The 144179-nt window shown below is 42.2% G+C and overlaps 9 protein-coding genes and 1 pseudogene across 16 annotated transcripts in view; 3 read left to right on the top strand and 7 right to left on the bottom strand.

Annotated features, from left to right (window-relative positions):
* The window catches only part of ptpra (protein tyrosine phosphatase receptor type A), a 39870-nt gene extending 37396 nt beyond the window's left edge, over window positions 1–2474 (bottom strand). For both annotated transcript variants that reach the window (XM_061262472.1, XM_061262473.1), the window contains exon 1: window positions 2104–2474. The gene's annotated coding sequence lies outside the window, so the exon portion shown is untranslated. The remainder of the gene's footprint in view (window positions 1–2103) is intronic.
* A 1851-nt stretch (window positions 2475–4325) lies between these two features.
* Window positions 4326–9310, bottom strand: LOC133141521 (perforin-1-like; annotated as a pseudogene).
* A 5095-nt stretch (window positions 9311–14405) lies between these two features.
* LOC133141520 (perforin-1-like) lies at window positions 14406–17497 on the bottom strand. Its single transcript, XM_061262091.1, has 2 exons — window positions 16983–17497; window positions 14406–15432 (listed from the first exon to the last, which is right to left on the bottom strand). The coding sequence occupies exons 1-2, from the start codon at window positions 17495–17497 to the stop codon at window positions 14406–14408; spliced, it is 1542 nt and encodes a 513-aa protein (XP_061118075.1).
* Window positions 17498–23351: 5854 nt separating this feature from the next.
* Window positions 23352–26399, bottom strand: LOC133141519 (perforin-1-like). Its single transcript, XM_061262090.1, has 2 exons — window positions 25885–26399; window positions 23352–24378 (listed from the first exon to the last, which is right to left on the bottom strand). The coding sequence occupies exons 1-2, from the start codon at window positions 26397–26399 to the stop codon at window positions 23352–23354; spliced, it is 1542 nt and encodes a 513-aa protein (XP_061118074.1).
* Window positions 26400–29198: 2799 nt separating this feature from the next.
* Window positions 29199–55672, bottom strand: LOC133105517 (perforin-1-like). Of its 5 annotated transcripts, XM_061215664.1 has the most exons (4): window positions 55420–55672; window positions 55223–55292; window positions 37986–38508; window positions 29199–33521 (listed from the first exon to the last, which is right to left on the bottom strand). In XM_061215664.1, exons 2-4 carry the CDS (start codon window positions 55242–55244, stop codon window positions 32501–32503), a joined length of 1566 nt encoding a protein of 521 aa, XP_061071648.1. In that variant the 5' UTR covers window positions 55245–55292; window positions 55420–55672; the 3' UTR covers window positions 29199–32500. The 5 variants fall into 5 exon arrangements, with proteins under 5 accessions (XP_061071648.1, XP_061071650.1, XP_061071652.1 ...); XM_061215666.1 differs by lacking the exons at window positions 55223–55292; window positions 55420–55672 and adding an exon at window positions 46081–46187; XM_061215668.1 differs by lacking the exons at window positions 55223–55292; window positions 55420–55672 and adding an exon at window positions 45902–45982.
* A 1806-nt stretch (window positions 55673–57478) lies between these two features.
* LOC133105621 (interferon-induced protein with tetratricopeptide repeats 5-like) lies at window positions 57479–59270 on the top strand. Of its 2 annotated transcripts, none has more exons than XM_061215834.1 (2): window positions 57479–57554; window positions 57789–59270. In XM_061215834.1, the coding sequence occupies exon 2, from the start codon at window positions 57802–57804 to the stop codon at window positions 59038–59040; it is 1239 nt and encodes a 412-aa protein (XP_061071818.1). In that variant the 5' UTR covers window positions 57479–57554; window positions 57789–57801; the 3' UTR covers window positions 59041–59270. The 2 variants fall into 2 exon arrangements, with proteins under 2 accessions (XP_061071818.1, XP_061071819.1); XM_061215835.1 differs by having other exon boundaries at window positions 57519–57558.
* An 8285-nt stretch (window positions 59271–67555) lies between these two features.
* Window positions 67556–79099, top strand: LOC133141518 (interferon-induced protein with tetratricopeptide repeats 1B-like). The gene is made up of 3 exons (XM_061262089.1): window positions 67556–67629; window positions 67868–68611; window positions 78982–79099. Exons 1-3 carry the CDS (start codon window positions 67625–67627, stop codon window positions 79097–79099), a joined length of 867 nt encoding a protein of 288 aa, XP_061118073.1. The 5' UTR covers window positions 67556–67624.
* Window positions 78515–89258, bottom strand: LOC133105518 (perforin-1-like). The gene is made up of 4 exons (XM_061215669.1): window positions 89139–89258; window positions 88521–88658; window positions 83033–83555; window positions 78515–81699 (listed from the first exon to the last, which is right to left on the bottom strand). Exons 3-4 carry the CDS (start codon window positions 83545–83547, stop codon window positions 80673–80675), a joined length of 1542 nt encoding a protein of 513 aa, XP_061071653.1. The 5' UTR covers window positions 83548–83555; window positions 88521–88658; window positions 89139–89258; the 3' UTR covers window positions 78515–80672.
* Window positions 89259–100650: 11392 nt separating this feature from the next.
* LOC133105474 (interferon-induced protein with tetratricopeptide repeats 5-like) lies at window positions 100651–102976 on the top strand. The gene is made up of 2 exons (XM_061215607.1): window positions 100651–100744; window positions 100979–102976. Exon 2 carries the CDS (start codon window positions 100992–100994, stop codon window positions 102354–102356), a length of 1365 nt encoding a protein of 454 aa, XP_061071591.1. The 5' UTR covers window positions 100651–100744; window positions 100979–100991; the 3' UTR covers window positions 102357–102976.
* A 30895-nt stretch (window positions 102977–133871) lies between these two features.
* Window positions 133872–144179, bottom strand: part of LOC133105626 (perforin-1-like) — a 24428-nt gene continuing 14120 nt past the window's right edge. For both annotated transcript variants that reach the window (XM_061215842.1, XM_061215841.1), the window contains exons 2-3: window positions 136854–137376; window positions 133872–135261 (exon numbers count right to left, since the gene is read on the bottom strand). In XM_061215842.1, coding sequence (XP_061071826.1) covers window positions 134241–135261; window positions 136854–137368 — 1536 coding nt within the window. In that variant the 5' untranslated portion in view covers window positions 137369–137376 and the 3' untranslated portion in view covers window positions 133872–134240. The remainder of the gene's footprint in view (window positions 135262–136853; window positions 137377–144179) is intronic.

Below are 144179 nucleotides of genomic sequence, written 5' to 3'. Positions count from 1 at the left end.
CGGGTCCCAGTCATTAACCTTAACCACAACGATACAGGCCGCCCCCCACCAAAAGCAGCAGAAGCAGTAGCAGTGGCAGCGGCAGCAGAAGCAGCCGGTTACGCACGCAGGTGGCAAAGCTAACCGTGCCTGGTGGTGAGGGTCTGAGCTGGGCGCTCATTCTCAGGTTAAAAACTAAACCCAGCAGAAACCTGCTGCTCCAGGGTTAGGGGAGTAGCCCCCCACCCCCCTGCGGAGAGGCGATGCTAACAGACAACCGGGGTTTCTGGGGCATAAATAACGATATTAGGCGGGAGTGTCGGTGCCATTCTCCCCGCTTTTCGCTCACCCCACGCCCCATGGTGACAGCAGCAGCAGGACCAGATTGGGGGTGCAAGAGGGCACCGTGACCACTCACCCAAGGATCCTCCGTACGGATGCTCTGTTTCCCCCTCGTCTCAACCTTCCTCTACCCAAAATCCTCGCTGGCCTGTGGCCCAATCCCTCGCACCCCTCCCCAACCTTTCGCCCCCCCGGGGGGAGCAGACACTGCTGTCTGGTCTGCTTCTCCCCTCCTCTACAGCCGGGTCCCTCCTGAGGCTCCCTCACATTGGGGAGTTCATACTCTCCACCGGTTGACTGTTTTTCTCTTGTCTTTTTCTTTTTCTAAGTGAAACAGCTCACTTTTGGGGGGTTCAGGCCACAGAGAAGTTTCTTTGTGACAATGTCTCTGAAAAAAAGTGCTAGACATATAAACAAATAAACTGAACTGAATTGAAAGGCTTGTCCCAGGCCTGCCCGAAACCTTCCTCTCCTCCTGATTGCATCAAACTGAGGGGGCTCATGAGGGGACCTGGTCAGCCAGCCTGGAATGCTCTCCCTCTGCCTCCCCGTCTGACCCCCTCCTTCTCCCAAAGCGAGCTCTCCCACCTTGACCCCATCTTAAAGCCCAACCGCAGGCCCAGACACGTCCAGCAACTCCCATAAAAAAGGGGACTTCTCAGAAAACAGGCACACAGCAACAGGTACACACACACACTCCAGCGAGTGTGACCCATCCTGTGTCTGCCACTGTTTTCAGGCCCAGGGTCAGTTTCTACACAACCTGGCTCCATGCAAACTAACCCTCCAGTTGTTACTTCAGCCGTACCCAATCCAGCATGGTCACAACAACAATAACATTCAACGTGCTGGGAACCCGTAACTCAACGTCCGCGACCGCTATTTCAGCCGCTATTTCAACTACACTATGACCAATTAGCGCTCAAACGGCCTGGAGGTCCAACAGTGGATGTTGCAGGGAGGTTGTGCCCTGGGCCCTACGTCATCATTAGCGTTGTTACATTTACCACGTAATAACAGGATGGAATACCCCCCTCCCATAAACGCTGGCTGACTGTTCCCCCCCCCCCCCCTTTTTTTCTTTCCTTTCAGGCCAGTATTCCGCGTGTGGTTGAAAAGTAGAACGACAAGCAACACTTTTCTCGCTCTCCCCCACTCGCTTTTCCCCGTGATTTGAGGCAGCATGGCTGTGTGTGAACGGGTTGGGCTGTCGTCCCACACATCTCCCTCCCTCCCTCCCCCCACTCAGGCACCCACCCACCCACCCACCCACCGAAACATGTAGCAACAAAGCGCCGTTGAATGTATCTACCCCCCCCTCCCCGTTCCCAAACTCAGGTAGCAACTCGAACGCGCTAGACTCGCCATTGTTTCCCCATCAGCATTGTTTCAACGCGCCCGTTCGCGGTAAACATTCGCGTTCTGGCGTTCAATACGGTTGACTTCAAATAAAAGGTATGTCGTCGGTCCCGCTTCCTCTTCCTCCCCCTTTTCGGATCGCCCCATCGCGATCTTTTCCACCCTCCCTGCCTCCCAGCGAGTTCTGCGAATGTTCGTGTCGCTACAAATATAAATGCTCTCGCTCCCACAATAACTGAGAGGATGCGTTATATAAAGGCTAAATTCTCTCCCTATTCTGGCTCTTCCGAGAATGGATCCGTGCCAGTGGGAGTTGTAGTGACTGTGTTACTAACTAAAACGTGCTTGTTCGTTTAAAAGGGTCAATCAGAACAATAAAGTAAACAAGTATGAATCGTTTTAACAATACAAAATTTAACTCACCGCGGCTCCAGCTTCACGAGGCGCAGTCTTCAATAACCCCTTTATTAATAACAGTGTGCTTATTTTTTTCTCTCTCACTCTTCCCCAACCCCTGTCTCCACTCTCCACACCCCAGGAATCGAGAGTGTGCGGGGTGGGTTGGGGAGGGGGGGTCTGGGGTGATTGGAATGATCCGGCAGAGGCAGCCAATTTAGAGACGGGCAACAGATTACAACCTTTTGCCACACTACTGTTCAAGTCACCAAAATATCCAACGTCTGTTCCCGACCGCGGATAATTATCTCCTGGTTTGCTCGATGCGCAGTACTCTCACGATCTCCCTTTTTTCTGTATCCGAGCGCGTCGGCCACCGTTCCTAATCCGCCATGTTGTGTCTCTTCGCTTGGAATGGGAAGGAGAGAATCCGGGGCCCCTCCTCCTTCCTTCCCATCTGCGCCACCGCGACCTCTGGCGGCCAAACTCGGAACATTAGGAAGAGCCCGGGAACAACAGGAGCGTCGTACTAACTGGAACACGAAGTCCCCTTGTGGTCACTTTCAAGAATACACTTTTCTTTTCCAAGAACACAGAAAGCTACTCCTCCTGCCATACACGAACCTTATCCCAACTCATTGTCGTCGCTGATCGATGTCCTACAAAATGTATTCAGAATGCAAAAGCATGTATTAAAGAACGAGCATGTTCGCTTGATGTTTTTGTTTTAAATTTTAACTTCAGTTTTATAAAACTCAGACTCAAATCAGCAATTCTACACTCTACACCAATTCTACACCAGTCGAACATCTTTCCACTAGGTCGAACCCCCCCCCCCCCCCCCCCCCCCACACACACACACACACACACACACACAAATACACACACAACCTTTCCCCCAAGGTCTTCATCTCCAGGTCAGTGTAAGTGGGTTTCAAAAGTCTGAGGATAGATGCAATTCATTCTTTCTCCTGACAAATTATTCACTAAAATCCATTTAGTGGCCAGTGACAAAGAATTATCAGGACATTTTTTCTCTTTCAGATACATACTGTATGTTCACCTTTTGTTTATATTACTGTGATATCTTTCTTGCTTTTTTTTTTGGTAGAAAACACACTGGCTTACTGAATTGCTTAAGCAAAATTAATATGTAATTTGAATTTCTTTAATTTGATTCATTTTCACTTCCAAAGTGCACATGTTTTGTTCATGTTACAAATCTCGTGAGACCAAAATTATGCCAAACTACACCTTCTACTCTCAAAGTTCAAATAAACCATTCATGCAGATATTACATTAGTAAAATCCAATTCCTCTCAGTAACACACACGTAATGTCATTAGCTAAAATGCTTTTTCGTCGTCACTTCAATAACATGCCTGTAGTCGGTTCTTTGATGAGCTGAAGTTATACTGATTCCTCCAGAGAAATTCTAAGTAAACAATGCACATTCTATCAACGTTTCTCCAAGCACATTTTTAGAATGCGAAACTATTTGGCATTTGGTCCGCTGTACACTTGTCGAGGAATGGACACTGACATTACCTTATTTCCTGTAGCATGTGAATTTCCAAATTGCAGAGAAGGTGAGGTCCCCCCCACACTTGTTTTACCACCCACATGTTACCAATAAGGAACTGTTGTAGCTAAAGTAATGCATGTTAAAATAGGTTATACAGATAGAACTGTGAGTTTTCATGCTTTTAATTGGTATATCCTGTTATCATAATGATTGAAGATTGTAGGCTGAAAAAAGGAATGAATGCAAAGAACCCTCACAAACCCTGGGCTGGTGAGACTGAAGGGGTACATGACACAATAAAACATGGAAAGTCAGTTATACAATTTGTTTATTAAGTTGATTGATAAAGTGGGAACAATAGATCATCAGGTCATTTCGAATTTGGCTGGACGCACACAATGTGTGATAGTCATCAAGATAACGCAGTAATAAGTGCAGATTATTTCAAGACATTCCTTGCAGTAGATGGTGATAGTGACATGCATGTTTGATTACTCTGGAGGATTACGTTCTTTTCATTAGTTATTGTAGACCTCAAGTTCCACATAATCAGAGGGAATTATTTGTTCATTGATTATAACAGTAGGTCACTTCTGGTATGTTTGTGACCAGATCAGTATCACTAAAAAGAATGGGTGATACTGATACGTCTCACACTTCCATCTTCAGCTGGTGCAAGGCCTCCACGTGGCCCAGGTCATAGACCAGTTCAGTTCAGTTCAGTTTATTCTTTGTCCCAAATGGGCAATTTCCAGTAGGGGTTGTCCTCTGAGTCAATCCAGTGGGTCTGGTGGAAGTGGGGTCCATACCTGAACTTCACATAGGGTTCTGGCCTCTTCACTGGGTCCCCATCCAGCCCCCTTGATCACCTTCACCCGGAGCCGGCCTCTCATTGGGTTTTGGGGGCAGCAGTCAGCAGAAAGGTTGGGCTGCCCAAAACACTGTTTGGGAGGACCGACTTTTGGGATGGCATTCTCCTTCAGGTATTGGTTGACCGTGGACTTCACGTTACCCCTGACGACAGGGTTGGGAATCAGCTCATGGAGGGGGAACAGGGAGTACGACACAATGTCTGGTACGTCCTTGAGGCTGGTCTGCCATTTTCGGAAGGCGACAGAGTCGTTCTTGAACAGGGACACCTCTCCCAGCCACTTGTGTCCCCCCAGGATCTCGGTGACATGGTTAAGGTATGACAGCTGGGAGCCCGTCTGGATGTCCTGGTTCTCCAGCAGAGTCCTGCACTGGCTGGTGGTGGCGGAAGGTTCCAGATAGCCCAGCCCCACAGAGAGGCCCGTGTTCAGGCAGTCCTTCACCTTGGTGGCTGAGTGGCTGTTGACGGAGGCCAGGCAGGTGCGGATGGAGGTGAGCCTCCTCAGACGACCGCCCAGTTGCACCTGCCGGATGTAGTGCGTTCCGTAGGTGTGGATGAATCGTTTGTACAGGTGCTGTGTGCTCAGATTGTACTCCTGCGGGAGAGAGCACAGCTGCTGTTGGAACTCTGCGCTGAGAGGTGGGTTTCCTGAGACACACAAATAAAAATGAATACAAATACAAAAAATACAAATAAAAGAGCGTTAAAAGAGTGATATATGATAAGCGTGATATTGTGCATTACTGGAAACGTAACTACAAGACAGAAGAAAAGTAAATAAAATAGTTATATCATTTTTGCTTTCTGATATACTTTTCAGTGTATGTTGTCAGTGACCCTGGCGATGCAACTATTGGGTCCAAGTCCAAGTGCACCACCTCCCCTCTGCCTGCCATTTGTCACCTCTCCATAAACTCTTTTGGATGTTCCCCCTCATCCTTCAAGAGGGCCCACATTACCCCTCGCCTGAAGAATCCCACTCTGGACCCTGCCATCATCCAGAGCTTCCATCTGTTGTCTGTTCTTCCTTTTCCATCCAAATCACTTGAACAAGCTGCCTTTAACCAACTCTCTTCTTTCTCTTCGCAGAACAACCTGCAGGACCCTCACCAATGGCGAGTCCATTGGAGTGATTCGAGAAATGTCTGTCTCAGTCTCCATTAACTGCGCCGCTCGCTACATTGGTGTCCAGAAGTGGGATAGAGGCTACAAGAGATGGGCAGACAGCTTGATGGTCTGGACTAACAAATTTGGTTAAAGAGGGAAACTGCGAGAACGGCGATGACACTCAATCAACAACGACCCGTCATGCTGACAGCTAGCCTGGCCCCACCTGCACAAGCAAAAGTTCCATCTGCCTTTTTCAAGGCGGATTCCGAGCAATTCCGTGCTGCCCTTGTAAGGGCAGACAAGCAAATTGCACGACCACGGGGGGCCGGATAGGCAAAGCAGGCGGACTGTACCTGCACCACAGCCTGGAGGGGCGGGCCTGCCGAGCACTGATTGACACAGGCGCCACCATCTCCCTCATGCAGCCAGGGACGCTCCCAAACACCATCAGGGAACCAACGACCACCCAACTGCAGTCGGTGACGGGGCAAAAACTGGGCAAGAAGACGGTGAACGTAGAAACCGGGGGACAAGGAGTAACGCACGAGTTCTGGCTGGTCGACATCAGCGCTGCGTGCATCATTGGCCTGGACTTACTGGCCCGCTGGGGCGCTGTTGTCAACACCGCCAATGCCACTCAGCCATCAACCTTTACCCCCCACACCGCCCCAAAGAAAAAGCGGCTGTCCCAGAGGATTCGCTGCCGAGTGGCCCGTCCGCTGCAGCCCACTGGCAGGGGCTTGGCGAGGTTATCCACCGCCTCAGTGAGGTAACCTACCGGGTGTGCATGCCAAACCGTGGCCACCAGGTGGTGCTGCACCAAGACCGGCTTGCACCATAGCCATACGCCGCTGAAACAGCAGCGGGCAGACAAGGCAATGGGCACCCTGCTTCCTCCACCCCTCCAATGCCAGAAGAGCCCGTTCCGCTCCCCAGTCGCCAGCCCGGGTGACAGGGGAGACCCTCTGACTGTCTAAGGGACTTTGAGGTGGGCTGTCTAACTACTGTGGGGTCGTCGGAGACTGGAGACCACTTGAGTGGGGGCTATGTGACGATTCTGCCTCCTCAATGTTGTAGCTGGTCAGCTGTGAGTGAATGTGACTGTAATGTGAACGTCTGCTGTACATTGTAGCCTAATTGTTGTGTGTGTCTATCTCCTTTTCTTCATGTGTGACATTACATGTGTGTGATTGGTCGTTTTGGAAATAGTGTTTGCCCCAATCAGAGCCTAGCTTGTGAATAGAAGCATTGTAGCGGATAGTACTTGTGGTGTTCTGAAGTAGGCTACAATAGGCTACAATGTTCAAGCATGGAACGTACAATGTTACATTCAAATTGACTACACTGAAAAAAACACCTAAATGTCAGCTAATCGCTCAACACTATTGACTGGCCAAGTCAATCTCCTGACATCAATCCAACTGAGCATGCATTTCACTTGCTGAAGACCAGACTGAAGGCAAGCAGCCCCTCAAACAAGCAGGGGCTGAAGAGGGCGGCAGTACAGGCCTGACAGAGCATCATCAGGGAAGATATGCAGCATCTGGTGATATCTATGGGTCATAGACTTCAGACAGTTATTGATTGCAAAGGATTTGCAGCTAAATATTAAATATGATTACTTTATTTCATCCATCCATCCATCCATCCATTCATCCATCCAAATCACTACACTGTTTATGCTTCCCACACACGTTTTGTTTTGGAAAGCTGACAGGGACAAACGCAACAGCGCCTGCCATCTTTTCGTAGTCTTCTAGTAAGAAAATGTTTGCCAAACAGGTGACTTTATAAGATCTTGACTTTGGTGTGCTAGACAACAATATTTATAGTTTTCACTTTAGCTAACCAACTATATTGTGAGCAAGAAAGAACGAACGAACAACACGATCAGAATAACCCCCCCATCCTGCCATTGGCTGTGGCAGTTGGAGCCATTTTTCAACCAATGAGATTTAATTGCTGTATATCTGTACAATGCTTTGGTACATTTGACCGCCCGACAAATGTACAGTTTGAAACCCAGATTTAAGGACTATAAACATAGGCAGGGGGTCAACATGTAAGTGAGACGTTTTCAATGATAGGAAGGGATTTACAATGGTCTTGTAACAATGTTTTAAGCCAAGAACCTGACTTATTGTACCTTTTTGGCCATTCGCTTCAGCTCATCTGCTCCGAGAATCGGACAGAGGCTGAATGCTGCACAGCGCACTACCAGGCCTACAGACACACCCAGTTACCTCGCGGTAACTTAGTGGCCTATAGCGAGTGGAAACTGGTGTACGCGGAACGCTACATCAGTTTACCCCTGCAAAGCTCACCAACGAACAACAGCAACAAACTTTTCCACCCGGAAAAAGGACCAGTGACCTTCCAGCAACCGAGCGGACCAGACAACAACGCGCAGCCCACGGGAACATCCCAGCTCTGCGCACCTCTCCAGGACATCATTCACATTACCATCGCCGCTCCTACAAGGACAGCACGTCTTTTGGATCCAGTGTATGGACTCAGTAAGACAACACACATTCAGGCACAGCCAGTGTTTAGTTTAGTCTTGATTGATATTGTGAATGTGTTTTTCTATTTGTCTGTGTTACCGTTTGAATGTATTTTTGTTAGCCACATATATACGTGAATTGATTCGCCGTCTTTCGCGTATGTAATTACAGTAAAACTCTAGCCTCTCTTTCCCCAGCTAACACAAACACTCCCACTTTTACCTTTCCTTTGTTCAAAGGACACACACACACACACACCCTACTAATTTACCCTACTAACTTCCCGTTAGTTTATCTCTTCTGTGTTTGTATGTTTGTTTAATAAATATATTTTATTAAACCCGGTGTCTGTTTTGGCGTCTCATAGACATGAGAGCCGAGTTAAAGCAGTCTTTCAGAACTTCCAACCTTCAGGTTATCGGTATGTTTAATCATTAAATTGGTTATTTTAATTATTAATTAAGACTAAATTTGTGGTTAGATGTTTCTGATAACAGTAATTTTATGAGACCGATTACTTTTTGCAGTTATACTGCTACATAACATTAATTGGCGCCCTGGTTTCGCAGAGAGTAAAAACCCTACAGTTAATTTGGTGCCCCGTGCAAATGACCCTACACTGGTGTAACGGTAATCTGGAAACCTGTTGGAATCAGCCAGAAACTGGTTCTGCTAATTTAACAGACTGTTATTTTGGCGGCTTGATCCACCTGTAGTGGCTACAGCTGAGCTGGTGAGAAGTGAAGACGGACTTGTCGCTCGCAGAGGCCTCAGTGGCGAACTCGACCGCGGTGGAGTGGCTGCCACCAATGGTTAGATGGGCCATGTCCCGAGGCCCAGGCCCACGGTCCAGTCGTTCTCGATGAGGTCGGTCGTGCTGTCGGCCACGGAGGTGACGGTTGCGAGCAGAGCGCTGGACAGCTCCTGCCTGCAGCTGGTGAAGGAGCGCCAGTCCAGCACGGACAGCGGCAGTTTCTGGAGCTCGTCTCCATGAAGCGTGTTCTCACAGAGGGTGCACGAGTCGCTCGAGTCCAGGAAGGTCTGGAGGTCGATCACGTACTCGCCTTTGTGCTGGAGCTTCATGACGTCAAAGCCCTCTCCCGCCAGGTTGTGCCCGGGGACAAACGGGGCTGCCTGGCATTCCTCCAGCGTCCCCACCCGACAAGAGAGCACCACGCACAGGTGTCCCAGGACCAGGAGGCACAGGTAGAGTTGGGGAGTCATAGCTCTCACTGGCAGGAGAAAAGGCAAAATGGTTAAATCTGGGGGCCCTTTCACAATTTTCACACAGACCATAGAGGGTTCCATAAAGGTGGAAAATGGTTCCCCTTTGGAGACAAACCAGAGAACCCTTTTGTTCTGAGTGTGTATGCAATATCATGTTATGCACCGATCAGCATCTTTGACTATATTCACTGTTTGCAATGCCGTCTGTTTAAAAGGTCGCCGATATAATCTCAAGGCTTTTGGAGTACTCCAAGTTAAATTAGACAAGTATATTGCAAGAATAAATGTGTTTGGGAAATACATTAGTTTGTATGTTTCTTATTTTGTTCTTTGAATATGTAGCTGAAACACACACCTGCTCATTCTCCAGGTAGTTGTGTGTGTGTGTGTTTGTGTGCGCATGTTTATATATATCTCTGCAAATGTATATAATAATCTAATAATAATCTAATCCCCATTCAGGTATTGAGAGTAATTATTAAAATGTATCAATTAATTAATTAAGCATATTCATTAACCAATTAAATTGATCAACCCCCATTCAGCTTCACCTGTTGGAGGAGATGACATGCAGCCAAGCTCAGCTTGCTAGCAGACTGCTCTCTTCAGTTCCTGTTGACCCAGCTGAGACTTAAAATGGCTGCTTCTCCTCTCTCACCTTGTCCATGCGTTGTGCTGTGTGCAGGGACCCGGTCCCTCCTTTTCAAGATTCATTTGGCCTTCAGTCTAGTCAAGCATGAGAACCCAGCTGGGGTTTTCTCAGACATTAGGACAGAGTATCCAAAAACAGCAGAATGCGGTAATAACCCTATCTTCACAACGTGGAGCCACAACGTGGCTCATGTTGGTTTTTCAAATCAAGTAAGTATTGCTTTTATCAAAAACCTCATTACCCACCTTAAAGCATATGATTTTCTCTTAAATCTTCATTTACAGTATATTTCTAATCTAGTGTCTTACATTACCTGTCCTACAGAATACATTAATGCAGAAAATTGGAGGCATTATTGGCTTGATAAAGGAAACATTGAAAAAATTGAAAGCAGACAATTCCCAATTCCCGACAAGCAATTAATTTGTTGTTCTAGTTAAATAGAAATCTCAACACTAGGATATTCCATGCTTGAACATATTCACTTTATGTTAATGAGGTTTATAAACGTATCAGATTCTGGAATTGGTATTTTTGTCGATCATTGACTAAACTGCATGGTATATAACAGGGCCCCAGACTGTGACTAAATGGTCACATTTTGCGACCAGTTTTGTAACCACTACTGTAAATGATGCGACACATACAACATACAAATGCCAATAATGTAATGTAGTGTAATGTAACATACAGAAGCAGACATAGAAACAAATACAGTTCTCGTCTGTATGTACGACTGCATGATATAAAAATAATTTCCGAACAGATTTATAAATTAATAAATAAATCAGTGAGCATATTTTTCAGCTGAGCAACTGTCCTCATTTGATAGCCTGTGACCCTATATTTTACATTACACAGGATATGATGTTATTTTTTATGGTGCTTTTAATTTGGGGGCCGTTCAGCATTTTGAGTTTATCTCAGTAATCAAGGCCCAGCTCAGATGTTCCTAAATCAGCCAAAAGAGCTCTTCACAGAGGTTCTCAAGTGGGAACCTTCCTTCACCAGTGTGTCATTGAGTTAGGCCTACAACAACTCCAGAAACTTCAACAGACCCAGTCCCCTCCATACCCCCATCAGGCACCCTTCACTTTACCACAGGTGCACCCTGTGCACAGAAGAACAGCAGTACCACATAGACCTCCCTCCTCCCTGAAGGTTGCAATAGCCCCTAAATGGTAAATGGTTGGCATTTATATAGCGCCTTTATCCAAAGTGCTGTACAATTGATGCTTCTCCATTCACCCATTCATACACACACTCACACACCGACAGCGATTGGCTGCCATGCAAGGCACCAACCAGCACGTCAGGAGCATTTGGGGGTTAGGTGTCTTGCTCAGGGACACTTCGACACAGCCCGGGCAGGGGACCACCTGAGCCATGTTGCCCTTACTGTATGTAATGAATTAAATCGCAATTTATTTATCTATATTATTGTTACGTCCCAGTGTTTTGGGATGTATAATGCTGTTGCTTTTTGGCTGTTTTGGGCTGGGTACTGCTGTGTTTTTGTGTTTCCCTATACAGGTGGAGGGGAGCATGCATTCCGTTGCTGAGAGACGCACTTGGACAAAGAGGATGCAGCATCTCGTCACGTTGGAGACCGGACCAGATGCAGCCGTTGCTAAGAATGCCGGCGGTCGTCGCGGAGCAACACATGCCAAGAAGAATGCAACTATATAGGAGCTGCACGCTGTCAAGAGCGCGTCTACATCAATTCACATGCAGCTGGAAGCTACGCCGCTTTGACCCCCGTTACCAACAAGTTGTCTGTGACTTTAAGAGACCGAACTTTGGAGAAGTTTCACCCCGTTGTAGAACAACTTAGACGGTGAGATTTCAGAATCACGGACCTTTAATTAACAAGGATATTATTATTATAGGACTCTGTTTAGCGTTGTAATTATTAAACATTCTTTTACTTCTTTATAACGATGCGTACTGGTTACTTCTTTCTCAAGGGTTTGTGACAGTGAATGTTACGCCGTAATCAACTCTCTTTGTTATTGAAACATCGGTGAGTACCAGGTCGTAACAATTATCTATATTTATTAGCCTATTAATAGCCATATTATGGGTTCTATCTGAATCAAAAGATAATCCACAACAAGTCATAGAAGCCAATGTCGAATAAAGATAAAAAAGCCAAAAATAAATACAAACAAATGTGTTGCACATATTAGACAATAACATAATAGTAGCCTATAATAATTGGAGAAAAATGGGGCCAGTTTAGTTGAATGCTGCAGTTTTGCAGTGGGCTCCAGAATTATTGGTAAATATGCACAAATAATACTGTCAACTAACAAATAATACAGTTTTTGACATGAGCTTTATTTTCCATCATGTGTAAAGTACTGCATTTTAATAATGATTAATTTGCCCCAAGCAGAACGTTACAGAATAATTGATATCCTTGGGTTTTGCATGCAGACCACACCACTGGGTTTTGATGGAGTCTGAGACTGAAATCGCCACTGCAGAACATGGATGTCGTTTTCACTTGACCAATCCTGTGTGGATTCTGAGGTATGTTTGGAGTCATTGTCTGGCAGGACAAACTACCTATGACCAAGTCTCAGCTTCCTAGCAGAGACATCCTGATTTTCTGCCAAAATTTCCCAGTACTTTGCTGAATTCATTATGCCATGGCATTGATGCCATTAATTGGTGCCACTGGACCAATGGCAACAAAATATCTCCAAAACATCAATGAACCACCGCTTTTTTAAATTACATTAATGGTATTTGGCAGAGGCGGCACGGATGGTGCAGTGGGTAGCACTGCCGCCTCACAGCAAGGAGGTCCTGGGCCGGGGCCTCTCTGTGCGGAGTTTGCATGTTCTCCCCGTGTCTGCGTGGGTTTCCTCCGGGTACTCCGGTTTCCTCCCACAGTCCAAAGACATGCAGGTTAGGCTGATTGGAGAGTCTAAATTGCCCGTAGGTATGAGTGTGTGAGTGAATGGTGTGTGTGCCCTGCGATGGACTGGCGACCTGTCCAGGGTGTATTCCTGCCTTTCGCCCAATGTATGCTGGGATAGGCTCCAGCCCCCCTGCGACCCTGATCAGGATAAGCGGGTTCAGATAATGGATGGATGGATGGTATTTGGCAGATGCTCTTATCCAGAGCAACGTACAGTTGATTAGATTAATCAGGAGCAATGCAGGGTTAAGGGCCTTGTTCAAGGATCTTACTGTGGCTGCACTGGGGATTGAACCACCAACTTTACGGGTCCCAGTCATGTACCTTAGCCACAATGCTACAGGCCGCCCCAGGATGTTGATGGTGTGCATGGCCAACCTCGTGCCACCCATCCAAAGAGTTTGTTGGGAGGAAGGTGCCATTTTAGAATTAGTTTTGGAGACTTGGATACCCTAAGACGCAACCAAGCAATTTCACTTTTCACTTTCATTTCCATGAATTGTTAGGGGTGTCAATAATATTGAGACCTGTGGTTTTCAGAAAAAAAATTGATTATAAAAAACATGAAAGGAACTGTATTGAAATAAAAGTTTATAGTTGTCCCATATGTTTGAACATAGCATAAAGATTATTATCTGTGTTGTTTATTATATGCAGCCTTTTTTCTTCATTTTCAATAAGGGTGCCAATAATTGTATGTATACAGTAATAATGTATAGTCGGCTCCAAAATTATTGGCACCCCTGACTGGCAATGCACAAAAAATACTTCAACATTAATTTGAGGTTTAGAGAGAATTAGAGATGAATGTTTATTGACAGCAAGTAGTTATGAATTATGGCCATTTAAACTGTGGATTTCATGCAACTTGCCACTTTTTAAGTGATGCCCCTCTAAATTTTAAAAGGCTCTCACAGAAAAACGAAGCAGCATATCTAGCAAAAATTTGCAAGATTTCTATTCCTCATCTTTGCCTAGCACTGCACAAAAAAAAAGAAATTTAAGGGATGCTGCAGTGAACTTCATTTTGAGATGTCAAGGAAAGGCCCTCCTGAACTAAAATGATCGCACAGGGATGTCCTGAATGACTGAAGTGACAATAATACCTCGAAAGTCAGCCATACAATTCTAACACTTTATTTATTTGATTAATGAAGTGGAAATCACTGGAACAGAAAATCTGTGAACTTGGCTGGACACACACAATGTGTGATGGTCATCAAGATAAGTTAATTAATCAAGATAATCATAGGTAGATCAAGATAATAAGTGCTGATTATTTTAAAACATTCACTACAGTAGATTGGTGATAGTGACATTGCTCTGGAGGATCACATACATGTAATGTAATGTAATTAGGTTCTTTTCAGTGACGCTTTTCATTGACGCTCCACAGAATCAAGAGGGAATTATTTGTTAATTTGTGATAACAGAAGGTCACATCTGGTATTTTTGTGACCAGATCAGTATCACTAAAAAGAATGGGATTTGGCCTGTTGTTCCCTGACTGGTCACTGGGGGGCAGGCTTGTACTTGGCACACTGGTAGCCGCTGAGTTGTGGGTCGCAGGTGAGAGTGTAGGAGTAGGAGAAGCCCCCTCCTTTACTGAGATTGCAGCTGAGAGAGTGGCTGCCCTCCTGCAGTCGTGTACGGCAGGTGCCAAGGTGGTCGTCGTTCCACACGTCCTTGTCCCACACTTCCATCGTCAGCTCGTGATAGGCCTCCACGTGGCCCAGGTCATAGACCAGGTTCCAGTAGGGGTTGTCCTCCGATTTGATCCAGTGGGTCTGGTGGAAGTGGGGTCCATACCAGAACTTCACATAGGGTTCTGTTCTCCCAACGGGGTCCCCGTCCAACCCCCAGGCCCTGATCACAGTCACCCGGAGCCGGCCTCTCATTGGGTTTTGGGGGCAGCAGTCAGCAGAAAGGTTGGGCTGCCCAAAACACTGTTTGGGAGGACCGTCTTTTGGGATGCCGTTCTCCTTCAGGTATTGGTTGACCGCGGACTTCACATTCCCCCTGACAACAGGGTCGGGAATCAGCTCATGGAGGGGGAACAGGGAGTACGACACGATGTCTGGTACGTCCTTGAGGCTGGTCAGCCATTTTCGGAAGGCGACAGAGTCGTTCTTGAACAGGGACACCTCTCCCAGCCACTTGTGTCCCCCCAGGATCTCGGTGACATGGTTAAGGTATGACAGCTGGGAGCCCGTCTGGCTGTCCTGGTTCTCCAGCAGAGTCCTGCACTGGCTGGTGGTGGCGGAAGGTTCCAGATAGCCCAGCCCCACAGAGAGGCCCGTGTTCAGGCAGTCCTTCACCTTGGTGGCCGAGTGGCCGTTGACGGTGGCCAGGCAGGTGCGGATGGAGGTGAGCCTCGTCAGACGACCGCCCAGTTGCACCTGCTGGATGTAGTGTGTTCCGTAGGTGTTGATGAATCGCTCGTACAGGTGGCGGGTGTTCGGGTCGTACTCCTGCGGGAGAGAGCGCAGCTGCTGTCGGAACTCTGCGCTTAGAGGCGGGTTTCCTGAGACACGGTAGCTACAAGTCAGAATAAAAGTGATAAAAGATTCACATGAAGTCAGAGAAAGCATTCTGAAAAGGTTAATCACCTTGCGGTGACATTTTCCATGTTTTCTTTAAAATGTTTTTTTAAAATTTAAATAACAGTTCCAATGTTGCCAGTGAAAATACATATGATTTAATATTGTTGAAATGTTCTTGAAGCGCGTGTTTCACCCTCCACATTCATGGACATATACAGTGAGGTCCATAAGTATTTTGGCTCTGTACTCCAGCAAGATGAGGTTACATTGCAGACTGTCACCATTACTTTGAGGGTGTCAGGTGATATTTGTAGGGACTGCATCCCTCTTTATACATAGCCTTGCATTTTAGGGGGACCAGCAGTACAGTTGGCTTCTCAGGTGTTTCTTATGAGACTAATGTATTCAATTGGTACCTCACTGCAGGCATAAGAAAGCTTTCAGTATGGAGTCTTGATTCTCTTTGATTTGCCTTTGGAGTCTGTTATTGGCATAGGTCAACATGAGGGGCACAGATATCCCAATGACAGTCAAGGAAGCCATTATGTCACTGAGAAAAACAAAAGACATTGGCCAAACAATAAGCTTACCAAAATAAACTATCTTGACTATCATGAGGAAGAAAGAGAGTACTGGTGAAAACAATGATTGGGAAGGGGCTGGTTGGCCAAAGAAGACCAATTTACCACCATAATGATGAAAATCCCCAAACGCCTGGTCAATAGATCAGAAGCACTCTTCAGGATGCAGCTGTAGCTGTGTCAGTGACTACTGTCTCTAGAAGACTTCAAACAAAAAAACAGTGGCAAAACTGTAAGATGCAAAAACTGGATGGCCAGGTTACAAATTTTTAAGAAGTACCTAAAAGAGCCTACAATTCTGGAAAAAGGTCTTGTGGACAGATAAGACCAAGATTGACTTGCATCAGAGTGATGGCAAGAGAAAAGTGTACATGTGTAGAGTAGGTCAAAAGGAACTGCTCGAGATCCATTTAGAATTCATTCTGAATAGTACATTTTATCTGCTCAACTTCAACCACAAATGCTTCCAAACTCATTGGATGGTGCTTTATCCCACAGCAAAGCAATTATCCCAAACATACACCGGTGCTCTCTTTCTTCTTAATGACGTTCCAAACATTTGTTTTAGTAAGCCTATTTTGTTGCCTATGTATCTTACTGTTTTTATTTCTCAGCCCCATAATGGCTACTTTGACTTTCAGTGGTACAACTTCAGTGGTCCTAGTTTTGACAAATGATTCAATGGCAATTTCAATGGCAACCAAAGGCCAAGAATACTGAATCATTCTTATCCCTGCATGAAGGAAGCGATTGAATACACCTGTCTAATCAGAAACAACTGAGAAGCAACTGTCCAATTACTTTTGGTCCTCTAAAATTGAGGGACTATGTATAAAAAGGGATGTAATTAAGATCACCAAATTTGGATGTAAAAAAAGTCACATTAAAATAACCTGTTGGAATCAGCCAGAAACCGGTTCTGCTCATTTCTTTAACAGACTCTTATTTTGGCGGCCTGACCCACCTGTAGTGGCTACAGCTGAGCTGGTGAGAAGTGAAGACGGACTTGTCGCTCGCAGAGGCCTCAGTGGCGAACTCGACCGCGGTTGAGTGGCTGCCACCAATGGTTAGATCGGCGATGTCCCCGAGGCCCAGGCCCACGGTCCAGTCGTTCTCGATGAGGTCGGTCGTGCTGTCGGCCACGGAGGTGACGGTTGCGAGCAGAGCGCTGGACAGCTCCTGCCTGCAGCTGGTGAAGGAGCGCCAGTCCAGCACGGACAGCGGCAGTTTCTGGAGCTCGTCCCTGTGAAGCGTGTTCTCACAGAGGGTGCACGAGTCGCTCGAGTCCAGGAAGGTCTGGAGGTCGATTACGTACGCACCTTTGTGCTGGACCTTCACGACGTCAAAGCCCTCTCCCGCCAGGTTGTGCCCGGGGACGAACGGGGCTGCCTGGCATTCCTCCAGCTTCCCCACCCGACAAGAGAGCACCACGCACAGGTGTCCCAGGACCAGGAGGCACAGGTAGAGTTGGGGAGTCATAGCTCTCACTGGCAGGAGAAAAGGCAAAATGGTTAAATCTGGGGGCTTTCACAATTTTCACACAGACCATAGAGGGTTCCATAAAGGTGGAAAATGGTTCCCCTTTGGAGACAAACCAGAGAACCCTTTTGTTCTGAGTGTGTATGCAATATCATGTTATGCACCGATCAGCATCTTTGACTATATTCACTGTTTGCAATGCCGTCTGTTTAAAAGGTCGCCGATATAATCTCAAGGCTTTTGGAGTACTCCAAGTTAAATTAGACAAGTATATTGCAAGAATAAATGTGTTTGGGAAATACATTAGTTTGTATGTTTCTTATTTTGTTCTTTGAATATGTAGCTGAAACACACACCTGCTCATTCTCCAGGTAGATGTGTGTGTGTGTGTTTGTGTGCGCATGTTTATATATATCTCTGCAAATGTATATAATAATCTAATAATAATCTAATCCCCATTCAGGTATTGAGAGTAATTATTAAAATGTATCAATTAATTAATTAAGCATATTCATTAACCAATTAAATTGATCAACCCCCATTCAGCTTCACCTGTTGGAGGAGATGACATGCAGCCAAGCTCAGCTTGCTAGCAGACTGCTCTCTTCAGTTCCTGTTGACCCAGCTGAGACTTAAAATGGCTGCTTCTCCTCTCTCACCTTGTCCATGCGTTGTGCTGTGTGCAGGGACCCGGTCCCTCCTTTTCAAGATTCATTTGGCCTTCAGTCTAGTCAAGCATGAGAACCCAGCTGGGGTTTTCTCAGACATTAGGACAGAGTATCCAAAAACAGCAGAATGCGGTAATACCCCTATCTTCACAACGTGGAGCCACAACGTGGCTCATGTTGGTTTTTCAAATCAAGTAAGTATTGCTTTTATCAAAAACCTCATTACCCACCTTAAAGCATATGATTTTCTCTTAAATCTTCATTTACAGTATATTTCTAATCTAGTGTCTTACATTACCTGTCCTACAGAGTACATTAATGCAGAAAATTGGAGGCATTATTGGCTTGATAAAGGAAACATTGAAAAAATTGAAAGCAGACAATTCCCAATTCCCGACAAGCAATTAATTTGTTGTTCTAGTTAAATAGAAATCTCAACACTAGGATATTCCATGCTTGAACATATTCACTTTATGTTAATGAGGTTTATAAACGTATCAGATTCTGGAATTGGTATTTTTGTCGATCATTGACTAAACTGCATGGTATATAACAGGGCCCCAGACTGTGACTAAATGGTCACATTTTGCGACCAGTTTTGTAACCACTACTGTAAATGATGCGACACATACAACATACAAATGCCAATAATGTAATGTAGTGTAATGTAACATACAGAAGCAGACATAGAAATAAATACAGTTCTCGTCTGTATGTACGACTGCATGATATAAAAATAATTTCCGAACAGATTTATAAATTAATAAATAAATCAGTGAGCAGGCGGCACGGATGGTGCAGTGGGTCGCACTGCCGCCTCACAGCAAGGAGGTCCTGGGTTCGAATCCCCGTTGACCGGGGCCTCTCTGTGTGGAGTTTGCATGTTCTCCCCGTGTCTGCGTGGGTTTCCTCCAGGTACTCCGGTTTCCTCCCACAGTCCAAAGACATGCAGGTTAGGCTGATTGGAGAGTTTAAATTGCCCGTAGGTATGAGTGTGTGAGTGCCTGGTGTGTGTGCCCTGCGATGGACTGGCGACCTGTCCAGGGTGTATTCCTGCCTTTCGCCCAATGTATGCTGGGATAGGCTCCAGCCCCCCTGCAACCCTGTTCAGGATAAGCGGGTTAAGATAATGGATGGATGGATGGAAATCAGTGAGCATATTTTTCAGCTGAGCAACTATCCTCATTTGATAGCCTATGACCCTATATTTTACATTACACAGGATATTGTCACGTTTCAGGTCTGTCTCACCATGTTTTATGTTGATTTATGTTTTTTCATGTTGTCTTAGTCACGTAGTGTCTTATCATGTATTATGTTAGTCTAGGTTCGTCATGTTGTTTAGTTTATTTCTTGTTACGATTTTTTTTCTCGTCATGTCTAGTTATGTTTTCGTACGATTATTTTCCTGGTTATGTTTAGTGGTTATCGTCTTAGTTTCGCGTTGTGTCATGTTTTGATTTATGTTTATTGTTACGTTAACTGGTCGTTGTTATGCATACACTTTTACATGTTTTTCCGCAAACCTTGCGTTCCGCCTTTTCTCTCTCTCTCTCTCTCTCTCGTTCTGTCCTTCACTCCCCTAATGTTTCTATTTGTCTATTTACTAAAACTACTAACGCTAGATCAGGATTGGGTAGAAACTAACAAGACTAATCATGTGTTCATGTCACCTTACGTTTCTCGTGCATGTCATTTACTAATTTACTAATGCTAGGGCAGGATAGGTTTATTACTAACGATTACTAATCTCCTTGTTAAACTTGTCATCCATCGCACCTGTTTTCCATTTCCTTGCTACGCTCTAACTAATTGTCTACACCTGTCTGCACCTGCATTTATAGCCCAGTCGCGCAACTGTTCACTGCGAAATTGTCTGCCTCTGTTTTTTCACGCAACTCTTGAGCATTATTTACTGTTTGATTACACGTTACGATCCACGCCTGTTTACTGACCATCGACTATTGATTTCTGTTTTGTGACCTTCGTTTTGTTTCTCGACTACGTCCCCGCCTACCGTTTTTGTACTTTTGCCCCGCTGATTGTTTCATGGTTTCGACTCCCGCTTCGCCCACGACTACGCCTCTGCCTGCCGTCCGCCTGTTCATCTGCCCCGCTGACAGCTCTCCTGCTACCGGACCTCCCTGCACGCCTACCGACTACGAGATTGCCTCTTCCCTCGGCACCGTGCTTCTTGTTTGTTTTGTATTTGTTTGGCTGGATCTTCGTGTATGGACTTTGCTTGTATTGACTACGCTCCTGGGACTCGTCCCGAATAAAGCCCTAACGGGACTTTATTTTACTATTGTTTCTGAGTCGTGCATTTTGGGTCCAACCCCCACGCACCCGTCTCAGATATGATGTTATTTTTTATGGTGCTTTTAATTAGGGGGCCGTTCAGCATTTTGAGTTTATCTCAGTAATCAAGGCCCAGCTCAGATGTTCCTAAATCAGCCAAAAGAGCTCTTCACAGAGGTTCTCAAGTGGGAACCTTCCTTCACCAGTGTGTCATTGAGTTAGGCCTACAACAACTCCAGAAACTTCAACAGACCCAGTCCCCTCCATACCCCCATCAGGCACCCTTCACTTTACCACAGGTGCACCCTGTGCACAGAAGAACAGCAGGTGGAGGGGAGCATGCATTCCGTTGCTGAGAGACGCACTTGGACAAAGAGGATGCAGCATCTCGTCACGTTGGAGACCGGACCAGATGCAGCCGTTGCTAAGAATGCCGGCGGTCGTCGCGGAGCAACACATGCCAAGAAGAATGCAACTATATAGGAGCTGCACGCTGTCAAGAGCGCGTCTACATCAATTCACATGCAGCTGGAAGCTACGCCGCTTTGACCCCCGTTACCAACAAGTTGTCTGTGACTTTAAGAGACCGAACTTTGGAGAAGTTTCACCCCGTTGTAGAACAACTTAGACGGTGAGATTTCAGAATCACGGACCTTTAATTAACAAGGATATTATTATTATAGGACTCTGTTTAGCGTTGTAATTATTAAACATTCTTTTACTTCTTTATAACGATGCGTACTGGTTACTTCTTTCTCAAGGGTTTGTGACAGTGAATGTTACGCCGTAATCAACTCTCTTTGTTATTGAAACATCGGTGAGTACCAGGTCTGGGACCCGTAAAGTCGGTGGTTCAATCCCCAGTGCAGCCACAGTAAGATAGACAGTAATAATTGATATCCTTGGGTTTTGCATGCAGACCACACCACTGGGTTTTGATGGAGTCTGAGACTGAAATCGCCACTGCAGAACATGGATGTCGTTTTCACTTGACCAATCCTGTGTGGATTCTGAGGTATGTTTGGAGTCATTGTCTGGCAGGACAAACTACCTATGACCAAGTCTCAGCTTCCTAGCAGAGACATCCTGATTTTCTGCCAAAATTTCCCAGTACTTTGCTGAATTCATTATGCCATGGCATTGATGCCATTAATTGGTGCCACTGGACCAATGGCAACAAAATATCTCCAAAACATCAATGAACCACCGCTTTTTTAAATTACATTAATGGTATTTGGCAGAGGCGGCACGGATGGTGCAGTGGGTAGCACTGCCGCCTCACAGCAAGGAGGTCCTGGGCCGGGGCCTCTCTGTGCGGAGTTTGCATGTTCTCCCCGTGTCTGCGTGGGTTTCCTCCGGGTACTCCGGTTTCCTCCCACAGTCCAAAGACATGCAGGTTAGGCTGATTGGAGAGTCTAAATTGCCCGTAGGTATGAGTGTGTGAGTGAATGGTGTGTGTGCCCTGCGATGGACTGGCGACCTGTCCAGGGTGTATTCCTGCCTTTCGCCCAATGTATGCTGGGATAGGCTCCAGCCCCCCTGCGACCCTGATCAGGATAAGCGGGTTCAGATAATGGATGGATGGATGGTATTTGGCAGATGCTCTTATCCAGAGCAACGTACAGTTGATTAGATTAATCAGGAGCAATGCAGGGTTAAGGGCCTTGTTCAAGGATCTTACTGTGGCTGCACTGGGGATTGAACCACCGACTTTACGGGTCCCAGTCATGTACCTTAACCACTACGCTACAGGCCGCCCCAGGATGTTGATGGTGTGCATGACCAACCTCGTGCCACCCATCCAAAGAGTTTGTTGGGAGGAAGGTGCCATTTTAGAATTCGTTTTGGAGACTTGGATACCCTAAGACGCAACCAAGCAATTTCACTTTTCACTTTCATTTCCATTAATTGTTAGGGGTGTCAATAATATTGAGTCCTGTGGTTTTCAGAAAAAAAATTGATTACTGAATAAAAAACATGAAAGGAACTGTATTGAAATAAAAGTTTATAGTTGTCCCATATGTGTGAACATAGCATAAAGATTATTATCTGTGTTGTTCATTATATGCAGCCTTTTTTCTTCATTTTCATTAAGGCTGCCAATAATTGTATGTATACAGATTATTGTCTGCTCCAAAATTATTGGCACCCCTGACTGGCAATGCACAAAAAATACTTCAACATTAATTTGAGGTTTAGAGAGAATTAGAGATGAATGTTTATTGACAGCAAGTAGTTATGAATTATGGCCATTTAAACTGTGGATTTCATGCAACTTGCCACTTTTTAAGTGATGCCCCTCTAAATTTTAAAAGGCTCTCACAGAAAAACGAAGCAGCATATGTAGCAAAAATTTGAAGAAAGAAAAAAGAAATTGAAGGGATGCTGCAGTGAACTTCATTTTGAGATGTCAAGGAAAGGCCCTCCTGAACTAAAGTGATCGCACAGGGATGTCCTGAATGAGGGAAGTGATACAATAATACATCGAAAGTCAGCCATACAATTCTAACACTTTATTTATTTGATTAATGAAGTGGAAATCACTGAAACAGAAAATCTGTGAACTTGGCTGGACACACACAATGTGTGATGGTCATCAAGATAAGTTAATTAATCAAGATAATCATAGGTAGATCAAGATAATAAGTGCTGATTATTTTAAAACATTCACTACAGTAGATTGGTGATAGTGACATTGCTCTGGAGGATCACATGTATGTAATGTAATGTAATTAGGTTCTTTTCAGTGACGCTTTTCATTGACGCTCCACAGAATCAAGAGGGAATTATTTGTTAATTTGTGATAACAGAAGGTCACATCTGGTATTTTTGTGACCAGATCAGTATCACTAAAAAGAATGGGATTTGGCCTGTTGTTCCCTGACCAGTCACTGGGGGACAGGCTTGTACTTGGCGCACTGGTAGCCGCTGAGTTGTGGGTCGCATGTGAGAGTGTAGGAGTAGGAGAAGCCCCCTCCTTTACTCAGATTGCAGCTGAGGGAGTGGCTGCCCTCCTGCAGTTGTGTACGGCAGGTGCCAAGGCGGTCGTCGTATGACACATCCTTGTCCCACACTTCCATCGTCAGCTTGTGATAGGCCTCCACATGGCCCAGGTCATAGACCAGGTTCCAGTAGGGGTTGTCCTCCGATTTGATCGAGTGGGTCTCGTGGAAGTGGGGTCCATACCAGAACTTCACATAGGGTTCTGTCCTCCCAATGGGGTCCCCGTCCAACCCCCAGGCCCTGATCACAGTCACCCGGAGCCGGCCTCTCATTGGGTTTTTGGGGCAGCAGTCAGCAGAAAGGTTGGGCTGCCCAAAACACTGTTTGGGAGGACCGTCTTTTGGGATGCCGTTCTCCTTCAGGTATTGGTTGACCGTGGACTTCACGTTCCCCCTGACTACAGGGTCGGGAATCAGCTCATGGAGGGGGAACAGGGAGTATGACACGATGTCCGGGACGTCCTTGAGGCTGGTCAGCCATTTTCGGAAGGCGACAGAGTCGTTCTTGAACAGGGACACCTCTCCCAGCCACTTGTGTCCCCCCAGGATCTCGGTGACATGGTTCAGGTATGACAGCTGGGAGCCCGTCTGGATGTCCTGGTTCTCCAGCAGAGTCCTGCACTGGCTGGTGGTGGCGGAAGGTTCCAGATAGCCCAGCCCCACAGAGAGGCCCGTGTTCAGGCAGTCCTTCACCTTGGTGGCCGAGTGGCCGTTGACGGAGGCCAGGCAGGTGCGGATAGAGGTGAGCCTCCTCAGACGACCACCCAGTTGCACCTGCTGGATGTAGTGCGTTCCGTAGGTGTGGATGAATCGCTCGTACAGGTGGCGGGTGTTTGGGTCGTACTCCTGCGGGAGAGAGCGCAGCTGCTGTCGGAACTCTGCGCTGAGAGGCGGGTTTCCTGAGACACGGTAGCTACAAGTCAGAATAAAAGTGATAAAAGATTCACATGAAGTTAGAGAAAGCATTCTGAAAAGGTTAATCACCTTGCGGTGACATTTTCCATGTTTTCTTTAAAATTTTTCAACTTTAAATAACAGTTCCAATGTTGCCAGTGAAAATACGTATGATTTAATATTGTTGAAATGTTCTTGAAGCGCGTGTTTCACCCTCCACATTTATGGACATATACAGTGAGGTCCATAAGTATTTTGGCTCTGTACTCCAGCAAGATGAGGTTACATTGCAGACTGTCACCATTACTTTGAGGGTGTCAGGTGATCTTTGTAGGGACTGCATCCCTCTTTATACATAGCCTTGCATTTTAGGGGACCAGCAGTACTTGGACAGTTGGCTTCTCAGCTGTTTCTTATGAGACAAAAGTATTCAATTGGTACCTCACTGCAGGCATAAGAAAGCTTTCAGTATGGAGTCTTGATTCTCTTTGATTTGCCTTTGGAGTCTGTTATTGGCATAGGTCAACATGAGGGGCACAGATATCCCAAAGACAGTCAAGGAAGCCATTATGTCACTGAGAAAAACAAAAGACATTGGCCAAACAATAAGCTTACCAAAATAAACTATCTTGACTATCATGAGAAAGAAAGAGAGTACTGGTGAAAACAATGATTGGGAAGGGGCTGGTTGGCCAAAGAAGACCATAATGATGAAAATCCCCAAACGCCTGGCCAATAGATCAGAAGCACTCTTCAGGATGCAGCTGTAGCTGTGTCAGTGACTACTGTCTCTAGAAGACTTCAAACAAAAAAAACAGTGGCAAAACTGTAAGATGCAAAAACTGGATGGCCAGGTTACAAATTGTTAAGAAGTACCTAAAATAGCCTACAATTCTGGAAAAAGGTCTTGTGGACAGATGAGACCAAGATTGACTTGCATCAGAGTCATGGCAAGAGAAAAGTGTACATGTGTAGAGTAGGTCAAAAGGAACTGCTCGAGATCCATTTAGAATTCATTCTGAATAGTACATTTTATATGCTCAACTTCAACCACAAATGCCTCCAAACTCATTGGAAGGTGCTTTATCCCACAGCAAAGCAATTATCCCAAACATACAACGGTGCTCTCTTTCTTCTTAATGATGTTCCAAACGTTAGTTTTAGTAAGCCTATTTTGTGGCCTATGTATCTTACTGTTTTTATTTCTCAGCCTCATAATGGCTACTTTGACTTTCAGAGGTACAACTTCAGTGGTCTTAGTTTTGACAAATGATTCAATGGCAACCAAAGGCCAAGAATACTGAATCTTTCTTATCCCTGCATGAAGGAAGCGATTGAATACACCTGTCTAATCAGAAACAACTGAGAAGCAACTGTCCTCTAAAATTGAGGGACTATGTATAAAAAGGGATGTAATTAAGATCACCCAATTTGGATGTAAAAAAGTCACATTAAAATAACCTGTTGGAATCACCCAGAAACCGGTTCTGCTCATTTCTTTAACAGGCTTGGAAGCTTGACCCACCTGTAGTGGCTACAGCTGAGCTGGTGAGAAGTGAAGACGGACTTGTCGCTCGCAGAGGCCTCAGTGGCGAACTCGACCGCGGTGGAGTGCCTGCCACCAATGGTTAGATCGGCGATGTCCCCGAGGCCCAGGCCCACGGTCCAGTCGTTCTCGATGAGGTCGGTCGCGCTGTCGGCCACGGAGGTGACGGTTGCGAGCAGAGTGCTGGACAGCTCCTGCCTGCAGCTGGTGAAGGAGCGCCAGTCCAGCACGGACAGGGGCAGTTTCTGGAGCTCGTCTCCATGAAGCGTGTTCTCACAGAGGGTACACGAGTCGCTCGAGTCCAGGAAGGTCTGGAGGTCGATCATGTACGCGCCTTTGTGCTGGACCTTCACGACGTCAAAGCCCTCTCCCGCCAGGTTGTGCCCGGGGACGAACGGGGCTGCCTGGCATTCCTCCAGCGTCCCCACCCGACAAGAGAGCACCACGCACAGGTGTCCCAGGACCAGGAGGCACAGGTAGAGTTGGGGAGTCATAGCTCTTACTGGCAGGAGGACAGTAATGGATGAACTGCAGCCTACATCATCATTTTTAAACTGTCATGCAGGGTAAAACAAGACACATTGGTTTCATATTCGGACAATATCATTCACCGCACACTAAAAAAACAAACAAGATACCCTTTTGTTCTTTGAATGCATATCATGCCATATTATCCAGGAACCAGCAATATCTTCGACTATTCACTGTTTGCAATGCCATCTGTTTAAAAGGTAGCCTATATAATCTCAAGGTATAATCTACGACTGCTTTTGGTGCTAGTTTAATAAGCCAATATATTGCAAGAATACAAGAAATACATTGTTTGTATGTTTCTGGCAATACCGTGGTTTCTTATTTGGTCCTTTAATAGCTCAAACACACACTCACTCCTGCTCATTCTCCAGTGTAGGTGTATAGGTGGTTGGTGTGTGTGTGTGTGTGTGTGTGCATAATTATATATGAAGCGATTATTAAAATGTATCAATTAATTAATTAAGCGTATTCATTAACCAATTAAATTGATCAACCCCCACCTGTTGGAGGAGACGGCATGCAAGCTCAGCTTGCTAGCAGACTGCTCTCTTCAGTTCCTTTTGGCCCAGCTGAGACTTAAAATGGCTGCTTCTCCTCTCTCACCTTGTCCATGCGTTGTGCTGTGTGCAGGGACCCGGTCCCTCCTTTTTAAGATTCATTTGGCCTCCAGTCCAGTCAAGCATGAGAACCCAGCTGGGGTTTTCTCAGACATTAGGACAGAGTATCCAAAAACAGCAGAATGCGGTAATATCCCTATCTTCACAACGTGGAGTCACAACGTGCCACCTCACGCATTCCTGCAGAAAGTTGGAGGCATTATCGCCTTGATAAAGCTACCATTGAAAAAATAGAAAGCAGACACATGCAAATCTCAATACTAGGATATTCCATGCTTGAACATATTGACTTTATGTTAATGAGGTTTATAAATGTATCAGATTCTGGAATTGGTCTTTTTGTTGATGATTGACTAAACTTTATGGTATATAACAGGGCCCCAGACTGTGACTACATGGTCACTATGTAACAAACTTGCCCTGATTGGACAAATCTACAGATAGAACTACATAGTAAAAGTTCAACCTGTAATGTTTCTGTATTTGTTCTGTATGTTTTCATGTTTATTCTTGTTTATTATTCATTTTTCATAGTTACCTGGTTTATGTTTTCCATTACAGTTCTCTATTGTCCTCCCCTGTTATGTCTGCAAATCTCAATACTAGGATATTCCATGCTTGAACATATTGACTTTATGTTAATGAGGTTTATAAATGTATCAGATTCTGGAATTGATCTTTTTGTTGATGATTGACTAAACTTTATGGTATATAACAGGGCCCCAGACTGTGACTACATGGTCACTGTGTAACAAACTTGCCCTGATTGGACAAATCTACAGATAGAACTACATAGTAAAAGTTCAACCTGTAATGTTTCTGTATTTGTTCTGTATGTTTTCATGTTTATTCTTGTTTATTATTCATTTTTCATAGTTACCTGGTTTATGTTTTCCATTACAGTTCTCTATTGTCCTCCCCTGTTATGTCTGCGTCTGAATGTTTACCAGTCTAGTCACTCCCCTGTCTGCGTGTCCCACTATTCGGGTGGTTACGGTAGTTTACGGGTTTTCAACATTTTTTCTATAACTCGCGATTCTTACTTCCTGCTTTTTCTTGGTAGTTAAATGTTGTAAAGCACGATTCTTACTAACTACTACTAATCTAGGTTTTGTACAGTACTGATCCAATTAATACACTTACTGTCTGTCTAACTAACTCACTAACAATCACTTTTATTGGGTAGTTCAGAAATATTAACGTAACTAACTCACTAACGCAATCTCTTAGTATTTCTGCACTGTTCTGTAACTCCGCCTCCCTATGCTTTCCCTGATTACTCGTTTAGTTTCAGCAAAGTGTTCGCACCTGTCTCTAACTACCACTACGTCTTCAAACTATGCAAATGTCTACTCCATAATCCGGAGCCGTATGTTTTACATGTATTGTTTCGTGCATCCAGTCCGCGTTTCCATCTCCCTCCCGTTATGTTATTACCCTATTATGTTTCCCCACCTGTTGTCTATTTGTTTAGCCCACCTTTTTCTCTGCCCCGCCTAGATTGTCACCTTCCCTCTTGTATTTTAACCCCATTCTCAGTATGCTTCTTTGTCAGAACGTTGATCGTAGTAAGTGCCGATTTTGTGTAAGCCTTATTATTGAGATTCATGATAGACACCCCTTTGCCTTGACTTCTGTACATGCCTTGCCCTCTTGTTTTGTTTGCTCATCTGATCTTCTGGTTTTTTCGACGTGTAGTTTTGTATTTTTGACTCTGTTTGTTTTTGCCCTTTTGTACCTTCGCACTGTGATTTCCTGGATTTTGACCTCTCGCTTGTTTTTTTGACTATTCTTTTGCTTTTCATTCTTGGCTTTGTACTGGATCTCTTGGCTTTTGACCACTGAACATTAAACTACGATTTTTGGATTATCCTGTGGTCTGCGTCTGGGTTCTCTGCACCGTACATAACACAACCTGAATTAACATAGTTTTCTTCTTTTTTCTGAGCTAATATTTCATGTATTTATACCCCAATTACTAATACTGCTGAAAATCAACACATGCTTTTTGTAGTGTAAAGTAATTCCTCTATAATTCACATTCCACAATATTCAGTAGTCAATACACAATTCAACTATGAATTCAAAAGTTTTAGGCAGGTGTGAACAAATGCTGGAAAGTAAGAATGCTTTCAAAAATAGAAATGTTAATAGTTTATTTTTATCAATTAACAAAATACAAAGAGTGAACAGAAGAAAAATCTAAATCAAATCAATATTTGGTGTAACTACCCTTTGCCTTCAAACCAGCATCAATTCTTCTTGGTACACTTGTACAAAGTCAGGGATTTTGTAGGCATATAGTCAGGTGTGTGATTAACCAATTATACCAAACAGGAACTAATGGTCATCAATTTAATATGTAGGTTTGAAACACAATCATTAACTGAAACAGAAACCGCTGTGTAGGAGGGTTAAAACTGATGAGGAACAGCCAAACTCTGCTTCCAAGGTGAGGTTGCTGAAGACAGTTTAATGTCAGAAGTCATACACCATGGCAAGACTGAGCACATCAATCAACAAGACACAAGGTAGTTATACTGCATATATAGTACTGGAAATAATATTTCAGTTAAGCCGATAAGCCGTGGTGCGAGTTTGCGGCAGACTGTGTCAGAGCTTCCAGCCAGCAGAGGCCGCCAAAGCTCGAAATTCAATCAAAAAATCAGACACCCAACTCTTGACGCAGGAGGAGCTGGCGTGCCCTGGAGTGCCCCACAGCTGACCCGTCAAATACTCATTCTTAGAGCAGTCTAACATTCTTCAAATTGAAAATGCATTTCCCCAACAGATTTCAATTATTGGTTTAATACTTTATGCAAACACCCCTGGCAAAGATGACAGCCATGGATCTTTATCTATAATGTGTGATAAGGTTAGAGAACACATTTGAAGAGGTTATTGTTTGTCCTGGTACCTGGCTGAATTCATTATGCCACTGATCTTAAAGCCACTGGAATACTGGCTGCAAATTATCTCCAAAACATCAACAACCCATCTCCATATTTGAAGGTAGGTAGGTATCTTCTGAATTGACAATTATTTGGCTTTTCCCATACTTATGGATGACAGACATTTTTTTTAACCTAATTTCACACCTTCATATTTGTTGTACTGCATGCAGTTTACCTCATTTCTATTCTCTATTTAACAGGAAGTGATGGACATGACAATATAGTTCCTTTACCCTGAGATAAAACTGAGATAAAGAACATTTTATTGCCTATTTCACTTTGATTGATTCACAATAGACGCCAATGCGTCAGTCTCAATGGAAGTCAATCCGATTACTTAATTGTCGAGAAGGGAGTACCACAAGGCTCATCATTAGGTCCACTCCTTTTCTCCATTTTTATTAATGACCTTCCTAAAATCTGCTCTGACTGTCAAGTACAACTATAAGCCAACGATACTGCAATTTACACATCTAGCACTAACAGATCTGCAATTGAGAGATCCTTGCAACGTGAGTTTGCCTCTGTTCAGAAGTGGTTCTCACTCAACAAACTACTGCTCAACAAAAGGAAGTCATGTAGTATGTTGCTTGGTACCAGACACGGTCTGAGTGATGCCTCAGACCTGACTATTTCTTTTAATGATGGATCACCTCTTGAACATGTGACTTCTTATAAATACCTTGGACTTTGGATCGACCCAGTGCTTTCTTTTAAACAACATATTGAGACTATCACTAACAAACTAAGTCGCAATTTGGGCATACTGTATCGCTCCATAAATTGCTTTACTTTTCAGATGAGAAAAAGAATCGTTACACAGTTGTTATTGCCAATATTGGATTATGCTGACATTGTTTATCAGAACACCTTCGAAACACATCTTCAACCCCTTAATGTTATTTACAATAGTCTCTGTCGATTTATTCTAAGGTGTCCCTATCAAACTCATCATTGCTCTATGTAGGAAACTCTGAACTGGTTACCCCTCAATGCTCGAAGACATTACCATTGGCTCCAATGCATCCTCAAATGCATCCACTTTAACTATCCCTCTTACCTAAAGCATTATCTAGTACCACACATATCCTCATACTCTCTTAGACATATACAGCAACCTTTCTTCTCTGTTCCCAAAACCAAGAAAGAAATTGGCAGACGCGCCTTCAAATTCAAAGCTCCCTCCGACTGGAACAATCTACCCGTCAACATCAGAACAATTATCTCACTAAGTATATTCAAGAACTCATTATTACCCTTTCTTAAAACGTCATGTTGCTGCTTCTAATGCTACTGTCTTCCTGCTTCCTTCCTTGCATCACTGTATTTGCTTGTTGGTTATTTTGTTACTATTATTATTATCATCATTATTACCATTATTATTATTATTACTACTACTGTCATTGTCATCAACACATTCTGTTGTACCTACCTCCTACTTATTTTGTGTGGGTATTGCGGGTTTATGGGAACGATGTGCGGGCTGGATCGGTAAGTGAGAGCCTCTGTGTATGTATGGTGTATCTGACTGTGTTTGTTGTACTGTACTATTGTATTGTATTGTATTGTATGTTCTGTGTTGGACCCCCTCGAAAACGAGATGGCTCATCTCTAGGGGTTATCCATTAATAAATTTGAATTTGAAATTTGAATTTGATTGTATTTACAATAAATGTTAGGGGGTGCTAATAATTCTTAAGACCTATGAGAAAAATGAGATTCCTGAATAAAAAACATTTTTGTATTAAAGTGTATTGTAATGATGTATTGAAATAAAAGTATATCGTTGACCCATATGTTTAAACATAACATAGATTATTGTCTATGTTGTATATAATAAGGCAGCCATTTTTCTGATTTTATATGAAGGGTGCAAATAATTCTGGGGACCACTGTACAGGTATGTATAATTTATATGTGCAAGGACACGCAAAATTTTGTGATTGCGCCACCAGTTGAAAAGGTTAGTTGGGAGCCCTGCAAATCAGCCATTTCTCGAGTCAACCTTCCTAAATGTTCTCAACCATAGCCGAAATGCCCTGGGATTTGGATGGAGCCACTTCATATTGGCTTGGAACTAAAAGGGTTAAGGCCCAATATCTTCAAAATTATATATTCATTATAGAGGTAGAGAGAATTAGAAATGTATGTTTTAATTATTATTTTAATTATGGCCATGTAAAATGTGGATGTCATGCAACTTGGCACTTAAGTGATGGCCCCCTGAAATTTAGAAGGCTGTAGCACAAAAACAAAGGTAGCACAGCAATAAGTGCTGATTTAAAACATGCATTGCAGTAGATTGGTGATGGTGACATTGCTCTGGAGGATTACATTCTTGTTCATTGATGATAAAAGCAGGTACATTTTCTGGTCTTTCTGTGACCAGATCAGTGTGCAAATGTTTTTTATTTTTATTTGGCCTGTTGTCTCCTGACCCATCACTGGGGGACAGACTTGTACTGCCTGTTGTCCCCTGACCCAGTACTGTTAAGCAGGCTTGTACGTGCCGCACTGGTAGCCGCTGAGTTGTGGGTCGCAGGTGAGAGTGTAGGAGTAGGAGAAGCCCCCTCCTTCATACAGGCTGCAGCTGAGGGAGTGGCTGCCCTCTTGCAGTCGCGTACGGCAGGTGCCAAGGTGGTCGTCATGCCACACATCCTTGTCCCACACTTGCATCGTCAGCTCGTGATAGGCCTCCACGTGACCCAGATCATAGACCAGGTTCCAGTAGGGGTTGTTCTCCGATTTGATAAAGTAGGTCTCGTGGAAGTGGGATCCATACCAGAACTTCACATAGGGTTCTGGCTTCCCCACCGGGTCCCCATGCAGCCCCCAGGCCCTGTTCACCGTCACCCGCAGCCGGCCTCTCTTCGAGTTTTGGGGGCAGCAGTCAGCAGAAAGGTTGGGCTGCCAAAAACACCATTTGGAGGACTTGTCCTTCGGGATAGCGTTCTCCGTCAGGTATTGGTTGACCGCGGAATTCACGTTCACCCTGACGACAGGGTTGGGAATCAGCTCGTGGAGGGGGACCAGAGAGTACGACACGATGTCAGGGAGGTCCTTGAGGCTGGTCTGCCATTTTCGGAAGGCAAAGAATTTATTCTTGAACATGGACACCTTCCCCAACCACTTTAGCCCCCCCAGGACCTCGACGACCTGGTTCAGGTATGACTGCAAGGAGCCCGTCTTCCGGTCCTTGTTCTTTAGCAGAGCTCTGCAGGACCAGGTGGTGGCGGAAGGTTCCAGAAATCCCAGCCCCACAGAGAGGCCTGTGTTCAGGCAGTCCTTCACCATGGTGGCCGAGTAGCCGTTGACGGTGGCCAGGCAGGAGCGGATGGAGGTGAGCCTCTTCAGACGACCGCCCAGTTGCACCTGCTGGATGTAGTGCGTTCCGTAGGTGTGGATGAATCGTTTGTACAGGTGCCGTGTGTTCAGATTGTACTCCTGTGGGAGAGAGCGCAACTGCTGTTGGAACTCTGGGCTGAGAGGCGGGTTTCCTGCGACACGGTAGCTACAAGTCAGAAGAAGAAAAAAAAAGCAGATGAAAATGATAAAGGAGTGATAAAGGATAAAAGAGGTACATAGAAATAACAAGAAATCATTGATTCATGAACAAGTCGCATTCAATTTCAGATTCACATGAAGTTAGAGAAAACATTCTGAAAAGGTTAATCACCAACATTTTCCATGTTTGCTAAAAAAAAAGAAAAGAAATTGGCTTTAATATTCTAGAAACATGAAAATGTTCATGTAGTTCACCCTGCACATTTATGGACATATACATTGAGGTCCATAAGTATTTGGACAGTGGTACAATTTCTGTTCTTTTGGCTCTGTACTCCAGCACATTGGATTTGAAACGAAACAAATCCAAAGATGAGGTTACATCACAGACTGTCACCATTAATTTGAGGGTATTTACATCTGTATCAGGTGATCATTGTCAGAATTGCATCCCTTTTTATACATAGCCTTGCATTTTAGGGGACCAGCAGTACTTGGACAGTTGGCTTCTCAGCTATTTCATATGAAACTAATGTATTCAATTGGTACCTCACTGTAGGCATAAGAAAGTGTCTTGATTCTCTTTGATTTGATTCTTGATTCTCTTTGATTTGCCTTTGGAGTCTATTATTAACCACAGATATCCCAATGACAGTCAAGGAAGCCATTATGTCACTGAGAAATACAAAAGACATTGGCCAAACAATACGCTTACCAAAATAAACTATCTGGAATATCATGAAGAAGAAAGAGAGCATTGGTGAACGCAATGATTGCAAAGGGGCTGGTTGGCCAAAGAAGACCAAATTATCACCATAATGATGAAAATCCCCAAACGCCTGGCCAATAGATCAGAAGCGCTCTTCAGGATGCAGCTGTAGCTGTGTCAGTGACTACTGTCTCTAGAAGACTTTACAAACAAAAAAACAGTGGCTACACTGCAAGATGCAAAAACAGGATGGTCAGGTTACAAATTGCTAAGAAGTACCTAAAAAAGTCTTGCGAAAGTTGTCCTTAGTCAGTAAGTGCATCATTCCAACCAGGTGTTCTAGTATCGCTGCGGATTTTCCTCTAGACGCGGTAACGTAACAGCAAGGGTTAGGGCTTGAGCCAGTTTTTTGTCTCGATCACTGTTAATCGCTTCTACTAGTTGTATACCTGTAGAGTGATTGAACGTGCGTCTTAAATAGCTTAAATAGCAGTGGAATTTATCAGTAGATTAGCTTTAATTTGATATTGCTTGTGAGCAATTGTAGGCGATTTAAATAGGCGTGTCAGAGCGACGCTAGCTAGTTTGTAATGTTACGTTTCACCCCATCCCAGTCTGCTCTCTCCCTCGAAGACTCCCCCTGCAACGTGGGCCCCCACGGCGTCGGAACCCCTCGAACCTCAGCTACCGCCCGCTGACCCCCTGTGAGGACTTTGCGGTCACAGAGGGACTATGGAACTGCCAGTCTGCCACTCGGTAGGCTGACTTCATCACTGCATATGCCTCCCTCCAGTCCCTACAATTCCTTGCCCTCACAGAGACCTGGATCACACCTGACAACACTGCCACTCCCGCTGCTCTCTCATCCTCCTTCTCCTTCTCGCACACTCTCCGGCCTTCCGGCCGTGGCGGTGGTACTGGTCTTTTAATTTCCCCCTCATGGAAATTCTCTCTTCTCCCCCTCTCTGACCTGTCCATATCCACTTTTGAATTCCATTCTGTTGCAGTATCCTACCCTACTAACCTTTTCATTGCAGTTATCTACCGTCCTCCAGGGCCCCTGGGAAACTTCCTTGATGAGCTAGACACCCTTCCCAGCTCCTTCCCTGAGGATGGCACCCCACTGATTCTCCTTGGAGACTTCAACATCCACCTTGAAGCCTCCCAGGCTGCTGCCTTCCTACCGCTAATCCACTCCTTCGGCCTCTTCCTGCAACACTCTCCTCCAACCCACAAGGCGGGCAATGTCCTAGACCTTGTCTTTGTGAGGAACTGCTCATGCTCCGATTTCACGGTTACCCCTCTGCATACATCTGATCACCACTTCATCTCATTCTCCCTCCCTGTTCCTCCCCATCCTCCTCCCACCCACACTTCCTCAGCCTGCCGTAACCTCCACTCCCTCTCACCCTCTTCCTTTGCCAGCACTGTCACCGCCTCACTCCCCCCTCTCGAATCCTTCTTCAAACTCCCCACTGACTCTGCATCTGCCACCATCCTTTCATCTCTCTCCTCCGCCTTTGACTCTCTCTGTCCCGCTGTCTCAAAGCCACCTCGCACATCCCCTCCCAGTCCATGGATATCTGACACCCTCCGTACCTCCAGGACCAGCCTGCGCGCAGCGGAGAGGAAATGGGGAAAATCCAGAGACCCTTCAGACATCACAATTTACCAGTCTCTCCTGGTGGCATTCTCCACCGCCCTCCTTACTGTGCCCTTCCCCCCCTCTAAGCCCATCCCTTCCTTTTCCACTTTCTCCCCCCTTACAGACTCTGATGTTTCTCAACTCCTGCTCTCCCACCGCCCTACAACGTGTGCCCTTGACCCTATCCCCTCTTCTCTTCTCCAAACTATCACACCAGACATTCTCCCATTTGTCACCTCCCTTGTCAACTCCTCCCTGTCTTCCGGCTGTTTTCCAGCATCCTTCAAGAGGGCCCACATCACTTCGTTTCTAAAAAAGCCTACCCTGGATCCCTCCATCATCCTGAACTACCACCCGGTATCTCTTCTTCCTTTTCTTTCTAAAACCATAGAACGAGCTGCTTCTATTCAACTTTCTTCTTTCTTTTCTAATAACAACCTGCTAGACCCCCCTCAGTCTGGCTTCAGATCGGGCCACTCGACAGAGACCGCGCTCCTCTCCGTCAGTGAGTCGCTCCATGCCGCACGAGCAGCCTCCCTCTCCTCTGTCCTCATTCTTCTAGATCTCTCTGCTGCCTTCGACACTGTGGATCACTCAGTCCTCCTGTCCGCCCTGTCAGCATCGGGCATCTGTGGCACAGCCCTGGACTGGATTGAGTCCTACCTCTTTGGTCGCTCCTTCCAGGTTGCCTGGGCTGGTATGGTATCGACACCTCGGCCCCTTGCCACAGGAGTTCCCCAGGGCTCAGTCCTAGGCCCGCTTCAACCTATCCAGAATGCAGCAGCTCGTCTGGTCTTCAACCTTACCAAATACTCACACGTCACCCCCCTGCTTACTTCCCTCCACTGGCTGCCTGTCATGGCTCGCATCAAATTCAAAACATTGGTGCTAGCCTTCCAAGCAGTTAAGGGGTCTTCCCCAGCTTACCTACAAAAAATCATCAGACCCTACACCCCTGCCAGACCTCTTCGTTCAGCCTCCACAGGCCGCTTGGCACCTCCCCCTCTCCGAACCTCACGCTCACGAATACTGTCTGTTCTGGCTTCACGGTGGTGGAATGAACTCCCCGTTGAGGTCAGAACTGTACAATCTCTCCCCACCTTCAAGCGCAAACTGAAAACGCACCTCTTCAAGCAGCACCTCTCCCCATCCCTCCCTACTTCCCTGTGATCCTTAATTGTTGTCTTTGTGATTTACGTAGTGTTTTGGTATTTTTAGTTGGCTAGGTAAGCAGTATTTGGATAGTTAAGTTTGGTCACTTTTGCTTTGTTGTTTATTTGTTGTTTAAAAAATCAAAAATAAAAAAAAAATCTTTGTTGTACGGTAGCCATTGTACTTCCCTCTAGGGTCTTTCAGCACACTTAGCCCTGGTTATGGGTATGCACTTTGTTGTACGTCGCTCTGGATAAGAGCGTCTGCCAAATGCCAATAATGTAATGTAATGTAAAAGAGCCTACAATTCTGGAAAAAGGTCTTGTGGACAGATAAGACCAAGATTGACTTGCATCAGAGTGATGGCAAGAGGAAAGTGTACATGTGTAGAGTAGGTCAAAATGAACTGCTCGAGATCCATTTAGAATTAATTTTGAATAATACATTTTATCAGCTCAAGTTCAACCACAAATGCCTCCAAACTCATTGGATGGTGCTTTATCCCACAGCAAAGTAATTATCCCAAACATACACCGGTGCTCTCTTTCTTCTTAATGATGTTCCAAATGTTTGTTTTCGTAAGCCTATTTTGTGGCCTATGTATCTTACCGTTTTTATTTCTCAGCCTCATAATGGCTCCCTTGACTTTCAGTGGTACAACTCCGGTCCTCGTGTTGACAAATTAAAAGATTTCAATGGTAACTAGAATCAGGACTGGATACTGAAAGCTTTCTTATGCCTGCACGAAGGAAGTGATTGAATATACCCATCTAATCAGAAACAACTGAGAAACCAACTGTCCAATTACTTTTTGTCCTCTAAAATAGAGGGACTATGTATAAAAATTCAGAATGTAATTAAGATCACCCAATTTGGATGTAAATTCACTCATATTAAAATAATCTGTTGGAATTAGCCAGAAACTGGTTCTGCTCATTTTTTAACAGACTCTTATTTTGACCCACCTGTAGTGGCTACATCTGAGCTGGTGAGAAGTGAAGACGGACTTGTCGATCGCATTGGCCTTAATGGCGAACTTGACCGCGGTGGAGTGGCTGCCACCAATGGTTAGATGGCCGATGTTCCTGAGGCCCAGGCCCACGGTCCAGTCGTTCTCGATGAGGTCGGTCGCGCTGTCGGCCACGGTGGTGACGGTTTTGAGCAGAGTGCTGGACAGCTCCTGCCTGCAGCTGGTGAAGGCCCGCCAGTCCAGCACGGACAGCGGCAGTTTCTGGAGCTTGCCTCCGAGAAGCGGGTTCTCACAGAGGGTGCACGATTTGTTTGAGTCCAGAAAGGTCTTGAGGTCGATCACGTAAGCGCCTTTGTGCTGGAGCTTCACGACGTCAAAGCCTTCTCCCGCCAGGTTGTGTCCGGGGACGAACTTGGCTGCCCTGCATTCCCTCAGCGTCCCCACCCGACAAGAGAGCACCACGCACAGGTGTCCCAGGACCAGGAGGCACAGGTAGAGTTGGGGAGTCATAGCTCTCACTGGCAGGAGGAGAGTAATGGATGAACTGCAGCCTACATCATCATTTTTAAACTTACTATCATGCAGGGTAAATCAAAACACATTGGTTTCATACATTCATTCATTCATTATCCTAACCCACTTATCCTGAACAGGGTCGCAGGGGGTCGCATATTTATATAGATTAAATCAGCGTCACAACAGCATAGAACTTAAATCCGGGTGGACCATCAAAACTCGTTAGCTAGCTAACAAAACTAGTTAGCTAGGTTGGATTTAAAGTTATCATCCCAGTGTTTCTCTAGTTATATGGCTGCCAATGAGTGACTGGTGTTTATTAGCTAATGTTAGCTGCCAACGTTTGTGATGGACATGAGCAATAAAATACGAAGTTCTGTTTTTGTTATTAATTTTTTTCCTCATGTTTCTGACACGTATGTCGGGCGTCTCTGTGTCAGCACTGATTGACTGTGCCAAGCACCCGTCAAAACTGAGACAGCCCAATAAACTGTAGGATCTGGGCATCGCCATAAAATTGGTTTTATATTAGGATATTCGGATTCCAGCTTCAGTAGCTCATGAACGGAATGTCATATACTGAAACAAATGACTAATTCTGAATGCGGGTCCAAAAGTAAACAAGCTACAACAATAGTCTTACCGAAATGCATATGTTTAATCAAAATTGAGCAAATGTTCAGTTTCTTGTCCTCTTGACACGTAAGGGACCACCCAGAAAGTTCACCACCAGAAATCTAATTCTTTTAAAAATCCATAATAATTTACATGGGATTTACAGAACTAACCCCGACTCAACAAGACAATGGTCCAGCTTGTAGAAGCGAGTGAGACTACTCTTATTTTACATGTAACTTAAAAAATACTAGGCAAAAAGCCAACAATCATTGTAATGCAATTAGGAAATACAATTTATTCTTATTTGATCATTTCCCCCTGCTTAATTTGCAAAATAATTCCTAATATGGCTCCACCATCATTGAAGAAATACTTGAAATCAGACACCAGGGGCCGGTTGCAACTGTCACATTATATCAGTGAGAAGTCACATGATCGAATTTAGAATAGGAGTAGGAATAGGAGTCTCCGTGGGGCAATGAGGAAGCTGCTTTGCAAGCTCACCGGACACTCTGAAGACAACTCTTGACACTATCACAATTTTATCTCTGGCATGAAATCTCAGTGGCAGGCAAACCTGTAGCAGGGCAAGTATGCTTTGGTTCCTGGCTGTTGCAGGCCTCAACTGCTCACACAATGTGGAGATCTTAGCCTATGACCTCTTCTTTTGAATATACCTCTAATGGGTTTGTTCTGTCCTTAACCCCTTCCCCGCCAATTATTTTGGAAAAAACCTGTGATTTTCAGACGATTAAAAAAAATATATATATAATAAAGTATTTTTTATGCGGATTATGAAAAATAACTTGTATTTCATTTTTTTCCTATTTTTGTGGTTGAAATTTTATAAAAACTTATATACTCATCTCTGCAGGGAAGGGGTTAAAGACCCTCCCTCCTGATTGCCCATTTATAAAATTCCAAAATCGAAATATTTGCTACTTTTTAATGTGACAAGTCACATTAATATAATGGTATACATAATGATATGATGGCAACAGTTCAAACTTAACCGACTTATGTCATAGGGGGAGGTACGGTAACTTTTTCGTCTTAAAACATGACAGTCTAATGTCTTATGCAACAGGCTTAAAATGTTAGACTGGTCTATGAGGCAAAATAAGATCGAAAAACTATCTTACACTAGTCTTAAATAGTTTTATACAACCGGCCCCTGATGTAAGAGGTGACTGGAAGTCACTGGTACGCTGAAAAGGGTTGAGAGAGAGAGTTCCCTGCACAGATTGCTTCTCAGCCCAAGATGCCGATGATTACTTGAATCCACATTCAGTGTCATAACCTATTTTGTTATTTTGTGATGCTGTTGTTATTTTGACATTCTCACTGTCAATATAACTAATAATAATGTTACCTGCAAAATCGTTCTTGTGTCCATTGTTCATGGTGATGAATCTACGAATAACAAATAAAGTTGGCATTTTTTATTGGTACTAATAGTCTACTGTTATAAAAAATGTTCTTAATTGTAATATTTCTGTCTTTGCATGATGATGGTGAAGTTGATGTGAAGACTAATCATATATGAAAAATAAATAGGCCAACATAAATAAATAATGAGAATAGCTTAATATATTTAATTTTCTCTTCATTTTCAAGACAATATGCTGTGGTGCTAATTAAGGTGGTGATGATGATGAAGATGATAAACTTGCCAATTACAAAGATGAAAACTTTATTCATATACAATAATACCCTACGTTAGACCTATCAACAGATGTTTTTTAATCCAAGGATTTGTTTATTGACTACCTGCTCAATGTGCCGAGTAAGCACAAAATGTTGCAAGGTTATTTTGATGCATTTATTTTTTAATTGCAGGCTATTCGTATCATAGGTCATTCGTTTAAAGGACAGCCAAATGGAAAGCTACGTCTGATTATAATGAAGCTAGCTAGCGTCCAATATTTCTGTTCACTTTTCATTGCTTTTGGGCTGATTACTTGATGATAGAATATGAATAATTAATTCAACCTTTGTAATTGTTCCAGTGACCTTTGGTTTGCACTATTGTATAAAACCTGTATATCATCACAGGTTTTATTGGATAAAAGCGTTGGGCAACTGTAAGGGTAATTTATTTACACCACAGCAACTGAATGCAATTTATTCCCAATGGGCCAGTAATGAACCAGGCGTTAACATCAGCTTGTTGAGAATTACTTTAAATCATTGAGTTTTATTATCACAAATCTGTCTGACAAACATAGCTTTTCAATGACACATTGTCACAGTAGCTATCCACTCGCTACTATATGAGCTGCGTTCGTTTATTTGTTCTCAGAGCATCCAGTGCATGCTTGGAGCGCTCCAGAGCATAAGTGCTCTGTATTTCTGAATGACAATGCTCTGATTGCTCTCAACTTCTGAAAGAGTGAAGTGTGCTCTGATTCTTAGAGAGCTAATTGAACGCAGCCATCACATAATAGCACACTGAGTACAACATTACTTGATTGTAAAATTTCAGTCATACGATGCAGCTAACCCGTTAAGATGCCTTATGTTAGAGTCGAGTGCCACAGAATGTTTGCTCGGAAACGTTAGTTCACTTAGCCAGCTCCAATTGTTCTACTGTCCAGCTAACTGGCTAGCTAGATACATAACAGTCACACATAACATAACAGCACAATTTCTGTAATTCAGTTTTGTTAGCTGGCTTACCAGCTAACATTACCTTTTCCGTAAGTAGGCTATATTAATGTAGTTAATGTAGCAGTTAAATGTCGCCCAGTGGTTCCATAAAAGTCCCCACGGAAATGTAGAAGCCACATCAAAAATTTCCTTGTCAAAGCTAGTCACTTTCTGGCATAAAATCCTGTAGCTAGCCTCCATGTGCAACAGTCTGTAGGTGGTAGGACACGACTAAAACCAACTAGCCTTAATAGGGGGTCCCCTCCTGCCATAGTAAAACTTTCAGAATACAAAAATAAACTTCTGTTTCCATGGCCAGTAGGGGGCCTTGTATTTAATACAGTTGGTTTTAGTGATTTCCTACATATTGTTGAGAAGCTATTGAGTTTCTTGTCTAAAAAAAGACCTCACCAAAATTTTACATTTTTACAGTATGGCCAGTAGGGGGCCCTCTATTAAGTCCAGTTGGTTTTAGTATATTTTTCAAGCTGATACATTTTCCCCTAAAAACCATAACCAAAATTAAACCGGTCACATTTATAATTCTGAAACTTAGTAGTATAAACAGTAGGGGGCCCTCTCTAAAGTTCTGTTGGACTTTGTGTGGTCCTACTGAAACTTGTGCACCCAAATAAATTCAGTTTTAAATTTCCAAAACAACATCACAGTATTGCTTGCTCTTTAAAGCCTATTGGACCATTATCACATGACATGCAGTCTTCAAAGAAAGGCCTCGGCAAGGATTTGATCCAAAAACCTTATTGTGAGGTGCCAGTGCCATTCACTGCACCACTGTGCCAGCCACTTCCAAACAGAAGTTCAATTTTGATAGTTGCAAAGCTACGGTTTTATTTTTTAAGAAAACAATTCACCAAAATCAAAAATTTCTAAATTTCCATACCATACAGTATTGCCGTCTTTGTAATGCCCATCCATCCATTATAATGTGACATGCAAATTTCAAACAGAAAAGGCACTGGGATTCAAGCTCAGGACTTGAACATAAACTCAAAAAAAGGCAAACAAAATTCAACCCAGTTTAAATTTCCCAGTCTAAAAAAATATCAGATGTGAAATGTCCAGACCGACAGTTATTGGTCGTCATTTGTTCCTTGGGCTGTGGAATAAGTTTTACAGCTATTATGCATGTCGACCGGAAGTTTTAATATTTTGAATCTCCTACATTTCGTGTCGTTGTACTTTCTAGACGGTCCCTAAAACCAAAAATGTCTGTATGTAATTAATCAATTTTCAAAGCGAAAGTAATTCTTCACAAAAAAAATAGGTTGCAGTGGATTGTCTTTGTTGCCACGTTTAAACATTTTGGGTTATTATCTTATTTGGACGTTTAGTTCGTGGGCTATTGAATTCGGAATTCCGAATATCTGGTTAATATCCCAAACATCCCTTATCTGGATAATATCCCAAAATAAAACGAACTTTACTGCAATCATCTCTTTTAACAATCGGAAAAATCCCAATCCACTGTGTGCCTGATTACATCTGGCACTACAGTCAAAAACACAACGCGATTTCAGCAGTTATCGAACTCACTTTTTCTACACTTCTCTAGTTCAGTCGATTTTGAAGTAACGTCACCGTTACGGCTAAGTGGCCACCCCGAAGTATCTTTAGAGACCTTTACTTACAAACATTCTGATTTCATCTATATATAATTAAGCATATTCATTAACCAATTAAATTAACTTCAGCCCCCATTCAGCCTCACCTGTAGCCGGAGATCGCATTTAGCCAAGCTCAACCTGTTGCAGCTTGTACTCTTGTTGACCCAGCTGAGACATAAAATGGCCTCTTCTCCTGTTTCATCTATGCGTTGTGCTGTGGTCAGGGCCCCGGTCCCTCCTTTTCAAGATTAATTTGGCCTTCAGTCCGGTCGTGCATTCTCATGTTGGTTTTTCGAACCAAGTACGTATTGCTTTTATCAAAAACCTCATGACCCAGTTTAAACCATATAATTTTCTGTTAAATCTTCATTTACAGTATATTTCTAATCTTGTGTCTTACTGATCTTAAATTGAAGGAATTATCGGCTTGATAAAGCAACAAGCTTAATAGAAAGCACACACAAATGCAATTAATTTGATGTCCAAGTAAAAATGTTGGATAACAGTAGGATATTCCATGCTTGAACATATTCACTTAATGTGAATGAGGCTTCAGATTCTGGAAGTGGTCTTTTTGTTGATGATTGACTAAACTGCATGGTATATAATAGGGCCCCAGACTGTGAGTAAACGGTCACTATGTAACAAACTTGCCCTTATTGGTATTTATACCTCAATTACTAATACAACTGAAAATCAGCACATGCTTTTTGTAGTGTTAATTCTTATACAATTCACATACCACAATATTCAGTCGTGAATACACAATGCCACTATGAATATATACACAAAAAACACAAGTAAAACTTGAAAGACCTAAAACCCTCTGCTCCGAACAACTACCAGCCTGTCTCTCTTCTTCCCTTCCTATCTAAACTCTGGAATGGTCTGATCCCAACTGACAACTTATCTCCGCCGGAGCAATCTTCATGATCCCAACCAGTCCGGCTTCAAGAGTAGCCACTCCTCTGAGACTTCTCGCGGTCACCGAAGCACTCCACTCTGCTAGAGCCAAATCCCTCTCCTCTGTCCTCATCTCGACCTGTCGGCCGCCTTCCATACAGTCAACCATGAGATTCCGCTCTCATCGCTGACTGGGATGGGTGTCACAGGATCTGCACTCACATGGTTTTCTTCCTACCTCTCTGGTCATTCCTACCAGGTGACTTTAAAGCCTATTGGACCATTATCACATGCAGTCTTCAAAGAAAGGCCTCGGAAAGGATTTGCTCCAAAAACCTTATTGTGACGTGCCAGTGCCATTCACTGCACCACTGTGCCAGCCACTTCCAAACAGAAGTTCAATTTTGATAGTTGCAAAGCTACGGTTTTATTTCATCAAACAATTCACCAAAATCAATAGTTTTACATTTCCATACCATACAGTATTGCCGTCTTTGTAATGCCCATCCATCCATTATAATGTGACATGCAAATTTCAAACAGAAAAGGCACAGTTGGGATTCAAGCTCAGGACTTGAGGCACCAGTGCTTTTCACTGCACCACTGTGGCATCTGCTTCTTCCAAGGTTTCCACATAAAAACTGACCAAAATTAAACACAAGCTCAAAAAAAGGCTAACGAAATTAAACCCAGTTCAAATTTCCCAATCTAAAAAAAATATCTGATGTGAAATGTCCAGACCTACAGTATTGGTCGTCATTTGTTCCTTGGGCTGTGGAATAGGTTTTACAGCTATTATGCATGTCGATCGGAAGGTTTTATATTTTGAATCTCCTACATTTCGTGTCGTTGTACTATCTAGACGGTCCCTAAAACCAAAAATGTCGGGATTGGCAATGAGATTAATGTCTGTATGTAATTACCAATTTTCAAAGCGAAAGTAATTCTTCGCAAAAAAAAATAGGTTGTAGTGGATTGTCTATGTTGCCACGGTTAAACATTTAGTGTTATAATCTTATTTGGACATTTAGTTCGTGGGCTATTGAATTCGGAATTCCGAATATCTGGTTAATATCCCAAACATCCCTTATCTGGATCCATCCATCCATCCATCATCTTAACCCGCTTATCCTGATCAGGGTCGCAGGGGGGCTGGAGCCTATCCCAGCATACATTGGGCGAAAGGCAGGAATACACCCTGGACAGGTCGCCAGTCCATCACAGGGCACACACACCATTCACTCACACATTCATACCTATGGGCAATTTAGACTCTCCAATCCGCCTAACCTGCATGTCTTTGGACTGTGGGAGGAAACCGGAGTTCCCGGAGGAAACCCACGCAGACACGGGGAGAACATGCAAACTCCGCACAGAGAGGCCCCGGCCGACGGGGATTCGAACCCAGGACCTCCTTGCTGTGAGGCGGCAGTGCTACCCACTGCACCATCCGTGCCGCCCCCCTTATCTGGATAATATCCCAAAATAAAACGAACTTTAGTGCAATCATCTCTTTTAACAATCGGAAAAATCCCAATCCACTGTGTGCCTGATTACAGTCCAAAACACAACACGATTTCGGCATAGTTATCGAACTCACTTTTTTTTACACTTCTCTAGTTCAGTCGATTTTGGAGTAACGTCACCGTCACGGCTAAGTGGCCACCCCGAAGTATCTTAGAGACCTTTACTTACAAACATTCTGATTTCATCTATATAAATATAATTAAGCATATTAATTAACCAATTAAATTGACTTCAGCCCCCATTCAGCCTCACCTGTTGCCGGAGATCGCATTTAGCCAAGCTCAACCTGTTGCAGCTTGTACTCTTCAGTTCCTGTTGACCCAGCTGAGACGTAAAATGGTCTCTTCTCCTGTCTCATCTATGCGTTGTGCTGTGTGCAGGGCCCCGGTCCCTCCTTCTCAAGATGAATTTGGCCTTCAGCCCGGTCGTGCATTCTCATGTTGGTTTTTCAAACCAAGTACGTCTTGCTTTTATCAAAAACCTCATTACCCAGTTTAAACCATATCATTTTCTGTTAAATATTCATTTACAGTATATTTCTAATCTTGTGTCTTACTGATCTTAAATTGGAGGAATTATCCGCTTGATAAAGCAACAATTGAAAAAATAGAAAGCACACACAAATGCAATTAATTTGATGTCCGAGTAAAAATGTCAGATAACAGTAGGATATTCCATGCTTGAGCATATTCAATTTATGTTAATGAGGCTTCAGATTCTGGTCTTTTTGCTGATGATTGACTAAACTGCATGGTATATAACAAGGCCCCAGACTGTGAGTAAATGGTCACTATGTAACAAACTTGCCCTTATTGGACAAATCTACAGATACATTTAACATTAATGTATTTATTTTTTTCCCTTTTTTATTGTATGTACGTATACCTCATTTACTAATACAACTGAAAATCAACACATGCTTTTTGTAGTGTGAAGTAATTTTTATATAACTCACATATAAGAGTGACCACTCGTCTGAGACTTTGCGGTCACCGAGGCACTCCACTCTGCTAGAGCCAAATCCCTCTCCTCTGTCCTCAGCGCATTGTTTTAAGATTGAGTAGCCTAGAATCTTAGTGTGGAGTGCAAACACTTTGATATCATTTATTTTAAAGGTACAATACATAACCTCAAACTAACGGTCAAGAGAGAAATTGCAGTAACAAACCCCCCCCCCCCCCCCCACGCCATTGACTATGGTAGTTACAACCAATTTTCAACCAATGAGCTTGAATTATTGTACAGCTATACAATGTTTTGGTACAGAGTGTCGGCCTGTCAACTGTATATTTTCAATCCCGAATTTAAGGACTATGAACACAGGCAGAGGGTGAGTCAACATGCCAGTGAGCCTTTTTCAATCATAGGAATAGATTTACAATGGACTTATAACAGTGTTTTAACACAAAAACCTTACCTATTGTATTGTTGTTGAAAACACAGCATTCCAAGACTGTACATTCTTTCTTCACGCTATGCTGTAAATAGTTGTTGATTTTTAATAATGTGTATTGAATAAATCACTTATCACAACATTTACATTATGTAGGCATATTTTCAAATCTCCAATCAGCTTTCAGCACTATTTAATGTAGGGCCCTATGGAATCTGTCTCATAGCTTTTTACATTCTGCGATTCCTGGCGTGATTCTGTCACAGAAACTGTAGAGCCCTATCTTAATGCTGCCATCAGTCTGTTGCTGGCTGTCGGCCTCCATCAAAAGATACTTGCCACTGGGCCCAACAACTTCTCTGGAAAAGAAAGGTGACTTGAAACTAAATGCATAAAAGCTTGCAGATGTGGTCAAGAGGTTCAGCTGTTTTTCAGACCAAATGTCAGAATAGGGAAAAAATATGATCTTTGACCTTAAACCACATTATACCAGAAATAGCTTTGTAATGGCATGAAGAATAAAATGACCACATTCATGTAAACAATTACATAAGATGAATAAAACACTGAAGTTAACTAATAGGCTCATCATTAGGTAGTGTGTTTAAATTCATTTGTCATTTTTATCAGCACAATGAAGGTTTGCCTCGTAATCACTTGCTTTACCTTTGAATCCTTCATAATCTTCCAAATGGTTAGGTTTAGTGGTCAGGTGTCAACACATTCAGAAATTTATCAGGTGCTGGGACTGAAGAACCAAGCGCAACCGAGAAGTAGGAAGAATAAATGTATACACTGGATTTTCATCGATGAGCTAGGGGGTGAGGTGGGGGTCAGGCAGGAGGGCTGAGCCGGGACACTGCGTCAGGCTTGACACAGGACACGTGGAAAACTGGATGGATCCAGCATAGGGGAGGTGGGAGGTTCAGCTAGACCGTGGAGGGACGGATGGGAATGGACCGATAAGCCGTAGTGCGAGTTTGCGGCAGACTGCGTCTTAGAGAGCTTCTTTATTCCAGCCAGCAGAGGCCGCCAAAGCTCGAAAATTAAATCAAAAAGTCAGACACCGAACTCTTGACGCAGGAGGAGCTGGCGCGCCCCGGAGTGCCCCACAGCTGACCCGTCAAATACTCTTTTTCATCACGGAAAGAAAGTCGTCACACTTAGGAGCCCCAGAGTCCCAGAAGGCTGTTCCCCACCCCATCCCAGCCAGGAACGTTATCACAGAAGCCACTTTGGATTGTTCATTAGGAAACAAAGAAGACTGTGGCCCGAACACCAAGGAACAGTGAGAAAGGAAGGACTGACAGGAGCCCAGCTCACCTGCATAACGCTCCGGCAGGGGAAGGCGTGGATCGAAGTAACTTTGGGGCGTCTCTGGAACAGCAGTGAACGGTCTTACATTCTTCAAATTGGAAATGCATTTCCCCAACCGAATTCATTATGCCTGTAGATGACCCTATCTTTTGAGTATACAAGGTACTGATTATTGATTTCTGTTGTAATATCATTGTAAGAGCAAAGGACTTTTAGTGAGCAAGCTATCCCATGTGAGGACTTTTATATTGAAATCAGTGGAGGCTGGTGACTTCCAGAATTGAGGAGGCCATTTTTTTCCGCTTGCTCACTTCACTCGCGATGGAATGTTCCCTGTTCTCTTATCTGTCTTTGTGCTGGCCAAAGGCATACTATTTGGAGTGTAAGCTACAGTCAGAAAGTTCTGGCTGATGAAATTCATTGTGCAGAGCTTAGCCTTGTGCCTTCCTGAAGAAATGACATTGCTGTAAGTCTATGAGCCTGCCTGATAATTAAGCTGAGAAATGACATTTTGATGTAATATAAATGCCAAGTGAACATGTGTAAAAGGCAGGAATTTTAATTATGTAGTTAAAAACAATTTTGTTTAGCTTACATTTTTCATTCTTCTACAGCTTCAACATGTAATCACCAATTTAATCAAGTTTAGCATATAAAAAAGATAAGATAACACTTTCTTTATCATATGTAGTTTTATTCAATATATTTAATATAAAATATGTAAAAATATGGTTCCAGTTGGCTTTATCCAACGTTAACGTTATCCACTAGAGGGCAGCACTCTATTCGTATTTAGAGTGAATTTCCTCACAGAGCAACAATTCAGTAATTTGATATGGAAGATTATTAAATTGACTTGTAATAAAACGAAATGGACTACATTAAAAATAAAACTATTCAATAAATCCCAAATGGTGTCTAACATGACCTATTGAATGTCATTCTCACTCCCTAGTATCTGGAATCTGCGTATCTCCAGCCCAAGATCTCAAATTGCGCCAGAATCTCGCCGACTTCCGAGGTAGTTTTAAGCAAAAGTGTTTGGCCAAATGAGCTATAAACTCCAGGGATGATAGCCAGGGTTGTTGTCTAAATTTCCTGAAAAGCACAAGTTGATGGGACACTCGTAGCCACTATGGCGAGTGTTTGTTTGACTGAAGTGACTAGCGAATTCTCAAAATGGCTTCTGTGTTGAATAGGAAAGGAAAGGACAGTTGATTCCAAATGAACCAGTAGCATGTGATTGGACGAACAAAATGTCAATCTTTCAGCCCTGGACACAATGCATGGTGAGGCCAGGCCTCCGTTGCCCACCCATTTTCAGTGATCTGGCCAATCACCTATTGGCATGAAAAAAAATGCATTACATTGACTTCTATGAAAAGCGAATTTCCTAGGGGAGGCCTGGCCTCCCTTAATACAAACTGATAGGGAAATCTGGCCTGTTGCTTTACAATTGCAATATTGGGTTTTAGCCATGGGAAAATTTAGATTTATGAACAAAACTAAAATAATATGAATATAAAAAATAAAAAATATGTTTTTTGTTAAAATAAATAAAATATATTTATTGTTTTTTTTAAATCTCTCTCTTCTCTCAAATTATTGGGGAGGCCAGGCCTCCTCCACCTCTATGGAGGAGCCTCCACTCATTGAAATACAACATATTGACATGCACTACGACCTGCCTGCATATGCGCGCAATTCGAAAAGTTTCCCAGAATTAATTGCTTCACATGGATTGTCTCAAACTGGATGGAACGGAAAGCTTGCTCCCTTTTACTGAAGAGATTACAAGCTCTTACGGTGTTCTTACGGTTGTCAATCTTTAATGAGTGTTTATGCTTTCATAGTAAGGTCTATAGGCTACGTTAAAACCAAGTCTACTCAGTTTCAGGAATAAACGCTACTTTTATTGCACAAACAACATCAGTCTTTGAGCCGTCTTTCAGTGGAGCTAGCTACAATGCCATTGATCTTAAATGGTAACACTGGCAGCAAAATATTTCCAAAACATAAACGACCCATCTCCATATTTGACAGTTGGTATGTCTCTTCTGAATTGAATTATTTGGCTTTTCCCATGCTTGACAAAGAGACTTTTTACCTCATATTTGCTTTACTGCATGATTTACACCTCATTTCCATTCTCTAGCTAAACAGGAAGTGATGGACATGGCACAATGTAGTTCCTTTAGACTGAGATAAAATTTAATTCAATAACATTTTATTTTCAATTTAATTAATTTACAATAATTGTTAAGGGTGCCAATAATTCTTACACTCATGGTTTGGAAAAATTTGATTACTGAATAAAAACATTATTTTTGTTTTGTAATGTATTGATGTATTGAAATTAATTGAAATAAAATTATATAGTTGACCCATATGTTTAAACATAACATATAGATTATTATCTCTGTTGTTTATTATATGCAGCGATTTATCTTCTTTTTTAGTAAGCGTGCCAATAATTCTGGAGGCCACTATACAGGTATATACTGTATAATTTATATGTGCAAGGCCATGCAAAATGTTTCCGCACCCTCTTCATCTCTTCATCTGTGATAGATGGATGTGGGGGTTTATGGTGTGCAGGGCTGCCACAGGTGCTGTCTCCCATGCACTTGATGACAACGTAACTGAAGCAGAATGAATTCTGAAGAGTACAGGAGCATATTAGCTGCTCAAGTTCAGAAATACCTCCACACTCATTGGATGGTGCTTCATCCCACAGCAAGGCAATGATCCCAAACATAGACCAGTGCTCTCTTTCTTCTTAATGATGTTCCAAACAGTTTATTTTGGAAAGCCGATGTCTCTGACAGTTAAAAAAAAAGACATAAATTTATCACAATTTTTGCATGAATCTGGGCCTCAAGTTGACACGGCAATAACAGACTCCAAAGAGAAACAAAAGCCTCAAGGCTAGATACTGAAAGCTTATACCTTCTTACACCTGCACTAATGAAGTGATTGAAGACACATGACTATTCAGAAGCAGCTGAGAAGCAACCATCCAATTACTTTTGGTCCCCTAAAAAGGGGGGGGGGGGGTTGTTTGTATACAAAGGGATGATTCCTACAGGCATCACCCAAAATGGATGTAAATTCCCTCAAATTACAGGGGGCAGTTTGTACTTCAACCTCACATTCATTGTTTAATTTGAAATCCAATGTGCTGGACTAAGGAAACAGAAACTGTCCAAGTACATACGGATTGCCCTGTACCTGTAATACAGACCTATTCACAAAGAAGCCTTACTAAGAACTTCTTGTTCAGGGTAATGAAAAAATGGGGGGAGTTACAATAATGATTTATGGTATCTGGTGGAAGGGTAAAAATAACCAGTTGAATCAGCCAGAAACTGGTTCCGCTCATTTTTTTTTAACAGACTCTTATTTCGGCGGCTTGACCCACCTGTAGTGGCTACAGCTAGCTTCATGAAGCTAGCAACAATTAGTATTCCTGTACAGAACTTCCGGTCTCAACTTCCTGTGATTTTAGTCACAGCATTTCCTCACATAATTACCATTGTTTAAATTCATTGCTGATACCACTTATAAAAGTCAGCAAGCAACTAGCTCGCTATTTGACTAGTTACTATAATGTAGGCCAAGCATACATCTCTTGACACTGTCGGTTCAGTAACAGCTCATTTAAATGCATACCTGCTTACTGTTTGAAAAATATGTTACCAAATATAAAGGGGCATACATTAAATCTATGTATAATATCTGTACAATTATACATTTATTATCTAATTCATGTTCCCAGCAATTGTTGCTGTATTTACCGCTGTGTATTTGCCATTGACTGTCAATTCACAAGCAGCTTATTTGCATAGCTGATAACTCAAAAACGATAAATTGTTACCAAATGAAAGGGGGTATACATTTACTCTATAGACCCATATCTTTAATAATGTACAGGAATTTCTGTGAAATCATGTCCCCAGCAATTGTTGCTGTGTTTCCAGTGTGGGGCGGCCAAGCATGCCATAGACTGGCAGTTGCCACCCAGCTCATCTGCATATCTGATCACTCCAAAACTGTACATTTGTACCCAATGAAAGTGGGTCTACAATTACTCTATAGACCCATAGCTTAAACATGGTATAGTTCTTTCTGTGAAATCATGAAGCGGGAGCAAATTGCAGAGAGGTGGCGAAAAAACTGCAGAAGGATCTGAAACTCTGGCCTTCCTGAGGGCTGAAGACAAGCTTGCTGCTGAACCTGATGACCTCTCTGCTGCCTTTGAGAGGGGAATGAAGTTAAAATAATGACTCTAAGGAGTGGAAACATAACAACCACTTATTTCATATTATTATTGTTTAAGATTGCAACGGTCGATTTATACTGTTCTTTTCAAATTTAGCATGTAAGCAACCTCAGAGGTTAAATATCCTAAGCATGAGTTTTGAGTACGGTAACATTAGAATATTAATGTGTAATGCAATAGTTTAATGACTGACATAATTGACATATTTAATGTGACACCCTGGGAGGACAGCTTAAGATGGCACCATAATATAATGGTGTGCAGATTAATTTACATTTAAATTGTATGCATTGAAAGGAATGCAATTGCAACATCCATCACTGTGTTTCTATATTTGTTACAGGCATTATCCAGAAATCAACTGTATTTGTTTTGCTGAAATTACATGACTGACATGTCATTTCAAACCCATGTAAAACAACTAAAATACAAAATTCAAATTTCCAAGTAAATAATTACCATAAGGCAACATTTTCTTTGTCAGCATCCGAGACATGACTCTCTGCCGTAAAGTACTCTGGGGAATATTTACTGTATGTTCTCTAACTTTAGACTAATGCTATGCACACTTTACCCTAACGCTATGGCTATATGTAATTTGCTATAGGTTTTATTTGAAAATACACCTTATTTCAGAACACATACAATGTAGTAGCTGCAGCATGCATGCACTGTTTTTTATGTGCTACAATATAAACAGTAAAATGTTCAGTGTTAGTAGTTCCACCAGAAAGGCACATTTAGATTATATTTCATTATCTTTTTGCTAATTTTGGATATTTAGGTTCTACAGTAGCTACATACACTGATCGAGGACTTTATTTTACTCATGTGATTATCTAATCAGACAATCATGTGGCAGCAGTGCATCACAAACAATCATGAAGAAACAGGTCAGGAGCTTTAGTTAATGTTCACATCAACCATCAGAATGGGGAGAAAATATGATCTAAGTGACTTTGACCAAGGAATGATTGTTGGTGCTTTCAATATTATTCTGTTCCAGAATAACAGACCACAACACAAAATACCCAGCAGTTTGTTGGAATCAAATTATATGAATATATTTATAAAGACATAAAACTGATGTAGCCCCCTTAGATATGATGGGGGACGGTTCCTCTATGCCTCCTCTGCTTTACTGAAAGACCACGGCTACGACAGGACCCGGGCCCTATTGGCAGGGAGAGAGGGAGAGAGTGCAGACCAAACCAACACTCACATACATCACAGAAGATTCACTGCAAGCTATAAGCACTGCAAACCGTATAGACTACAAACTGTAATTCCACTGCAAACAATAGGCACAGCAAGCCATATGCACTGCGTACAATATACGCCACAGACTATACCCCCTTATAGATATCGGAGCTGCTTACCGTTTGTCTATTTTAGTTTTGCCAGATTTGTAATTTGTAAGTATGTCTCATTCAAACTGGTCATTGTTGAGCATTGGTTGTATTCCAAAAGGATTGTCTGTGTCTGTGTAAGATTTGAGTTTGTTCTTTCATGCTGAGGTTGCCGCCTGAAGTAGTGCATCCGAATGTAAATTAATTTTTGCTTCGTCCTTCTAGAACTAGTTTCCAGTTATTGGAAAGGTCTGAATTGTTGTTGCTCGCAGAATTTTGGGGTGAGTCGTGGGGAGGAGAACGTAATGGTTCTGCACTCCGATGGTGGACACGGATGCTGCTTTGCAAATAAAATTGGCTGAGTTGGAGTTGGAAAAGGAAAGAACATCAATTGGAGTTGGAATTGGAAGAAGAGAAATTACTAGTGCAGTTAGAGGGAGACAAGTTGGTCCTTGTATGAGAGAAACAAAAAGAATTGGAAAAATTTAATGAGTGGCAGTTCTCATTACCTGCTACTGAACGATGTAAGGATAATTTTCCGAATTGATTCTTAATTTACAATGTGTGTTAACATAGAGATAATCACGTGATCAAAGATAACCTTTTATTGTAATCCTTATTCCTATTAGACCACTTCTTTATTAAGTGTTAAAAGGGAGTCTTTCATTCTATCTCTCCCAGCAGGCAGATAGCCTTTCACCTAGATGTCTCTGCTTCACCCAGAAGGGGGTAGCTAGCACACTCCGGTTCTCATAGAAGGCCAACAAGGGGTCACAGTGAAGACAAAATACTGATAACAGTAAAGACCAAATACTGATAAAAGTTAGCAGCCACCTGCGTGTATTTTTGTTTATGTTCTCCCCTCCCTTCTGGGGCCGTATACTGAAAACTGTATTTAAGTCATACTGTGTGTATGAGCAAATTGAAGAACTATCAGAAAGCTGGTAGGCCTTCCACTCTCTTATTCCGTTTGATCAAATAAATGAGAACGTTAAACTGAAGAATAGCTATTATTGTGTTTTTACTGGATCTGTTTCATCAGACGATGCTCACCTGTGATATCTGATATGTGCATTTTTCCCCGCACAACGGTCAATGCTCAATGGAAGTTTTACTGGAATGCCTGACCAAGAGAAGAGTAACATAACTCATCATTTGTGACTAGTTCCAAAATTCAATGAAGAAGATCCGGAAGCATTTTTTCAGCTGTTTGAAAGAGTGGCTAAATCTAGAAAGTGATTTCTCCTCACCTCGTTCTCGTTCTGGTGGGAGTACTTCTGCCCCTGTAGTCAGGTCTGTTCCTGGTACAGATGGTAAATTTGTTCCTGCCCATGTATGCCAGTAATAAGGGTCACTGGCGAAACGAGTGTCCAATTTCTAAAACTCAGAAGCCTACTTCCGCTGTGTACACAAAGCCAATGGCTTTAGCCTACAGCAGCTGTCTCATGTGGGGTTGTCAGGAAAAAAGGAACTTTCCAATGCAGAAATTGTGGAAGCAGAGTATAGCTCTTTTATTTCTGACAGTTATGTTTTGTTTGTAGGCGGTCTCAGTAAAAAACCAGTGCGCGTGTTAAGAGACACTGGCGCCGCTCAAACTTTAATTCTTTATAATGTGTTGCCCTTTTTTGAGTCCTCTGCTACTGGGGAGAATGTCCTGGTTTGTGGTATTGGTCTAACTCCCATGAGTGTACCTCTGCACAGGGTTAATTTGGACTGTGATCTGGTGCGGGACGATGTGGTGGTTGCTGTCCGGCCCTCCTTGCCTGTGGAAGGAGTGGAAGTTATTCCTGGCCATGATCTAGCTGGTGGTAAGGTCTGGAAACATTCAACCTGTGGTGATTATACCGGATCCAGTTTCTTCTGGGGAGTTAGATAAACTTGCTAAACAGCACCGCTCAGTGTTTCCTGCGTGTGCAGTGATGCATGCTCTGGCTCGAGACCGCACCCAGCTAGAGTCAAAACTGGAGCTTAGTACTGCTCAGGCGAAGCGCTGCTCGCCCTCATGGCTCAATACCACAGATGTTTCTGCTCCTACCCTGCTAAAAGCTGAGGAGGTTAAGTTTTCTGAGCCACTGATATCTGTGGCCAGAGAGGAAGTCATAACAGAGCAAAAGAGTGATACTACCTTAACCATTGTTCAGCTTGGTCTGTCTGGAGGCTGAGTTACAGAATGCACCTTTGGGGTATTATTTTAAAAAACGGCTTGTTAATGAGAAGGTCGGCATTTCATTTCGGTGTCTTGAAAGAGGAAGTTATTGATCAAATTGTAGTCCCCACAAAGTTCAGAGAAATGGTGCTGGGGATTTCACATGAGAACATTGCTGGCCATTTAGGTGTGGAAAAAAATCTTGCGTAATTACTGGCCACGTTTAAAGAGACGTAGCTTCGTTTTGTAAAACATGGTCTTCCTTTTGTTATTTTGGATTTCCACGCTCACACTCAAACACTCCCAAAACTGATACACTCTGACATGAATTCAGACAAACACATTATTGCAACTAAAACTCTTAATCTATTTTCCTTGTCTGGTCACCATGTTTTGTTGTTGACTGCTTGAATGCCGGGCGTAACATATGCTATTCAGAAGAATCAGGGGGCTGGCAACCCAATCAGAATCACAGGATATCTAAAGGAATAATAAATTGCGTTATTACCATATCTAAAACGAATGCGCTCTGTAGATCGGTTGGTAAATACCTTTTTAATAGTAGGTCAAAACACACGCAAAAGCCTGCTATAAAAGCATGCCAGTGACCTAGGATAACCACAATAAGTGCAGCTGTGACAATGAAATATTTTTGGCAAACACCGCGTATAGACCTAAAGTTAGCCTAGCCTCGCAGCTGCGGCAACTAACTATAAGATAGCGTACCTTTCGTATTCGCCCACTAATGCAGTTAATGCAGCAACACAGGTGTAGTAAACGGCAGTAATGTATCGGCGTCTTAGTTTAAAAACAAACACCTACGGTGCGCATCTCTGATTAAAAGTATTTCCAGTGTACCTTAAGTCTCCTAGGGTCTCACTGCTGAGAGGGTGTAAGCAGACTCAGGAAATAAGAAACGAAACTCTAGCAAAGAAAATTACGTTTCAACTGCATATGCATTGGCTTATTGTGACTGATATTGCGTGATAGATCCACGCTTAAGGTCGCTCACAGAATTGAAAACAAAAACATGGTCAAAGCGAGTTTCTTGCTCCCTTTTCTTGAGTTTAAAGTTTGCATTAATTGAATCCTGAGGAGGGCGTGGCAAGGGATTCGTCCGTTACATTATTGCGACCAAACTTTGGGGAGGAGGCTCTATAAAACGCTGTGGGTTGTGGCGCAGTTTTAATAGGAGCAGCGGAATTTTGACCTGTTTTCAAGATCCACGTGAAGCTATTTGTAAGTAAGCGCATATTTAATAAAAGCCGGAATTCATAGTTCTAAGATTATGTTGAAATGTCTAAATGAACTACTCACATGTGCAATAAGAAAACAACATATCTCTTAGTATTGGATGATTGACATTTTTATACATTAAAAAAACTAGACAAGACTTTCTCTTTGTTCAAACAGCAACCATTTTATTACCCCAAATATAATTAATGTAATCAGTGTATTCCTTATTTGTTGCAGATTGAATAAAGATATGCTGCTCGCCAAACTTGAGTGTCACTTCACCTGGGGTTTGAATGACGCCAACTTAAATGATCTACAGAACAAGCTTAAAAGCAATATTGAAATGTCAGTGGGAGAGGACAGGAATATCGGATGGTCATACAGTAATCTGGCTTTCACAAAGTTCAAGCAAGATCTCCTTGAGGAAGCACGGGATGACTTGGAAAAGGCTGAGGAGCACATCAGGAAGCATCATGGTGACAACTGTGAGAGGCAGCTCATCGTCACCTATGGCAATTTTGCATGGGTGTATTATCATATGGGTGAGCATGCACAATCCCAGACCTGCCTGGACAAGCTGGAGAAGATTAAAATGCAGTTTCCAACAGAATCCCCTGCTGTTCTCCATCCTGAAATCTACGGGGAGAAAGGCAGGGCATTCCTGAACTTCTCTCAACAATACTATGAGAAAGCAAAAGAGTGCTTTGAGAAGGCGCTGGAGTTGGAGCCAGAAGAGATAGAGTGGAATGAGGGTTATGCTGTGGCTCTGTATCGCACCGAGTTCAATCTCACAAGCTTTGAAGAGTCCCCAGCAAGCAGGCAGTTGAGGCAGGTTTTAGAACTTGATTCAAAAAATGCTTACATGATGGTTCTGCTGGGTCTGAAGCACGCTGACTATAAAGAGTATCAGAGAGCCGAGGAGCTGATGGAAAAGGCCATGGACTTGGATCCAAACAAACCCTATGTGATACAGTATGTGGCAAAGTTCTATCGGAAAAATAAACAATTTGATAAGGCCTTGTCTCTTTTGAAAAGGCTGGAGGAAATTACTCCCAATTCAGCCCTTCTCCACCATCAACTCGCTCTGATCTACATGAGTAAAAGAAAGAAATCAATCCAGAATGGAGGAGAAGAGGCTGAAGCTCTTCTCACGCTGTGCATGCAACACCTGAATCAGGCCATCTCCATTCAACCCTCCTTTGTATATGCCATGTTAGATTTAGCAGATTGCTATATAGAGAAGAAGACCTTCAAGAAAGCAGAGGAGATGTTTCAAGAAACATTTAAAGTGGCTACCACTAATGATGACAGTTTGCATGTTGTAGAGGTCCGTTACGCAGATTTCCAGCTCTACCACATGAAATCAGTGCCCTTGGCTATCATGCACTACAGGGAAGGGCTTAGACTACAGAAAGATACAGCAGAGGGGAAAAGGTGTGCACAGCAACTCAAAAATCTTTTGAGAAACCCACATGATGGCGAAGCTTAGGGGCTTCTGGGCAATGTTCATGAAATAACAGGTGAAAAACTTCAAGCTATTGAGTGCTATGAGAAGGCCCTTCTGCTTGACCCTGGCAACAAGGAGTACCTCACTGCTCTGCGCAATCTCCGTTAACCCCGGAAATGACTTCAACATGTTTAAATGCAAAGCCCATTTAAATGGCATACACCACAAAAGCTTTTGTTTGTTTTCATTTATTTCCTCACTAGCCACTTTTGGACTGCAATATTATTATTATTATTATTATTATTATTATTATTATTTACTGAATGTCATGTTAAACATATCAGGTTTTTAAAATAATGATAACTGTGTTTGTTAATTGTTAATTGTAAAAATTGTTCAATGTAATTATTAATCTGATGAAAGGATTACTGTTGCTTGCTTTTGCTATTACAATTATGTTAAGTTATAAAAAATAAAAAAATGCACAGAAGACATATTGATATGTCAAGAATTTCTATAAAAAAAAATCTATATTCTTCAGCTATAATAAGCATAATACTTAAAATCGAATGGCCGCCCCAGCTCACAGGCACCTGCATGTGTGTTGTATTAGTTTCTATCCAGAATGAAAAAAAATGTATAATTCATGTGTTCCTGTTTTGTGTCAATTTCCTACTATCCATTGTTTTCAAAAACGTCCTTTTGTACATGATGAAATCACTCATGTTAATCATAGATTTAATGATTTAATCTGCTGATGACATATCTCAAGAGTTGCCATGCTTCTGATACCACTGTTCAAATACATGGTTATTTGCGTTACTGTCACCTTCCTGTCAGCTTCGACCAGTCTCGTCCTGCCTGCAGAACTGCTGTACTCTGGATGTTTTATGTACAACAAAGTGCAAAGTGCATACCTATAACTAGGGATAAATGCGCTGAAAGACCCTAGTGGGAAGTACAATTTCAACTGCTACCTGCACAACGAAGATAAGGACTAGGGCCTATTTGATCGTCAGATTATTTTTTTTATTTTTATTTTTTATCGTAATACCGCAACATAACCACTTACCTAACCAAACTAAACATCCTAATACACAAGTAAATATCACAGAAAGAAAAAAATAGACATATACATACACACACACACACACACAACGATGAGCCACAACATTAAAACCACCTGCTTTTTTCTGATTAAAAATGTTTTAAACAGTATAAACTTGGCTATAAACACTTACTACCTCATAATATAATAGGCTATGTGTACTTATATAAGCAGATACTCGCACGTGAATTGCATTCAAATGTTTTTAAAGGAAAATGGAAGTATGCTCATTCGGAGGGGGGTGGGGTGCATTGTTCTGTTATTTCAATATCTTGGTACGTACTGGCGTTCATGATGGCGTCTATTTAAAAAATGCTCCAGGACCTGCAGAATTTTTCATATTAAAAAAGACCACCCGCCATATTTAAGAATGCATGGCAAAAATATAATCTTCAAGGACACAGAAACAATTTTATAATGAAGGGATTAAGGGAATAGCAAACAATGTTTTCGTTTCAGTTAAATTTCCCTGTTTCCCGTCTCATGGGCGCTGCACTTACAGAGAAATGAAATTTACTGTAGTAGGACAGATTAAGTTTCGGTTTCATGCTATTTATAGGCTACACGCCACACCGTGTTATATACAACACACCGACAACCCATATAAAACCATCGCGCTTCGGAAACCGCGTAATTCCCAGATTTTCTTCAAAAATGAGGCAAGGAAAGGATATTCAAACGGGGATTGAAAAATAATTCGCGTATGTGATAGTCGGCTAAGGAGAGTTTTCCTTGGAATCAGGCGGGCCCGCAGATGCTCCATTTAAATAGTAGAATGTACAATTCTTAGCCTACTGTGAGGGAGCAGGGGCGGGAGACCAAGAGCGACCGGGAAGGGATCACAAAGTTACCAAGAATAAGTTGGATAGCAACTAAAATAGCAGAGGAAAATAACAGAAATCGGGAGAGACTCCCTGGCGAACTACCCACTGAAACAAAACTGTGAAAGTGCAAACTAGCACTAAATCTCTAAAGAAGTGGGTGAGTTTTGTGAGAAAAGAACGGAAAAGGGGAACCAAACTCCCCGGCGATACGTCAACCGAAAATCTGACCTAAACTATAAAGGTCAGGAAAAACAAAACGAGATTTTGCCGGCAGGCTCGAACGGGCTACACCTTAAGCACCGAACTCTGCCATTAGCTCCTCAAAACAGGCGGAACAAAGAAACAAAAATAGGGAAGGTTCTATGGAACTAACCAACCCAAAGAAAAACAAAATAAGTGCCTAAACCTTTCTATTTCTACCTGAATGCTTTTCAAAACTAAAAGCAATTCAGTCTTCAAACGTCTCCGTCCTCCGTCTCCGTCGACAGTGAAAACCATGACATCATTTATTTCCTCACTAGCCACTTTTGGACTGCAATAATACAATTATTATTATTATTATTATTATTATTATTATTATTATTATTATTATTATTGTTATTATTATTATTATTATTATTATTATTATTATTATTATTATTATTATTATTATTCTTATTATTATTTACAGAATGTCATGTTAAACATATCATGTTTTTTAAAGAATGTTAACTGTGTTTGTTAATTGTTAATTGTAAAAATTGTTAAATGTAATTATTAATCTGATGAAAGGATTACTGTTGCTTGCTTTTGCTATTACAATTATGGTAAGTAATAAATACTGAAATGAATTCAAGCCCACTGTGTAGCTCTTAACTGTGGAGTGCAATGCAAGGTTGGGGACTTTTTCAGGGCATAATAAGCTGTTCTCAATGGAGCTTTTAGCAGGGGTTGGACCGACAATGCACAGAAAACATATTGATATGTCAAGAATTTCTATTTTAAAAAAGATATATTTTTCAGCTATAATAAGCATAATACTTAAAATTGAATGGCCGCCCCAGCTCACAGGCACCTACATGTGTGTTGTATTAGTTTCAATCCAGAATGAAAAAAAATGTATAATTCATGTGTTCCTGTTTTGTGTCAATTTCCTACTATCCATTGTTTTCAAAAACGTCCTTTTGTACATGATGAAATCACTCATGTTAATCATAGATTTAATGATTTAATCTGCTGATGACATATCTCAAGAGTTGCCATGCTTCTGATACCACTGTTCAAATACATGGTTATTTGCGTTACTGTCACCTTCCTGTCAGCTTCGACCAGTCTCGTCCTGCCTGCAGAACTGCTGTACTCTGGCTGTTTTATGTTTTTTGCACTATTGTCTGTAAACTCTAGAGACTGCTGTGCATGAAAATCTCTGTTTCTGAGATACTCAACCACCCTGCCTGGCACCAACAATCCATGATCAAAGTCACTTAGACCACATTTCTTCCCCATTTGGTCTGAAAAACAGCAGAACCTCTTGACCATGATCTTATGCATTTAATTGCTGCCACATGATTGAGTATAGTATTTATCATACAGCTGAAATACATAAATTCAGCATACATATAGCTGAAAAATATTTCAGAAAAATATAAATTCTTGACATATGAATAAGTTGACTATGCAGTCAGTATACATATACATGTACACTCAGTGAGCACTTTATTAGGTATTTATTACATTACATTACATTACATTTATGGCATTTGGCAGACGCTATTATCCAGAGCGATGTACAACAAAGTGCAAAGTGCATACCTATAACTAGGGATAAATGCGCTGAAAGACCCTAGTGGGAAGTACAATTTCAACTGCTACCTGCACATCGTAATACCGCAACATAACCGCTTACCTAACCAAACTAAACATCCTAATACACAAGTAAATATCACAGAAAGACAACAAATAAGGTTAACGTGGAGGTAGGGAGGGACAGGGAGAGGTGCAGCTTGAAGAGGTGCATCTTCAGTTTGCGCTTGAAGATTCTACTGTCCTGACCTCCACGGTGGTGGAGCGAACTTCCCGTGGAGGTCAGGACAGTAGAATCTTCAAGCGTAAACTGAAGATGCACCTCTTCAAGCTGCACCTCTCCCTGTCCCTCCCTACCTACCAGAACAGACAATGGACTTAAACACACAACACATCATATATATATATATATATATATATATATATATATATATATATATATATATAGACATATACATACACACACACACACACACACACACACAACGATGAGCCACAACATTAAAACCACCTGCTTTTTTCTGATTAAAAATGTTTTAAACAGTATAAACTTGTCTATAAACACTTAATACTTCATAATATAATAGGCTATTATTACTTATATAAGCAGATACTCGCACGTGAATTGCATTCAAAAGTTTGGGGGTGGGGTGCATTGTTTTGTTATTTAAATATCTTGGTACGTCTTTGTATGATGACGTCTATTTAAAAAATGCTCCAGGACCTGCAGAATTTTTCATATAAAAAAAAAAGAAGACCACCCGCCATATTTAAGAATGCATGGCAAAAATATAATCATCAAGGACACAGAAACAATTTTATAATGAAGGGATTAAGGGAATAGCAAACAATGTTTTCGTTTTAGTTAAATTTCCCTGTTTCCCGTCTCATGGGCGCTGCACTTGCAGAGAAATGAAATTTACTGTAGTAGGACGGATTAAGTTGCGGTTTCATGCTATTTATCGGCTACACGCCACACCGTGTTATACACACACCAACAACCCATATAAAACCATCGCGCTTCGGAAACCGCGTAATTCCCAGCTTTTCTTCAAAAATGAGGCAAGGAAAAAATATTCATATGCGGATTGAAAAATATTTCGCGCATGTCATAGTCGGCTAAGGAGAGTTATATTTGGAATCAGGCGGGCCCGCAGATGCTCTATTAGTAGTAGAATAGTACAATTATTAGCCTACGTTATGTTTTGCAATTGGTACGAACAGTTTTGTAATAACAGGAAGCGTGTATATAGCACACATTCAATTAAAGAGCGAACATGTTTTGTTTGTAAAGTAATGCAAGCAAGAAATAGTCGATGCTGAATAACTTCATGAATTCGGCAGACGGACACATCGCGCTATCTATTGGGGTGTATCTAGTCTTGGAGCGTGTACATTGTGACTGGTTGTCTGCTGTCGTAACAGGGATGCATACAGCCTATTATAGCGATAATCAGTCAGTAATAAACCATTCCTGCTAGCCAATCGGAATTGAGTATCCACCCAGACCACGGTCTAACGTTAATTTTATTTGTGGAGCACGGTTTATTATTGTGACATCTTGGATGTTGTGACAACATGGATGTTCATGGTATCTGACTTTAACGATGCTGCTGAGATCCCCTGGCACATCACTCCAACCCCAATTAAACACCTCATCAGCCTGAACTTGGTATAAGTGTGCCAAATTAGGGTTGAAATGAAAAACCAGGATGGTAGATATCCCCAGGAATATTCTTAAAGCTGTGAAGATCTGTTGATAGAACACTGGAACACAGATAGTGTTATTTTTTCACATCAGACCACTCCCATTTAAGACATTTTCTTTAACAGTGTTTTGAAATGAAATGGCAACCACTAAAAAGTGAAAAGTGTATTTACTAAGACAGCTACAGATTTTTGTCAAATTATTTAATTACACTTTACAGTGTCCCTGAGAAAGCTGACCTTGAAGCAAAGCTGAGAGAGCTGGAGTGTCTGGTCACATGGGACATAAGATACATTTTAATAATTTAGCTGACGCTTTTAATCCGAAGCGACTTACAAGTGCATAGGTTCTTCCACAAGTTAAAGCAACACATCCGAAACTAGTGAACTACACATGAAGTGCTGTTCTAAACATACAGTCATCATCTGCTGTAAAGTAATATGGGGAATATTTACTGTATGTTCTCTAACTTTAGACTACTGCACACTTTACCAGAATACTATGGCTATATGTAATTTGCTATAGGTTTTATTTGAAAATACACTTAATTTTATGTGCTGCAATACAAACAGTAAAATGTTAAGTTTTAAATACAGAGTACATACTGTGCATATGATCACTGTTGGACTCATGTAATGCTAGAGTTGAATTAACACTGGCCATTTCACTGAGCAGAACGAGAGAGAATGAAAAATATATTTCACTGTATGTTTTTAACAAATGCAAAGGTGAAACATTCATGGTACAAAACAAAAACCTAAAAATCTAAAAAGAAATTGCACAAACACCATAAATGCCAGCGTTGCGGACAGAGGAACCAAAAGGATGAAGTAATAAAGTTCATAATAACGTCCAGACATGAGCCAAGTGAACCGGATAATGGGGATCAGGCAGGTGGAAGTTGAGGGCCGCACCAAATACATATATGGTGTGGAAGGCGGAGAGACTTAATGGGGAGAAATACATATATGGTGTGGAAGGCGGAGGCACGTAATGGGGAGAAATACATATATGGTGTGGAAGGCAGAGACACGTAATGGGGAGAAATACATCTATGGTGTGGAAGGCAGAGACACGTAATGGGAAGAAATACATATATGGTGTGGAAGGCGGAGACACGTAATGGGGAGAAATACATATATGATGTGGAAGGAGGAGACGCGTAATGGGGAGAAAGGGAAAACAAGGGCTGGAGCAAGTGCTCAGAAAGCACATAGAAAATGGGGAAACAAGGAAAAGGTGTACTGACATGCAGGGGTGGTTCTAGGACTTTCTTTTACTGGGGTGGCCAAGGGGGGTCCAAGGGTTATCTGGGGGTGGTCACCATATCTTCTGGCTTTGTGCGCACAAAACCTTTTCTGCGGTTATTGATGTTTTCTGATAAGCTACGTTGGTGTGGTTTGTATGCTTATTAATTAAAGATAAGATTAAGATAGCCTTAATTAATAATCAAACTATGCAATGTATTGTCTTATTTATTGTAAATGTGTTTATTAGACTTAATATAAAATAAATTATAACATGACTAAATGATTATTTTACTATTTACAAAGTGGTGTAACAACAATAACCACAAAGTGAACTATTTTGGGCTCATTCAAAAATGCGTTAACGATTGCATTTAAAACTGCACGTCCATGCCCATCGCCTTGGTGCTGTTCTTCGTGTCCATGCTGTTCTATCGCCAAAGCATGCTCTTCATCAGTGGCAGGATTGTTCTTTGATAAAAGGTTCCACACGCAACAATGATTCTGCAGGCCCTCGCAGGTTCCACACGCAGCTCACAGTGGATACAGCGGAACCTACGCTTGAGCTGCCCGATGTTCCGCTCCAACCCTATGTGCGTTAAGGCGTTGTTGTATCGTTCCTAGAATGGAAAAAAAACAAAAAACAAATAACAAACAAAATAAGCAGTCTAGCAACAGTAATAATAAAAGTAAATGGAAATACAGGAAGAGGGACTCAAGAATGGTGTCATCAGCCACGGTCGACAAGGGCACCTGTGTTGTTTCTCTGTATTTACGAATACATAAGACAACAACGTGCTGTTACAAGATGATAACTTCAATGTTGTTCTTCGTCCGTGTTACATCCCCTCATGTCCTTCACTCCCGAGTCCCACAGCGCCACCTCGTAGCGTAACATAACACAACCCTTACAGTACCCACTCCGAACAGTATACCACCGTGCACACCACACCGTCTTCAAAATCTCTCCCGAGCCTACTCTCTGCCAGGATACGGGAGTCATGGGTGCTCCCAGGCCATGACGCCACCACATTTGTGATGCGGCAGAGGTGGTCACGCACCGGCTGAATATTAATGGAGTGATAATTCTTACGATTTAAGTATTTGTCTCCATCTGCCCGGGGTGCCTGGATCCTCATGTGAGTGCCATCGATAACGCCACAGACACGGGTAAAGCCATGTTGTCTCAATAAATTAGTGTTCGTGATTTCTTGCTCGGGGCATGATGTAAATGTAACTGTTCAAGCGCCGGCAAAGGGCCCCTGCCACTCTGTGGACCACCCTGCACACTGTTGATTTATGGACTCTAAATGCATCGCCTACCACAGTCTGGAAGCTCCCAGTAGCAAAAAACCTCTGCGCAATTGAAAATTGTAATAAACACGGCAATGCATAATTCCGTTGTGTTTGGTGATCGAGTTCACCTTCCAGGTCGGTTGCGATCTCGTAAATCTATATTCAATAATTAAGTTTTCATCTGTGGATTTTCTCTATCACAAAATTCTCCGAGGGACATTTTCCTCCTCTAATGGCTCAAAAAAATTCTGGCATTTCCTCGTTTACAGAGACTTTGTAGCTAACCTTAAATTATACTTTTAAGCAACAATTAACGGAATTTAACGGATTTTAAGGGATTAATTAAGGGAAAATGCTATACTTAAGGCAGTTTTTTGAGGGTTTCTGGTACTTCACTTAAGGAAACCCTTAAGTGACACTTACACTGAAGGCACATTGGTCCGAACGCCTAGTTTCTTGTTCCCCGGGAAAAACCGCCATGAGTTTCGTGTTTGCAGAATTGGAATCCTCTGGAGGGTCCTCGTACGCTACATCATCTTTACCAAACATTGGAGAGGAAACTGTTGTGGCTCTATAAAAGGCTGTGGTTTGTGGCGCAGTTTTGATAGGAGCAGCGGAATTTATTTTGCTTTTTTTCAAGATCCACTTGAAGGTGTTCTTCATGGCGTAAGTACGCGTATCTTTAATAAAAGCCTGAATTAATAGTTCTAAGATTATGATGAAATAGATTAATCAACTACTCACATGTACAATAAGAACTTTTGTAAGCCAAAAACAGATCTTTTAGCATTGGATGATTTACATTTCTATACATTTTAAAAATACATTCTCTTTGTTCAAACAGCAACCATTTTATTATCTAAAATATAATTAACTTAATCATTGTATTCCTTATTTGTTGCAGTTTAATTAAAGATATGCTGCTTGCCAACCTGCATCAACTTGAGTGTCACTTCACCTGGGGTTTGAATGACGCCGACTTAAATGATCTACAGAACAGGCTAAAAAGCAATATTGAAATGTCAGTGGGAGAGGAGAGGAATATCGGATGGTCATACAGTAATCTGGCTTTCACAAAGTTCATTCAAGGTCTCCTTGAGGAAGCACGGGATGACTTGGAAAAGGCTGAGGAGCACATCAGGAAGCATCATGGTGACAACTGTGAGAGGCAGCTCATCATCACCTATGGCAATTTTGCATGGGTGTATTATCATATGGGTGAGCATGCACAATCCCAGACCTACCTGGACAAGCTGGAGAAGATTAAAATGCAGTTTCCTACAGAATCCCCTGCTGTTCTCCATCCTGAAATCTACGGGGAGAAAGGCAGGGCATTCCTGAACTTCTCTCAACAATACTATGAGAAAGCAAAAGAGTGCTTTGAGAAGGCGCTGGAGTTGGAGCCAGAAGAGATAGAGTGGAATGAGAGTTATGCTGTGGCTCTGTGTCGCACCGAGTTCAATCTCACAAGCTTTGAAGAGTCCCCAGCAAGCAGGCAGTTGAGGCGGGTTTTAGAACTTGATCCAAACAATGCTTACATGATGGTTCTGCTGGGTCTGAAGCACGCTAGCTATAAACAGAATCAGAGAGCCGAGGAGCTGATGGAAATGGCCATGGCCTTGGATCCCAACAAACCCTATGTGATACAGTATGTGGCAAAGTTCTATCGGAGTAATAAGCAATTTGATAAGGCCTTGTCTCTTTTGAAAAAACTGGAGGAAATGACACCCAATTCAGCCCTTCTGCACCATCAACTCGCTCTGATCTACATGAGTAAAAGACAGATGTCAATCCAGGATGGAGGAGAAGAGGCTGAAGCTCTTCTCACACTGTGCTTCCAACACCTGAATCAGGCCATCTCCATTAAACCCTCCTTTGTATATGCCATGTTAGATTTAGCAGATTGCTATATAGAGAAGAAGACCTTCAAGAAAGCAGAGGAGATGTTTCAAGAAACATTTAAAGTGGCTACCGCTAATAATGACAGTCTGCATGTTGTAGAGGTCCGTTACGCAGATTTCCAGCTCTACCACATGAAATCAGTGCCCTTGGCTATCATGCACTACAGGGAAGGGCTTAGACTACAGAAAGATACAGCAGAGGGGAAAAGGTGTGCACAGCAACTCAAAAAACTTTTGAGAAACCCACATGATGGCGAAGCTTAGGGGCTTCTGGGCAATGTTCATGAAATAACAGGTGAAAAACTTCAAGCTATTGAGAGCTATGAGAAGGCCCTTCTGCTTGACCCTGGCAACAAGCAGTACCTCACTGCTCTGCGCAATCTCCGTTAACCCCGGAAATGACATCAACATGTTTAAATGCAAAGGTCATTTAAATGGCATACACCGCAAAAGCTTTTGTTTGTTTTCATTTATTTCCTCTCTAGCCACTTTTGGACTGCAATAATATTTTTATTATTATTATTATTATTATTATTATTATTATTATTATTATTATTATTATTATTTACTGAATGTCATGTTAAACATATCATGTTTTTCAAAGAATGTTAGCTGTGTTTGTTAATTGTTAATTGTACAAATTGTTCAATGTAATTATTAATCTGATGAAAGGATTACTGTTGCTTGCTTTTGCTATTACAATTGTGGTAAGTAATAAATACTGAAATGAATTAAAGCCCACTGTGTAGCTCTTAACTGTGGAGTACAACGCAAGGTTGGGGCCTTTTGTTTTTTTCAGGCCATAACAAGCTCTTCTCAATTCAGCTTTTAGCAGGGGTCAGACCGACAATGCATAGTTAACTTATTGATATGTTGTAAGAATTTCTAAAATAAAAGATATTATAAATATTTCAATATTTTTCAGCTATAATAAGTATAATAAACACTATATTTCAAAAACGAATGGCAATTTTACCCACCCTGGTTCACAGGCACCTGCATGTGTGTTGTAATAGTTTCTATCCAGAATGAATAAAAATGTATAATTCATGTGTTCCTGTTTTTCCATGTCAATTACTTACGATCCATTGTTTTCAAAAACCAAAAACTAATGTCCTTTTGTACATGAGGAAATCACTGAATTTAATAAGAGTTTTAATGATTTAATCTACTGTTGACATTTTGTAACATTCAAACTTCCCCAAAATGAAAAGTAGCATTAGACAGTGTTGAAGAAACATTACTTTCATGGTTCTAAAACACTGATTTGTTAATAACTCTTTATGAAGTTCAAATCACCTTGCCACTCACACACGAGAAGCAGGTTGCTGTAATACGTAAGTGAAAATAAACCCATCATTCTTGTTCAAATACAACTATGCAAAATCCCAATGTTTCAACATGCCCCTTGTTGGTTTCTCCCTGTCTAAAATCATACAATGTACAGGTATACATTTAACACATTTGATGCAAATAGACACCATTTGTCAATAAAATAATTCACAGTACCATAAGAGAATAAAACTATAAAAAGTATAATTTTGTGATATGAAACCTTACACTTTGCCAATGCATTTTCATTGAGGTGTCTTTCACCATTAAATATAAACCAGGGGTGCACAACTCCTGTCTTGGAGGGCTGTTCTGTGTTCTGGTTTTTGTTCCAACCTTTAGGATACACGAGCTGTCCGCACCTGTAGGTGGTGCTTATACAAATGTCATTGTCAGACCAAAATATGATTGAGTTAATTATATAATTATATAATAATAATTATGAGCTTAAATCCACTGAGATAATTTCCATATTAACACTAAAAATGAAATGATACCAAGTTTCATTGTGACACAATCAAACAGGTGCATGGTGGCTGAGGCCTGAACTCGATCCAATAACATACACTGACTGCTCTCATTTTCAGCAAGAAAACAACAGACAATGCATCACCAATAATAGATTAAGCTATGCAAATTACCAGCAACGTGATTCATTCACATCATTCATTAATATTTCTCAATCTGTCGGACAAAGCCACTCATATTTAAAAGAGTTACAATGAAGCACAAAAAATGATAATGGTACCCATCTAGCCAATTCATCTAGTGCCGTGTAAATGTTTACTCACTTTCCTATCGAGACATAGCCTAGTGGCTAAGTTGCTTAACGAGGACCCTGAAGGTTTGGGGTTTGAACCCCAGTGTTACTATAAAAAGGGCCCCATTGCAGATTTGTCAAATATTTGTGAATCGTTTCAAATCTTTAGACAAAATCTAATATCATACAAAGGGAAACAGAAGAAACACAAAAACTTTTTTTTTTCATTTATAATAATAAAAAACTTTATATATAGAGCACATTTCAAACATACAGTGTCATTCAATGTGCTTTACAGAAAGTGACAGAAGTAAAAACAGACAAGTAAAAGAAGGAAAAACTGTAGATTACGTAATATAACAGTAGAATAACTGATAATGATAAAAAAGGCAAAGAAGGTTCAAATAAATTAAAATAAGAAGTTAAAAATGAGTGAAATAGTTCCTCAGAAAAGACCCATTTAAAGAGGTTAAGAGGTTACTCTTTACTTTTCTTTTAAAAATATACACACATTCAAAAGTCCTCAGATCCAAAGGAATCCTGTTCCGCAGTCTGTGGCATATGAACTGAAGTTGGAGCTTTGGACCATGGAACAGATAACAGTAGGGAATCTGAGGATCTGAGCATTCAAGTAGGAACATATTTGATTCAAACAGTTTATTTCTTTGTTTGCCAGAAAGCCAGTGAATAATCCATCCATCCATCCATTATCTTAACCCACTTATTCTGAACAGGGTCACAGGGCTTGAGCCTATCCCAGCATACATTGGGCGAAAGGCAGGAATACACCCTGGACAGGTCGCCAGTCCATCGCAGGGCACACACACCATTCACTCACGCACTCATACCTACGGGCAATTTAGACTCTCCAATCAGCCTAACCTGCATGTCTTTGGACTGTGGGAGGAAACCGGAGTACCCGGAGGAAACCCACGCAGACACAGGGAGAACATGCAAACTCCACACAGAGAGGCCCTGTCCAACGGGGATTCGAACCCAGGACCTCCTTGCTGTGAGGCGGCAGTGCTAACCACTGCACCATCCGTGCCACCGCCAGTGAATAATGCATTGCAAAAATCCAAATGACAAAAGCATGCATCCGTTTTTCCACAATCTTCAAACTTTGGAAATATTTAATAAATGGAAGAATGTAATTTTTGTCACATTTCAGGTATGTGCATCAAAATCCAGGCTGCTATCAAACCAAAATTTTCACCTGAGAAGTGACATTTAAAGTCCTGGGGTGCGTTTCCCAAAGCCTTCTTAACGCTACGTCATTCGTAAGTTGTACCTTAAGCTCCACCTTAACGTTTCAACGTGTTTCCCGAAACGGTCTTAGCTAAGTATACCATCTGTACGTCATACTTTTGTAAGGTTGGTCTGGACCATTCTAAGCTATACCTTAACGATGCTGTGAGCTCACTCCACTAGTGGCCACCACTGTTACGACCGCAAGCCTCTGAAATCAGCTGTTGCTCTTAGTTACATCTCAATCTGTTAAACAATATGTACACTAATAATTCTACAGTTGTCTTTGGCTAATAATATTACTAAAATACTCAAATATCTTCAACTTCAGCCACTGCGAGTGGGGGCTCTGTTCTTTCATGGAGTCTTCCAGCCCCCTGTGGAGGGGAAGTTTGGGGTGAGGAAGGAGTGGGGTGTCAGGGAAGGAGATATTGTGGTAATTAAGACCGGAGGGGACATACACCCACCGAGCACTTTATTAGGAACATTTTTACTTTATTACACATATTTATTCATGCGATTATTATTATTATCTGATCAGCCAATCGTGTGGCAGCACTGCAGTGCATACAATCATGTAGATACGGGTCAGGAGTTTCAGTTAATGTTCACATCAACCATCAGAATGGGGATAAAATGTGATATAAGTGACTTTGACGATGGAATGATTGTTGGAGGCAGACAGGGTGGTTTGAGTATCTCAGAAACTGCTGATCTCCTGGGAATTTCACACACACTAGTTTAGAGTTTGCAAAGAATGGTGCAAAAAACAGATGTCAGATGGCCAGACTGGTCAAAGCTGACAGGAATGTGTCAGTAACCTGAATAATCATGTAACATTGGTATGCAGAAGAGCATCGCTGAACACACAACGCATCATAAATGGATAGGGTACAGCAGTAGAAGTCTAAAAAATAAGTAATAAATACCTAATAAAGTGCTCACTGAGTGTATTCTGCTTGTCTCCATTAGTGGGTATTATTGCATTTTTATATTTATAGACTGGGATATCAGGGCAGACATACTGTGAATACTTAACCTCAACCTATTATGGGTACAGTAGACTCCTATAGTTTGGTATATGGCCCTGACATCATCCACTGGTGTAAGATTATACCAAGGCAGACCTAGGTCAAATAATTGTCTATGCTTGGTTGATCTTGCCTGGTGCAACAAAGAGCCAACAGAGGACCAGAAGTTTGTAGTTTTTGAGAGTATTTCATCAGTTCCAGTACACCAGACAAGCTCAGTAACGCATAAGAAAATATTTGAATCCAAAACAATTACGTATTTGACCCAGGTCTGTACCAATGATCCATTGATTAGGGTGCAGCCTCTGGTGAAGACGTGTAGATGACATTAGTGACAATTTCAATTTCATTTTTGGGCTGGCTCAGTTTCCATGTTAGCATAAAGCTTAGTATAAAGACTTGAAGCCTGTAGGAGTCAGTAGCCTAACTCCTTCAAAGTGAACAAATACACCTTACAGCAATTCCAAAGCTTAGACGGTTGCAACTATAACTGCTGAAAACACAGGTATCCTTCTGCCTTCCGCTGGTTGAGCGCAGTGAAGAAGGTAGTAGTTCTACCTTCAGAAGGTGCGTGGATCACAGATCTGTCACTGATCATCTGGAGGTTTTGTTGAATTTTTGGCAAAACGATTAACTTATTGCTGCCACCTTTAAAAAAACCAAACTGATTTATTTACTTTCCCATTCATACCTATTTTAATGTTCTTCCAGCATCACAACTTCTGAGAGTCTGAGGAAATATTAGTTCTTTGCCTGCCAATCGCCTGCCAGTCACTTTTAAGGTCAAGTGCATTTCATCATAGGCAAACTTTACAGTCAGTTCTGTTCATACAAACATTTTATACATAACATAAAGCCCCTCGTGCCAAACTCTCCATGGAAGATACAGTCATGTGCATGTTTATCTCCCAATGATTCTACTTTGTGATGAACCTCTTAAACCTGATGTCGGAATCACTGGAACAGCCAGGAGAAGATGGTGCAGTACTGCACCAGGCCTTGGACTGAGGTAGCCACCGCCCTCATGTCCTATCCTAATGCAAAACACCACCTCACTGTTCAAACATGCATTACTCAGCACTGGGCTGGACTGTACTGCACCTTACCCAAACACACCAGTCTGCACCAGACCACATCACACCAGTTTGCACCAGATGAGACCAGACCACACCACATCAGACCAGTCCACTACAGACAGCTCAGAGCCCAATGATGATACTAAAAATCAGTCACATACGGTCCAGAGATTAAAAAAATACATTGACATGCATTATCATGTATTTATTAATTTGTTATTCCGCGTTGAAAGACTAGGCCCATAACAGTCACTCAGACTGGTTTGAGACTGAACAACACCCTCCTGGTCACAATATTTTGACTTCAACTAGCATCCCAACTAGATCTCACGAATGCACCCCTTTCACTAAAAGCTGTGTTGTGTAGCAGTTAAGGGCCTAGCTTTCTAAGTCCAAGGTACCAGGTTAAAATCCTACACATAGACAGTAACTGCTGGCAGCTCTGTAACTACTGAGCCTGAATTGGTTCAGTAAATATCCACTTGTGTAAATGATTAGTATGTAAGGAGCTAGAAGACCGCTTCTAGAAATATTTAACAGCTTTGTGATTTCTCTTTATTAAAGGCAGTATGTTATACCTGGCAGAATACTGCTTCTCTGGAACATACATTCTGACGCTGCTGGAGAGTGGATACAGCTTCACCTCAGACAAATGGAGTGATATACAGTTCATCGAAACGGTCAGCTTCTGCTTCTGATTGCTTCTGGAAATCCTTGCATGTGGGCGACGTGGTGGAAATGAACAGGCAGGAAAGGAAAGAAGTTTAGGCATTTGCTTCAGCCAATCACTGGCTTGAGCATGGTAAAAAAAAGAGGTTTATCCAGAAGCAGGAGGAAGGAAAGGGTGTTCTCTGCAAAACAATGCAGAGACCGCGGTGCTGCATTCAGCTGTTGTCAAGTGTGGTGGTTAACCACTGTTCAAAGCCATTTTCAAAACTGAAAATGTAACTTAAAGACGATAACATGGCAAAATCTTAACCTTTTTCCAGTATGGCTGAATATGGCACATCATGGCTGCTCAGAATACTTGCTGGCAAAGAGCTTGACACTATTTAAGATACATTTCCATTGATTTTTCACTACCCATACTCCAGCGCCCTCCAAATGGTCAAATGTAAGTTGTATGTGGTGTGCTCAGAATTGTGTAAAATTGTTTTCATTTTTGAGCCTCTCAAGTGGACCAATGACTCAGCATTTTTTTTTTTTTTTGCATTGGTACACACACCAAACTCTCTCTTCCTGTGGATAATAGCTCTGCATTCTACAGCCTTACTTGACCGTCCCTTCGGAAACAGTAGTGGAATGAGTCAGAAACCCCACCCGTACATGTCCTGTAGACTCTTAAACTCTGATTACTCCTGCTACTTGCAGCACTGTGCACCCCAAATATATTTTGGTATTTATGGCTAGCATTATATCCCCAAACTCCGTTTTGTGCTTGGCAGTTGTGACACTAATATTGTTATTGTTCTTTTTTGTTTCGTACTTTGTATGTTGCACTTGGTAAGAGACCATCTGCTAGAGAATGTAAATCAGAGATTTATGAATGTAAATCAGAGATTCATGACCGTGCCAATGTCTCAGGGCAGACTGGGGGCAGTGACTATGTCTGTGTAGAGTCTGGGGCAGTGACTGTGTTTCTGTGTGCAGATTGGGGGCAGTGACGCTGGCTGACTTTGGGCTACATGCTGAATCTCACGAACATGATCCCAGCGGAAGCCCGGGACAGCCCACCTCTTCCCCCACGCCGGCTACGTCACAATCATGGTCCTGTTCAGCCTGTCTGTGACTGTGGTCCTACTGCTCGCGTGCAAGCTGTTCGGCCGGCCAGTCTGCACTCACACGAAGCTGATCACCTGACACATGATGATGAGTCAACTCTCTCTCTCTCTCTCTCTCTCTCTCTCTCTCTCTGTATCTCTATCTCTCTTTAAAACAATTCAGAAAATTCATATCATGCCATATTATCCAGGAACCAGCAATATCTTCAACTATATTCACTGTTTGCAATGCCATCTGTTTAAAAGGTAGCCTATATAATCTCAAGGTATAATCTACGACTGCTTTTGGACTGCTAGTTTGATAAGCCAATATATTGCAAGAATACAAGAAATACATTGTATGTTTCTGGCAATACCGTGGTTTCTTATTTGATCCTTTAATAGCTCAAACACACACTCACTCCTGCTCATTCTCCAGTGTAGGTGTATAGGTGGTTGCTGTGTGTGTGTGTGTGTGTGCATAATTATATATGAAGCGATTATTAAAATGTATCAATTAATTAATTAAGCATATTCATTAACCAATTCAATTGATCAACCCCCCCCTGTTGGAGGAGACAGCATGCAGCCAAGCTCAGCTTGCTAGCCGACAGACTCTCTTCAGTTCCTGTTGACCCAGCTGAGACTTAAAATGGCTGCTTCTCCTCTCTCACCTTGTCCATGCGTTGTGCTGTGTGCCTCTCAGACATTAGGACAGAGTATCCAAAAACAGCAGAATGCGGTAATATCCCTATCTTCACAACGTGGAGTCACAACGTGCCACCTCACGCATTCATGCAGAAGATTGGAGGCATTATCGCCTTGATAAAGCTACCATTGAAAAAATAGAAAGCAGACACATGCAAATAATTTGTTGTTCTCGTTAAATAGAAATCTCAATACTAGGATATTCCATGCTTGAACATATTGACTTTATGTAAATGAGGTTTATAAATGTATCAGATTCTGGAATTGGTCTTTTTGTTGATGATTGACTAAACTGCATGATATATAACAGGGCCCCAGACTGTGACTAAATGGTCACTATGTAACAAACTTGCCCTGATTGGACAAATCTACAGATAGAACTATATCGTAAAAGTTCAACCTGTAATGTTTCTGTATTTGTTCTGTATGTTTTCATGTTTATTCTTGTTTATTCATTTTTCATAGTTACCTGGTTTATGTTTTCCATTACAGATCTCTATTGTCCTCCCCTGTTATGTCTGCATCTGAATGTTTACCAGTCTAGTCACTCCCCTGTCTGCGTGTCCCACTATGGGGGTGGTTACGGTAGTTTTCGGGTTTTCAACATTTTTTCTATAACTTCTGATTCTTACTTCCTGCTTTTTCTTGGTAGTTAAATGTTGTAAAGCACGATTCTTACTAACTAATACTAATCTAGGTTTTGTACAGTACTAATCCGATTAATACACTTACTGTCTGTCTAACTAACTAACTAACTAACAATCACTTTTATTGGGTAGTTTAGAAATATTCACGTAACTAACTCACTAACGCAATCTCTTAGTATTTTTGCACTGTTCTGTAACTCCGCCTCCCTATGCTATCCCTGATTACTCGTTTAGTTTCAGCGAAGTGTTCGCACCTGTCTCTAACTACCACTACGTCTTCAAACTATGCAAATGTCGACTCCCTAATCCGGAGCCGTAGGTTTTACATGTTTTGTTTTGTGCATCCAGTCCGCATTTCCGTCTCCCTCCCGTTATTATGTTATTACCCTTTTATGTTTCCCCACCTGTTGTCTATTTGTTTTGCCCGCCTTTTTCTCGGCCCCGCCTAGATTGTCACCTTCCCTCTTGTATTTTAACCCCATTCTCAGTATGCTTCTTTGTCAGAACGTTGATCGTAGTAAGTGCTGTAAGCTTTATTATTGAGATTCATGATAGACACCCCTTTGCCTTGACTTCTGTACCTGCCTTGCCCTCTTGTTTTGTTTGCTCATCTGATCTTCTGGTTTTTTCGATGTGTTATTTTGTATTTTTGACTCCAAGTTTGTTTTTGCCTTTTTGTACCTTCGCCCTGTGATTTCCTGGATTTTGACCTCTCACTTGTTTTTTCGACTATTCTTTTGCTTTTCGTTCCTGGCTTTGTACTGGATCTCTTGGCTTTTGACCACTGAACATTAAACTACGATTTTTGGATTATCCTGTGGTCTGCGTCTGGGTTCTCTGCACCGTACATAACACAACCAGAAATAACATAGTTTTCTTCTTCTTTTTTCTGAGCTAATATTTCATGTATTTATACCCCAATTACTAATACTGCTGAAAATCAACACATGCTTTTTGTAGTGTAAAGTAATTCCTATATAATTCACATTTCACAATATTCAGTAGTCAATACACAATTCAACTATGAATACAAAAGTTTTAGGCAGGTGTGAACAAATGCTGTAAAGTAAGAATGCTTTCAAAAATAGAAATGTTAATAGTTTATTTTTATCAATTAACAAAATGCAAAGTGAGTGAACAGAAGAAAAATCTAAATCAAATCAATATTTGGTGTGACTACCCTTTGCCTTCAAACCAGCATCAATTCTTCTTGGTACACTTGTACAAAGTCAGGGATTTTTTAGGCATATAGTCAGGTGTGTGATTAACCAATTATACCAAACAGGAACTAATGGTCATCAATTTAATATGTAGGTTTGAAACACAATCATTAACTGAAACAGAAACAGCTGTGTCGGAGGGTTAAAACTGATGAGGAACAGCCAAACTCTGCTTCCAAGGTGAGGTTGCTGAAGACAGTTTAATGTCAGAAGTCATACACCATGGCAAGACTGAGCACATCAATCAACAAGACACAAGGTAGTTATACTGCATATATAGTACTGGAAATAATATTTCAGTTAAGCCGATAAGCCGTGGTGCGAGTTTGCGGCAGACTGTGTCAGAGCTTCCAGCCAGCAGAGGCCGCCAAAGCTCGAAATTCAATCAAAAAGTCAGACACCGAGCTCTTGACGCAGGAGGAGCTGGCGTGCCCTGGAGTGCCCCACAGCTGACCCGTCAAATACTCATTCTTAGAGCAGTCTAACATTCATCAAATTGAAAATGCATTTCCCCAACAGATTTCAATTATTGGTTTAATACTTTATGCAAACACCCCTGGCAAAGATGACAGCCATGGATCTTTATCTATAATGTGTGATAAGGTTAGTGAACACATTTGAAGAGGATATTGTTTGTCCTGGTACCTGGCTGAATTCATTATGCTATTGATCTTAAAGCCACTGGAATACTGGCTGCAAATTATCTCCAAAACATCAACAACCCATCTCCATATTTGAAGGTAGGTAGGTATCTTCTGAATTGACAATTATTTGGCTTTTCCCATACTTATGGATGACAGACATTTTTTTTTACCTAATTTCACACCTTCATATTTGTTGTACTGCATGCAGTTTACCTCATTTTTATTCTCTATTTAACAGGAAGTGATGGACATGACACAATATAGTTCCTTTACCCTGAGATAAAACTAAAATAAAGAACATTTTATTGCCTATTTCACTTTGATTGTATTCACAATAAATGTTAGGGGGTGCTAATAATTCTTAAGACCTATGGTTTGGAAAAATTAGATTCTTGTATTAAAATGTATTATAATGATGTATTGAAATAAAAGTATATAGTTGACCCATATGTTTAAACATAACATAGATTATTGTCTGTGTTGTTTATAATAGGCAGCCATTTTTCTGATTTTATATGAAGGGTGCAAATAATTCTGGGGACCACTGTACAGGTATGTATAATTTATATGTGCAAGGACACGCAAAATTTTGTGATTGCGCCACCAGTTGAAAAGGTTAGTTGGGAGCCCTGCAAATCAGCCATTTCTCGAGTCAACCTTCCTAAATGTTCTCAACCATAGCCGAAATGCCCTGGGATTTGGATGGAGCCACTTCATATTGACTTGGAACTAAAAGGGTTAAGGCCCAATATCTTCAAAATTATATATTCATTATAGAGGTAGAGAGAATTAGAAATGTATGTTTTAATTATTATTTTAATTATGGCCATGTAAAATGTGGATGTCATGCAACTTGGCACTTAAGCGATGGCCCCCTGAAATTTAGAAGGCTGTAGCACAAAAACAAAGCAGCTTATGAAGCTAAGATTTTCCAGATTTCTATTCCTCATCATTGCCTACTACCACACAAAAATTGAGGATATGCTACGGTGCACTTAATTTCAGTTTACACAGAATGGCCCTCCTGATCTAAAGTGATCGCAAAGAGATGTGAAACCATAAGATATGGAAACTTAGTGGATTGACAAAGTGAAAATCATTGGAGCAGAAAATCATCAGGTCACTGTGAACTTGGCTGGATTCACACAATATGTGATAGTCATCATGATAACTACATTAATCAAGATAACACAACAATAAGTGCTGATTATTTTAAAACATGCATTGCAGTAGATTGGTGATAGTGACATTGCTCTGGAGGATTACATTCTTGTTCATTGATGATAACAGCAGGTACATTTTCTGGTATTTCTGTGACCAGATCAGTGTGCAAATATATTTTTTTATATATTTTTTTATTTGGCCTGTTGTCTCCTGACCCATCACTGGGGGGCAGGCCTGTACGTGCCGCACTGGTAGCCGCTGAGTTGTGGGTCGCAGGTGAGAGTGTAGGAGAAGAAGAGGTCCCCTCCTTCATCCAGGCTGCAGCGGGCAGAGTAGCTGCCCTCCCGCAGCCACGTATAGCAGCCGCCAAGGTAGTCATCGTACCACACATCCTTGTCCCACACTTCCATCGTCAGCTTGTGATAGGCCTCCACATGGCCCAAGTCATAGTCCCGGTTCCAGTAGGGGTTGTCGTCCGAGTCGATCCAGTAGGTCTTGCGGAAGTGGGGTCCATACCAGAACTTCACATAGGGTTCTGTCTCCCCCACCGGGTCCCCATGCAGCCCCGAGGCCCTCTTCACCGTCACCTGCAGCTGGCCTCTCTTCGAGTTTTGGGGGCAGCAGTCAGGAGAAAGGTTGGGCTCCCAAAAACACTGTTTGGGGGACTTGTCTTTCAGGATAGCGTTCTCCTTCAGGTATTGGTTGACCGCGGACTTCACGTTCCCCCTGACGACAGGGTTGGGAATCAGCTCATGGAGGGGGACCAGAGAGTACGACACGATGTCAGGGAGGTCCTTGAGGCTGGTCAGCCATTTTTGGAAGTCGAATAATTCATTCCTGAACAGGGACACCTCTCCCAACCACTTTCGCCCCCCCAGGACCTCGGTGACATGGTTCAGGTATGACTGCCAGGAGCCCGTCTTCCTGTCCTGGTTCTCCAGCAGACCTCTGCAGGACCAGGTGGTGGCAGAAGGTTTCAGAAATCCCAGCCCCACAGAGAGGCCCGTGTTCAGGCAGTCCTTCACCATGGTGGCCGAGTAGCCGTTGACGGTGGCCAGGCAGGTGCGGATGGAGGTGAGCCTCCTAAGACGACCGCCCAGGCGCACCTGCTGGATGTAGTGCGTTCCGTAGGTGTGGATGAATCGTTTGTACAGGTGCCGTGTGTTCAGATTGTACTCCTGTGGGAGAGAGCGCAACTGCCGTTGGAACTCTGGGCTGAGAGGCGGGTTTCCTGAGACACGGTAACTACAAGTCAGAAGAGAAAAAAAAAGGAGATGAAAATGATAAAGGAGTGATAAGGGATAAAAGAGGTACATGGAAATAACAAGAAATCATTGATTCATGAACAAGTAGCATTCAATTTCAGATTCACATGAAGTTAGAGAAAACATTCTGAAAAGGTTAATCACCTTGTAGCAACATTTTCCAAGTTTGCTTTAAAAAAAGAAAAGAAATTGGCTTTAATATTCTTGAAACGTGAAAATGTTCATGTAGTTCACCCTGCACATTTATGGACATATACATTGAGGTCCATAAGTATTTGGACAGTGGTACAATTTCTGTTCTTTTGGCTCTGTACTCCAGCATGTTGGATTTGAAATGAAACAAATCCAAAGATGAGGTCACATTGCAGACTGTCACCATTAATTTGAGGGAATTTACATTTTTATACATAGCCTTGCATTTTAGGGGGTCCAGCAGGACTTGGACAGTTGGCTTCTCAGCTATTTCATATGAAACTAATGTATTCAATTATGTCACTGAGAAAAACAAAAGACATTGGCCAAACAATACGCTTTCCAAAATAAACTATGTGGAATATCATGGAGAAGAAAGAGAGTATTGGTGAACGGAATGATTGCAAAGGGGCTGGTTGGCCAAGGAAGACCAAATTATCACCATAATGATGAAAATCCCCAAACGCCTGGCCAATAGATCAGAAGCACTCTTCAGGATGTAGTTGTAGCTTTGTCAGTGACTACTGTCTCTAGAAGACTTTACAAACAAAAAAACAGTGGCAAGATGCAAAAACTGGATGGCCAGGTTTCAAATTGTTAAGAAGTACCTAAAAGAGCCTTCAATTCTGGAAAAAGGTCTTGTGGACAGATAAGACCAAGATTGACTTGCATCAGAGTGATGGCAAGTGGAAAGTGTACATGTGTAGAGTAGTAGCTTGCCAAAGGCTGAAGCAGTATACATTTAAACACAATTGTTGCCGCGAGGCATTCCAGCCTACGAATTTAATAAAAAGTAAATTTGGCAAAATTAAAAATTAACTCAATTTGGCTACTTGGCTACGCAATAAGGTTTCCATGTATTTACGGCACAGCGCACATTCAATGAAAGAATGAAAGCCTGTACGAAGGAAGCTATTGAATATACCCGTCTAATCAGAAACATCTGAGAAGCAACTGTCCAATTACTTTTTGTCCTCTAAAATAGAGGGACTGTATAAAAATTCTGAATGTAATTAAGATCACCCAATTTGGATGTAAATTCACTCATATTAAAATAACCTGTTGGAATTAGCCAGAAACTGGTTCTGCTCATTTTTTAAAAGACTCTTATTTTGACCCACCTGTAGTGGCTACATCTGAGCTGGTGAGAAGTGAAGACGGACTTGTCGATCGCATTGGCCTTAATGGCGAACTTGACCGCGGTGGAGTGCCTGCCACCAATGGTTAGATGGCCGATGTTCCTGAGGCCCAGGCCCACGGCCCAGTCGTTCTCGATGAAGTCGGTCACGCTGTCGGCCACGGAGGTGACGGTTTTGAGCAGAGTGTTGGACAGCTCCTGCCTGCAGCTGGTGAAGGCCCGCCAGTCCAGCACGGACAGCGGCAGTTTCTGGAGCTCGTCTCCATGAAGCGGGTTCTCACAGAGGGTGCACGAGTCGCTTGAGTCCAGGAAGGTCTGGAGGTCGATCACGTACGCGCCTTTGTGCTGGAGCGTCACGACGTCAAAGCCCTCTCCCGCCAGGTTGTGCCCGGGAACGAACGGGGCTGCCTGGCATTCCTCCAGCGTCCCCACCCGACAAGAGAGCACCACGCCCAGGTGTCCCAGGACCAGGAGACACAGGTAGGGTTGGGGAGTCATAGCTCTCACTGGCAGGAGGAGAGTAATGGATGAACTGTAGCCAACATCATCATTTTTAAACTGTTACTATCATGCAGGATAAATCAAAACACATGGTTTCATACATTCATTCATTCATTATCCTTACCCGCTTATCCTGAACAGGGTTGCATATTTATATTCATTAAATCAGCGTAATGTCACAACAGCATAGAACTTACATCCGGGTGGACCATCAAAACTAGTTAGCTAGCTAACAAAACTAGTTAGCCAGGTTGGATTTAAAGTTATCATCCCAGTGTTTCTTTAGTTATACGGCTGCCAATGAGTGACTGGTGTTTATTAGCTAATGTTAGCTGCCAACGTTTGTGATGGACATGAGCAATAAAATATGAAGTTCTGTTTTTGTGGATCACTCCGTCCTCCGTCCTCCTGTCTGCCCTGTCAGCAACGGGCATCTGTGGCACAGCCCTGGACTGGATTGAGTCCTACCTCTCTGGTCGCTCCTTCCAGGTTGCCTGGGCTGGTTTGGTATCGACACCTCGGCCCCTCGCCACAGGAGTTCCCCAGGGCTCAGTCCTAGGCCCGCTTCTTTTTTCTCTTTACACTCGCTCCCTTGGCCCTGTGATCACTGCACATGGGCTATCCTACCACTGCTACGCGGACGATACCCAACTCTTCGTCTCGTTCCCGCCGTCTGATACGCAGGTTTCAGCCCGTATCTCTGCCTGCCTGAGGGACATCCAGAGCTGGATGGACAACCACCATCTAAAGCTCAACCCAGGCAAGACTGAAATGATATTCATCCCTGCTAAAACCTCTCCCCATCTGCATCTCTCCATTTCCCTCGGGGATACCACACTCACGCCGTCACCCAGTGCAAGGAACCTCGGCGTGGTGATGGACAGCAGACTGTCCCTCTCCGAGAACATTGTGGCGGTGACCCGGTCATGCAGGTTCTTCCTATACAACATACGGAGAATCCGCCCCTTTCTCACCCCCTACTCGACCCAGCTCCTGGTCCAAGCGATGGTTCTGTCCCGCCTGGACTACTGCAATTCCCTCTTGGCTGGCCTCCCAGCGTCTGCCATCAGACCCCTCCAACTCATCCAGAATGCAGCAGCTCGTCTGGTCTTCAACCTTCCCAAATACTCACACGTCACCCCCCTGCTTACTTCCCTCCACTGTCTGCCTGTCATGGCTCGCATCAAATTCAAAACATTGGTGCTAGCCTTCCAAGCAGTTAAGGGGTCTTCCCCAGCTTACCTACAAAAAATCATCAGACCCTACACCCCTGCCAGACCTCTTCGTTCAGCCTCCACAGGCCGCTTGGCACCTCCCCCTCTCCGAACCTCCACCTCACGCTAACGACTACTGTCTGTTCTGGCTCCACGATGGTGGAACAAACTCCCCGTTGAGGTCAGAACTGTACAATCTCTCCCCACCTTCAAGCGCAAACTGAAGACGCACCTCTCCCCATCCTTCCCTACCTCCCTGTGATCCTTAATTGTTGTCTTTGTGATTTACGTAGTGTTTCGGTATTTTTAGTTGGCTAGGTAAGCAGTATTTGGATAGTTAAGTTTGGTCACTTTTGCTTTGTTGTTTGTTTATTTGTTGTTTAAAAAAAATAAAATAAAAAAAAATAGGCCCTGGTCCTTATCTTTGTTGTATGGGTAGCAATTGAAATTGTATTTCCCTCTAGGGTCTTTCAGCGCACTTAGCCCTGGTTATGGGTATGCACTTTGTTGTACGTCGCTCTGGATAAGAGCGTCTGCCAAATGCCAATAATGTAATGTAATGTAATGTAATGTTATAAATTCTTTCCCTCATGTTTCTGACATGTATGTCGGGCGTCTCTGTTTCAGCTCTGATTGACTGTGCCAAGCACAGGATCTGGGCATCGCCATAAAGTTGGTTTTATATGTGGATATTCGGATTCCAGCTTCAATAGCTCATGAACGAAACGTCATATACTGAAACAAATGACAAATTCTGAATGCGGGTACAAAAGTAAACAAGCTACAACAATAGTCTTACTAAAATGCATATGTTTAATCAAAATCGAGCAAATGTTCAGTTTCTTGTCCTCTTGACACGTAAGGGACCACCCAGAAAGTTCACCATCAGAAATCTATTTCTTTTAAAAATCCATAATAATTTACATGGGATTTACAGAACTAACCCCGACTCAACAAGACAATAGCCCAGCTTGTAGAAGCGAGTGAGACTCCTCCTATTTTACATGTAACTTTAAAAATACTGGGCAAAAAGCCAACAATCATTGTAATGCAATTAGGAAATACAATTTATTCTTATTTGATCATTTCCCCCTGCTTAATTTACAAAATAATTCCTAATATGGCTCCACCATCATTGAAGAAATACTTGAAACCAATGTAATGTAATGAAATGACACCAGGGGCCGGTTGCAACTGTCACATTATATCAGTGAGAAGTCACATGAAAAACCGCCTATAAGAGCAAATATTGAGCCAATGAGGTGAGAGAGGGTCTTTAAGGACAGAAGAAACCCGTTAGAGGTATATTCAAATGAAGAGGTCATCCAAAGGTTAAGATTTCCAAAAATGGCTAAGTGGATGAATTGGATGAGCAGTAAGTTCACTTACTAATAGCCTACTGTTATTAAAAATGTTCTTAATTGTAATATTTCTGTCTTTGCATGATGATGGTGAAGTTGATGTGAAGACTAATCACATATGAAAAATAAACAGGCCAACATAAATAAATAATGAGAAAAGCTTAATATATTTAATTTGCTCTTTATTTTCAAGACAATATGCTGTGGTGCTGATTAAGGTGGTGATGATGATGAAGATGATAAACTTGCCAATTACAAACTTTCTTCATATACAATAATACCCGTTACATTAGTTGGGTATCAACAGATGTTTTTTAATCCATGGATTTGTTTATTGACTACCTGCTCAATGTGCTGAGTAAGCACGAAATGTTGCAAGGTTATTTTGATGCATTTCATTTTTTAATTTCAGGCTATTCGTATCATAGGTCATTCGTTTAAAGGACAGCCAAATGGAAAGTTACGTCTGATTATAATGAAGCTAGCTAGCCTCCAATGTTTCTGTTCACATTTCATTGCTTTTTGGCTGATTACTTGATGATAGAATATTAATAATTCATCCGACCTTTGTAATTGTTCCAGTGACCTTTGGTTTGCACTATTGTACTATTGTACTATTGTATTGCACTGTGGGGATAAAAGCGTTGGGCAACTGTAAGGGTAATTTATTTACAACACAGCAACTGAATGCAATTGGTTTCTAATGGGCCAGTTATGAACCAGGCGTTAACATCAGCTTGTTGAGAATTACTTTAATCCGTCAAATCAATCCAATTCAGTTCTTTTATTGACTTAGGCTGCACAAAGCACAGGCCTTTATTTGGGGCAGGCTTGTATTCGAGGCAGGCCTTTATTTCTTATTAGGCTTCTGTTGTAGAATTTTATTCTTAGAAATAAAGTAAAAGGCTACACTTAAAGTGGGCCAACACTGTTCATCACTTCCTATAACCGTTCAGAAATCAATTAGTGTAGGCTAATCAGGAAACACCGTTTGGTAAGTCAGTGTCAGTCTTAACAGACTTAGTTTATTGCAAATATTCTCAAACACAATAAATCACATGCAAGTCCAGAATCCATAAAAGAACAACTTGCCAGACACGCCTTCATGAACAATAACAAATTAGCGTAGATAACAGCAAGTTAAGGATCTTTTTTTCCTAACGTGCGTTTTATTGTGAGACATGCGTTTCGTTTGGAGCAGCATACCGGTTGGCTATCAAAATATTTTCGCTTTGGTTTGGGATTTAATTTACTTTTGCACTGTTTGATTCTATTGCTAAATGTTGGGACTGATGGGCACTGAAATCTGGGGGGTTATTTGATGGTTCACTGTTAAGTTTTATGTAGTTGAAAGAGTGTCGGGATTTCCACCCGTCTGTTTATTGCGAGCCAAGGAAGCCGCTTTCATTCATTCATTGAACGTGCGCTGTGCTGTAAATACATGGAAACCTTATTGCGTAGCCAAGTAGCCTAAATTGAGTTCATTTTTAATTTTGCCTGATTTGCTTTTTATTAAATTCGTAGGCTGGAATGCCTTGCGGCAACAACTGTGTTTAAATGTATACTGCTTCAGCCTTTGGCAAGCTACTTAGAAGCGGGCGGCAAGCGACTGGTAGCTTGAGAGCAACGTGTTGGAGACCCATGGTGTAGGTTTCCACATAAAAACTGACCAGAATTAAACATACGCTCAAAAAAAGGCAAACAAAATTAAACCCTGTTTAAATTTCCCAATCTAAAAAAATATCAGATGTGAAATGTCCAGACCTACAGTATTAGTCGTCATTTGTTCCTTGGGCTGTGGAATAAGTTTTACAGCTTTTATGCATGTTGATCGGAAGGTTTTTATATTTTGAATCTCCTACATTTTGTGTCGTTGTACTTTCTAGACGGTCCCTAAAACCAAAAATGTCTGTATGTAATTAACCAATTTTCAAAGCGAAAGTAATTCTTCACAAAAAAAATAGGTTGCAGTGGATTGTCTTTGTTGCCACGTTTAAACATTTTGGGTTATTATCTTATTTGGACGTTTAGTTCGTGGGAATTCCGAATATCTGGTTAATATCCCAAATATCCCATATCTGGCTAATATCCCAAAATAAAACGAACTTTACTGTAATCATCTTTTAACAATCGGAAAAATCCCAATCAACTGTGTGCCTGATTACATCTGGCACTACAGTCAAAAACACAACGCGATTTCGGCATAGTTATCGAACTCACTTTTTCTACATTTCTCTAGTTCAGTCGATTTTGAAGTAACGTCACCGTTACGGCTAAGTGGCCACCCCGAAGTATCTTTAGAGACCTTTACTTACAAACATTCTGATTTCATCTATATATAATTAAGCATATTCATTAACCAATTAAATTGACTTCAGCCCCCATTCAGCCTCACCTGTTGCCGGAGATCGTAGCCAAGGTCAACCTGTTGCAGCTTGTCCTCTTCAGTTCCTGTTGACCCAGCTGAGACATAAAATGGCCTCTTCTCTTGTTTCATCAATGCGTTGTGCTGTGTGCAGGGCCCTGGTCCCTCCTTTTCAAGATGAATTTGGCCTTAGTCCGGTCGTGCATTCTCATGTTGGTTTTTCAAACCTCATTAACCAGTTTAAACCATATCATTTTCTGTTAAATCTTCATTTACAGTATATTTCTAATCTTGTGTCTTACTGATCTTAAATTGGAGGAATTATCGGCTTGATAAAGCAAGAAGCTTAATAGAAAGCACACACAAATGCAATTAATTTGATGTCAGAGTAAAAATGTCGGATAACAGGAGGATATTCCATGCTTGAACATATTCACTTCATGTGAATGAGGCTTCAGATTCTGGAAGTGGTCTTTTTGTAGATCATTGACTAAACTGCATGGTATATAATAGGGCCCCAGACTGTGAGTAAACGGTCACTATGTATCAAACCTGCCCTTATTGGTATTTATACCTCAATTACTAATACAACAGAAAATCAACACATGCTTTTTGTAGTGTGAAGTAATTCTTATATAATTCACATACCACAATATTCAGTCGTGAATACACAATGCCACTATGAATATATACACAAAAAACACAAGTAAAACTTGAAAGACCTAAAACCCTCTGCTCCGAACAACTACCAGCCTGTCTCTCTTCTTCCCTTCCTATCTAAAACTCTGGAATGGTCTGATCCCAACTGACAACTTATCTCCGCCGGAACAATCTTCATGATCCCAACCAGTCCGGCTTCAAGAGTAGCTACTCCTCTGAGACTTCTCGCGGTCACCAAGGCACTCCACTCAGCTAGAGCCAAATCCCTCTCCTCTGTCCTCACCGCATTGTTTTAAGATTGAGTAGCCAAGAATCTTAGTGTGGAGTGCAAACACTTTGATATCATTTATTTTAAAGGTACGATACATAACCTCAAACTAACGGTCAAGAGAGGAATTGCAGTAACAAACACCCTCAAACACTGTTTATCCCTCCCCCTTCTCTGAGAACACACTGACGTTGAAACCCCCCCACCCACGCCATTGACTATGGCAGTTACAACCAATTTTCAACCAATGAGCTTGAATTATTGTACAGCTATACAATGTTTTGGGACAGAGTGTCGGTCTGTCAACTGTATATTTTCAATCCCGAATTTAAGGACTATGAACACAGGCAGAGGGTGAGTCAACATGCCAGTGAGCCTTTTTCAATGATAGGAATAGATTTACAATGGACTTGTAACAATGTTTTAACACAAAAATCTTACCTATTGTATTGTTGTTGTTGAAAACACAGCATTCCAAGACTGTACATTTTTGTCAGTTTCTTTCTTCACGCTATGCTGTAAATAGTTGTTGATTTTTGATAATGTGTATTGAATAAATCACTTATCACAACATTTACATTATGTAGGCATATTTTCAAATCTCCAATCAGCTTTCAGCACTATTTAATGTAGGGCCCTATGGCATCTGTCTTATAGCTTTTTACATTCCGCGATTCCTGGCGTGATTCTGTCATCACAGAAACTGTAGAGCCCTGCCTTAATGCTGCCATCAGTCTGTTGCTGGCTGTCGGCCCCCATCAAAAGATACTTGCCACTGGGCCCAACAACTTCTCTGGAAAAGAAAGGTGACTTGAAACTAAATGCATAAAAGCTTGCAGATGTGGTCAAGAGGTTCAGCTGTTTTTCAGACCAAATGTCAGAATAGGGACAAAAATATGATCTTTGACCTTAAACCACATTATACCAGAAATAGCTTTGTAATGGCATGAAGAATAAACTGACCACATTCATGTAAACAATTACATAAGATGAATAAAACACTGAAGTTAACTAATAGGCTCATCATTAGGTAGTGTGTTGTCATTTTTATCAGCACAATGAAGGTTTGCCTCGTCATCACTTACTTTACCTTTGAATCCTTCATAATCTTCCAAATGGTTAGGTTTAGTGGCCAGGTGTCAACACATTCAGAAATCTATCAGGTGCTGGGACTGAAGAACCAAGCGCAACCCAGAAGTAGGAAGTATAAATGTGTACACTGGATTTTCATCGATGAGCCAGGGGGTGAGGTGGGGGTCAGGCAGGAGGGCTGAGCCGGGGCACTGCGTCAGGCTTGACACAGGACACGTGGAAAACTGGATGGATCCAGCATAGGGGAGGTGGGAACTAGACCGTGGAGGGACGGATGACTCTGGAGATGGGAATGGATCGATAAGCCGTGGTGCGAGTTTGCGGCAGACTGTGTCATAGAGAGCTTCTTTATTCCAGCCAGCAGAGGCCGCCAAAGCTCTACATTCAATCAAAAAGTCAGACACCGAACTCTTGACACAGGAGGAGCTGGCGCGCCCTGGAGTGCCCCACAGCTGACCCGTCAAATACTCTTTTTCATCACGGAAAGAAAGTCGTCACACTTAAGAGCCCCAGAGTCCCAGAAGGCTGTTCCCCACCTGCGTTCCCAGCCAGCAGCGTTATCACAGAAGCCACTTTGGATTGTTCATTAGGAAACAAAGAAGACTGCGGCCCGAACACCAAGGAACAGTGAGAAAAGAAGGACTGACAGGAGCCCGGCTCACCTGCATAACGCTTCGGCAGGGGAAGGCGTGGCTCGAAGTAACTTTGGGGCATCTCTGGAACAGCAGCGAATGGTCTTACATTCTTCAAACTGGAAATGCATTTCCTCAACAGATTTCAATTATTGCCACCCTGGTTTAATACTTTATGCAAACAACCCTGGCAAAGATGACTATATTGTGTGATAAGGTTAGTGAAGACATTTGCATGGATTTTTGACCATTCCTCCAAATTTCTGCCCTGAATTTGCCTGAATTCATTATGCTATTGATCTTAAATGGTGCCACTGGAACACTGGCAGCAAAATATTTCCAAAACATAAACGATCCATCTCCATATTTGACAGTAATACCTACTCTTCTGAATTGACAGCTATTTGGCTTTTCGCATGCTTGACAAAGAGACTTTTGTAATTGATTGAAAAGTCCATGGTGATATGAAGTTAGACTGTATTTTTGAAGAAAACTAAAACTAAAAACTAAACTAAAACAATGTACTTCAAAGTTTTAATAAAAGATCATTATCGTCTAAAAGGATTTTTCAAAAGTTACAGTATTTTGGACTATTCAATTTCCTCCTGTTTGGGACAGAGGTTAGGGTTTTTGAAGCAGCAATAGAAACCAAACCTATCAAGATACCAAGACCATTTTTTTCATGAAAGATGACCATGAGTGAATCTTCAGCATATTCAAAGCTGAGGATGGTGATGCCTTCCTGGTGTCAGAATATGTGTAAATTAACTAAATTGCATATTTCATGAGCAATGTGATCATTGTTAATCACCTGATGTATTATTATTATTTTTTTTTATAGAACATGGGTCTCTTCTAAGTCTTCCAGACAAAAAAAAAAGCAACTTTTTGATGTCTCAAATATGGCCTTTTGTGAAAAAAAAAAGAAAAGAACTTTTAACCCTTTCAGTTTCTCGACCTTCAAAATGACTGCTGTGCTATTGTTTTAAGCCTCAATTGTATTCTAACCAATAGGCAAAGCCTTACGGTCAAAATTATCTAATTCAAATCATGCTGCAATACAAGTTTCTTTCATATTTTGCAAGTAAAATGAAGTGAGTCATAGCAAGTTTATCTAATTGTGGCGAATATTTTGAAGTATTTACAGCAGAGGATTTAGGGAAAAATTTTGTAGATAACAGTGTCCTAGATGATTGAAAACCTGAGTCCGATGTTTCTGTGGAGTCTGAGGACTTATTCAGAATCGGAGCAGGAATGGGTTGAAGAAGACAAAGAAACCTGGTCAACCTTGTAAAATGTTCTCAATCAAAGCCAAAACCCCTTGGGATTTTGGTGGAGCCACTTAATATTGGGCTTGGGCACTAAAATGGTTTCGGCTCAATATCTTCAAACTGAGATATTAATTTGACATTTAGAGTGAATTAGAAATTAATGTTTTTTGACAGTAAGTAGTTTAAAATTTGGATTGGAGGTTAGCCTCCTCAGACGACCGCCCAGTCGCACCTGTTGGATGTAGTGCGTTCCGTAGGTGTGGATGAATCGTTTGTACAGGTGGCGGGTGTTTGGGTCGTACTCCTGCGGGAGAGAGTGGAACGGCTGTTGGAACTCTGGGCTGAGAGGTGGGTTTCCTGAGACACGGTAGCTACAATTCAGAAGAAAAGAAATACCATCATTAAATTGAGGGTGTTTACATCCATATCAGGTGATATTTGTAGGAATTTAATCCCTTTTTATACAGTCTTGCATTTTAGGGGACCAGAAGTAAATGGACAGCTTCTCAGCTGTTTCTTATTAGACCGGTGTATTTAATTGATTCCTTAGTGCAGGCATAAGAACATCATTAAAAAGAAAGAGAGCACTGGTGAGCTCAGTAATTGCGAAGGGGCTCATAGGCGAAGGAAGACCTCTACAGTTGATATCCAAATTCTCACTATAATGAAGGTGATGGCAAGAGAAAAGTGTGTTGGTCAAAAGGAACTGATCAAGATCCAAAGCACCCTCTTCATCTCTTCATCTGTGATAGATGGATGTGGGGGTCTATAGCATGTAGGGCTGTCACAGGTGCTGGCTCACATGCACTTGATGACAACGTAACTGCAGCAGAATGAATTCTGAAGAGTACAGAAGCATATTAGCTGCTCAAGTTCAGAAATACCTCCACAATCTTTGGATGGTGCTTCATCCCACAGCAAGGCAATGATCCCAAACATACACCAGTGCTCTCTTTCTTCTTAATGATGTTCCAAACAGTTTATTTTGGAAAGCCAATGTCTCTGACAGTTAAAAAAAGACATACATTTATCACAATTTTTGTACAAATCTGGGCCTCAAGTTGACAAATGGCAATAACAGACTTCAAAGAGAATCAAAAGTCTCAAGGCTAGATATTGAAAGCTTATACCTTCTTATACCTGCACTAATGAAGTGATTGAATACACATGCCTATTCAGAAGCAGCTGAGAAGCAACCATCCAATTACTTTTGGTCCCCTAAAATGGGGGGGGGGGGGGTTGTTTGTATAAAAAAGGGATGTGATTCCTACACGCATCACACAAAATTGATGTAAATAACCTCAAATTACAGGGAGCAGTTTGTACTTCAACCTTACATTCATTTTAAATTTGAAATTCAATGTGCTGGACTAAGGAACAGAAACTGTCCAAGTACATACGGATTGCACTGTACCTGTAATACAGACCTATTCACAAAGAAGCCTTACTAAGAACTTCTTGTTCAGGGTAATGAAAAAATGGGGGGAGTTACAATAATGATTTATGGTATCTGGTGGAAGGGTAAAAATAACCAGTTGAATCAGCCAGAAACTGGTTCCGCTCATTTTTTTTGACAGACTCTTATTTTGGCGGCTTGACCCACCTGAAGTTGCTTCAGCTAGCTCCATGAAGCTAGCAACAATTAGACTTCCTGGACAAAACTTCCGGTCTCAACTACTTGTATTTTCTGCATTTCCTCACATAATTACCATTGTTTAAATTCATTGCTGATACCACTTATAAAAGTAGCTTGCTATTTCACTAGGTACTATAATGTAGGCCAAGCATACATTTCTTGACGCTGTCAGTTCAGTAACAGCTCATTTAAATGCATACCTGCTTACTGTTTGAAAAACATGTTACCAAATATAAAGGGGCATAAATTAAATCTATGCATAATATCTATAAAATTATACATTTATTATCTAATTCATGTTCCCAGCAATTGTTGTTGTATTTACCGCTGTGTATTTGCCATTGACTGTCAATTCACAAGCAGCTTATTTGCATAGCTGATAACTCAAAAACGATAAATTGTTACCAAATGAAAGGGGGTATACATTTACTCTATAGACCCATATCTTTAATGATCTACAGGAATTTCTGTGAAATCATGTTCCCAGCAATTGTTGCTTTATTTCCAGTGTGGGGTGGCCAAGCATGCCATAGACTGGCAGTTGCCACCCAGCTCATTTGCATAGCTGATCACTCCAAAACTGTACCCAAAATTTGTACCCAATGAAAGTGGGTATACAATTACTCTACAGACCCATAGCTTTAACATGGTATAGTTCTTTCTGTGAAATCATGAAGCGGGAGCAAATTGCAGAGCGGTGGCGAAAAAACAGGCAGAGGGTGAGACGGGTGCGTGGCGGTTGGACCCAAAATGCACGACTAAGAAACAATAGTAAAATAAAGTCCCGTCAGGGCTTTATTCAGGACGAATCCCAGGAGCGTAGTCAAAACAAGCAAAGTCCATACACGTAGATCCAGCCAATAAAACAATAAACAGAGGCAAACTCGTAGTCGGTAGACGTGCAGGGAGGTCCGGTAGCAGGAGAGCTGTCAGCGGGGCAGAAGTACAGGTGGGCGGCAGGCAGGGTCATAGTCGAGGGCGATGCGGAAGTAGAAACCATAAACAAAACAGCGAGGCAAAGGTACAAAAGCAGTAGGCGAGGACGTGGTCAAAAACAAGCGATGGTCAACGAAACAGAAATCAATAAACGGTGGTCGATAAACAGGCTTGGATCTTAACGTGAAATCAATGGTAATAATGCTCAAGAGTTGCTTTGACGGACAAGAGGCAGACAATTTCGCAAAGAACAGAAGTGCGACTGGGCTATAAATGCTGGTGTAGACAGGTGTAGACAATTAGTTAGAGAGCAGCAAGGGAAAGGAAAACAGGTGCGATGGATGACAAGTTTAACAAGGTAATTAGTAATCATTAGTAATAAACCTATCCTGCCCTAGCATTAGTAAATTAGTAAATGACATGTACAAGAAACGTAAGGTAACATGAACACATGATTAGTATGTTAGTATTACCCAATCCTGATCTAGCATTAGTAGATTTTAGTAAATAGACAAACAAAACAATTAGGGTGTGTGACAGAATAGAGAGAGAGAAAAGCCGGAATGCAAGGTTTGCGGAAAGACATGTAAAAGTGTATGTTTAAACAACGACCAGTTGACGTAACAATAAACATAAATCAAAACATAACACTAAACGAACTAAGACGATAACCACTAAACATAACAAGGTAAAATAATCGTAACGAAACATAACTAGACATGACAAGAAAATTAATCGTAACAAGAAATAAACTAAACAACATGACAAACCTAGACTAACATAATACAAGATAAGACAATACGTGACTAAGACAAAATGATAAAACATAAAACAAGGCAAGACAGACCTGAAACGTGACAGAGGGCTGCAGAAGCATCTGAAATTCTGGCCTTCCTGAGGGCTGAAGACAAGCTTGCTGCTGAAACTGATGACCTCTCTGCTGCCTTTGAGAGGGGAATGAAGTTCAAATAATGACTCTAAGGAGTGGAAACATAACAACCACTAATTTCATTTGATTACAGTTCAAGATTGCAACGGTCGATTTATACTGTTCTTTTCAAATTTAGCATGTAAGCAATCTCGGAGGTTAAATATCCTAAGCATGAGTTTTGAGTATGGTAACATTAGAATATTAATGTGTAATGCAATAGTTTAATGACTGACATAATTGATACATTTAATGTGACACCCTGGGAGGACAGCTTAAGATGGCACCATAATATAATGGTGTGCAGATTAATGTACATTTAAATTGTATGCATTGAAAGGAATGCAATTGCAACATCCATCACTGTGTTTCTATATTTGTTACAGGCATTATCCAGAAATCAACTGTATTTCTTTTGCTGAAATTACATGACTGACATGTCATTTCAAACCCATGTAAAACAACTAAAATACAAAATTCTAATTTCCAAGTAAATAATTACCATAAGGCAACATTTTCTTTGTCAGCATCCGAGACATGACTCTCTGCCGTAAAGTACTCTGGGGAATATTTACTGTATGTTCTCTAACTTTAGACTAATGCTATGCACACTTTACCCTAACGCTATGGCTATATGTAATTTGCTATAGGTTTTATTTGAAAATACACCTTATTTCAGAACACATACAATGTAGTAGCTGCAGCATGCATGCCCTGTTTTTATGTGCTACAATACAAACAGTAAAATGTTCAGTGTTAGTAGTTCCACCAGAAAGGCACATTTAGATTATATTTCATTATCTTTTTGCTAATTTTGGATATTTAGGTTCTACAGTAGCTACATACACTCATTGAGGACTTTATTTTACTCATGTGATTACCTAATCAGCCAATCATGTGGCAGCAGTGCATCACAAACAATCATGAAGAAACAGGTCAGGAGCTTTAGTTAATGTTCACATCAACCATCAGAATGGGGAGAAAACATGATCTAAGTGACTTTGACCATGGAATGATTGTTGGTGCTTTCAATATTATTCTGTTCCAGAATAACAGACCACAACACAAAATACCAATCTTTAAAACCCAGCAGTTTGTTGGAATCAAATTATATCAATATATTTATAAAGACATAAAACTGATGTAGCCCCCTTAGATATGATAGGGGACGGTTCCACTATGGCCTCCTCTGCTTTTCTGAAAGACCACGGCTACGACAGGACCCGGGCCCTATTGGCAGGGAGAGTGGGAGAGAGTACAGACCAAACCAACACTCACATACATACACATACACATACACAGAAGATTCACTGCAAGCTATAAGCACTGCAAACCGTACAGACTACAAACTGTAATTCCACTGCAAACAATAGGCACAGCAAGCCATATGCACTGCGTACAATATATGCCACAGACTATACCCCCTTATAGATATCGGAGCTGCTTACCGTTTGTCTATTTTAGTTTTGCCAGATTTGTAATTTGTAAGTATGTCTTATTCAAACTGGTCATTGTTGAACATTGGTTGTATTCCAAAAGGATTGTCTGTGCTGTAGAGGAAGTAAGATTTGAGTTTGTTCTTTCATGCTGAGGTTGCCGCCTGAAGTAGTGCATCCGAATATAAATGAATTTTTGCTTCGTCCTTCTAGAACTAGTTTCCAGTTATTGGAAAGGTCTGAATTGTTGTTGCTCGCAGAATTTTGGGGTGAGTCGTGGGGAGGAAAACGTAATGGTTCTGCACTCCGAATATTGTTTCAACTTGCCGTAGATAAAGGATGGTTGGGAGAGATGGTGGACACGAATGCTGCTTTGCAAATAAAATTGACTGAGTTGGAGTTGGAAAAGGAAAGAACATCAATTGCAGTTGGAATTGGAAGAAGAGAAATTACTAGTGCAGTTAGAGGGAGACAAGTTGGTCCTTGTATGAGAGAAACAAAAAGAATTGGAAAAATTTAATGAGTGGCAGTTCTCATTACCTGCTACTGTACGGTGTAAGGATCATTTTCTTAATTGATTGTAAGGATAATTTTCCTAATTGATTCTTAATTTACAATGTGTGTTAACATAGAGATAATCACGTGATCAAAGATAACCTTTTATTGTAATCCTTATTCCTATTAGACCACTTCTTTATTAAGTGTTAAAAGGGAGTCTTTCTTTCTCTCTCTCCCAGCAGGCAAATAGCCTTTCACCTAGATGTCTCTGCTTCAACCAGAAGGGGGTAGCTAGCACACTCCGGTTCTCATAGAAGGCCAACAAGGGGTAACAGTGATGACAAAATACTGATAACAGTAAAGACCAAATACTGATAAAAGTTAGGAGCCACCTGCGTGTATTTTTGTTTATGTTCCCCCCTCCCTTCTGGGGCCGTATACTGAAAACTGTATTTAAGTCATACTGTGTGTATGAGCAAATTGAAGAACTATCAGAAAGCTGGTAGGCCTTCCACTCTCTTATTCCGTTTGATCAAATAAATGAGAACGTTAAACTGAAGAATAGCTATTGTTGTGTTTTTACTGGATCTGTTTCATCAGACGATGCTCACCTGTGACATCTTATATGTGCATTTTTCCCCGCACAACGGTCAATGCTCAATGGAAGTTTTACTGGAATGCCTGACCAAGAGAAGAGTAACATAACTCATAATTTGTGGCTAGTTACAAAATTCAATGAAGAAGATCCGGAAGCATTTTTTCAGCTGTTTCAAAGAGTGGCTAAATCTAGAAAGTGATTTCTCCTCACCTCGTTCTCGTTCTGGTGGGAGTACTTCTGCCCCTGTAGTCAGGTCTGTTCCTGTTACAGATGGTAAATTTGTTCCTACCCATGTATGCCAGTAATAAGGGTCACTGGCGAAACGAGTGTCCATTTTCTAAAACTCAGAAGCCTACTTCCGCTGTGTACACAAAGCCAATGGCTTTAGCCTACAGCAGCTGTCTCATGTGGGGTTGTCAGGAAAAAAGGAACTTTCCAATGCAGAAATTGTGGAAGCAGAGTATAGCTCTTTTATTTCTGACAGTTATGTTTTGTTTGTAGGCGGTCTCAGTAAAAAACCTGTGCGCGTGTTAAGAGACACTGGCGCCGCTCAAACTTTAATTCTTTATAATGTGTTGCCCTTTTTTGAGTCCTCTGCTACTGGGGAGAATGTCCTGGTTCGTGGTATTGGTCTAATTCCCATGAGTGTACCTCTGCACAGGGTTAATTTGGACTGTGATCTGGTGCGGGACGATGTGGTGGTTGCTGTCCGGCCCTCCTTGCCTGTGGAAGGAGTGGAAGTTATTCTTGGCCATGATCTAGCTGGTGGTAAGGTCTGGAAACATTCAACCTGTGGTTGTTATACCGGATCCAGTTTCTTCTGGGGAGTTAGATAAACGTGCTAAACAGCACCGCTCAGTGTTTCCTGCGTGTGCAGTGACGCATGCTCTGGCTCGAGACCGCACCCAGCTAGAGTCAAAACTGGAGCTTAGTACTGCTCAGGCGAAGCGCTGCTCGCCCTCATGGCTCAATACCACAGATGTTTCTTCTCCTACCCTGCTAAAAGCTGAGGAGGTTAAGTTTTCTGAACCACTGACCACTGTTGCCAGAGAGGAGGTCATAACAGAGCAAAAGAGTGATACTACCTTAACCATTGTTCAGCTTGGTCTGTCCGGAGGCTGAGTTACACCCCAAAAAATAATGCACCCCAAAGGTGCATTATTTTTAAAAACGGCTTGTTAATGAGAAGGTGGGCGTTTCATTTAGGTGTCTTGAAAGAGGAAGTTATTGATCAAATTGTAGTCCCCACAAAGTTCAGAGAAATGGTGCTGGGGATTTCACATGAGAACATTGCTGGCCATTTAGGTGTGGAAAAAAACTTGCAACCGCATCTTGCATAATTACTGGCCACATTTAAAGAGACGTAGCTTCGTTTTGTAAAACTCGATCTTCCTTTTGTTATTTTGGATTTCCACACTCACACTCAAACACCCCTAAAACTGATTCACTTTGACATGAATTCAGACAAACACATTATTGCAAATAAAACTCTTAAATCTATTTTCCTTGTCTGGTCTCCATGTTTTGTTGTTGACTGCTTGAATGCCGGGCGTAACATTCAGAAGAATCAGGGGGCTGGCAACCCAATCAGAATCACAGGATATCTAAAGGAATAATAAATTGCGTTATTACCATATCTAAAACGAATGCGCTCTGTAGATCGGTTGGTAAATACCTTTTTAATAGTAGGTCAAAACACACAAAAAAGCCTGCCATAAAAGCATGCCAGTGACCTAGGATAACCACAATAAGTGCAGCTGTGAAAATGAAATATTTTTGGCAAACATCGCAGCTGCGGCAACTAACTATAAGATAGCGTACCCTTTGTATTCGCCCACTAATGCAGTTAGTGCAGCAACACTGGTGTAGTAAACCGCAGTAATGTATCGGCGTCTTAGCTTAAAAACAAACACCTACGGTGCGCATCTCTGATTAAAAGTATTTCCAGTGTACCTTAAGTCTCCTAGGGTCTCACTGCTGAGAGGGTGTAAGCAGACTCAGGAAATACGAAACGAAACTCTAGCAAAGAAAATTACGTTTCAACTGCATATGCATTGGCTTTTTGTGACTGATATTTCATAGATCCACGCTTAAGGTCGCTGACAGAATTGAAAACAAAAAAATGGTCATAGCAAGTTTCTTGTTCCCTTTACTTGAGTTTAAAGTTTGCATGAATTGAATCATGTGGAGGGCGTGGCACGGGACTCTATAGGCTCTATAAAACGCTGTGGGTTGTGGCGCAGTTTTAATAGGAGCAGCGGAATTTTGACCTGTTTTCAAGATCCACGTGAAGCTATTTGTAAGTAAGCGCATATTTAATAAAAGCCGGAATTCATAGTTCTAAGATTATGTTGAAATGGATAAATAAACTACTCACATGTACAATAAGAAAACAACATATCTCTTAGTATTGGATGATTGACATTTTTATACATTAAAAAAACTAGACAAGACTTTCTCTTTGTTCAAACAGCAACCATTTTATTACCCCAAATATAATTAATGTAATCAGTGTATTCCTTATTTGTTGCAGATTGATTAAAGATATGCGGCTCGCCAAACTTGAGTGTCACTTCAACTGGGGTTTGAATGACGCCAACGTAAATTATCTACAGTACAGGCTTAAAAGCAATATTGAAATGTCAGTGGGAGAGGACAGGAATATCGGATGGTCATACAATAATCTGGCTTTCACAAAGTTCATGCAAGGTCTCCTTGAGGAAGCACGGGATGACTTGGAAAAGGCTGAGGAGCACATCAGGAAGCATCATGGTGACAACTGTGAGAGGCAGCTCATCGTCACCTATGGCAATTTTGCATGGGTGTATTATCATATGGGTGAGCATGCACAATCCCAGACCTACCTGGACAAGCTGGAGAAGATTAAAATGCAGTTTCCAACAGAATCCCCTGCTTTTCTCCATCCTGAAATCTACGGGGAGAAAGGCAGGGCATTCCTGAACTTCTCTCAACAATACTATGAGAAAGCAAAAGAGTGCTTTAAGAAGGCGCTGGAGTTGGAGCCAGAAGAGATAGAGTGGAATGAGAGTTATGCTGTGGCTCTGTGTCGCACCGAGTTCAATCTCACAAGCTTGGAAGAGTCCCCAGCAAGCAGGCAGTTGAGGCGGGTTTTAGAACTTGATCCAAACAATGCTTACATGATGGCTCTGCTGGGTCTGAAGCACTCTGACTATAAAGAGTATCAGAGAGCCGAGGAGCTGATGGAAATGGCCATGGACTTGGATCCCAACAAACCCTATGTGATACAGTATGTGGCAAAGTTCTATCGGAAAAATAAACAATTTGATAAGGCCTTGTCTTTTTTGAAAAGGCTGCAGGAAATTACACCCAATTCAGCCTTTCTGCACCATCAACTCGCTCTGATCTACATGAGTAAAAGACAGATGTCAATCCAGGATGGAGGAGAAGAGGCTGAAGCTCTTCTCACACTGTGCTTCCAACACCTGAATCAGGCCGTCTCCATTCAACCCTCCTTTGTATATGCCATGTTAGATTTAGCAGCTTGCTATGCAGAGAAGAAGAACTTCAAGAAAGCAGAGGAGATGTTTCAAGAAACATTTAAAGTGGCTATTGCTAATAATGACAGTCTGCATGTTGTAGAGGTCCGTTACGCAGATTTCCAGCTCTACCACATGAAATCAGTGCCCTTGGCTATTATGCACTACAAGGAAGGGCTTAGACTGCAGAAAGATACAGCAGAGGGGAAAAGGTGTGCACAGCAACTCAAAAAACTTTCGAGAAACCCACATGATGGCGAAGCTTATGGGCTTCTGGGTTATGTTCATGAAATAACAGGTGAAAAACTTCAAGCTATTGAGTGCTATGAGAAGGCCCTTCTGCTTGACCCTGGCAACGAGGAGTACCTCACTGCTCTGCGCAATCTCCGTTAACCCCGGAAATGACTTCAACATGTTTAAATGCAAAGGCCATTTAAATGGCATACACCGCAAAAGCTTTTGTTTGTTTTCATTTATTTCCTCACTAGCCACTTTTGGACTGCAAAGTGCATGGATATTCTGTATTATTATTATTATTATTATTATTATTATTATTATTATTATTATTATTATTATTATTGAATGTCAGGTTAAACATTAAGGTTTTTAAAAGATTGTTAACTGTTTTTGTTAATTGTTCATTGTAAAAATTGTTAAATGTAATTATTAATCTAATGAAAGGATTACAGTTGCTTGCTTTTACCATCATGGTAAGTAATAAATACTGAAATGAATTCAAACCCACTGTGTAGCTCTTAACTGTGGAGTGGAACGCAAGGTTGGGGACGTTTTCAGGGCATAATAAGCTGTTCTCAATGGAGCTTTTAGCAGGGGGCCGACAATGCACAGAAAACATATTGATATGTCAAGAATTTCTATTTTAAAAAATATATATTTTTCAGCTATAATAGGCATAATACTTCAAAATCGAATGGCCGCCCCAGCTCACAGGCACCTGCATGTGTGTTGTATTAGTTTCTATCCAGAATGAATAAAAATGTATAATTAATGTGTTCCTGTTTTGTGTCAATTTCCTACTATCCATTGTTTTCAAAAACATGTCCTTTTGTACATGATGAAATCACTCATTTTAATCATAGATTTAATGATTTAATCTGCTGATGACAAACAGTCAGGTCCATAAATATTGGGACATCGACACAATTCTCCTCTTTTTGGCTCTATACACCACCACAATGGATTTTAAATTAAACGAACAAGCTTTAATTTGAGGGTATTTACATCCAAATCAGGTGAACGGTGTAGGAGTTATAACAGTTTCTATATGTGCCTCAGTTTGCGCTTGAAGATGGAAAGAGATTCTACTGTCCTGACCTCCACGGGGAGTTCGTTCCACCACCGTGGAGCCAGAACAGACAATAGACTTATACACACAACGCATCATATATCTATAAATATATATATATATATGTATATATATATATACACACACACACACACACACACACACACAACGATGAGCCACAACATTAAAACCACCTGCTTTTTTCATGGTTAAAATGTTTTAAACTGTATAAACTTGTCTATAAACACTTAATACTTCATAATATAATAGGCTATGTGTACTTATATAAGCAGATACTCGCACGTGAATTGCATTGAAAAGTTTAATTTTTAAAGGAAAATGGAAATATTGTAAACTCATTCGGAGGGGGGTGGGGTGCATTGTTTTGTTATTTCAATATCTTGGTACGTACTGGTGTTTAAAAAATGCTCCTGGACCTGAATAATTTTTCATATTAGAAAAGACCACCCGCCATATTTAAGACTGCATGGCAAAAATATAATCTTCAAGGACACAGAAACAATTTTATAATGAAGGGATTAAGGGAATAGCAAACAATGTTTTCATTTCAGTTACATTTCCTTGTTTCCCGTGTCATGGGCGCTGCACTTACGAGAAACGAAATTTACTGTAGTAGGAGAGATTAAGTTTCGGTTTCATGCTATTTATAGGCTACACGCCACACCGTGTTATATACACACACCGACAACCCACATAAAACCATCGCGCTTCCGAAACCGCGTAATTCCCAGATTAAGGGGAGTTCCCAGTCGGCTAAGGGGAGTTTTATTTGGAATCAGGCGGACCCGCAGGTGCTCTATTTAAATAGTAGAATGTACAATTCTTAGCCTACGTTATGTTTTGCAATCGGTACGAACAGTTTTGTAATAACAGGTAGCGTGTATATAGCACACATTCAATTAAAGAGCGAACATGGTTTGTATGTAAAGTAATGCAAGCAAGAAATAGTCGATGCTGAATAACTTTATGAATTCGGCAGACGGACACATCGCGCCATCTATCTAGTCGTGTACATTGTGACTGGTTGTTTGCTGTCGTAACAGGGATGCATATAGCCTATCATAGCGATAATCAGTCAGTAATAAACCATTCCTGCTAGCCAATCGGAATTGAGTATCCACCCAGACCACGGTCTAACGTTTGTTTTATTTGTGGAGCACGGTTTATTATTGTGACATCTTGGATGTTGTGACAACATGGATTTCATGATATCTGACTTTAACGATGCTGCTGAGATCCCCTGGCACATCACTCCAACCCCAATGCAATACCTCATTCGACAGCCAGATATCAGCCTGAACTGTTAATTACTAGTATAAGTGTGCCAAATTAGGGTTGAAATGAAAAACCAGGATGGTAGATATCCCCAGGAATATTCTTAAAACTGTGAAGATCTGTTGATAGAACACTGGAACACAGATAGTGTCCAGTGTCCTTACGTTCACATGGGACACAAGATACATTTTAATCATTTAGCTGACGCTTTTAATCCGAAGCAATTTACAAGTGCATAGGTTCTTCCACAAATTAAAGCAACACAATCCAAAGCAATCCAAAACTAGTAAAATACACATGAAGTGCTGTTCTAAACATACAGTCATCATCTGCTGTAAAGTAATATGGGGAATATTTACTGTATGTTCTCTAACTTTAGACTACTGCACACTTTACCATAATACTCTGGCTATATGTCATTTGCAATAGGTTTTATTTGAAAGTACACTTAATTTCAGAACACATACAGCATGCATGTACTGTTTTTATGTGCTGCAATACAAACAGTAAAATGTTTAAATACAGAGTACATACTGTGCGTATGATCACTGTTGGACTCATTAGTGCGAGAGTTGAATGAACACTGGCCATTTCACTGAGCAGAACGAGAGAGAATGAAAAATATATTTCACTGTATGTTTTTAACAAATGCAAAGGTGAAACATTCATGGTACAAAACAAAAACCTAAAAATCTAAAAAGAAATTGCACAAACACCATAAATGCCAGCATTGTGGACAGAGGAACCAAAAGGATGAAGTAATAAAGTTCATAATAAAGTCCAGACAGAGGGTCATGAGCCAAGTGGACCGGGTAATGGGGATCAGGCAGGCGGAAGTCGAGGGCCGGCGAAGTCAAAGCCAGGGAATCCCGCGCACAGGGGCAGAAGGAGGGCGAAGAAGGTGCTGAAGGATGGTTCGGGGCAGAGGAGGAAGTCCAGGGTAAGCGAGGGGCAGATCCAAAAAAGACAGACAGGCTTATAAGCAACACTGACAAGAGACAAGGAGAAACAGGTGAGACAATTGCCAGGGAGGAAATACATATATGCTGTGGAAGGTGGAGACACATAATGGGGAAAAATACATATATGGTGTGGAAGGTGGAGAGACGTAATGGGGAGAAATACATATATGGTGTGGAAGGCGGAGGCACGTAATGGGGAGAAATACATATATGGTGTGGAAGGCGGAGACACGTAATACGTTGGTGTGGTTTGTATGCTTATTAATTAAAGATAAGATAAGATTAAGATAGCCTTAATTAATAATCAAACTATGCAATGTATTGTCTTATTTATTGTAAATGAATTTATTTGACTTGATATAAAATAAATTATAGCATGACTAACTGATTACTTTACTATTTACAAAGTGGACCACCCTGCACACCGTTGATTTATGGACTCTAAATGCATCGCCTACCACAGTCTGGAAGCTCCCAGTAGCAAAAAACCTCTGCGCAATGGAAAAGTGTAGTACACACGGTAATGCATGATTCCGTTGTGTTTGGTGATCGAGTTCACCTTCCAGGTCGGTTGCGATCTCGTAAATCTATATTCAATAATTAAGTTTTCCTCTGTCATATAATCAAGTAGATTTTCTCTATCACTAAAAATTGTCCGAGGGACATTTTCCTCCTCTAATGGCTCAAAAAAATTCTGCCATTTCTTAGTTTACAGAGACTTTGTAGCTAACCTTAAATTATACTTTTATGCAACAATTAACAGATTTTAAGGGATTAATTAAGGGAAAATGCAATACTTAAGGGAGTTTTTTGAGGGTTTCTGGTACTTCACTTAAGGAAACCCTTAAGTGACACTTACACTTAAGGTACATTGGTCCTAACTTCTAGTTTCTTGTTCCCAGTGAAAAACCGCCATGAGTTTCGTGTTTGCAGAATTGGAATCCTCTGGAGGGTCCTCGTACGCTACATCATCCGTACGAAACATTGGGGAGGAGACTGTTGTGGCTCTATAAAAGGCTGTGATTTGTGACACAGTTTTCCTTGTTTTCAAGATCCACTTAAAGGTGTTCTTCATGGCGTAAGTACGCGCATCTTTAATAAAAGCCTGAATTAATAGTTCTAAGATTATGATGAAATAGATTAATAAATTACTCACATGTACAATAAGAAAACTTTTGTAAGCCAAAAACAGATCTTTTAGTATTGGATGATTTACATTTTTATACATTTAAAAAAATTCTTTCTCTTTGTTCAAACAGCAGCCATTTTATTATCTAAAATATAATTAACTTAATCATTGTATTCCTTATTTGTTGCAATTTAATTAAAGATATGCTGCTTGCCAAACTGCGTCAACTTGAGTGTCACTTCACCTGGGGTTTGAATGACGCCAACTTAAATGATATACAGAACAGGCTTAAAAGCAATATTGAAATGTCAGTGGGAGAGGACAGGAATATCGGATGGTCATACAGTAATCTGGCTTTCACAAAGTTCATGCAAGGTCTCCTTGAGGAAGCACGGGATGACTTGGAAAAGGCTGAGGAGCACATCAGGAAGCATCATGGTGACAACTGTGAGAGGCAGCTCATCATCACCTATGGCAATTTTGCATGGGTGTATTATCATATGGGTGAGCATGCACAATCCCAGACCTACCTGTACAAGCTGGAGAAGATTAAAATGCAGTTTCCTACAGAATACCCTGCTGTTCTCCATGCTGAAATCTACGGGGAGAAAGGCAGGGCATTCCTGAACTTCTCTCAACAATACTATGAGAAAGCAAAAGAGTGCTTTGAGACGGCTCTGGAGTTGGAGCCAGTAGAGATAGAGTGGAATGAAGGTTATGCTGTTGCTCTGTATCGCACCGAGTTCAATCTCACAAGCTTGGAAGAGTCTCCAGCAAGCAGGCAGTTGAGGCGGGTTTTAGAACTTGATCCAAACAATGCTTACATGATGGTTCTGCTGGGTCTGAAGCACGCTGACTATAAAGAGTATCAGAGAGCCGAGGAGCTGATGGAAACAGCCATGGACTTGGATCCCAACAAACCCTATGTGATACAGTATGTGGCAAAGTTCTATCGGAGAAATAAGCAATTTGATAAGGCCGTGTCTCTTTTGAAAAGGCTGCAGGAAATTACTAAAAGACAGATGTCAATCCAGAATGGAGGAGAAGAGGCTGAAGCTCTTCTCACACTGCGCATCCAACACCTGAATCAGGCCATCTCCATTAAACCATCCTTTGTATATGCCATGTTAGATTTAGCAGATTGCTATATAGAGAAGAAGAACTTCAAGAAAGCAGAGGAGCTGTTTCAAGAAACATTTAAAGTGGCTACTGCTAAAAATCGTGACACTCTGCATGTTGTAGAGGTCCATTTCGCAGATTTCCAGCTCTGCCACATGAAATCAGTGCCCTTGGCTATTATGCACTACAAGGAAGGGCTTAGACTGCAGAAAGATACAGCAGAGGGGAAAAGGTGTGCACATCCATCCATCCATCCATCCATTATCTGAACCCGCTTATCCTAACCAGGGTCGCAGGGGGGCTGGAGCCTATCCCAGCATACATTGGGCGAAAGGCAGGAATACACCCTGGACAGGTCGCCAGTCCATCACAGGGCACACGCACAATTCATTCACACACTCATGCCTACGGGCAATTTAGACTCTCCAATCGGCCTAACCTGCACGTCTTTGGACTGTGGGAGGAAACCGGAGTACCCGGAGGAAACCCACGCAGACACGGGGAGAACATGCTAACTCCACACAGAGAGGCCCCGGCCGACGAGGATTCGAACCCAGGACCTCCTTGCTGTGAGGCGGCAGTGCTACCCACTGCACCATCCGTGCCGCCGGAAAAGGTGTGCACAGCAACTCAAAAAAGTTTTGAGAAACCCACATGACGGTGAAGCTTATGGGCTTCTGGGCAATGTTCAATTGAATGTTAACTGTAACACTCAGTGAGCACTTTCTTAGGTATTTATTATATGACATTACATTAATGGCATTTGGCAGACGCTATTATCCAGAGCAATGTACAACAAAGTGCATACCCATAACCAGGGATCTGATGAAAGGATTACTGTTGCATGCTTTTGCTATTACAATTGTGGTAAGTAATAAATACTGAAATGAATTCAAGTACTGTGTAGCTCTTAACTGTGGAGTGCAACGCAAGGTTGGGGCCTTTTGTTTTTTTCAGGGCATAACAAGCTGTTCTCAATTCAGCATTTAGCAGGGGTCAGACTGACAATGCATAGCTAACTTATTGATATGTTGTAAGAATTTCAATAATAAACAATATTATAAATATTACAATATTTTTCAGCTATAATAAGTATAATATACAATATACTTCAAAAACGAATGGCAATTTTACCCACCCTGGTTCACAGGCACCTGCATGTGTGTTGAAATAGTTTCTATCCAGTGTAGGGGTCCTCGCACGGGACTCCAAATTATGTAGGGTCCTCGCACGGGCCGCCAAATAACGCAGGGATTTTACTCTCTACGAAACCGGGGCGCCAGTTAAACGTTGTGTAGCAGTATAACTGCAAAAAGTAATCAGTCTCATAAAATTACTATTATCAGAATATCTAACCACAAATTTAGTATTTTAATTAATAATTAAAATAACCAATATTAATGATTAAACATACCGATAACCTGAAGGTTGGAAGTTCTTCGAAAGACTGCTTTAACTCGGCTCTCATGTCTATGCGATTCCAAAACGGACACCGGGGTTTAATAAAATATATTTATTAAACAAACATACAAACACATAACAGATAAACTAACGGGAAGTTAGTAAGGACATTTAGTTGGGTATGTGTGTGTGCGTGTGTGTGGCGCGCGCAAGCGCGCGTGTCGCTAGAGTTCTGGGTGTGGTAATGAGTTGGGGTTAGCTGTGAGAAGGGACTACTTGCGTAGTTTTACTCTATATATGCGCAAAAGACGGCGAATCAATTCACGTACATATAAATGTAGCTAACCAAACACATTACAATGGTTGGATGGTAAATATTGAAACACAGATTCACAAAAACAGTTAAGACTAAACTAAACACTGGCTATGCCTAAATGTTTGTTTTCTTACTGAGTCCATACGCATTGCTGGATCCAAAAGACATGCTGTCCTTGTAGAAGAGGCGATGGTGCTGTGAATGGTGTCCGGGAGAGATGCGCAGGCTGGGGTGTTCCCGTCTTAGCAGCGCGTTGTCGTCTGATCCGCTGGTCCTTTTCCAGGTGTAAAAGTTCGTTGCTGTTTCGTTGTTGTGAGCTTTGCAGGAGTAAACTGATGTAGCGTTCCGCGTACACCAGTTTCCACTGGCTATAGGCCACGAAGTTACCGCGAGGTAACGGGGTGTGTCCGTAGGCCTGGTAGTGCGCTGTGCAGCATTCAGCCTCTGTCCGAGTCTCGGAGCAGATGAGCTGAAGCGAATGGCCAAAAAGGGTGCGTCGAAGAGAAGAAGCAGAAGAGGCAGAAAAAGCAGAAGAGAGCCAGAAGAGAGATCCCAAGAATGTGTCTTGCTCTTATACGGGACAGTTTATTGCTCCCGCCATTACGGGATTGGCTGAACCAAGTTAGACGTCATTCGTGGTGGACGTCGCAGAATTTTCCTGTGGGAATGTGGAAGTTGTAGTCCCTACATCCCCCCTGTGGTCTCAGGATGCGGCTGAAGCCAGTGTTCCTCGAGAGCACAAAAGTCAGTTCACAGTCCACAGGTCAAGTACATTGGGTCGGTAACACAGTTCACAATTGACTGACAAACATCCAGGCATTTATCAACAATTAACTAAACTGGTCTAAAACACATGATACAAACAATGTGAAACACTAAGGTCGAACAGTGAATACATTGTCACAAAACATGAGAAACCTTGGTGAAAGGGTTAGTCGTTTTGTTAGTTATTGGATGGTGTCCAGAAGGTGGAGCACCAACAGGAATGACCCAGCCATGAAAATGTTCAGATGATGTAGGGGTCTAGGATGGAGAGGCTGTAGCCTTTTTGGAAGTCTTGTTCAGACTGACCAATTGTTCTAGTCCCTACAGTCAGGTTGCTGACGAGGGTTGTCATCTGAAATATGTGGGGACATTTTCAAATTAGGGCAGCTTTCTGTATCCAAGCTTAACCTTATGGCTGTGTCATCAGGAAGGAAATGGAGAGGTGGTCTCATTTCTAAATGATGTGGTAAGCTCACAAGTGGTCTTGTCTTGCTTGGGGAAGAGGTGGTGTAAGGCACACTGGGGTGTGGCAATATACTTGTAAAGATTACACTGTAGTTTCTACATGCAATACTTTACGATGGTTCAGTAGGTGTAGAAAGAAGCAATGAACGTTTATGAGTTATAGCAGGTGTCGGATTTAACTCTACAGTACCTACTTACGATCTGCGTTTGCTGCTGCTACATGCAAATCTAAGTGGCTGCTATAAACTACCAGTTTATTTTGCCACCCCCCTTTGGTAGGAAAGGTGTGCAAAAGAAAGTGGTCAAAGCTTCAGCTGGGAGTCTGCCTGTGAGGAGACCACGGCTATAGATCAGTCTTATTCAACGTCTTTTGATGGAGGTTGAACAAGACCAGATAGCTCTTTGGAGTGGTTACTCAAGGCATACACACTACTGAACAAAGATTAGAGGCTTTAGTTGTCCTCAGAGGAACTGAAGAAGCTCTCTTCAGACAAGGTATCTTCCCTATCAGAGTCATGCTGGTGACTCTGAGGCTTGGGCCTACCGGGTCGGTCTTCTCTCCAATTCCGGCTGGAATCAGAGTGTGAGAAGCGACCACGGTGGCTCTTAACCGGGAACTTACTCACATGCCGTTGTTTTGAGCCATTAGATTTTAATGGGGCAACTTGGGAAGTGCCGGCGGGCTTGGTTGGAACAACGTGCTCAGCTGTTTCCAATACCTCGTTCCTGGGCACAATCCTTAAAGTGTCCCAGACCATTTGGGCTTCATTTCTTAATTCAAGGGCTGAGTGTTGGCCCCTTGAAAACAGTGAAACATGAGTTCGGACACAGGGGTGCAGGTTGTGCACAAAAAGGGATTTGAAGGCTTGATCTTCATCTAAGCCTGGTCCGTTTCTGCCCTGGAAAAATGCATGTTTAAGTCGTTGATAAAAGTCTTTTGGTCGTTCTGTACGGCTATGTTTAACCTCCACAGATTTGATCATGGCTGTGGCCTGATCAAACCGTGGCAGGTACTCAGCTACCAACGCTTCACAAACCTTGGGATAGCTGGAACGAACCTGTGGTGGAAGTTGTTCCATAAATGTATGGATCTCTCTGGTTGAGGTTTTCCATACAAGTCGTACCTTTTCTCGATCGGTTGCCCTGGGCAGATCCGAGAGACAGTAGTCAACTTCCCTCAAGTAACTCTGAATGTTAAATTCGGAGTCCTTCGGGTCAAATGTGTGGACATACTTCGCCATGGCCTCTAGCTCCTCAAAGCGAAGACCATGTGAAGTTGCACTAGTCTGCCTGTTTGGAGAAGGAGAGACTGAAATCACATTTGAATGTGAATGCGTTTCATGCAGAGCTCGACATCCTCGGTTTGGTTTAGGGGGTGGAGCTACAAAACTGTCATTCTCACAATGGTTGGCAGAAGATGAATTGTCGCTGTCAGTGTACTGTACAGAGCTGTCACCTATCCTCTCAGTTATAAAGGGAAAGCTAGCGGGATTAGCATTGCTTTTTGTGTGCCCAATTAATAACGTTAGATCTCCTCTACCGTGTCCACGGGAGGGTTCCCTGACCTCCTCATGAGAGGGGTGGGCATGGAAGGTGCAGTCCTGTACTTGCCTGACTGTTTCTCCCTTGCGGAGATGGACCACCGTTGGGAAGGAGTCCCCCCTTTCCCTCTCCAGGGAAGAGGTGGGCAAACCATTGCATGGGTGGTCAACAGCACTGCAATCTGAGGAGACTGACGAGTCTCCATCAGAGCAAGCTGTGGAACCGGGATCTGACAAACCCGAATCAATTTGTGACCCCCCTTCCCCTGCCTTGTGGTGTAAGGAGGAAGCAGGAGAAGTTGGAGTTGGGCAAGCCTGAGAAAGCAGGCTTACAGAAGAGAGTGGATGTGGTAGCTTGTGGCATCCACTCTTCAACTGAAATAATTCCTCTCTGTAGGAACAAAGATCTGATTCGGCTGAATGCAGATCACGCAAGTATTGTACTGCTTTCTTGCCAACAGTTTGAAGCTCAAGTAAAACACTGGTGTGTTGTCCTCTGAGGTATGCCATCTCTGAGTCTAAGTTTTTGTTGCTCTGAAGAGCAAGACTAATCTGTCTGGCAAAATTCAAGACCAGACAACTTAGAATTGGGTCTTTTGAATGGTTGGGGGAGTGACCTTTCTCGTTGATTAATGAGAACATTTCTTTCCTACAATCAGTGAGGTTCATCTGATTCAGGAAAGCTATGTAGCCAGGTGCTAAACCTTGGGCTAAAAAGGAAAGGTACTCATCAATAGATATGGGTTCCATATCTCAAGCCAAATAAAGCTAAAAGCTAAAATCAGTAACTTAAGAGGGTACTCTTGAAGTTAACAATTTGACAAGGGCCCTGAGCTCCTAACAGTTGGCAATGAATTGTTTCCCAATATCACAATCCAACATACAAGTTGTGATGAAGGATAAAGAATTTAAAACGCTCTTTGAATATTCTCTATAACTATAGTACAAGGTAGCTATAGCATCACACAGGGACTCGAGTTGCACTAGCGGTACTGCAATGCAACAACAGCAAAATGAACAAACATATGGCGGATATTCAGACCGTAAAATAGGAACTGTGATGCTGATCACATTAATCCTAAATACCAGAATGTGATTGGTTGAAATTACAATTAAATTTGGATTTAAATGTAAAATTCAATTAATTATTAAAATTACTTTGACCAAGTAATTATAATTAATAATACAGTGCGGCTAATAATACTATTATTGATAATACGTATTATACCGGAAGGTAAATGCCAATCAACAAACTACCGTGTAAGATTACGAATGTAATGCCACAATGTTACACGAGGGGGCAGTATATTGAGAAAGCGGCTCATGCAGGCTTTCAAAAATGGTACAAGGGTGACATCTAGCGGTATTTTCAAAAGATTGCACTGGTGGCAATTTAGCTGAGAAAGAATGCCGAGAATTCGTTCTGGAGGCACGTGACATGAGCCAAAGCTCGTCTTTCTCACGCAGAGCTCCAAATTAGGATGGGGAATTCGTTATGAAGTCACAAGACATGAAATTTGAGCCAAAGCTAGTCTTCCTCACACGGGGCGCCAAAATATGTAGGGGTCCTCGCACGGGACTCCAAATTATGTAGGGTCCTCGCACGGGCCGCCAAATAACGCAGGGATTTTACTCTCTACGAAACCGGGGCGCCAGTTAAACGTTGTGTAGCAGTATAACTGCAAAAAGTAATCAGTCTCATAAAATTACTATTATCAGAATATCTAACCACAAATTTAGTATTTTAATTAATAATTAAAATAACCAATATTAATGATTAAACATACCGATAACCTGAAGGTTGGAAGTTCTTCGAAAGACTGCTTTAACTCGGCTCTCATGTCTATGCGATTCCAAAACGGACACCGGGGTTTAATAAAATATATTTATTAAACAAACATACAAACACATAACAGATAAACTAACGGGAAGTTAGTAAGGAAATTTAGTTGGGTATGTGTGTGTGCGTGTGTGTGGCGCGCGCAAGCGCGCGTGTCGCTAGAGTTCTGGGTGTGGTAATGAGTTGGGGTTAGCTGTGAGAAGGGACTACTTGCGTAGTTTTACTCTATATATGCGCAAAAGACGGCGAATCAATTCACGTACATATAAATGTAGCTAACCAAACACATTACAATGGTTGGATGGTAAATATTGAAACACAGATTCACAAAAACAGTTAAGACTAAACTAAACACTGGCTATGCCTGAATGTTTGTTTTCTTACTGAGTCCATACGCATTGCTGGATCCAAAAGACATGCTGTCCTTGTAGAAGAGGCGATGGTGCTGTGAATGGTGTCCGGGAGAGATGCGCAGGCTGGGGTGTTCCCGTCTTAGCAGCGCGTTGTCGTCTGATCCGCTGGTCCTTTTCCAGGTGTAAAAGTTCGTTGCTGTTTCGTTGTTGTGAGCTTTGCAGGAGTAAACTGATGTAGCGTTCCGCGTACACCAGTTTCCACTGGCTATAGGCCACGAAGTTACCGCGAGGTAACGGGGTGTGTCCGTAGGCCTGGTAGTGCGCTGTGCAGCATTCAGCCTCTGTCCGAGTCTCGGAGCAGATGAGCTGAAGCGAATGGCCAAAAAGGGTGCGTCGAAGAGAAGAAGCAGAAGAGGCAGAAAAAGCAGAAGAGAGCCAGAAGAGAGATCCCAAGAATGTGTCTTGCTCTTATACGGGACAGTTTATTGCTCCCGCCATTACGGGATTGGCTGAACCAAGTTAGACGTCATTCGTGGTGGACGTCGCAGAATTTTCCTGTGGGAATGTGGAAGTTGTAGTCCCTACACCAGAATGAATAAGAATGTATAATTCACGTGTTCCTGTTTTTCCATGTCAATTACTTACTGTTTTCAAAAACAAAAAACTCATGTCCTTTTGTACATGATGAAATCACTGAATTTAATAAGAGGTTTAATGATTTAATCTCCTGCTGACATTTTGTAACATTCAAACTTCCCCAAAATGAAAAGTAGCATTAGACAGTGTTGAAGAAACATTACTTTCACGGTTTTAAAACACTGATTTGTTAACTTCTTGATGAAGTTCAAATCACCTTGCCACTCACACACGAGAAGCAGGTTGCTGTAATACCTAAGTGAAAATAAACCCATCATTCTTGTTCAAATACAACTATGAAAAATCCCAATGTTTCAACATGCCTCTTGTTTCAACATGCCCCCCCCATTACACATTAAACATTACACTTTGCCAATGCATTTTCATTGAGGTGCCTTTCACCATTTAATATAAACCAGGGGTGCACAACTCCTGTCTTGGAGGGCTGTTCTGCGTTATGGTTTTTGTTCCAACCTTTAGGATACACGAGCTGTCCGCGCCTGTAGGTTGTGCTTATACAAATGTCATTTTCAGACCAAAATATGATTGAGTTAATTATATAATTATGAGCTTAAGTTGACACAAAATTGTTGTGCGCCCCTGGCATGAACCGAAGAACTCTTTCCATTCATTTGAAAAAATAACTTCCATTGCTTTTAACACTGATGTTCCCTGCTTTACACGAGAAGGGAAATTGGAACCAGCGAATACGTTTCAGTTTCGTTTCTCGTACAAGCGATATAAAACTTTCATTGTTAGCGAAAGTCATGATATAAACCGTTCCGTTATAATGAAATAAAGACGGTACAAATTCATTCATTATCTTAACCCGCTTAACCTGAACAGGGTTGCAGGGGGGCTGGAGCCTATCCCAGCATACATTGGGCGAAAGGCAGGAATACACCCTGGACAGGTCGCAGGGCACACACACCATTCACTCACACACTCATACCCACGGGCAATTTAGACTCTCTAATTAGCCTAACCTGCATGTCTTTGGACTGTGGGAGGAAACCGGAGTACCCGGAGAACATGCAAACACGGGGAGAACATGCAAACTCCACACAGAGAGGCCCCGGCCAACGGGGATTCGAAACCATGACCTCCTTGCTGTGAGGCAGCTTCCGTGCCACCTAGTTAAATGTTGTAAAGCACTATTCTTACTAACTACTACTAATTTAGATATTGTACAGTACTAATCCGATTAATACCCTTACTGTCTGTCTAACTCACTAACAGTCATTTGAATTGGGTAGTTTAGATTTATCACGTAACTCAATAACGCTTAGTTTTCCGCACTGTTCTATAACTCCACCACCCTATGCTACCCCTGATTACTTACTGAGTTTCAGCGAAGTTACTTGCTTAGTTACAGTGCACCTATCTCTGACTATCACTACGTCTTCAATCTATGCAAATGTCTACGTACTAGATTACTCCCTAATCCAGAGCCGTATGTTTCACATATGTGGTATCGTGCATCCAGTCCGCGTTTTCGTCTCCCCCCTATTATTGTATCATTACCCTATTATGACTCCCCACCTGTTGTCTATTTGTTAGCCCACCTTTCTCCCGAGCCCCGCCTAGATTGCCTTGCCCTCTGGTTTTGTTTTCCCATCTGCTTTCTTTGTTTTTGATTGTTTGCTTTGTTTTGTAACTTCTTTGCCTTAGCCCTTTTGTACTTTCGCCTTTTGATTTCCAGGATTTTTGACCTTTCGCTTGTTTACTATTCTTTTGCTTACTGTTTTTGGCTTTGTCTTGGATCTCTTGCCTTTTGAATTTAAATACAATAAATACAACTTTTTTTTGGATTTTCCCGTGGTCTGCGTCTGGGTCCTCAGTGCCGTACATAACAAAAAGTGCTTTTATTGACTAATGCTAAGCACCAGAAATAAAAAATACAATAAAAAAAAAATTCGTACCACTCTGGATGATGCAAGAACTACATTGGTAAACTGTGGAGACTGACATATCCGGTATTTTAACACAGAGAACATGTTCTGTAAAACCATTAAAAAAATATTTTTCTAAATGTAATGCAACAAGACAACCATTTATTTGACAGAGAACTGGATATGACACATTGCGTCAAGTCTGTGATTCCTGTGGATTGTATATAGTCCTACTGTAGAGTACAACCACAATACATTCAGTACAATCTCACTTTAGATGAAAGCTGCACACCCATTCGATATCATTAGCAATGGGCTTTATTTTGATATGCACCGTTTTTGCATCACGTTAACTGCACCAGATTTTGATGTGCCGTATGGTGTATGTTGTGATGCAGTAGCACTCCGATATGCAGAGCTGAATTCACTATTTTAGTTGTGCAGCAGTTATTCTCTGAGATGTGCATGACGTTTGACTGTTGTATTAATCATGACTTCCCATGAAGCCCCCCACCCCATCACCACACATCCTGGTTTAGAAAAAAAATAATCTCTGGATGAGGAAATACCTAGCAGACAATATCACCTTGCGGTAACACTGAATGAATTTGCATGACTACTTCAGCAGCATGACAAACCACATGAGAATTACTTATATTTGGAGAATGAAGAGGGGGAAATCCAGTCGGAAGAGATGCAACTTTCACATTGCTCATAGCAGCACCAGCAACTCATCTACTGCAGGCATGAGATAACTGAAATACAGGCTGTATACAATGCACAATGCTCATTTTCAGCAAGAAAACAACAGACAATGCATTTTTTTATTAATATTTCTTCAGTAATCTTTGTACCAATACTTACTTAACTTTTTCTCCAACTTGCTTGGTATTAATGCTACTGCTGGATCATTCATTAATATTTCTCAATCTCAATCTGTCGGACAAAGCCACTCATATTTAAAAGAGTTACAATGAAGCACAAAAAATGATAATGGTACCCATCTAGCCAATTCATCTAGTGCCGTGTGAGTATTTACTCACTTTCCTATGGAGACCTAGCCTAGTGGCTAAGTTGCTTAACGAGGACCCTGAAGGTTTGGGGTTCGAACCCCAGTGTTACTATAAAAAGGTCCATGCGGGCCCCATTGCAGATTTGTCAAATATTTGTGAATGGTTTCAAATCTTTAGACAAAATCTAATATTATACAAAGGGAAACAGAAGAAACACAAAAACATTTTTTTTTTTCATTTATAATAATAAAAAACTTTATATATAGAGCACATTTCAAACACACAGTGTCATTCAATGTGCTTTACAGAAAGTGACAGAAGTAAAAACAGACAAGTAAAAGAAGGAAAAACTGTAGATTACGTAACATAACAGTAGAATAACTGAAAATGATAAAAAAGGCAAAGAAGGTTCAAATAAATTAAAATAAGAAGTTAAAAATGGGTGAAATAGTTCCTCAGAAAAGACCCATTTAAAGAGGTTAAGAGGTTACTCTTTACTTTTCTTTTAAAAATATCCATACATTCAAAAGTCCTCAGATCCAAAGGAATCTTGTTCCGCAGTCTGTGGCATATGAACTGAAGTTGGAGCTTTTGGATAACATCTGAGGATCTGAGGATTCAAGTAGGAACATATTTGATTAAATAGTTTCTTTCTTTGTTTGCCAGAAAGCCAGTGAATAATCCATCCATCCATCCATTATCTTAACCCACTTATCCTGAACAGGGTCGCAGGGGAGCTGGAGCCTATCCCAGCATTAGAGCCACCGACCTTGCGTGTCCCAGTCATGGACCTTAACCACTATGCTACAGGCCGCCCAATCTCAATCTGTTAAGCATTATGTACACTAATAATTCTACAGTTGTCGTTGGCTAATAATATTACTAAAATACTCAAATATCTTCAACTTCAGCCACTGCGAGTGGGGGCTCTGTTCTTTCAACGGAGTCTTCCAGCCCCCTGTGGAGGGGAAGTTTGGGGTGAGGAAGGAGTGGGGTGTCAGGGAAGGAGATATTGGGGTAATTAAGACCGGAGGGGACATACACCCACCGAGCACTTTATTAGGAACATTTTTACTTTATTACACATATTTATTCATGCGATTATCTAATCAGCCAATCGTGTGGCAGCACTGCAGTGCATACAATCATGTAGATACGGGTCAGGAGTTTCAGTTAATGTTCACATCAACCATCAGAATGGGGATAAAATGTCATATAAGTGACTTTGACCATGGAATGATTGTTGGAGGCAGACAGGGTGGTTTCAGTATCTCAGAAACTGCTGATCTCCTGGGAATGTCACACACACTAGTTTAGAGTTTGCAAAGAATGGTGCAAAAAACAGATGTCAGAGGAGAATGGCCAGACTGGTCAAAGCTGACAGGAATGTGTCAGTAACCCGAATAACCATGTAACATTGGTATGCAGAAGAGCATCGCTGAACACACAACGCATCATAAATGGATAGGGTACAGCAGTAGAAGTCTAAAAAATAAGTAATAAATACCTAATATAGTGCTCACTGAGTGTATTCTGCTTGTCTCCATTAGTGGGTATTATTACATTTTTATATTTATAGACTGGGATATCAGGGCAGACATACTGTGAATACTTAACCTCAACCTATTATGGGTACAGTAGACTCCTATAGTTTGGTATATGGCCCTGACATCATCCACTGGTGTAAGATTATACCAAGGCAGACCTAGGTCAAATAATTGTCTATGCTTGGTTGATCTTGCCTGGTGCAACAAAGAGCCAACAGAGGACCAGAAGTTTGTAGTTTTTGAGAGTATTTCATCAGTTCCAGTACACCAGACAAGCTCAGTAACGCATAAGAAAATATTTGAATCCAAAACAATTACGTATTTGACCCAGGTCTGTACCAATGATCCATTGATTAGGGTGCAGCCTCTGGTGAAGACGTGTAGATGACATTAGTGACAATTTCAATTTCATTTTTGGGCTGGCTCAGGTTCCATGTTAGCATAAAGCTTAGTATAAAGACTTGAAGCCTGTAGGAGTCAGTAGCCTAACTCCTTCAAAGTGAACAAATACACCTTACAGCAATTCCAAAGCTGAGACGGTTGCAACTATAACTGCTGAAAACACAGGTATCCTTCTGCCTTCCGCTGGTTGAGCGCAGTGAAGAAGGTAGTAGCTCTACCTTCAGAAGGTGCGTGGATCACAGATCTGTCACTGATCATCTGGAGGTTTTGTTGAATTTTTGGCAAAACGATTAACTTATTGCTGCCACCTTTAAAAAAACCAAACTGATTTATTTACTTTCCCATTCATACCTATTTTAATGTTCTTCCAGCATCACAACTTCTGAGAGTCTGAGGAAATATTTGTTCTTTGCCTGCCAATCGCCTGCCAGTCACGTTTAAGGTCAAGTGCATTTCATCATAGGCAAACTTTACAGTCAGTTCTGTTCATACAAACATTTTATACATAACATAAAGCCCCTCGTGCCAAACTCTCCATGGAAGATACAGTCATGTGCATGTTTATCTCCCAATGATTTATGGAAAGTTTTTTAATGTTCCACAGGTCTTCTCTGCCTTCTACTTTGTGATGAACCTTTTAAACCTGATGTCGGAATCACTGGAACAGAGCCAGGAGAAGATGGTGCAGTACTGTGCCAGGCCTCATGTCCTATCCTAATGCAAAACACCACCTCACTGTTCAAACATGCATTACTCAGCACTGGGCTGGACTGTACTGCACCTTACCCAAACACACCAGTCTGCACCAGACCACATCACACCAGTTTGCACCAGATGAGACCAGACCACACCACATCAGACCAGTCCACTACAGACAGCCTAGAGCCCAATGATGATACTAAAAATCAGTCACGTACGGTCCAGAGGTTAAAAAATACATTGACATGCATTATCATGTATTTATTAATTTGTTATTCCGCGTGGAAAGACTAGGCCCATAACAGTCACTCAGACTGGTTTGAGACTGAACAACACCCTCCTGGTTACAATATTTTGACTTCAACTAGCATCCCAACTAGATCTCATGAATGCACCCCTTTCACTAAAAGCTGTGTAGTGTAGCAGTTAAGGGCCTAGCTTTCTAAGTCCAAGGTACCAGGTTAAAATCCTACACATACACAGTAACTGCTGGCAGCTCTGTAACTACTGAGCCTGAATTGGTTCAGTAAATATCCACTTGTGTAAATGATTAGTATGTAAGGAGCCAGAAGACTGCTTCTAGAAATATTTAACAGCTTTGTGATTTCTCTTTATTAAAGGCAGTATGTTATACCTGGCAGAATACTGCTTCTCTGGAACATACATTCTGACGCTGCTGGAGAGTGGATACAGCTTCACCTCAGACAAATGGAGTGATATAGAGAGACCGCGGTGCTGCATTCAGCTGTTGTCCAGTGTGGTGGGTAACCGCTGTTCAAAGCCATTTTCAAAACTGAAAATGTAACTTAAAGATGATAACATGGCAAAATCCTAACCTTTTTCCAGTATGGCTGAGTATGGCACGTCATGGCTGTTCAGAATACTTGCTGGCAAAGAGCTTGACACTATTTAAGATACATTTCCATTGATTTTTCACTACCCATACCCCAGCGCCCTCCAAGTGGACAAATGTAAGTTGTATATGGTGTGCTCAGAATTGTGTAAAATTGTTTTCATTTTTGAGCCTCTCAAGTGGACCAATGACTCAGAATTTTTATTTTTTTTGCATGGGTACTGTGGCGCCCCGTGGGGAGAGAGAGGCAGAGAGAGCAAGAGTAGTTCTTCAAAAATTATATTTTAATTATTTCTGGCGTGCCTTCAGGGCACTTTCACAAAGTTCCAACAAAAACGGTTTTCTCAGTAAAACGAAAAAAAAGTAACCGGCCAAAAAATTAGGTACACCGGTCCGGTGGGTGGTCAGTTCCGCCCACGCCTTTTCCCGAGCCTCCGAAGCCCCGCGGCTCCACCGTGGTGTCGTTGTTCGGGTTTTGTGGTCGTTTCTTTTAGCACTGGGCTGCGTCTCCGTCTCCCTCCTTACTCAGCCCCGCTCTGTGGTTGCGCCCCGTCTTTTGTAAGGCTCCTCTCTCTCTCTTGGAGTCGGTACGGCTGCGCCTGTCCAATGAGATAGGTTAATCATTTCTTCCTCACATTCCTCACGCGTCTTTCCCCGTGTCGCTGGTCATGGTGCTGATTCTCCTCGCCGGCTCTCTCCCCGGTGCGGCTCTGTTAAATACGACCTGGGGAAATACACGTGGTTAATGATGTTTCCTAGCGCTTGGCGCCGGCGCCCGGGCCGTTCCACTCCAGTCGTGTACCGATTCCTGATCGGGCCACCACAGTACACACACCAAACTCTCTCTTCCTGTGGATAATAGCCTTACTTGACCGTCCCTTCCAGAACAGTAGTGGAATGAGTCAGAAACCCCACCCGTACATGTCCTGTAGACTCTTAAACTCTGATTACTCCTGCTACTTGCAGCACTGTGCACTCCAAATATATTTTGGTGTTTATGGCTAGCATTATATCCCCAAACTCCGTTTTGTGCTTGGCAGCTGCGACACTAATATTGTTATTGTTCTTTTTTGTTTCGTACTTTGTTGCACTTGGCAAGAGACCATCTGCTAGTGAATGTAAATCAGAGATTCATGACCGTGCCAATGTCTCAGGGCAGACTGGGGGCAGTGACTATGTCTGTGTAGATTCAGGGGCAGTGACTGTGTTTCTGTGTGCAGATTGGGGGCAGTGACGCTGGCTGGACTTTGGGCTACATGCTGAATCTCACGAACATGATCCCAGCGGAAGCCCGGGACAGCCCACCTCTTCCCCCACGCCGGCTACGTCACAATCATGGTCCTGTTCAGCCTGTCTGTGACTGTGGTCCTACTGCTCGCGTGCAAGCTGTTCGGCCGGCCAGTCTGCACTCACACGAAGCTGATCATCTTGTAGGGGAAAATTCACAGAGCGAAAGATCTCCCTCCTAAAAGCATGATAACCAATCACAAGTCAAAATCAGACTCCACCTTAGTGAGCAGGCTGATTCCTCCAAAACTCTCACCGATGTCTGCTAAAAGTTTATCAATATATCTGTATTAAAGTAAGATATGTACCCTGTATAGTTTCAAACTGATTAACTGCTAAATTGTGCTAGAATTACACAGCAGCCAGCTGGCAGAGGGGGGGGGGGCCATCTTGAACTGTGTAGACCAAACTGTCAAGGACACGGGCAGAGCAAGATATGACTGTACAGCTGATTTCTCCGGGACTCTCGATGTTTTATGCCAGAAGTGTATCTATTTGACCTAGAACATTAATTATAGCTGAGCTTATGAAAACGCAAGAAACCACAGTGAAAACTGTTGAAATGAGAGCAAAGAATGCTACGTACATTTACTCCCTTAGAAGAGAATAATTAATCAAATGTTTAGTCTGTCTGTATATTAGAAAAGTATATTAGAAGTGAATATTAATGAAATGTTTAGTTTGTCTGTATATTTTCAATGATTTCTGCTGCTTAGTTTGTCTTATAAAAAGCGAAAGATACAGAGTGACGTGTATGGATGACGTGTTAGAGGGAGGGCATCCAGAACTTTATGAGGTCTGGTAGTTTGCCAAGAGCAGGTGCGGGGTGAAGTGAGGACACATAGTTGGCAGAATGCCCAGAACTTTGTACAGAGTTGGCAGAGCATAAGGACCGTTGGCAATTTGCCACAATGACGTTGTGGGAGGAGCGTTGGGAGGAGTCACGATAAGAAAAGTGTGGGTGATTTGCCAGAATGAGGTTTGAGGAGGAGTTGTAGGTGGAGTAACTGTGTATAAAATGGGTGTACAAATGCCAGTAGGGGTTCAGTTCTGGAGAGCTGATCCGGCTTTATGCACGTGTGCTAATAAAGTCTGATTTTCCTGAAGATCTTGCTGCCGCGCTGTCGTCTTTTCCCTCGCGAAGATGTTTTTCGACAAGTTGAAGATTTGGACTCTGTCGTTTCCTAGACACGACAATCTGAAACATGATGATGAGTCAACTCTCTCTCTCTCTTTGTATCTCTCTGTATCTCTATCTCTCTCTCTCTCTGTCTCTCTCTCGCTCTCTCTGTATCTCTCTCTCTCTTTCTCTGTATCTCTATCTCTCTCTCTCTCTGTATCTCTCTCTCTCTCTCTCTCTCTGTATCTCTATCTCTCTCTAAAACAATTCAGAAACCATGGCTCCCACCAAGGATGATAACAATGAAGTCCATAATGATGTCATATGACACATCACTCTACAGAGAATGAATGGAGCTGGTTACAGGTTGCAACACAGCAGCTGTGGAAATTTATCATGCATACACTGTTTGGTAACAGCCTTTTTTTTACAGAGTAATTCTACCGTTTAATTAATTAATATCAGCTATGCAAATGAGCTGCTCGTGAATTAACAGTCAATAGCAAAGTAGGGCCACCCCTGCACTGGAAACACACCAACAATTGCTGGGAACATGATTTCACAGAAAATACTGTAGAATATTAAAGATATAGGTCTAAGTTGTAAATGTGTACCCCCTTTCATTTGGTAACAATTGACCATTTTTGAGTTATGAGCTATGCAAATGAGCTGGTTGGCAATTGACAGTCTATGGCAGTGCATGCCCATACTACGCCTGACAGACAGCAACAACTGCTGGGAACTTGATTTCACAGAAAAGAATGTACAATATTAAAGATATGGGTCTATGGCTTAAACGTATACCCCCTTTTAGTTGGTAACAATATATAGTTTTTAGTAATTAGCTTTTCAAATCAGCTGGTCGTAAACTGATAGTGTATATCAATGCATGTTTTTGCCACACGTGAAATGCGGCAACAACTGGTGGCAAACAGTTTTTATAGAAATTAGTGCACAATTTTATATTCTCTGCAAAACATCACTAAGTATATGTATTAGTTTTAAAAAGAAAAATGACAAGTTGTGTCGCTTCAGTATAATTTCTATGTGCAAGGCCATGCAAAATGTTCCAGCACTAAATTTTGTGATTGCGCCACCAGTTGAAAAAGTTGGTTGGGAGCCCTGCATAAATGTAATTGAAGAAAATACAGATATTAACAATGTACTTCATCTAGAAGGATTTTTCAAAAGTTACAGTATGTTGGACTTGAGACAAGTGCGCGGGGGGTTGGACCCAAAATGCACGACTCAGACAAAAGGGGTGAAATAAAGTCCCGTCAGGGCTTTATTCAGGGAACGTCCAGTGAGCGTTTGTTCATACACGTAAAATCCAGCCAAAACCAAAGTACAGTAGGCAGTCCCGTTATTGGTACACCATGCAAAAAGTCCAGTAGCCAGGAAAGCTGTCAGCGGGGCAGAAGTACAGGCGGACGGTAGGCAGGCTCAGGGTCGATGACGGCACAAGAGTCAAGACCGAAGTCTGCTCCACGGGGCAAAAGTCAGTGCACGCTAAAGAGTGCACTGACGAACAGGTGGCAACAATTTTGCAAAGACTTGACATGAAACTGAACTTATATGCAGATGTAGACACGTGTAGACAATTAGCTTGAGAGCAGCATGAGAATGGAAATCAGATGTGGAGGATTGACAAGATAATTAGTCATCGTTAGTCATAAACCTATCCTGCCCTAGCGTTAGTAAATTAGTAAATGACATGCACAAGAAATGTAAGGTAAACATGAACACATGGTTAGAATGTTAGTATTACCCAATCCTGATCTAGCGTTACTAGATTAGTAAGAAGACAAGGGAAATTGAAACAATTAGGTGTGAGTGACAGAAAGGGAGAGAGAGAAAGCATTAATGCAAGGCTGAAAGACATGAAAAAGTGTATGCTAAACAATGAACAGAACAACCTCACATAAAACAACATAAATCGTGATGTAAGTTTGCGAACTGTGAGAAAAGGTTTCTCAGATCCCTCCAGCCAATGCCTCCACTCCTCTAGTGCCAGTTTAACAGCGAGGAGTTCTCGGTTCATAATTTCTCTCCGCTGGTGATAGCTTTTTGGAGAAGAAAGCGCATGGGTGTAACCGGTTGTCGGAGGCAGAGACTTGTGACAGCATGGCTCCCACCCAAGTGTCAGACGCATTCGTCTCCACGACAAACTGGCGGGTGTGGTCGGGGTGGACCAGGATGGGGATCTTGAGAAATGCCCCCTCCACTTCGGGACCCCAACAGAATGGCATGGCAGTGGATGTAAGCTTGGAGAGGGGGGAGACAACCACGATTTATGTTGTTTTATGTAGGACCTGATGAATCTTCTGTAAAAGTTGGCGAATCCCAAGAAGCGTTGGAGGTGTTTTCGAGAGACAGGTATGGGTCAGTTAGTGACCGCCTGAACCTTCTTGGGATCCGCCCTGATCTGTCCCTTTTCCAAAATGAAGCCAAGGAACTCGACAGTGTCAGTGTGGAAGACATACTTCTCTGCCTTGAGGAACAGTTTGTTCTCCAACAGTCTCTGGAGAACTCGCCTGACGTGAATCTCATGTTCCTTGGCATTGGTGGAGTAAATAAGAATGTCATCCAGGTAAACGAATACGTGTCGGCCCAGTAAGTCCCGAAGAACATCGTTCTAATGCCTGGAACACGGCGGGTGCATTAGTGAGACCGAATGGCATGACCAGGTACTCAAAATGTCCGAGGGAGGTGTTGAAGGCGGTCTTCCATTCGTCACCCTCTCGAATACAAACCAGGTGGTAGGCATTGCTTAGGTCAAACTTGGTGAAGATGGTGGCATAGTCTAGTGGATGAAAAGCGGAGTCCATCAATGGCAGAGGGTATTTGTTTTTTGTATTTGTTCTGGACAAAGAAGAATCCGGCACCCACAGGTGAAGAGGACGGGTGAATCAGTCCATTGGCTAGGCAGTCCCGGATGTATTTCTCCATGGCGGGCATTCGGGTCGTACTCCTGCGGGAGAGAGCGCAGCTGCTGTCGGAACTCTGCGCTGAGAGGCGGGTTTCCTGAGACACGGTAGCTATGAGTCAGAAGAAAAAATATCCTCATTAATTTCAGGGTGTTTACATCCATATCAGGTGATATTTATAGGAATTGAATCCCGTTTCATACAGTCTTGCATTTTAGGGGACTAGAAGTAAATGGACAGCTTCTCAGCGGTTTCTCATTAGACCGGTGTATTTAATGAAGGTGATGGCAAGAGAAAAGGTCAAAAGGAACTGATCAAGACCCAAAGCTCCCTCTTCACCTGTGATAGATGGATGTGGGGGTTTATAGCATGTAGGGCTGCCACAGGTGCTGGCTCCCATGCACTTGATGACAACGTAACTGCAGCAGAATGAATTATGAAGAGTACAGAAGCATATTACCTGCTCAAGTTCAGAAATACCTCCACACTCATTGGATGGTGCTTCATCCCACAGCAAGGCAATGATCCCAAACATACACCAGTGCTCTCTTTCTTCTTAATGATGTTCCAAACAGTTTATTTTGGAAAGCCGATGTCTCTGATAGTTTAAAAAAAGACATAAATTTATCACAATTTTTGCACAAATCTGGGCCTCAAGTTGACAAACGGCAATAACAGACTTCAAAGAGAATCAAAAGTCTCAAGGCTAGATACTGAAAGCTTATACCTGCACTAATGAAGTGATTGAATACACATGACTATTCAGAAGCAGCTGGGAAGCAACCATCCAATTACTTTTGGGGGGGGGGGGGGGGTTTGTATACAAAGGGATGTGATTCCTACAGGCATCAACTTACAAATTACAGGGGGCAGTTTGTACTTCAACCTCACATTCATTGTTTAATTTGAAATCCAATGTGCTGGACTAAGGAACAGAAACTGTCCAAGTACATACGGATTGCCCTGTACCTGTAATACAGACCTATTCACAAAGAAGCCTTACTAAGAACTTCTTGTTCAGGGTAATGAAAAAATGGGGGGAGTTACAATAATGATTTATGGTATCTGGTGGAAGGGTAAAAATACTTATTTTGGCCGCTTGACCCACCTGTAGTGGCTACAGCTGAGCTGGTGAGAAGTGAAGATGGACTTGTCACTCGCAGAGGCCTCAGTGGCGAACTCGACCGCGGTGGAGTGGCTGCCACCAATGGTTAGATGGGCCATGTCCCCGAGGCCCAGGCCCACGGTCCAGTCGTTCTCGATGAGGTCGGCCGCGCTGTCGGCCACGGAGGTGACGGTTTTGAGCAGAGTGCTGGACAGCTCCTGCCTGCAGCTGGTGAAGGCCCAGCGGCAGTTTCTGGAGCTTGTCTCCATGAAGCGGGTTCTCACAGAGGGTGCACGAGTCGCTTGAGTCCAGGAAGGTCTGGAGGTCGATCACGTACGCGCCTTTGTGCTGGAGCTTCATGACGTCAAAGCCCTCTCCCGCCAGGTTGTGCCCAGGGACGAACGGGGCTGCCTGGCATTCCTCCAGCGTCCCCACCCGACAAGAGAGCACCACGCCCAGGTGTCCCAGGACCAGGAGGCACAGGTAGAGTTGGGGAGTCATAGCTCTCACTGGCAGGAGGACAGTAATGGATGAACTGCAGCCTACATCATCATTTTTTAACTGTTACTATCATGCAGGGTAAATCAAAACACATTGTTTTCATATTCGGACAATATCATTCACCCCACACTAAAAAAAATTAAGGCTTCTCTAATTCTCCATAGTAGAAGCCCATCAAGTGCAAGTGTTCTTGGAAAAATGGTTAAATCTGGGGGCTTACCATGGAGTGTTCCATAATTAATTAAAAATGGTTTTCCTTTGGAGACAAACAAGATGCCCTTTTGTTCTTTGAGTGCATATCATGCCATATTAACCAGAAATATCTCAGACTATATTCACTGTTTGCAATGCCATCTGTTTAAAAGGTCGCCTATATAATCTCAAGGTATAATCTACGACTGCTTTTGGACTACTAGTTTAATAAACCAGTATATTGCAAGAATACAAGAAATACATTGTTTGTATGTTTCTGGCAATACCGTGGTTTCTTATTTGGTCCTTAATAGCTAAAGCACACACTCACTCCTGATCATTCTCCAGTATAGGTGTATGCGTGCGTGCGTGCGTGCGTGCGTGCGTGCGTGCGTGCGTGCGTGCGTGCGTGCGTGCGTGCGTGCGTGCGTGCGTGCGTGCGTGCGTGCGTGCGTGCGTGCGTGCGTGCGTGCGTGCGTGCGTGCGTGCGTGCGTGCGTGCGTGTAATTATATATGAAGCGATTATTAAAATGTATCAATTAATTAATTAAGCATATTCAATAACCAATTTAATTGATCAACCCCCACCTGTTGGAGGAGATGGCATGCAGCCAAGCTCAGCTTGCTAGCAGACTGCTCTCTTCAGTTCCTGTTGACCCAGCTGAGACTTAAAATGGCTGCTTCTCCTCTCTCACCTTGTCCATGCATTGTGCTGTGTGCAGGGACCCGGTCCCTCCTTTTCAAGATTCATTTGGCCTCCAGTCCAGTCAAGCATGAGAACCCAGCTGGGGTTTTCTCAGACATTAGGACAGAGTATCCAAAAACAGCAGAATGCGGTAATATCCCTATCTTCACAACGTGGAGTCACAACGTGCCACCTCACACATTCATGCAGAAAATTGGAGGCCTTATCGCCTTGAAAAAGCTACCATTGAAAAAATAGAAAGCAGACACATGCAAATCTCAATACTAGGATATTCCATGCTTGAACATATTGACTTTATGTGAATGAGGTTTATAAATGTATCAGATTCTGGAATTGGTCTTTTTGTTGATGATTGACTAAACTGCATGGTATATAACAGGGCCCCAGACTGTGACTAAATGGTCACTATGTAACAAACTTGCCCTGATTGGACAAATCTACAGATAGAACTATATAGTAAAAGTTCAACCTGAATTAACATGCTTTTCTTCTTTTTTTTATGATATTTCATGTATTTATACCCCAATTACTAATACTGCTGAAAATCAACACGCTTTTTGTAGTGTAGTCTAAGTAATTCCTATATAATTCACATACCACGATATTCAGGAGTCAATACACAATGCTACTATGAATACAAAAGTTTTAGGCAGGTGTGAACAAATGCTGTAAAGTAAGAATGCTTTCAAAAATAGAAATGTTAATAGGTTATTTATATTCATTAACAAAATGCAAAGTGAGTGAACAGAAGAAAAATCTAAATCAAATCAATATTTGGTGTGACTACCCTTTGCCTTCAAACCAGCATCAATTATTCTTGGTACACTTGTACAAAGTCAGGGATTTTGTAGGCATATATACGTGTGTGATTAACCAATTATACCAAACAGGAACTGATGGTCATCAATTTAATATGTAGGTTTGAAACACATTAACATTAACTGAAATAGAAACAGCTGTGTGGGAGGGTTAAAACTGATGAGGAACAGCCAAACTCTGCTTCCAAAGTGAGGTCGGGGAAGACAGTTTAATGTCAGAAGTCGTACACCATGGCAAGACTGAGCACATCAATCAACAAGACACAAGGTAGTTATACTGCATCAATAGTACTGGAAATAATCTTTCAGTTATTCGTCGTGAAAGTTGCTCTGTTCGGAACATGGTGAGCTACCTTGGCGTTCCGAACACAGTGAATTTATGTTATCACAATCTACGGTAACCTAGCAGCCACCATTTCTTTATTTGGCTAAATAACCTCGTTAGAAACTGCGTTAACACCTCATGTCGTTGTGAGGTTGTAGGCAATGATGAGGAAAAGATTGTTTCCTTCATATGCTTAGTTTTTTTGCTAGAGAGATAAATAAATACACTTTATATATTAATGAAGCAATGTGTAGGTAACGCAAAACAAAACTCGTAGCACATGAATCTAAGTTACGTTCGATACATTGTAACATTACATGACTTATTGCCGACTTCACAGATTAATGACGTTAGGTTGATGACATTGATGTGCACCGCTGAGGTAATATAGCTAACTTTACTAGCTAGCTAAACACCAACAACAGTCAGTAACACCAATACTTCCTTTGTCACGTTTATGGTTCAAAGAACAAGCACAACAGGGATAATGTCAAGGAGGAAAGGTAGACTAAAAGCCAAATAACCTTAGACAGTTTTTGCGAACGACGTCGGGCTTGACACGGGACACGTGGAAAACTGGATGGATGGAGCGTAGGGAGGTGGGAGGTTCAGCTTGACCAGGGGTCGGAAACCCTGGACCTGGAGAGCCGCAGGGTGTGCTGGCTTTCGTTGTTACTTGGCATTAATTGATCAATGAAAGCCGTTGATTACACAGTTAACCTACCTCACCTGGTTTCTTGGGTCTGAATTGGTTGCTTATTTTAAGGTACAGACGAAAGCCAGCACACCCTGCGGCTCTCCAGGACTAGGGTTGCCGACCCCTGAGCTAGACCGTGGAGGGACGGATGACTGGAGATGGGAATGGACCGATAAGCCGCGGTGCGAGTTTGCGGCAGACTGTGTCATAGAGAGCTTCTTTATTCCAGCCAGCAGAGGCCGCCAAAGCTCGAAATTCAATCAAAAAGTCAGACACCGAACTCTTGACGCAGGAGGAGCTGGCGCGCCCTGGAGTGCCCCACAGCTGACCCGTCAAATACTCTTCATCACGGAAAGAAAGTCGTCACACTTAGGAGCCCCAGATTCCCAGAAGGCTTTTCCCCACCCGCGTTCCCAGCCAGGAACGTTGTCACAGAAGCCACTTTGGAATGTTCATTAGGAAACGAAGAAGACTGCGGCCCGAACACCAAGGAACGGTGAGAAAGGAAAGACTGACAGGAGCCCGGCTCACCTGCATAACGCTCCGGCAGGGGAAGGCGTGGCTTGAAGTAACTTTGGGGCGTCTCTGGAACAGCAGCGAAATTGAAACCATTTCCCCGACAGATTTCAATTATTGGTTTAATACTTTATGCAAACACCCCTGGCAAAGATGACAGCCATGGATCTTTATCTATAATGTGTGATAAGGTTAGAGAACACATTTGAAGAGGTTATTGTTTGTCCTGATACCTGGCTGAATTCATTATGCCATTGATCTTAAAGCCACTGGAATACTGGCAGCAAATTATCTACAAAACATCAACAACCCACCTCCATATTTGAAGGTAGGTATGTCTCTGCTGAATTTACAATTATTTGGCTTTTCCCATACTTATGGATGACAGACTTTTTTTTTTTTTTTTAAACCTAATTTCACACCTTCATTTGTTGTACTGCATGCAGTTTACCTCATTTCTAGACTCTATTTAACAGGAAGTGATGGACATGACACAATATAGTTCCTTTACCCTGAGATAAAACTAAATTAAAGAACATTTTATTGCCTATTTCACTTTGATTGTATTTACAATAAATGTTAGGGGGTGCTAATAATTCTTAGACCTATTGTCACAGACTGAGCCGTGACGCTAACGCAGCGCATAGCGCACAGGCAGCCATTTACCGGCAAGGCAAATGTTTGTCCTTTATATTCTATTCAGAACGTTCGGTCAAAACTCATTTCTCATCTGTATTAACTTCATCTACTTTCAAGAAATACAAATGTACACACTGGCTGTTAAAAACATTCTCATTTATTGGTTGAAACTTTACAATTGCATCACCGCATTCACTTTACTCACGACCATACCGCCTCGCACTTTACTTCCTGGTTGGGAAACCGAAAGACACTACCACTAGTAAAAGTAGAGGGGTTTCCCGGGGTGATGTTGGGTCGGACTAGTTTCACAGGGGTGAATATTTTGATATTCTTTGAAATGGGGTTTGTATCTTTTTAGAAGCTATTTTGGTGAAAGGAAATGGTTTTGTGCTTTTGTTTATTTTGTGTTTGTTTCTCTGAATTATTTTTTAGTAGCAATATGATTATGAACTTAGTTGATTTGTCAGACAGTGGGGTTGTCCAGGAGGTGTGGCTACAGCTATCTCTGTATTAGGCCGGATGGCTCAGTTGGAGAGGGGGGAACAAGATAAGGAGTCGGAATGAAAATTGGCTGTGGTTACACGGGGTCTAGAAAGACATAGCCTGGTGGATTTATATGCCTGTTTATTTTCATTGTTGTTCAGTTTTTCATTTTGCATTTGAGTGTCAATACACTGTAAATATTTGCACAGATTTTTGGAAAAGAAATTAAAAAAAATAATAAAATAAAGGAAAATATAAAAATCCAACTTATAAAAATCACATGGCCTCATCTGTCCACTCTGCTGCCGTTCATCCTGCCACACTTATGGTTTGGAAAAATGAGATTCCTCAATAAAAAACATTTTTGTGTTAAAATGTATTGTAATGATGGATTGAAATAAAAGCATATAGTTGACCCATATGTTTAAACATAACATAGATTATTGTCTGTGTTGTTTATAATAGGCAGCCATTTTTCTTAGTTTATATTAAGGGTGCAAATAATTCTGGGGACCACTGTACAGGTATGTATAATTTATATGTGCAAGGACACGCAAAATTTTGTGATTGCACCACCAGTTGAAAAGGTTAGTTGGGAGCCCTGCAAATCAGCCATTTCTCGAGTCAACCTTCCTAAATGTTCTCAACCATAGCCGAAATGCCCTGGGATTTGGATGGAGCCACTTCATATTGACTTGGAACTAAAAGGGTTAAGGCCCAATATCTTCAAAATTATATATTCATTATAGAGGTAGAGAGAATTAGAAATGTATGTTTTAATTATTATTTTAATTATGGCCATGTAAAATGTGGATGTCATGCAACTTGGCACTTAAGCAATGGCCCCCTGAAATTTAGAAGGCTGTAGCACAAAAATGAAGCGGCATATGAAGCTAAGATTTTCCAGATTTCTATTCCTCATCATTGCCTACTGCCACACAAAAATTGAGGAAATTGAAGATATGCTACGGTGCACTTCATTTCAGTTTACACGGAATGGCCCTCCTGAACTAAAGTGATCGCAAAGAGATGTGAAACCATAAGATAGGGAAACTCAGCTATACAATTTGTTTATTTAGTGGATTGATAAAGTGAAAATCATTGGAGCAGAAAATCATCAGGTCACTGTGAACTTGGCTGGATACACACAATATGTGATAGTCATCATGATAAATATATTAATCAAGATAACACCGCAATAAGTGCTGATTATTTTAAAACATGCATTGCAGTAGATTGGTGATAGTGACATTGCTCTGGAGGATTACATTCTTGTTCATTGATGATAACAGCAGGTACATTTTCTGGTATTTCTGTGACCAGATCAGCGTGCAAATTTTCTTTTTTTTAAAATTTGTCTTGTCTCCTGACCCATCATTGGGGGGAAGGCTTGTACTGCCTGTTGTCCCCTGACCCAGTACTGTTAGGCAGGCTTGTACGTGCCGCACTGGTAGCCGCCGAGTTGTGGGTCGCAGGTGAGAGTGTAGGAGTAGGAGAAGCCCCCTCCTTCATCCAGGCTGCAGCTGAGGGAGTGGCTGCCCTGCTGCAGTTGTGTACTGCAGGTGCCAAGGCGGTCGTCGTATGACACATCCTTGTCCCACACTTCCATCGTCAGCTGGTGATAGGCCTCCACATGGCCCAAGTCATAGTCCAAGTTCCAGTTGGGGTTGTCCTCCGAGTCGATCCAGTAGGTCTGGTGGAAGTAGGGTCCATACCAGAACTTCACATAGGGTTCTGGCTTCCCCACCGGGTCCCCGTCCAGCCCCCAGGCCCTCTTCACTGTCACCTGCAGCCGGCCTCTCATTGGGTTTTGGGGGCAGCAGTCAGCAGAAAGGTTTGGCTCCCGAAAACACTGTTTGGGGGACTTGTCTTTCGGGATAGCGTTCTCCGTCAGGTATTGGTTGACCGCAGAATTCACGTTCCCCCTGACGACACGGTCGGGAATCAGCTTGTGGAGGGGGACCAGAGAATACGACACAATGTCCGGGAGGTCCTTGAGGCTGGTCAGCCATTTTCGGAAGTCGAAGAATTCATTCTTGAACAGGGACACCTCTCCCAGCCACTTGTGTCCCCCCAGGACCTCGGTGACATGGTTTAGGTATGACAGCTGAGTGCCCGTCTGGCTGTCCTGGTTGTCCAGCAGAGTCCTGCACTGGCTGGTGGTGGCGGAAGGTTCCACAAAGCCCAGCCCCACAGAGAGGCCCGTGTTCAGGCAGTCCTTCACCTTAGTGGCCGAGTAGCCGTTGACGGAGGCCAGGCAGGTGCGGATGGAGGTGAGCCTCCTCAGACGACCGCCCAGGCGCACCTGCTGGATGTAGTGCGTTCCGTAGCTGTGGATGAATCGTTTGTACAGGTGCTGTGTGCTCAGATTGTACTCCTGTGGGAGAGAGCGCAACTGCCGTTGGAACTCTGGGCTGAGAGGCGGGTTTCCTGAGACACGGTAACTACAAGTCAGAAGAGAAAAAAAAAGGAGATGAAAATGATAAAGGAGTGATAAGGGATAAAAGAGGTACATGGAAATAACAAGAAATCATTGATTCATGAACAAGTCGCATTCAATTTCAGATTCACATGAAGTTAGAGAAAACATTCTGAAAAGGTTAATCACCTTGTGGCAACATTTTCCACGTTTTCTTAAAAAAAAGAAAGAAATTGGCTTTAATATTCTTGAAACGTGAAAATGTTCATGTAGTTCACCCTGCTCATTTATGGACATATACATTGAGGTCCATAAGTATTTGGACAGTGGTACAATTTCTGTTCTTTTGGCTCTGTACTCCAGCACATTGGATTTGAAACGAAACAAATCCAAAGATGAGGTTACATTGCAGACTGTCACCATTAATTTGAGGGAATTTACATTTTTATACAAAGCCTTGCATTTTAGGGGACCAGCAGTACTTGGACAGTTGGCTTCTCAGCTATTTCATATGAAACTAATGTATTCAATTGGTACCTCACTGCAGGCATAAGAAAGCGTCTTGATTCCCTTTGATATGATTCTTGATTCTCTTTGATTTGCCTTTGGAGTCTGTTATTGACCACAGATATCCCAATGACAGTCAAGGAAGCCATTATGTCACTGAGAAAAACAAAAGACATTGGCCAAACAATACGCTTACCAAAATAAACTATGTGGAATATCATGAAGAAGAAAGAGAGCATTAGTGAACGCAATGATTGCGAAGGGGCTGGTTGGCCAAAGAAGACCAAATTATCACCATAATGATGAAAATCACCAAACGCCTGGCCAATAGATCAGAAGCACTTTTCAGGATGCAGCTGTAACTGTGTCAGTGACTACTGTCTCGACAAGACTTTACAAACAAAAAAACAGTGGCAACACTGCAAGATGCAAAAACTGGATGGCCAGGTTACAAATTGTTAAGAAGTACCGAAAAGAGCCTACAATTCTGGAAAAAGGTCTTGTGGACAGATAAGACCAAGATTGACTTGCATCAGAGTGATGGCAAGTGGAAAGTGTACATGTGTAGAGTAGGTCAAAAGGAACTGCTCGAGATCCATTTAGAATTCATTCTTCATTCTAGTACATTTTATCTGTTCAACTTCAAGCAACTCATTGGTGCTTTATCCCACAGCAAAACAATTATCCCAAACATACACCGTTGCTCTCTTTCTTCTTAATGAAGTTCCAAACCTTTGTTTTAGTAAGCCTATTTTGTGGCCTATGTATCTTACTGTTTTTATTTCTCAGCCCCATAATGGCTCCCTTGACTTTCAGTGGTACAACTCCGGTCCTCGTGTTGACAAATTAAAAGATTTCAATGGTAACTAGAATCTGGACTGGATACTGAAAGCTTTCTTATGCCTGCACGAAGGAAGCAATTGAATATACCCGTCTAATCAGAAACAACTGAGAAGCAACTGTCCCAATTACTTTTTGTCTGTATTAAAATTCTGAATGTAATTAAGATCACCCAATTTGGATGTAAATTCACTCATATTAAAATAACCTGTCGGAATCAGCCAGAAACTGGTTCTGCTCATTTTTTAACAGACTCTTATTTTGACCCACCTGTAGTGGCTACAGCTGAGCTGGTGAGAAGTGAAGACGGACTTGTCGATCGCATTGGCCTCAGTGGCGAACTCGACCGCGGTGGAGTGGCTGCCACCAATGGTTAGATGGCTGATGTTCCTGAGGCCCAGGCCCACGGTCCAGTCGTTCTCGATGAGGTCGGTCGCGCTGTCGGCCACGGAGGTGACGGTTTTGAGCAGAGTGCTGGACAGCTCCTGCCTGCAGCTGGTGAAGGCCCGCCAGTCCAGCACAGACAGCGACAGTTTCTGGAGCTTGCCTCCGAGAAGCGGGTTCTCACAGAGGGTGCACGATTTGTTAGAGTCCAGGAAGGTCTGGAGGTCGATCACGTACGCGCCTTTGTGCTGGACCTTCACGACATCAAAGCCCGCTCCCGCCAGGTTGTGTCCGGGGACGAACGGGGCTGCCTGGCATTCCTCCAGCGTCCCCACCCGACAAGAGAGCACCACGCACAGGTGTCCCAGGACCAGGAGGCACAGGTAGAGTTGGGGAGTCATAGCTCTCACTGGCAGGAGGAGAGTAATGGATGAACTGCAGCCAACATCATCATTTTTAAACTGTTACTATCATGCAGGGTAAATCAAAACATATTGGTTTCATACATTCATTCATTCATTAATTATCCTAACCTGCTTATCCTGAACAGGGTCTCATATTTATATAGATTAAATCAGCGTAATGTCACAACAGCATAGAACTTACATCCGGGTGGACCATCAAAACTAGTTAGCTAGCTAACAAAACTAGTTAGCTAGGTTGGATTCAAAGTTATCATCCCAGTGTTTCTCTAGTTATTCGGCTGCCAATGAGTGACTGGAGTTCATTAGCTAATGTTAGCTGCCAACGTTTGTGATGGACATGAGCAATAAAATATGAAGTTCTGTTTTTGTGATTAATTTTTTCCCTCATGTTTCTGAAATTTCTGTATGTCGGGCGTCTCTGTGTCAGCTCTGATTGACTGTGCCAAGCACCCGTCAAAACTGAGACAGCCCAATAAACTGTAGGATCTGGGCATCGCCATAAATATTAGGATATTCGGATTCCGGCTTCAATAGCTCATGAACGAAAGTCATATACTGAAACAAATGACAAATTCTGAATGCGGGTACAAAAGTCAACAAGCTACAACAATAGTCTTACCAAAATGCATATGTTTAATCAAAATCGAGCAAATATTCAGTGTCTTGTCCTCCTGACATGCAAGGGACCATCCAGAAAGTTCACCACCAGAAATCTAATTCTTTTAAAAATCCATAATAATTTACATGGGATTTACAGAACTAACCCCGACTCAACAAGTCAATGGTCCAGCTTGTAGAAGAGACTCCTCATATTTTACATGTAACTTTAAAAATACTGGGCAAAAAGCCAACAATCATTGTAATGCAATTAGGAAATACAATTTATTCTTATTTGATAATTTCCCATCTCATGCAGCTACCTGCTTAATTTACAAAATAATTCCTAATATGGCTCCACCATCATTGAAGAAATACTTGTAATGACACCAGGGGCCAAATGTCACATTATATCAGTGAGAACTCACATGAAAAACTGACTATAAGAGCAAATTTTGAGACCAATGAGGTGAGAGAGGGTCTTTAAGGACAGAAGAAACCTGTTAGAGGTATATTCAAATGATGATGAAGATGATAAACTTGCCAATTACAAAGATGAAAACTTTATTCATATACAATAATACTCTACGTTAGTTGGGTATCAACAGATGTTTTTTAATCCATGGATTTGTTTATATTGACTACCTGCTCAATGTGCTGAGTAAGCACGAAACGTTGCAAGGTTATTTTGATGCATTTATTTTTTAATTGCAGGCTATTCGTGTCATAGGCCATTAGTTTAAAGGCCAGCCAAATGGAAAGTTATAGTCTGATTATAATGAAGCTAGCTAGCCTCCAATGTTTCTGTTCACTTTTCTTGCTTTTGGGCTGATTACTTGATGATAGAATATTAATAATTCGTCTGACCTTTGTAATTGTTCCAGTGACCTTTGGTTTGCACTATTGTATACCGGTGGGGATAAAAGCGTTGGGCAACTGTAAGGGTAATTTACTGAATGCAATTTATTCTCAATGGGTCAATTATGAACCAGGCGTAAACATCAGCTTGTTGAGAATTACTTTAAACCATTGAGTTTTATTATCACAAATCAGTCCACATCTGTCTGACAAACATAGCTTTTCAATGACACATTGTCACAGTAGCTATCCACTCGCTACTATATGAGCTGCGTTCGTTTATTTGTTCTCAGAGCGTCCAGTGCATGCTTGGAGCGCTCCAGAGCGTAAGTGCTCTGTATTTCTGAATGACAATGCTCTGATTGCTCTCAACTTCTGAAAGAGTGAAGTGTGCTCTGATTCTTAGAGAGCTAATTGAACGCAGCCATCACATAATAGCACACTGAGTACAACATTACTTGATTGTAAGATTTCAGTCATATGATGCGGCTAACCAGTTAAGATTACTTATGTTTGAGTCGAGTGCCACAGAATGTTTGCCCTGAAAAGTTAGTCCACTTAGCCAGCTACAATTGTTCTACTGTTCAGCTAACATAACAGTCACACATAACATAAGTTATCCAGTGCTAAGCACAATTTCTGTCATTCAGTTCTGTAATTCAGTTTTGTTAGCTGGCTTACCAGCTAACATTAGCTTTTCCGTAAGGCTATATTAATGTAGTTAATGTAGCAGTTAAATGTCGCCCAGTGGTTCCATAAAAGTTCCCATGGAAATGTAGAAGCCGCATCAAATATGTCCTTGTCAAAGCTAGTCACTTTCTGGCATAAAATCCTGTAGCTAGCTTTCATGTGCAACAGTCTGTAGGCGGTAGGACAAGACTAAAACCAACTAGCCTTAATAGGGGGTCCCTTCCTGCCATAGTACAACTTTCAGAATACAAAAAAAACTTAAATAAACTTCTGTTTCCATGGCCAGTAGAGGGTCTTGTATTTAATACAGTTGGTTTTAGTGCTTTCCTACATATTGTTGAGAAGCTATTGAATTTCTTGTCTAAAAAAAGACCTCACCAAAATTTTACAAAAGTACATTTTTGCATTATAAAAGTTGCAGTTTGGCCAGTAGGTGGCCCTCTATTAAGTCCAGTTGGTTTTAGTATATTTTTCAAGCTGATACATTTTCCCCTAAAAACCATAACCAAAATTAAACCGGTCACATTTATAATTCTGAAACTTGTAGTACATTTTACATTTACATTTACATTTTAGTCATTTGGCAGACTTGCACTTACAAGTGCATAGGTTCTACCATAAGTCAGAGCATCACATCCAGAAACTAGCAAAATACACAGGAAATGCTGTTCTAAACATAGTTGTCATCAGAAGTGCCTTTTTATAGGATAGGGATATCAGAAAGGAGGGGCAGGGGAAATCAGGAGGGAGGACTAAGGTAGAGTTTGAAAAGGTGGGTTTTGAGTCTGCGTCGAAATAGGGGGAGGGATTCTGCTGTTCTGACAGTGGTAGGCAAGTCATTCCACCACTGAGGAACCAGAACGGAAAACAGGCGTGAACGTGCAGCTCGACCGCCAGGTGCACGTAGAGAGGGAACCGTAAGGCAACCAGAGCTGGCAGACCGGAGTGGTCTAGCTGGGGAGTAGGGAGTGATCAGGGATTGTATGTAAGGTGGGGCAGTCCCCTTAGCAGCCTGAAATGCCAACACTAGGGCCTTGAAATGGATGTGTGCGGCAATAGGAAGCCAGTGGAGGCCAATGAGAAGCGGGGTGACATGAGCCGACCTGGGCTGATTGGTGATCAGGCGGGCTGCAGCATTCTGGACCAGCTGGAGGGGCTTGATGGCACACGCTGGGAGACCGGCTAGGAGGGAGTTGCAGTAATCCAGGCGGGAAATGACGAGTGCCTGGACTAGGAGCTGGGTGGCTTTCTCAGTCAGGAGATGACGGATACGGCGTATATTATACAGAAAGAACCTGCAGGTTCTGGCAGTGGAGGATACTTGTGGAGCCAGGGTGAGGCAGTTATCAAGAGTCACCCCAAGATTCTTTGCTGTACGGGAGGAGGAAACTACAAAGTCCTCAACAGTCAATGAGAGGTCGATTGACGGAGAGGACTTAGCAGGGATGTAGAGAAGCTCAGTTTTGGCAAGGTTGAGCTTCAGGTGATGGGAAGTCATCCACGCAGAGATATCAGCCAAGCAGGCAGAGATCCGTGTGGTGATTTGGGTGTCGGGGGGGAAGGAAATGAAGAGTTGGGTGTCATCAGCTTAGGAGTGATAAGAAAAGCCGTGGGAAGAGATAACAGAACCAAGAGACATGGTGTATAGCGAGAAGAGGAGAGGCCCAAGAACCGAGCCCTGCGGGACTCCAGTTCGTAGGGGTTGAGGGTCGGAGACTGCGCCCCTCCAAGTCACCTGGTAGGAGCGACCAGAGAGGTAGGAGGAAAACAAAGCGAGTGCAGAACCTGTGACACCCATCCCAGACAGCGATGAGAGCAGAATCTCATGGTTGACTGTATCGAAGGCGGCCGACAGGTCGAGGAAGATGAGGACAGAGGAGAGGGATTTTGCTTTAGCAGAGTGGAGTGCCTCAGTGACCGCGAGCAGGGCGGTTTCAGTGGAGTGGCCACTCTTGAAGCCAGACTGGTTGAGGTCATGGAGATTGTTCTGGAGAAGATAAGTGGACAGTTGGGAGCAGACCGCCCGTTCCAGGGTTTTAGCGAGAAAGGGAAGAAGAGAGACAGGCCGGTAGTTGTTCAGGGCAGAGGGGTCAAGAGTAGGTTTTTTGAGGAGGGGAGTGACTCTGGCCCTCTTCAGGGAAGAGGGCATGGTGCCGGAAGAGAGGGAGGTGTTGATTAGAGAGGAGAGAAAAGGGAGAATGTCATCAGATATAGATTGTAGGAGGGGAGAGGGGATAGGGTCAAGAGGACAGGTGGTTGGGCGGTGGGAAGTAAGGAGTTTCAGTGTGTCGGCGTCAGAGAGGGGAGAAAAGGAGGTTAGGGAGTTGGGGAGGGTAGGAGGGTCAGCAGGGGTGGAGGGTTGGGAGAAGGAATTGCGAATAGCATCGACCTTCTTTTCAAAGAAGGAGACAAAGTCATCAGGTGTGAGTGATGAGGGGGGTGGGGGGGGAGGGGGGGCCAGAAGAGAGGAGAAAGTTGAAAACAGTTTGCGGGGATTAGAGGCGGCCGCGTTAATTTTCGAGTGAAAGAAGGAAGATTTAGCTAGAGAGACAGAGGAATGGAAAGATGATAAGAGGGTATGGAAGGAAGCCATATCACTGGGGAGACGGGACCTTTTCCATTTTCTCTCCGCCGCCCGCAGTTCGGTTCGGACAGCTCGTAGAGCATCAGAAAGCCAAGGACTGGGGGGGGAGGCCCGAGCTAGTTTGGTGGTGAGGGGACACAGAGAATCAAAGGAAGATGAGAGGGAGGACATGAGAGTTGTAGCCGCATCATCGGGAGACAGTCGAGAGAAAGACTCCGCAGATGGTAGGGAGGAGAGGATTGTAGATGAGGGTGGAGGAAGACAGGTGGCGTAGGTTCCGTCGACAGGTGACAGTGGATGGTGGGAGAGATGGATGGGTGTTAGAGGAGAGTGGAAGAGAGAAAGAGATGAAGGAGTGGTCAGATATATGGAGTGGTGTTACAGAGAGGTTGGTTGTTGTGCAGCTCCTTGTGAAGATGAAGTCAAGAAGGTTGCCTGCTTTGTGGGTGGGAGGGGAAAGAGTGAGGGTAAGGTCAAAAGAAGAGAGGAGGGAGAGAAAGGTAGACTGGGTGGACTCTGAGTTGAGGTTGAAGTCACCCAGGAGGATCAGGGGGGTGTCATTGACAGGTGAGGAGCTGAGGAGGATGTCCATCTCATCCAAAAAGTTCCCCAGAGGACCCGGCGGGCGATAAACAACAATAACAAACAGTTTGCACGGCAGAGTAACAGAAACCGCATGAAATTCAAAAGAGGAGAAGGAGAGGGATGAGGAGAAGACACTAGATCTCCATGAGGATGAGATTAGGAGACCTGTGCCACCTCCCCTGCCAGAGGATCTGGGTGTGTGGGGAAAAAGAGAAGGCAGAGGAAAGGGCAGCCGGGGTGGCCGTGTTCTCTGGTGAGAGCCACGTTTCAGTTAAAGCAAGAAAGTCAAGGTTGAGGTGGGAGGCATAGGCAGATATGAAGTCTGCTTTCTGGACGGCGGACTGGCAGTTCCAGAGGCCACCAGCCACACAGAGATCAATACCAGGGGATCTGGGAGGAAAGATGAGGTTAGAGATATTCTGCCCATGTTGGCGGGAGGTGAACCTCCTACCTGACTGGGACCTGGGGAGAGGAGAGAGGACAGGGATGGGAAGGAAACACATGGAGGGAACTAGGGAGGACAAGGGGAATACTACACAGTGGAATGAGGGCAGGCAGCAAAAACAAAATCAAACATCAGGCTCTCGGACAGCCTGGATGGACACCCGTAGATAGACACCCCCGACTTTGTACACCTGCGACTTCGTACGCCAAGGCAAGTAGCCGAGGCTGCCGCACACAGCTGCCGCTGGTGCGCTAGACAACTGCTTAAATAACACTGACGCTGAATACAGAAAATGCAACCAACCCACTGCAGAACAATAATGCACACTGAAGTGAGTTCAGGTGTGCCAGTAATAACAGCCTGAGCAGGGTGCAAAGTATTGGCTCCTCCTACAACAAAAGCTGTGGCCTGCCAGCCAGTAAAACAATAGCCTAACTTAATAGCCTAGCTTACCTGAGAGAAACAAACACCTAACCCAGTTTCACTGAATCTAAATAAACACCACTTAGCTGACAAACAAGTACACAACAGAACACTATGATGACAACTAAACTGAATTTAGAATCAGCAAGCAAACAAATAATACTTAACTAATCCAGGAGAAAATGCAACCAACCCACTGCAGAACAATAATGCACACTGTAGTATAACCAGTAGGGGGCCCTCTCTAAAGTTCTGTTGGACTTTGTGTGGTCCTACTAATGGTTGCACCCAAATAAATTCAGTTTTAAATTTCCAAAACATCATCACAGTATTCCTTGCTCTATAAAGCCGATTGGACCATTATCACGTGACATGCAGTCTTCAAAGAAAGGCCTCGGCAGGGATTTGATCCAAAAACCTTTTTGTGAGGTGCCAGTGCCATTCACTGCACCACTGTGCCAGCCAAACAGAAGTTCAATTTTGATAGTTGCAAAGCTATGGGTTTTTTTTTAAAGAAAATTGTGATTGATTTGCACTTTATTGTACGTTGCTCTGGATAAGAGCGTCTGCTAAATGCCACGTAATGTAAAACAATTCACCAAAAT

Source organism: Conger conger, chromosome 12 (assembly GCF_963514075.1).
Source record: "Conger conger chromosome 12, fConCon1.1, whole genome shotgun sequence".
NCBI lineage: Eukaryota > Metazoa > Chordata > Actinopteri > Anguilliformes > Congridae > Conger > Conger conger.
Note: the sequence above shows the minus strand (reverse complement) of the source record. Positions and strands in the feature narration are given on the sequence as shown.

What these genes read in the sequence shown, in the direction of transcription:
- LOC133141520 (XM_061262091.1), bottom strand. Translation starts at nt 17,497, where the DNA reads ATGACTCCCCAACTCTACCTGTGCCTCCTGGTCCTGGGACACCTGTGC. An exon ending in CTCAGCTGTAGCCACTACAG is followed by an intron (nt 15,433 to 16,982) that starts GTGGGTCAGGCC and finishes TCTGACTTGTAG; the next exon opens with CTACCGTGTCTCAGGAAACC.
- LOC133141519 (XM_061262090.1), bottom strand. Translation starts at nt 26,399, where the DNA reads ATGACTCCCCAACTCTACCTGTGCCTCCTGGTCCTGGGACACCTGTGC. An exon ending in CTCAGCTGTAGCCACTACAG is followed by an intron (nt 24,379 to 25,884) that starts GTGGGTCAAGCT and finishes TCTGACTTGTAG; the next exon opens with CTACCGTGTCTCAGGAAACC.
- LOC133105517 (XM_061215663.1), bottom strand. Translation starts at nt 40,527, where the DNA reads ATGAACAATGGACACAAGAACGATTTTGCAG. An exon ending in ACACAAGAACGATTTTGCAG is followed by an intron (nt 38,509 to 40,496) that starts GTAACATTATTA and finishes TCCTCCTGCCAG; the next exon opens with TGAGAGCTATGACTCCCCAA. An exon ending in CTCAGATGTAGCCACTACAG is followed by an intron (nt 33,522 to 37,985) that starts GTGGGTCAAAAT and finishes TCTGACTTGTAG; the next exon opens with CTACCGTGTCGCAGGAAACC.
- LOC133105621 (XM_061215834.1), top strand. Translation starts at nt 57,802, where the DNA reads ATGCTGCTCGCCAAACTTGAGTGTCACTTCACCTGGGGTTTGAATGAC.
- LOC133141518 (XM_061262089.1), top strand. An exon ending in AACAAACCCTATGTGATACA is followed by an intron (nt 68,612 to 78,981) that starts GTATGTGGCAAA and finishes AGTTTGCGGCAG; the next exon opens with ACTGTGTCAGAGCTTCCAGC.
- LOC133105518 (XM_061215669.1), bottom strand. Translation starts at nt 83,547, where the DNA reads ATGACTCCCCAACCCTACCTGTGTCTCCTGGTCCTGGGACACCTGGGC. An exon ending in CTCAGATGTAGCCACTACAG is followed by an intron (nt 81,700 to 83,032) that starts GTGGGTCAAAAT and finishes TCTGACTTGTAG; the next exon opens with TTACCGTGTCTCAGGAAACC.
- LOC133105474 (XM_061215607.1), top strand. Translation starts at nt 100,992, where the DNA reads ATGCGGCTCGCCAAACTTGAGTGTCACTTCAACTGGGGTTTGAATGAC.